Here is a 140461-nt window from a genome sequence, read left to right on the forward strand (position 1 = left end):
ATCCTGTCCTGTTGTTGCTGTTGGTGATGGGGTTCTGGAGTTGTTTTTTGTTTGTCTGTTGGAGACTGGGTCTCATTATGTAGTTCTGGATGGCCTGGGACGCACTCCATAAACAAGGCTGAATTTGAAATCACATAAATCTTCCTCTGCCTCCCAAGTGATTAAGGCGTGGGCCACCATGCCCAAATCCTCTGGTGCCTGAGTTCCTGCTTTGGCTTCACTTCATCAGCCAAATTGGAAACAAACAAACAAAAAACAGACAAAACCCCTTTCTTCAAGTTGGTTGTGGTCAGTTTTTATCATAGCCGGAGAAAGCAAGCCAGAGCAACCAACTCTCTCACACTCTGACCAGGTCTGAGAATCAAATTAGCATTAGAATAGCAGATGAAAGCACACAAGTTGGGTTGGGTTATTTTTATGTGTGCAGGGAATACCTTCAAGAGGGTAATAAAGATACAAAGAACATAGCGAGGGCTGAGAGCTTATACACCAGGTTAAATCAACTAGGAAAATGTGACAAGAGGAGAGATTTGGCGGTTATAGAAATGTGGATAGAGGAACTTTCCGTTTTGGGTTGCTTTTTGTTGTTACTGTTTTTTGAGTCTCACACCAACCAAACAGGCCTCAAACTCACCTTCTGACCAAGGAAGACTTGTGCTTTTTTTTTTTTTTTTTTAAGATTTATTTATTTACTTATTATATATGAGTACACTGTAGCTGTCTTCAGACACACCAGAAGAGGGCATCAGATCCCATTACAGATGGTTGTGAGCCACCATGTAGTTGCTGGGATTTGAACTCAGGACCTCTGGAAGAGCAGTCAGTGCTCTAACCACTGAGCCATCTCTCCAGCCCAACACTTGTACTCTTGATCCTGGAGGGAGTACAGGCTTGTGCCACTGTACCAAGTTCATAGAGTTTGTTTGGGGCAGAGTTCTCTCAGCCTCGGTTTCCCATCTCTGGTGACAAGAATGTCTCCCCTTCCTCCTGGTGAGGAGAAACTCCTTTGCCTTGTCCTCAGCTTTCAGGAAGGGAGAGGAAACAAAGGCCACCCGTGCTGTGCTTCCTTCTGTAGTGAGAGTTCTGGAATTTTAGTTTCCTTAAAAAACAGAAACATTATAAGGATGTGTTTTCATCTTAATCCTAGGTGTGCTTGCTGTACTGGCTGGTTTTGTGTCAACTTAGCACGAGCTGGAGTCATCACAGAGGAAGGAGCCTCAGTTAAGGAAATGCCTCCATGAGATCCAGTTATAAGGCATTTTCTCAATTAGGGATCAATATAAGGCCTGGTACATTGTGAGTTTGTACCATCCCTGGGCTGGTGGTCCTGGATTGTATAAGAAAGCAGGCTGAGCAAACCTTATGAAGTAAGCCAATAAGCTTGCTTCCATAGCTTCTACATGAACTCCTGTCTCCAGGTTCCAGCCCTGCTTGTGTTCTTATCCTGATTTCCCACAATGATGGACTATTACACTAATTTGCAAGTGCAAGTCAAATAAACCCTTTCCTCCCCAACTTGCTTTTTGGTCATGGCGTTTTTGCTGCAGCAATAGAAACCCTAAGAAAAATTGGTACCAGTTTAGTGGGGTATCGCTGTGTAGAGAGACCTGACCATGTTCCTATGGGGAGGATCTGTGGAAGGACTTTGGAACTTTGGCCTAGAAAAGCCATTGGGTGTTGTGACCACCGTGGGATGTTCTGTGGGAGCTTGGAAGATAAGAATGTTAAGAGCAGTGCAGAGGACAGAGGGAAGCCGGCTTGTGACGTTTCAGAGGGAAGATTAGAGACTATCAGGAATGTCTGCTACTTTAAGATTCTGTGGCTCTGGCCAGCGGTGGCTGAAGAATCAGGTGTAATTAACATGATATCAGAACTACTAAAGAGAAACCTTTCGTTACTGGGACAGTTGATGATGGTCAGCTGGAGCTAAGAAACTAGCAGTGATTTAATAAGAGACCGGCCTCACTGAGGTGAAATTTTCTGGGTAGTGTTTCTTGAAAGCACGGAGAAGCTGTGTTCCAGAGGCAGCCATGGTTGTCCTTCACGTTGGCAGCCGGACTTGGTCATGTGTAAGAGTCATCCAGGTGGTGCTGGTTTTGAAGGCATGAAGGGGTCATGAAGAGCAGCTGAGGGTTGGCACTGAGAGGCCAGGAGAGGTCTTTGATGAAGATGCAGCCTCGGTGGCAGTTGAAGGCCCAGGACTGAAGGGGTCATGTAAAGAAGCCGAGGCTTGGGACCAGGAAGAGCCTATGACAGGCTACTGGTGAAAGTGCAGCCTAGTTGCAGCAAAGGACTCCAGCCGTTTTGGAGATGCCAGGTAACGTAGTGTTTTGTCATAATCAGGAACCCTGTTTGAGACATGTGGGGAGAGCTGGAGAGATGGCTCAGTGGTTAGAGCACCGATTGCTCTTCCAGAGGTCCTGAGTTCAAATCCCAGTCACCACATGGTGGCTCCCAACCAGCTGTAATGAGATCTGATGCTCTCTTGTCATATATAAGTAAACAGATCTTAAAAAGACGTGGGGAGATGGGTCTGTGTCACAGCAGCTGACTATGATTTACCTCCTGCTCTAGCAGAAGTGTGGTTCTGCCAGCTGCTGATAGTTTCTGTGATTGTGTGGCCTTTGGGATTTTGGGAACTTTTTGGAGGGTATATAATGCTGGGATCCTGAAAGGCAGGGTAGGCGGTTGTTGGTCATTCAGGGATGTTGGTTATGGTTTGCTAGTAGTCCGACTCAAAGAAGAAACAAGAAAAAAGTTTAGATTCAAAGATCTCTGTCTCTCTTCCCCTCTATCCTTTCTCTCCTATCTAGTGATAGGGGGTGAAATGGGGGTGGGGGTAAAGGGTAGGTTAAAGACCCCCACAATGTAGCAAAGACCAGCTAAATTCTTCAACTTAAAATAGCCAATATGGTGCTAAAGTGATATATATATCAGGATGGTGGACTCTAAATTCACCAGTTTCATGGGCCATGTTCTGAAGACTTGAAGACTGAAGCCATCTTACATGATGGCTTACATGTAAATGTTCTTCTGTGGAGGGAAAGAGACTGCAAAACTGAAAGCCACATACCTGTCACACTGAGACCTGCAAATGCAGGCCAAGTCTTCACTTTGAAGACTTTCATGAGATGTTAGTCCTGTTACTCAGATGCGGTCCTTGCTGAGCATAGAAGTGCAATAGTCCTAACACTGGGGGCTGATGCCGAAGGATGCTCAAGGCAAGCTTAGGTAACATAAAGATCCAATCTGAGGACCTGGGCACAGCCGTACAAACCTTTAATCCCAGCACTCAGGCCCAAGCCTGCCTGCCTGCTGCTATGTTCCCTCTAAAGGTGGTCATGGACTCTAATGTTCTGAAACTGTAAGCCCCAAATTAACTCTTCTATAAATTGCCTTGGTCATGGTGTCTCATCAGGGCAACTAAAAACTAACTAAAACACATAGCAATTATGCCTGTTACATTTAATTTTTTTCCCCTTTGAGACAGGATTCTAACTAAGCAGCCCCAGCTAGCCTGAGTCTCCTAAACATGTCTGCCTCCAAGTCCCGAGTACTGGGATTAAAGGTGTGTACCACCCCACTGGCTTCTATCTGACTTTAATAAAGGACTTTTATCAGGGCTAGATAAATGACTAGAGGTTAAGAGCAGACTGCTCTTGCAGAGGTCCTGAATTCAGTTGCCAGCCAACTTCAGACACCTCATAACTACCTGTAACTCCAACTCCACGGAATCCTACACCCTCACATGTTCAGATGGCATTGATTCACATAGACACATAAGCATGAAAATAAATCCTTAGAAGATATTCATTCCAGCCAGGGGGTGGTGGTACATGCCTTTAGTCACTTGGGAGGTGCTGGTGGATCTTTGTGAGTTCCAGGCCAGCCTGGTCGACAGAGCTAGTTCCAGGGCAACCAAGGCTACAGAAAGTAACCCTGTCTTGAAAAATAGAACAGAAAACAACAAAAAGTTTTATTTTTGAGGCAGGATCTAAGGCAGCTGAGGATGGCCTTTTATTTGTTATTTTTCAGTCTTACAGGGGGTATCTTAGGGTTTCTGTTACTGAGATGAAACACCACCAGAGAAAGTTGGGGGGAGGAAAGGGTTTATTTTGCTTATGTTTCTACAGCACTGATCCTCATTGAAGGTCAGGACAGACACTCACACCGGGCAGGAACCTGGAGGCAGGAACCATGGAGGAGTGCCATACTTACTGGCTCGCTCCTTGTAGCTTGCTCAGCCTGCTTTCTGATGGAACCCAGGGCTACCAGCCCAGGGATGGCACCACCCATTAAGAAAATTCCCTTCAGCTCTGTCTTTTGGAGGCATTTTCTTGTGGGCCTGTCATGACTTTAGCTTTTGTCAAATTGGCATAAAAGTCACACAGGAGTCCTGCTGTAGGTGTTGCCCTAGGGAACTTTATTCACTCAAAATTTTGTCTCACATTAGTAGTGAGGACTCAGGTGTTGCCCTGAATTGTGGCGTCCTTTAATTTCAACCCCACCCTATCCCTCAGAACCTGTATGCATAGTGTATGCTTATGATAACATATGATATCAGAAACTATGTATATAGTAATTGTCAGGTTCCGACAAAAAGAAACTCCGGTTTTTGGTCTCTTACTGTTCCCAGGCTACTGGGTGTTTTGTTTGTTTTTCAAAGATTTATTTATTGTATATAAGTACACTGTAGCTGTCTTCCGACACACCAGAAGAGGGTATCGGATCTGATCCCATCATAGATGGTCGTGAGCCACCATGTAGTTGCTGGCATTTGAACTCAGGACCTCTGGAAGAGCAGTCAGTGGCCTTAACCTCTGAGCCATCTCTCCAGCCCTTAAGTATTTATTATTAACCATGTTCTTTTCCATGCACGGTTTCAAGCCTTATTTCTGTTGGATATTTGAGAATTTAACTGTTAGGCTCTAGGAGTACCCCACACTGGGGAAGCAAAGGCAAGTGGATCACTACCTGATCTACGCAGTGATTTTCAGTTCTGTGCCAGCCAAGGTCTCAAACGAACCAACTAGCTTAGGAGCTGGATCCCATTGTGTAAGGAGGGTGGTTGAGAACCAAGCAACTGTGACAATGTTTGACAACCATTCAGATAGAAAGACAGCTCAGTCAGTAAAACACAGCAAGAGGCGGAGTTCACCCGAGAGGGGCAGGGCCTGGTCTAGGGAGGCAGACAAAGATGAATCCCTGGGGCTAACTAGCCAGTCAGCCTAGCAGAAGAATCATTGCGCCCAGGCCTAACGAGGGTCCTTGCCTCACAAAACAAGCTGGATGTCTTCTCACATGCGGTATTGTGGACATGCACTTGGGGGAACACACGAGAGATGGGTAACTTAGCTCATGTTTGAGGGTGAGGATAACAGTAAGGAAAGGCGTCTCATAGATCCAAAAGCTTTAAAAGGACCGGGAGAGGGTAAGAATTTAGCAGGGTTGATTTTGGTGGGACTTCTAAGTGAAGCTAGGGCCTCTGGATTCCTGAGAGCTAACCATGGTTCCCAGTAGTCATGGGTAAGACGAGATGAATAGCAGATTTTTTGGGTATATCTTGGTATGTCATTACTTTGCCCTGACATCATCTAAGTAAAGCAGTTATCTTCAGAAGCAATGTGGAAGGTATAGTGGATGTTCTGCTCTGTGATAAATACATTAGTGTCACATCAGTCTCATTCTAAACTTTACTAGATTTCAATGCTAACTTCTGTTTACTGAAGTGTAATTTTGCCCTAATTGCTTTGTTGAGATGGTCTTACCCTGTAGACCAGGTTGGCCTTGAAATGTTGGCAATCCTGCCTCTGTCTCCAGAGTCCTACTACAGGTGTGTACTACCACCGCCTGGTGTATGTATCGCTTTAAAATATTAAGGGTTAGGGATGTAGATCAGTGGTAGAGCCCATGTGCAAGGCCCTGGGTTCAATCCCTAGCACCATGAAAACTTCAGTGTCTTCTTTCAACACATTGACAGGACAAGAGTTGAGAACAGAGGCAAAGCCTGACCACATGTCATCTACTTGGATTTATTCTTACTTTCTTTAAAAAAAAAAAAAAAAAAAAAAAAGACGAGGTTGGGGATGGCCAGGGAAGTAACTCATAAACACTGTGAGCAGGAATCTTGGGTCCTCCTTGTACCCTCAGCCTCAGGTCTCTAGACTCCCACCCTCCCCAGTTTTCTTTTCAATAAGACCCAGATCAGCAGCAGAGGTACCTTGGGTCGGCACTCAGATCGTGAACACTGGGATGAAGGGGAAAGTTCACACACAGGAGCTGAGCAGAAGGGGTGGGGATGGAGGCGAGCCTAGGCTCTGGAGGACGGAGTCGGGCCACAGGAGGTGGGAGTGAGCCAGTGTGAGGGTGCCCCCCTGACTACTGCAGCCCACGCTCCCTGACCCCAGAGCACCCCATGGTTTGTTCTGCAGTCCACTCCCCGACTCCTGAAGCCTCACAGGCCCAACTCCAAGTCCTCCAGCTCCTCCTCCAGAACCCTCCGCCGTGCCAGCTTCTCCAGCTGCTCTCTGCTGGGCTGGCTGACCTCTCCAGCCTGGATGCGTTGCTGCAGCTCCTCCACCTGTCGCAGCTTCTTCCTTAGGTTCTTGATCTTCTTGGCTTTCTCTGTGGTGGCCACAGAGTCAGATGCATCAGAGGCAGCTAGAGGGGTGGCCTGGGGGCCATGGAGAGCACTGGGTGTCTGGGCTGAGTCTCCCAGAGACACCTTATCAAGAGTCCTGCTCAAGGCCTCTGCATCTTTCTCCTGCTGCTGCCTCCTCTTCTCCTTCCGCTTCAGGTTGCGTTTGGCTGTCTTGGAGAGGCCTGCTTCACCGCCATCAGGTCTGGATGGGATAACTGGTGTGGTGGCCTCAGGGCTCAGCCCTGGGGGAAGTTCTGGTTTACTCTTGAAAAACTTCACATACTTGTTTTCATAGCTGCAAGAAACAGAGATGCTAAAGCCTCCAGGACTAACCTCAGCCTAACTTGTCCCCATCACTCCTTCCCATTACATTCCCCTTCTCTCTGCCCTTCAGGGTCCCTGGTCTGTATGAAAGTTCTAGAACTCATGGCTCTGGCCCTCTGATTGCTGTCTAGAGATCCTGGAGAAGAGAGGTCAAAGGAACAAGACTAGTTGGGGAAACCCCCACTCACCCCTCAATCCCAGCTCCTTCCTCTCCTGAGACCGTTGTCCCTCCTTCCATTTCTTTCAGGCCCAGGCGATTCATCCCTGAACTCCACGGCATAATACACTATACTTGTGTAGGGACCCACTAAAAAACCCTTGTTAAGCCTAACCACGCACACTGGGACCTCCTCTTGGGGCACGTATCCTTCTTTGACCCTCCGCTGCTTGCGCCACGTCCCGTCGGGTCTCTGTGTTGAGGCAATGTACTTGCCTGAAATGACAGAAGTTAAGTTGGAGTTAGTTCCCAAGTGAGGGAAGTGTTTGTAAATGTGCAGAGCTCCCCCAGCACCACCCACCCATCCTAAGAAACGAGAAGTCTCACTATGTAGGCCAAGCAGGCCTTGAACCTGCAGTTCTCCCACCTCCACTTCCTGTGCCAAGAGGATAGAGACCACTGAGCTCAGGATCGCACACCAACTTTGTCTTCTGTTATTTATCGACTAACACACTATCCTTGCCCTCACGGAGCTGCCGCCTCCACTTTAAAGTAACGTGCAGACAGACCAGGGAGAAAGTACAAGGGCAGTAAAGAAACCACGCTGTTAAGGGTCAAGGCAGGAAGTCCATGGAGAAGAGCAGGGAGGACTGAGGGAGAGATCTCATTCAGACTTTGAAAACCTGTAGAAAGATGATTACAAAGGCATGGAAACGTGGATGCAGAGGACACCACTGGCTCATGTTTATTTACGTGTATGCGCAGAGGTAGACATCAAGAGAACATTCTGGAGTAAGTGTTTCCATCTTTACATGGGCCCGAGGGATTAACCTCAGGCTCTCAGGTTTGTTCAAGCACTTTACCCCCTGAGCCATGTCATGGGCCCAAGATTTATTCCTACTTAGAAAGATCAAAGTACTATATAAAAATAAAGTTTAGTGTATGTGGGGTAGTGTATCCCAGGCTAGTCTCAAACTTATGCTACCAGCTTAGTCCATACAGGTTGGTTTACATGGTGCTGGGTGTTTGTGAATGCTACAATGAGCTACACCCCCAGCCCCATAAAAAGCTTTAAGGCTCAGTAGGTAAAGGTACCAGGGGGCCTGAGTTTATCCCCAGGGCCAATGGTGAAAGGAGAGAACTGGTTCTGGCTTCCACCCACACACATGCACTAAATAAAATGTACTCAAAATAATTACATTTTAAGAGGACCAGAGAGTTGGCTCAGCAATTAAAAACACAACCACCAGCAAAATAATAATGATGATAATAATAATAATAATGAGAACTTTCAAAAGAAAATGGTTACGATATGACACAGCAGTTGGAGGTGATAGAGACATGGTATTGGGAACAAGAACTCGGAGAACAAAGAGCTCCAGCCTCCTTTGTGTTTAAGTCCCTGTATATGTTCGGCAAGCCTTCTACCACTGAGCCTTATCCCAGCAGTGAAACATTCTTCAGCTGAGTCAGACAGGTGAAGTCAGGGAACAAGAGCCAGGCTGGACTGAACAAGGAAGCAGTTGAGAGCTTCGGCTGCTTGTTCAGAGGTTCTAGAGGTGAAGCAGAAGGATCTCAAATTAACAGCTGAGTTTCAGTTACAGAGCAATTTCAATCCCAGCCTGGTGTACAAGAGACACTGTCCACATACATACATACATACATACATGCATACATGCATATACATACATACATACACACACATACAATAGGTAAGTGAAAGATTTGAAAGAGAAGCTCTCTCTGAAACAAAGACATAGTGGGGTGAGGATGGCTGAGCCAGGAGTGTGCTGGCGCGGCACAGAGGAGGCACAGAGGAGGCGCAGGCTGCCGTGACCGGCCCAGGACCTTACCATCTGGCACATGGCATGCATCAGGATATATCTGATTTGATTTGAGTCCTTTGCTGAAAGATTGTTTTAGGACCTTTGGTAAATAAAAAAAAATCCGTCATCCAGCAGCGTTTTAGATCAGTCTAGCGTAAGTGCTGTGAAGTGTAAGCAGAGTAAACCTTTCCTCCCAAGCCACTTTGGTCACAGTGTTTCACCACAGCAAGAGAAACCCTGATTAAGACATTCATGCTAGATAATCACCAAACAATAATATGTAGGATTTCACTGAGTATCAGGAGAACAGGATCAAACACTTCACCTCTAGTTAGTTAATCCGAACTTTAGAATTTTAGCATAAGAAAATACTTCAAAAAAGCAAACCAAAACAAAAAATTTGAAGTATTATCTATAACTAACTAAACTAAATAAACTTTATATTCAATTTTATAAAGAATGGAAAAACACATTGTTTAAGAATGACAAAAATGGTCTGGAGAGAGGGCTCAGTGGTTAAGAACACTGACTACTTTTCCAGAGGTCCTGAGTTCAAATCCCAGCAACTACATGGTGGCTCATAACCATCTGTAATGAGATCTGATGCCTTCTTCTGGTGCATCTGAATATAGCAATAGTGTCTTTTTAAACAAAGGTTTGGAGAAATGGCTCAGCAGTTAAAAGCACTGACTGTTCTTCCAGAGACCTGGGTTCCATTCCTAGCAACCACATTTCAGCTAAAAATTGTCTATAACTTTTGCTCTAGGAGGATCCAACACCCTCTTTTGATCTCCACAGGCACTGTGTATAAATGATGCACAGACAAACATGTAGCCAAAACACCCATACACGTAAAAAATAATCTTAAAAATTAAAAAAAAAAAAAACATCTAAACGGGGCTGGAGAGATAGCTCAGCAGTTAAGAGCACTGGCTGCTCTTCCAGAGGTCCTAAGTTCAATTCCCAGCAACCACATGGTGGCTCACAACCATCTGTAATGAGATCTGATGCCCTCTTCTGGTGTGACTGAAGATAGCAACAGTTTACTAAAATATAATAAACAAATAAATCTTTATTTAAAAAAAAAGATTGGAAGGCCTAAATCTAGGAAGAGCTAAAGGGTAGGACTAGGGGGTGAATACCATTATAATATATTTCATGGAATTCTCAGAGGCTGGAGAGACGCCCCAGTATTTCAGGAGCCTGTATTGCTCTTCTAAAGGATCTGAGTTGGAATCCCAGCTCCAAGGCATCCAATGCCCCTGGTTTCAGAGAATACCCAAATACATGTAGCATACAGACATACACATACATGACTAATTCCAGGAGTTCCTGCACACACAGTGCATGTGCACATACTTAAAAGCACGTAACACACACACACACACACACACACACTCAAATGCACACAGCCCCATGCTATGTATCATTTCAGTATATGGTGTCTAAGTTTAGAAAACACAATATATAAGATGCTATGTTGTGGTTATAAGATTATAGAGTAATTCTTAAAATGTATCATTATTGTGTGTTAGTGTATTGTGTGTGCATGTGATCAAACAGATACACATACCCCACACACGAGGTGAAAACTGACACTGTGGAGTTAGCTCCCCCTCTACCTTATGTGGCTGCAGAGATTTATCAGGTCCTCATGCCTGCATGGCAAGTGCTGTCACCCGTTGACCCATCTTACCAGACTGTGATTTTTCTTCCTAAGAATTCCCATTAACTTGTGGTATAATATAGGTTTAAAAACATTTATGACTTCACATTTGAACCTAAATGGCTTGGAGAATGATAATTATATAAAGGAGATTGTCATGTCATTACTTTTGTTTTTGTTTTATGAGACAGTCTTTAAATTCAGAGATCCACCAGTGTGTGCCTCTCAAGTGCTGGGCGTCCCTTCACCCAGCCTGAGAGAAATATCTTTTGGTCAGGTGACTCATAAACACTTTATGAAGAGCACAGCATCGGTTTGATTGGTGGAGGATGACCCAACTTCACGTGACTTGTGGGTATGGTTGGGATACGAGCAAGGGGACAATGGAAAGACTCCTGGACACTCTCAAGAAGGAAGGGTAAACTATCTTCGCCAGATTCAGCCTTCTTAGTCTCCACTGCTCCTACTCGGCTCTAGCCACTGAAAACCACCGGTCTCCAGACCCCTCTCTTCATTTTTATACCCTGTTCTTTGTTTTATTGGCCAAAACATACTTTACTTCGCTGTTATACCTAATATTCCTCAAAAGTGAATTTTAAGTAGTATGAATAAAGTCCCAAGCAGGGCAGAGGTGGCACCTTTAGTTCTGGCACTCCGAGGCAGAAACTCCAAGGGATGGTCTACAGGGCAAGTTCCTGGACAGCCAGGGCTGCCCAGAGAAACCTTGTCTCAAAAAAAAAAAAAAAAAAAAAAAAAAAAAAAAAAAAAAAAAACAAACAAACAAACAGCCAGTCCCCTTCCCTGGCCTCTTAGAAACTGCACTTGGTGTTCATTCAAAGCTCCTACTGTGGCCTTCACTGTGTTCTTGTATTTATGTAACTGCCCATTTTGTTTTTGAACTCGATGGCAAGGAATTTCATTGGCAGAACACAGTAAATACTAGCTGAACCAATAAACCAAGTACAGTGTTGAGTGTGGTGGTGTAGAACTATAGCCCACTTACTCGGGAGGCTGAGGCAAAAGGCTAAGAGTACATCTTGTGCTATATATAGTGAGATGCTGTCTGAAAAAACACAGGTGCTGGAGAGTCACCTTGCGGTTAAAAGTCACCTTGTTCCTGCAGAGAACCCAAGTTCAGTGCCCAGTACACAGGTCAGGCAGCTCCCAAATCCTGGCAACTCCAGCTCCAGGAGAGCCAACACCTTCTGGATTTTGTAGACACCTACACACAAATGCATGCACACACGTACATGTACATATAAATAAAACTGAGGGAGGACCACTTGCTATGTTGCCAGAACTTCTGGGCTTAAAGTGACCCACCTACTTCATTTTCCCCAGTGACCAGAACACTGTAGGTATACACCTTAAAGTTTTGAATTATTTTTAGCCCAGGCTTGGTTGAATTAGCAGGTGCAAAACCTACAGATACAAAGGAGCAAGTGAGTCATAAACTATGAATAGAAAAAAAAAAAAAATAGAATTAACCATGCAATGTGAGAAGACCTGACTTAAGATGGTCTAATAGATAGTACTGGGGGGGAAAAGACAATTTCATCTTGAATAAATCAATAGGATCCAAAGACAGCTAAGACTTGAACTGGAGAAGACATATCCTAAACTGTGACAGTGAATTTATTGTGGTGTTGCTTTTTAATTTTAATTTTATGTTCTGATTGTATGTTTATGTGTGTACCATGTGTAACTGTTGCCTGCAGAGATTAGAAGATAGTGTCTGATACTCTGGGACTTGAGCTACAGACACGAGCAGCTATGTGGATGCTGGGAATCAAACCCAGGTCCTGTACAAGAGTAGTAAGTGCTCTTAACTACTGAGCTAACTAATTCTTAACTCTTAAAACTCTTAACTAAAACCTCTTAAGATGAACAGGGTCTTGACTAAAGAATCACAGAAAGGCAATAGTAACACAGCAAGGCTTGGAAGAATTCCACAGGACCAGGAGTTACCTCGTAAAAGATGTGAGTCTCTGGGACCTGCTACAAGGAAGGAGGCCTAGGTCACAGATCTGAACTTGGCAGGATCTCAGGACTAACAACTCTATAACTAGCAACTCTGGGGACAGTTTCTTTTTGTCTTTTTCAAGATTTTGTTGTTGCTGTTATTAAAATATATTTTTAAATTATATGTAGGTGTGCCTGCATGCAGATATATGCACATGAACACAGGTGCCCACAGAGATTGGAAGCACTGGCTTCCCTGGAGCTGGAGTTATAGACTGTTACAAGCTGTCTGACATGGAACTGAAAACCAAACTCAGGTTCTCTGGAAGGACGGTCAGTGCTCTTAACCGATGAACCATCTCCCTAGATTTATCACTTAATCATGTGTATATTTGTGTGCACAAACATGAGTTCAGGTGCTGCAGGCCTGAGGTGCTGTCTCTCTGGAACTAGAGTTGCAGGCAGTTTCGAATCAGTGAACACAAATGAGGGAATGAGTCCTGGGTCCTCTGGAAAATCAGGTTGTGCTCTAATCACTGAGCTGTCTCACCAGACCCTGGGTACAATTTCTAAAGAAAAAACTAGAGCCACTGAGATGGCGGGGTGGCTAAAGCTGCCTGCCGGACCCGACCATCCATTTGCTCCGAGTACATAGATGGAGGGACAGAACTGATACTGAAGCTCTTATTGCCACAAATGCACTGTCCCAATAAATAAATTAGAAAGCAAATTAATTAAAATAACTGTAAAAAGAGTGTCCAGGTTGGAAAAATGATCATTATTGCTCTCAAGGAAGAAAGAACTACAGCATTGTCAGGAAACATTCCAAACGAGTACTATGCCATGGAAAACAAGAGTTTAAAGTTACAATAGGTGTTAAAGTATATTAAATACTATTTTAAGGGGGTAAGTGTTTAACACTATTAAATACTACAGAGACACTATGGACAGGGGAAATGTAAAAATAGCTTTTTTATTTTTATTTTTTAAAGATTTATTTATTTTACGTAAGTACACTGTAGCTGTCTTCAGACACACCAGAAGAGGGCCTCAGATCCCATTACAGATGGTTGTGAGCCACCATGTGGCTGCTGGGATTTGAACTCAGGACCTCTGGAAGAGCAGTCAGTGCTCTTAACTGCTGAGCCACCTCTCCAATCCAACCCAGCTTTGTGTGTGTGTGTGTGTGTGTGTGTGTGTCAAGGTTTCAAGATTTTATTTTTAATAGCAACCATGTCTATGTAACCATGACATTAGCAGCATCAACACATTCCCAAAGTAGTTATAAATGCAGTCCTGTTATCAGGAACAGTGTCCCTGAAAGCAGAGGAAATCAACAATTGTTCAGTTCCAGTCACTTTATCTACAGCTACAGTGCTGCTAAGGAACCACTCTGTTACGATGCTTGAGTGCCCACAAAACAGGACTGTCTGCTAATTCTCTTCTCATATTCGGGGGCAGGGGGAGGAGGTGACTGATGTGCAGGCATTTCTTCCTTTACAAACACATATTTTCTCATTTTCTTGACCCAGGCATGGTGGTACATGACTTTAATTCCAGTTGCAGTGAGACAGTGGCTGGTAGAGGCTCATTCTGTCTACGTAGCGTCCCTGAGCTTCCAGGGGTACATAGTGAGACCCTGGGTCTAGCTGGTCCTTGGAAACCTCCATCTTGCCATCACCTCTCCTCCTGGTGGTGCACACCTTGAATCTCAGCACTGGGGAGGCAGTGGCAGATAGATCTCTCCAGCCTGGTCTACAAAGTGACTGACTGCACAGTTACACAGAGAAATCCTCCTATCTTGAAAAACAAAAACAAACAAGAAAACGGTTTTTTGCCCATTTGAAATTCTTATTTATCTTTTAAGAATAAAGCCTCCAGAAAGTCCAGTGATCAGAAGTCAAGTTAAGAGTAAATTAAATATGACACACATTTTGGTGACCCAACAAGAGAACTGCTATACTAAGTACTACAGGACTGTCAACACGAGGAAGATGTCCTTAGTTTCAAGAGTCTGCAGTCTGAGTGGAAGAGACTGAAGCAAGAAGACAACTGTGAGCTGAGGCACAGCCTGAGCTACACAGCAAGGAACAAGACAGCCAGTGCAACTTACCAAACCCTCCCCACTACTGACTGACAGACACACAGACACACACACAGACACACACACAGACACACACACATGGTAGAGATGTAGCTCAGTTGGTGGAATGCTTGCCTTAAATATACAGGTTTAACTGGGTACGGCAATGTATTCCGATGATCCTAGAATTCAAGTGGTGTTAGGGGAAAGAGGATCAGGAGCCAAAGCCACACTTGGCTAAAACCCAATCTTGAATATAAAACAATAAAATGATATATATATATATATATTTGGTGTTAAGAGGAAATAGATAGGTCACGAAAGCGAAGAATGAGACAATAGTTTTAAGTATTGAGTAAGAAAATGCCTGGGTGAGTGAGGTACTTCCTCTGCCAGCCTCACTATCCAGAGAGAATCGATTCCAGACTTCCACACGTGTGTCATGTCTGAGGCTAGACTGGTTTACATAGTGAGGCCGGTTTGAGCCAGCAGGGGCTACATGTAGTGAGACCCTGTCTCAGGAAAAAAAGTGTGTATGTGTGGAGTGGGGAAGGTGAAGGGACACTTTAGGAAAGCCTCAAGATCTGACCTTAAAGATTGATCATGAATAACAGCAAAAAAGCAGCCAAAATTCCTTTAGGCAGAGAAAGGGACGGGGTAATGAGACAACAGTTAAAATCACAGCAGTGGTAACGTCACAGTGTGCAATACAGTCAGAATGGGCCCTGATTAACATGAAGCTACATTACACCAGCAATTTCACAGGTCTTATTGATTCTGTGGATATAAAATTATCATTTACAAGCTGAGTACAGTCTTCAAAAAGTTTGTTTTTATTTTATTTGAGATAACTATGTAGCTGTGGCTGAACTAGAAATCTCTCAGATCCACCTGCCTTTGACTCCAGAATGTTGGGATTAAAATTGAGCGCCACTAAACTTGAAGTTAAGCTCAGGCCTGAAACTCCAGCATTCAGGAAGCTGAGGCAGAAAGACTGTCGTGACTAGCCTGACTTAAAGAAACCTTATCTTAAAACACAGTAAGTGAGAGGATCTATGCTTGTATCATTTCTATGAGTGTCTTCTATCTTAAGATAGGGTCTTTGTAGTCCAGGTTGGCCTCAAACTTGTAATGGAGCTGAGGATGACCTTGAATTTATGATTCTTCTGCCTCTGCCCACTCAGTTCTAGGATTACAAATGTGCATCACCACAACCTGGTCTATGCTGAATCCAAGGTTTTGTGCATGCCAGGCAAGCACTCTACCAAGCTGCATACTGAGCACATGGGCAGTAAGTATCTATGAAGAACAAATATAAATCTATGTTAATTCCCAAAAGAATAGCAGCGATTACAGGGCTCACTATTTATAGGCATCTTATTTAATTTTCTTAACTCCATGAAATATCATTCCATTTCACGCATGAGAAATTTATTAACATTCCCCAAGTTACAATTACTACAGTATCAGGATCCCAAGGACAGTTACTATTCTCTGGGCCTCACAAGGTGGCAGCATCAGCATGAAGGTGGCTGTGGAGAGAACTGATTCCCTTACTTGGTTTCTAACATACATGAGAACATGCTCACACACATTCAAATAAATGTAGATAAATACATGAATGGAATACAAAAAGTTCAAACTTACTACTAATCAAAGAAAATAGGAATTAAAAAAAAAAAAAAAAAAAAAAACAGTAGCCAGGGAGAAGCACTTCCTACACAAACATAAGAATCTAAATTCCAGCACAAGACAGAGACAGAAGGCTCCCTCTGACTTGCTCAGCAGCCAGCCTAGCTGTACAGTGAGCTCCAAATTCTAGAGACTTGTCTTTGAAAAACAAAGTGGAGCTGGGCATGGCACTACAAGCCTTTAGTCCTAATCAGGGAGCAGAGACAGGCAGATCTCTGTGCATTTGAGACCAGTCTTGTCTAATAGTAAGTTCTAGGCCATCCAAGCCTACTCAGTGAGATCTTATCTCAAAAAAAAAAAAAAAAAAAAAAAAAAAAAAAAAAAAAAAATGCTGTGGGGGGGGTGTTCGAGAGGATACAAGGGGGCTGGGGAAGGAGGTGTGGGACACTGAACAGGGTGAACCGACTGGGAGGGAGATAAAGCCTGGACTATAAAAATATTAATTTTTTTAAAGAGGATACCCAAGGCAACCCCTGCCCTTTACACACATGTGCACACACCCACTAATATGTATAGCACAGAGACACATAAGATATACAGCAGTCCTATGCCCCGTCATTTACCAATATCCCAAAGGCTTGCTAACTACGATTCTGTGCTTACTTTGGTGGAACTAAGACTAACAATGTAGAGATTACCATGGTATCTGCACAAGGATGCAAATTCACAAAGCATTTCACACTTAAAAAATAAGGTGGGATTGTTTCTGGAGAGATGGCCCAGTGATTAAAAACACTTGTTCTTGCAGAGGACCCAAGTTCAGTTCCCAGTGGCCAAAACCATCTATAACCCCAGCTCCAAGGGACCCAACAGACATACGGGCACACATACATACCTACAAGAAAAGCACTCATACACATAAAGTAAAATAAATCTTAACAAAAGCTTTAAGAACTTTTTCTTGCTGCTGGACTAGGCTAGTTCCAAAGCCATAAGCTCAAGTGGTCCTCTTGCCTCAGCCTTCTGAGATGCTAAGACTGCAGATGTGTACCAACACACCCAGCCTAGTGAGTTGTTTCTGCACTACTAGGGACAGACCTAGGGCATCACATATCGCAGGTAAGTAAGTGTTCAACCTCCATTCTATATCCCATCCCCAGCTGAAGAACTTTTAATAGCAAAGAATGTCACCGATATCGTAGCATGAATGAAAAAAGAAGACACAAACAAATGTACAAGTTATTGGAGTCATGTTTAAAAACATCCACAAGGAAGAGGCAAAAGGATAATTTCTTGCAAGTTGAGTCAGCATGCTCCAGATAGCAAGACCCAGGCTAGCCAGAGCTAGAAAAGGAGATCCTGTCTGAAACAACAAAGATGATGGAGGAAGGGAAGGAAGGAACCTGCCAAATATAACAGTAGGTACTCGGTAAATGATGTACCTGTGATCCAGGCGCAACACGTACCTCAGACCTCATGACTTCAGCGTCTGAAGCATAAGGATCACTTGAGCTTAGCTGAGGGGAAGCTGAATGTACTGTGACATGTGAGTAGTCCCACCATTAAAAAGGCAGAGGCAGGGGGCTGGAGAGATGGCTCAGCAGTTAACAGTACTGACTGTTCTTCCAGAGGTCCTGAGTTCAAATCCAAGCAACCACGTAATGGGATCTGGTGCCCTCTTCTGGTGTGTCTGAAGACAGCTACAGTGTACTCATATACATTAAACAAATTTTTAAAAATGGGAGGGGGAGGGGATAACATTTGAAATGTAAATACATAAAATATCCAATAAAAATGTATTTATATTTTTCTATGTAATTAATAATATTTATGCAAATAAAACTTTTGTTTTAAGATTTAAAAAAAAAAAAGCAGCAACAGGCAGATCTCTAAGTAAAAGGCCAGCCTGGTCTACATAGAGTTCCATTTCCAGAACAGCCAGAGCTACATAGAACCCTGTCTGAAACAAATAATAAAGCAACAGCAGGCTGGAGGCTGAGGGTTGGAGGTACAGTCAGCTGGTACAATTCTTGCCTGAAATGTTCTAGGCCCTTAAATCTATCCTGGGCATGATAAGGACCCACACCTACCCAAAAGAAGCAAAAAACATTTGAACAATAAAATAGGTGAACACTAGCTAACCCTAATACTAAGTAAATAACTGGATAACCAGGAGAGATGCTGTGTAAACTAGCAGTTGGAAAGCTAAAGCAAGAAAATGACTGTAAGTTCAAGGACAGCCTGAGATAGCTAGTGAGTTCTAGGATACCCTGGTCTACCAAAGGAGACCCTGTTTCAAAAAGCAAAAACAAAACAAAAAGCAAACACATTAGTAGAAAGACTCAAATAGTCTATCCTTAAAAAGGAAAGCCTAATTAATACCTTTTCCTTACCTGGGCTCAGAGAGACTGATCGTCTCCATACAACAGGAGGTGGGGGTGGGAGCATGGTAAGCACTGGCTGCTCTTCCAGAGGACCAGGGCTCAATTCCCAGCACCCACTGGCAGCTGACAACCTCCTGTACCTCCAGTTCCAGGGGATCCAATGCCCTTTGCTGGGCAATAGGCACACATGAAGTAGACAGACATATGTCCAGACAAAACACCCATACACATAAAAATAAAAATTTTTAAATGAGGAAAGGTAAACTTTTATAGTGGAAAAACTTTATAAACACTACTTCAGACATCAGTGTTACACAGGGTTGGGGGAACCACTGTTATCACCTGAAATCTGTATAGTCTTCCTTCAAGTTTCTATTGTTTTCCTCTAAAACCACCTAGTCTAAAAGACAGAAACATCAAATAGCTGGGGATAAATAGCACTCAGTAGGCTGAGGAAAGGTAGACAGATCCAGAGTTCAAGGCCTCCCTGGACTAGACAGGGAGTTTCATACAAACCTGGTGTGTGTGTGTGTGTGTGCCTGCGCGTATATACATATATCTAAAGAAACACAGAGGACAGAGAATTGGGATAGGGAGAAAGAAGAAATTCTAATAGTCTTCAAAGGCACTGCTGCGGGAGCACTGGACCTGAGTTAAAACCCTCAGTGCCACTGAGGATGGGGAATTGGCTCATCAGTTAAGATCACTTGTTGCTCTTACAGAGGACTCAGGCTTAATTCCCAGCACTCAGGTGGCAGCTAACAACTCTCTCTATATTCTGATCACAGACACCAAGCACATACATATGTTGATAAAACACTTATAAACATACTAAGATACTCTTAAAAATATCACCAGCATGCAAGTAAAATGGCAGGTATGGTCATATGAACCTGTGACCCATCAAGAGACCCTGTCTAGAGGGAATGCACCAGAAAGAACACGATACCAGCTGGCCTCCTCTGGCCTCTGAAATCATGAATGGATACATACTCACACCTGTACACCTCCACAATAAAAGCCCATAAAGGTGATTGAGGCCAAGTGTAAGAAACTGTCATTAAGGAGGCATGAGACCTACATGTGATGACATGCTAGATGAGATCCTGTATCAGAAAAAAAATATGAAAAGTCCTTTTTTTCTTTCTTTCTTTCTTCCTTCCTTCCTTTGTTTAAGACAGTGTAGACTAGGCTATCTTTAAACTCAAGAGATAAAATTGTCTCTACCTTCTTTATGCTGAGATTATAGGACTAGGCCACTACCCCCAGCTTAAGGAAGTTGCAATAATTTTATTTTATTTTATTTTTTGAGACAAGGCCTATGTAACCCAGGCTGGTCTCAAAGTGTAGAACTTCTGTCTCTGCTTCCCAAGTGCCGGGAACCAAGGTATGACCCATGCCTGGCCTAAATAACCTACGACTTTAACTAATAATAATGTACTGATACTGATTAGTTTACAGTAAGAAATATACTTTATCAATATAAAATGCTAGTAAAAGGGAAAGGTGTGAGGCATATAGGAATTCTTTGAACCATCTTCTCAACTGTTCTAAAAATCTAAAGCTGTTCTGAAAAAAACAAGTCTATACCATCTTACTATTTCAGAATAAATAAAATCTACCAAAGTCTTAAAAAGAGACAAAAATGGGAGTTGGGCGGGGGGACAAAAAAAAGTTGCTTTAGAGTCGGCTAGAAAAGGGTGCCTATAACAGGAAACAACACTGGAAAGATCAGAAAAGGTGAGTCTGGAAGGTGACAGTACAGCCACGTTAGACATTCAGCATTAGAAAAGAAAAAGGCATAAGCAACGCAGGAGAGGAAGCGCTAGGATGACAGCCACAGTCAAGCAACAGACTGAGACCTGCCATTCAGGAAATCTGGACTTGAACAGTGCAGCCCACACCTGTCAGCCCAGCACTCAAGCCACTGAGTAAATTCCTGACGGAAGGAAAGGAGCGTGACAGATGCCTGGCTGTGCCCCAGACAGACAGAAATGACAAGCCTTAATTTTCCAATGAAATAGAAAGTAAGGGGATTTGCCACAAAGGAAGAGGTCTGGAAACAAGCTGGTAAGATAGTCACGGGAGAATTTAGGACACCAGGATGCAGGAACTGGCAAAACGCTGTGATACTGGCGGAAGTTAACACTATATTGAATCTTCCAACTTCCGACTTTCTTTTCTAGTAACATATCACAGTCTAAAATCAGAAACCAAGAAGAGTTGATGGATATCATTTAAGACAAAGACAGCCATGTGCAGTACTGAATGCCTGCAGTTCAGGCATAGGAGGTGGGGACAGGAAGAATAGGAGTTCAAGGAAAGCTTGAACTGCAAGAGACTACCCGAAACAGCCAAAAAAAAAAAAAAAAAAAATCCAAAACCGATAGAAATGATAAAAGGGGGCTAGGGATACAACTCAGAAGTTAAAGCACTTGCTACCCTACGCACTGATATAAGGACCAGAACTCAGATCACCAGCATCCATGTACACACTGTGGGCTGGTGGCATGCCTACAATACCAGCACTTGGGAGACAAAGACAGGATCCCAGAAGCACCCTAACTAGCTGGACTATCTGAGTCACCAATCTCAGTGAAAGATCCTGTCAGATATAAGGCGGTAGGGCAGGTGGGGAGGGGGGGGTCAAGGAAGGCACCTGACATCAACATCTAGCCTCCACATGCATGTGGACCTGCACCCACACATGCACGTGCACACAGGCAAATACACACAGTCACACACATGAACCAGAAAACCTAAAGAGGGCAAAAAGCTGCCTCTATGGATTTGAGACAGTCAAATGGCGGCTGGTGAGGAGGCTAAAGCGAAGGGGAATACCTGAAAGGAAATGTGTCACAGGTGAGGTCCAGGTTGTAGTAATCCTGAGGTGTAGCTGAAAATACAAAGGTACGTCAATGAGCTCATGCTCAGGAATAGGGAGCTCAGAGTATTCCCAAGCTGCTACAGACTGAGGAACGACAAAAATAAAGACAAAAGGGCTAGAGAGTTGGCTCAGGGATCAGAGTGACTACTGCAGTGGACAGAGGACTTGGGCGTTTGATTCCCAGCACTGACATAGTAGCTCATAACTGTAACTCCAGCTCCAGATCTAATACCTCTTCTGACTCCTGTGGTCACCAACCAAACAAATGATGCACAGACATACACACAGGCAAAACATTCACACACAGAGAATAAGTCTTTATGAAAAAAAAAAAAAAAACACCAAAATCTGTGTTTTGCTATAATTGCACTTGAAAAGCAGAGAAGCAAAAGAACAGCTCATTTTCCTCTTCTACAGAGTCACAAAGAACAGAAAACATCTCTAGGGCAGGGCAGGACCAGGTGGAATATGTACATAGTCAGAAGGTACACATTAAAAGCTGCAAACTGCCTGTCACGGTAGTTTTTAATCCCACAACATGAGAGGCAGAGGCAGGTGGATCTCTACACATTCAAGGCCAGCCTGGGCCCATAGTGAGATCACATCTGGGGTTGGGCACAGTGGTGCATGCCTTTGATCCCAGCACCTGAGAGGCAGAGAGAGGCAGGTAGTCTGCACTGGGAGTTCCAGGCCAGTTAAGGGTACATAATGAGACGCTGTCATTAAAAAACAAAACAAAACAAAAATCAGTTGCTAGCTAAAGACCTACTGAATAGAGAACATAAGGCAATACTGTTAAACACTTTAAAATGCAAGAACAGGGAAAGGTGGCTGAAAACCAAGTTGTCATTAAGTATCCTAAAATAGGAAGTCTACTTAATAAGGAACATATAAAGCAAACCAAGAAGCATACATGGCACATTTTAAAGCACACCGTGCGTGCATTACTGCACAATCACAGGATCATTTCTACACAGCCCTAATAGAGTCAGTGACCACACATGAAGACCAAAATGAGGGCTACAAAAAGTTACTAGGTGCCTGTACTGAGTTTTTCAAACATCTCTCATATATCTATTTGATCATCTCGAAGTCAATATTGCACCTTACTCTAAAGACAAGGCAATTACAAACAAGACAGAAACATAACTCAGTTTCACACACAAACAGCAGACTTAAACATTTCAGACAGTTGAATTGAAATTCTACTCAAGCTTTAAGAAACAATGGGTTCTATCAATTGTCGAAGATGCTAAGAAAGGCCAGTAGATACTTTCCTATTTGTTTTCTCCCACTTTAAATGGAAACTTCCATCAATGAGAAAAGTCAAACTGAAAGTTAAATTCCTCTTCCCTTCACACCTCTGGATTTCAGTGACACCTCCCCCCCCCCCCGCCCCCGTCTCAACAAATAAAGACGGGGCAAAGAGTGAGGAAAACACTATGTAGCAATGAGATCAGCAGCAGATACAGCTCGGAGAAAAAGAATGAAAACAGGGAAGGGTAGAGAGCAGGTATAACAGTAAGAGATGGGGGAAGGGGAAAGAGGGTTGGAATTGGAGGGAACTGGTAGTGCAGGAGTAGCCCGTAATGCTGGAGAACCCTGAAAAGGTACGGACTCCAACATATGAAAATAGCTGAGGCTCCTAAGGGTCCCGGAGCAGGGGACATTGAAGGACCGGTTTGGGAGACCGGAAGCAGAGACCCCCAAACACGAGACCAGAAGGGGGCGCAGGTAATAACCCAAAGGAATGAATGGGGAAGACGATATGGGGGCGTGGCAAGGGAGGAGTCCCGGGATGGGAGTGGCACAAACCCTTTTCCAAGTCGGAACCCCTAACCCAAAAATCCCGGGAGAAGCAGCTCCGCGATCCCCGCACTCACCGCCGGTCTCGTCAGTTACATAGGGAGTCGCCATCTTGAGAACCCAAAGCACTTCCGGCGTGAGCGGGCTGGGGTCCCGCCCCCTCCCCACCGGAAGTGGAGTCCTCATCCTAGCCAGCCACCATTTTAATCTTAAAGAGAGACAGCACCATTTCTTTGACACGGGAGGCGGAAAAAGGAGCGTTGACGCTCATAGTCGTGGGCTCTTTTACTACCACCGACACCACTATTGACCTCCTGATGTATATAAAACAATCCTCTGGGCTCGAAGAGAAGTTCCGACATAAGCCTTATCCCAGACAGTCCTCTCAGGCTCAGAGCCCATCATCACCCAGTAGAAAAGCTGGTAAAAGAGGAAAGGAATCACGCAAGGCCCCCTATACTGCACCAAACCCCAGGGCGCTCGTTGGCACGGGCAGAAGAGTCTCAGGGATGCACGAAAACCCCGACTAACAGTTAAGGTGGGCAGGTCTACTCCGCTAGTGGATCACTCTCAGCCACCCAGCTTAAATGAACAGAGACCTATAAAAGGAGAGCGCAAAGATCGGCGCACTGCAGGTCGGTCACCTGTCCCCGTGGCCTCAGGGGTGCTGGCGGCTTCCATAACTGAGTTGGTGGGCAGCCCTGGGGATTCAGCGGCGAGGTAACTTCTTGGCCTGCTGGTCAGTAGTGTATCCTCCCGGGTCAGAGGGCACAGGGTGAAGGCTTTTGGGCGGACCCAGTCAGTATTCTAATTAGCCGCGCCCAACATTTCGGATTAGTTTAGGCTACCGCAAGCAGTTCCACTCTTAAATCTATGGGTACTTTAAGGTCACTCCCTTTGTTAGGTTGTGCCCCGTCGGGTACCTTGTTCTTCAAAGGAAAGCCAAAGTCCCGTCCTGCCCACCCCCACCCCCACCCCCTTCAGCAACTTAGTTCCTTTGGGACTGAGTCCTGTTAAACTTGTTTCCTCTTCCGTCAGGAAGGTGCTGGCTCAAGCTCCTCTCCTCAGGTGACTCTGCCCTCCTCCTACAAAGCTTTTTCCTTAAGTCTTTCACCCTTATCTATTGCCCAACTCTGGCTTACATTAACGTCCAACAATGCCTCTCTAATTGAGAAGGGGAAAAATATTAGTGACTACCTTAGCAATAGACAATATGGTTCCACTTTAAAAGGAGAAAAAAGTGATTAAAAAAAAAAAAAAAAACACAAGCTGAAAAGAACCTCAACTACATTGTCAAAAGCTCACACACTGCCTTCCTTACAATTATCCCGGCTCTGACCTCGTTCCTTGGGCTCCAATTCAAGTCTCAAAATTACTTTAACGCTATTTGCATGTACTGCATGTTATTACAAGTGTATACTTCTAATCCCTCACTCTCTGTGTGTTCACCCATGCCCTTGCTTCCTCCTGCGTGCGTACGTGTGTGTGTGTGTGTGTGTGTGTGGTGGGGGGAGGAATGGAAAACCTAGAGTGTAGCTAGCATAAGTCAGAACCATTCTGGCCAGTGAACTGCACCCTAAGCTCACCAGCCGGTAACTGTTCGCACTTCTTACCTGTCTATCTATTGCCCTTTCCTCAGAGAGGAAAAGGAGATGAGAACATAATGGTGCCTGTGTAGATTAGTGAGGTGCATGACTCTCCACAGACCTGATCAGTGAGGGGAAATCCTAATGTGACCTGTTTACTCTTTAATCGCTGGACACTCCCCATCACTGTACCCCTCAGACATCCTGCCCCCATCTCTGAAGGTTGGCAGGAAGTGAAACTCAATCGTCTGTTCTGTGGACGGGCCCTGGACCCAGCCCTGGGCCCCGGATGTGTGCCCCCACCCAAAGGAAGAAGAGGCTGGGAAAACAGGCTTGTTTTTTCCTTTCCCTTTGTTCACTGCGGTTTCTTTCTTTCTGACTTGTATGATGTGGTTAATTAAAGAGACGAGCACCTGGAACTATGGGCATCAAACGCCTCCTCCTTTCTTCCCCCTCCCCCACCAACAACTGACTTGGAGTACAGTGAAGCTCAGATCCTAAGTAATGGTACAAAGATGATACAGTGAGACTGAGTTCCTCTTAACCCTTATTGGAAAAATTGTATTCCAACGATGGCTTTTTTTTTTTTTTTAATGTAGGAGAGCCTTTATTTTATGCAAGGACTGATTAGAAGAGTAGTTTGGGACACAGTGCTAATTAAACAGAATCTTTGTTTAGGGTGATCAAGAGCTGGGATGCTTTGCAGACATCTAGCCACTTGGCTCGGTATATTTTTACTTATCCTACGTATCTAAGAACAAGATTAGGTATAAAGAGGCCTTCGAAAGTGTCTGTTCATGCCAGGAGTGGCATATACCAGTAAACCCAGCTCTTGAGAGGTTGAGGCAGGATGGCAAGTTCAAGGCCAGCCTAGGCTACATACACGCTAAAACGTGTCTCAAGAAAAAAAGTTTGCTGACTGTGAAGACAGAGGCCATGTAGGAAGGGGAGAGATTTGCTCACAGAGGCCATGTAGGAAGGGGAGAGATTTGCTCACTGTGAGGAATATGCTGTTAAAAGGATGTGGGGTAGGAGTATAGATCTGTGGTGGAGCATTTGAGAAGCATGATCCAGGCACTGAACTTCATCTACAGCATGGTTGTGACAATGATGGAGGAGGAAGAGGAAACATGAAGGATCCGGAAGCAAACAGAACAGAACAAACCTGAGAAGGATAGCAGGCCAGACAGATCATTCTCCAACTCCTGATCAGAATCTAACGTCTAAATAACAGCAGCACACCCCATTACTCTAAACTCCAGAGAGCCGCTTCAACAGCTTTGTCTCCTAATATTTGAGAACAGCTTACTTCTGGTTCCACTAGAGGGCCTAATAAATTCGTTCTTTCTTTTTCTCCCCGACCCACACTGGACCCAAATATATACACACATTTCCAACAAGCAGTCTGCCCTGCCACTCCTTTTTGCTCCCAACTGTAAGAGGATACAATTCCGAGAACCCAAAGTTCTGCTACGCTCCTACTTCAGAGAAGTAGGAGCTACCTTCAGCCGCTACCTTTGCCCAGTGACCTTTACCTTTGCCAAGGCCAGAGGGTAAAGTTCTAGGGTTGGGTATGGAGAAAAGGTGAACACAGTCAAACGTGCGTTATGCACCTAGACCTTCACCCTGGTCTTAAGGAAAGGATATATGGATTCTAGAGAGAAAACGCAGTGCATAGAGAGGACGCGGAGCTGAGGGACTCGGAGGAGAGGTGGGCAATTATCTCAGGCAGGGTAAAGCAGTGTGGAGCCATGTGGAGAAGGAAATTTACCTAGATCTAGGGTTGAGAAGTGTGGAACTCTGGCCTTGTCCCCTGGGTTCTCCAGAATGTGGAGTCATTGAGTTGGGCAGGCTCATCCAAAGTGACAATTCGGAGACTGGAGTCGCTGGGTGGTTCCAATCAGCACCCTGACCCCTACCTTGGCCTTCCAGGGAAGGGATGATGGGAGAGGCTTTGACAATGAGAAGAGAAAAATAGAGCTGCCCCAGGCGTGGGAAGACAGAATCGTGGAAGTGGCACAAGCCAGAGCCCTGGGGATACTCTGGAGGCACGGAGTAGACTGTTGGAAAGCTGGCAACAGCGGTGGTCTCGGGCGCGGCTTTGGGGCAGGCTGGGTCGGGGGCGGGCAGTGTGTCGTCAGGAGCTGGGCGGCCCCGCTGCGGCCGCGTCTTCCTTGCTCATCCCCTTCAGCCCTGCTCGGGCTCCGGCGCCTCAGCCCCGACCGTGCGCTCTCCCTCTCAAGGTAGAGCCCTCCGCGAGCCCCGCGCCACTCGCACACTCTCGCCCCGGGACTTAGGGGCCGCCCCACCGGCTGGGTGAGGGCTGTGGCGTCCAGAGACGGAAGCGTTGACAACTGGAACCCGCTGCTTACAAGGGTTTGCGCTGAGACGCGGGGGCTGCCTTAGCGCTGCGCAAGACCGGGGTAAGCTGCGTTTCCCCCCAGACTTTCCCTCCACCCTCATCTCTTGCTCATTCCGAGAGCCTGGGAAGCTCAGCTCCCGGGAACTCGAAAGAAAGGTGCCTTTTGGAAACCCCACGGTGCCACACCGTGAAGAAGGGTTCTTGTTTGGCCTCCGATCCTTTCCACACCTGTCACGGGGAATTTTCTGAAAAGACTGGGTGGGAAACCACTTTTTAGCTTTAAATGAGAAATGAACCTGACTGCCGTGGGAGAAAAGCAAATATTCTTGGTCATCTCCACAGCCTCAGAAAATACAAGCCCACATCCCCCAACTATGCCAATATCGTAACTTCCTCCTGTACTAGTAGCTACGGCACACTCCGTACAGGAACGTAGTGTGCCACCCCCTTATCCGGGGAACACAATTATCCCTGATGTGTGTGGTGATTTAATGAATTCCGATGCTTCAAGGATATATATATGACTTGTAGCAGACATGGGCAGAAAAGAACGGGCCCTCAACTCTGGGCAAAAGAGATCCCTGATGCCTCATGTGGTTAGTCCAGCTCTTTAGGCTTGGCTCTAAAGCTAGAAGTACCTGCTCTGAAAAGTTTCTTGCTGGGACTTCTTCCTGAGTGTCTTAGAAACACTCTAATAGTTGAGTAATGGTAAATTTGAAAGTGAGCAATGAAATGAAAGGAAATGTTAATTGTTAGTGCCGGCTGTGGAAACCTTACCTCCTTAATAGCTGCAATTTTAGTATTCAGTGTTTAAAGTTAGATCTGGAGAAGGAGGGGTAGCAAGATTTGGTGGTGTACTTTGGACAGGTTGTCTAGAGTCTAACTGTGATCCTGAGCTCAGGGTTGTTTCCCTCCAAGTCAGTTTCTTCTGATCTCACCCTAAACTGGTAGAGGTGAGTCGGGAAAGCAGGGGAGGGAAGGGAAGCGTGAGTCACAAATAGCTGGGGTAGGACTACAGACCCCACCCTTCCAGCCCTGCATCTGTCTGGACTAGCCCAGGTTATAGCCTCGGGTTGGGATGAAGCTGGAGGACAACCTTGGACTTGTTCCAGGTCTTTAAGGTCCCAGACTCAGCCGACCTATATATACTCTCTGACGGAAGTCAGGACATCTGAATAGATCCCTAGAAGCCTCCATATCGAAGGACCCAACCCACAGATAGATGTTCCTGACTCTGTAGTTTCCAGCCACCTCCTCATTTTCTCCGAAGCAAATTCACGATCCCAAAGCCACTACAAGTCTGTGCCTGACATAAGTATTTTTACTCTAAGGTGGAAGGTGTATAAACTGAGCCTTGTTACTGGTAGAAGTCACTAGAACTTGTGAGTTCTTGGCTTTAAAGTATACTTTTTCCTAATATCCAAATGTTTCTTTTTCTCCTTTTGGCGGGGTATGGGGAGACAGGGTCTCACCAAAGTCTTCCATGCTGTTTTAAATTTACTTTGTAGCCAAGGCAAGCTTTAGGCTTTCCATCCCCTTGTCTGAGTCTCCTCGGTAGCCGGATTGTCTATACAATCACACTTCACCAGATGGAAAATTATTTTTTGTGTATTACCTTATGTGATATTGTCTGATGTTTATTGAATTCTTACTTTGTATCACAGCTTGCTATGTATAATTGCTATATAAAACCCAATTTGTGACTGATTAGGTACCTATTTATTGATAAGATTAGGCTAGTGTATATAGTTCAGTAGCTATACACTGAGGATTACCTGACATGCTTGAGATCTTAAGGCCCTGAGTTTGATTCCCAGCTTTAAAATTTTTAATGTGGTCTTGTGAGTAAAAGGACTCACCCAGCTGCTGAGATCCAGCCTGCACCTAATTCAAAGGTCCATTCTTGAGCAGGGTGTGGTTGCAGATGCACTTAATCGGCTGTAAGGAGAGTTACGTAGTGAAACCCTGGCTCAAAAACAAACAATAAAAGCAAAAACATTCTCAGGTTTCATTACATATTCCTCTTCCAGGTGTAAGACCTGGGGAGTTAAAGAAGGGACTGGAAAGATGTGTAATTGTAAGGAGTGAACTGAAAGGTATCTTGGCCTCTTTTTTCTTTGTTCCTCGTTTTCTCCATTTCCCAGAACTTTGGAATCATCTAAAAATCCCCAGCAATAATCAGAGATACTAATTAAGCTGTTTAAGCTCTATTGATCACAAGACTCATATATTTATTAGCTCTTTTGGCAGGAAAGCATGGGTTATAGTCATTGATGAAGGCCAGAAAGGCAAAGTTCTTTCCTCAGGTGTCATTGTCCTAAAGGATCATCTTCTCAGAGAGCCTTTGGAACACAGATGTTATTTAGTACCTACTATTATACCCTCCAATTTATCTCATACTTTCCTGACTGCCAAGTGGACACCCAGTGGCATTACAATTATCCAAACCCAGACTGACAGACCCTGCCAAAAATGATGGCCCAGGTTTACAGAGTCATTTGTTCAACCAATATTGAGAATTCAATCCATGCTGAGTTCTGTTTTAGGTACTGAGGAAAGAGTAGAAAGAGGACTGATAAGGTCCTGCCCCTGTGGAACCAGGTTTTGGTCAAATATGAACACTGAAAAAAGGGATAAAAATTTCTACTTGTGACTGACAGGGAAGTCACACTGAGGCAGAGCAAAAGTACAGAAATCGAGGCAGAAGATTACAAGAGTTTCAAGCTAGCTTAGGCTACTGAGACCCTGCCTAAATAATAAATAAATAAATAAATAAATAATTGGATCCAGCATCAAGGAAGTTCTTGTGAAGGAGTTGTTATTTTAGTTAGAAATAGGGGAAATGTCCTAATCAGGCAAAAAAGCAAGTACCATGGTGAAAGTCAGGTAAAACCTGGGCATGTTTATGAACAGGAAGGCAGCATGTGGCAGGAAGCGTGGAGCAGAGACCTCACTGTGCTGGAACCTCACTTCCAGGTTTATCAGTTGTCTTAGGGTCTTCCTTGAGCTTCAGCTATATCTTCCGTCTCTTCTCTTCCTCTTCCCTTTTTTCTTTTTTATAAAGTTTTGTTTATTTTTAGTTGTGTGTGTGTGTGTGTGTGTGTGTGTGAGCACGCATGCTCAGTGCCATGGTAGTATAAATGTATTGGTCAGAAAACAACTTTGTGGAGTTGATTCACTCGTATCTTTTTCTTTCTCTTCCTCCTCCTTCTTCTCCTCCTCTTCTACTTATTCCTCCTTCTCCTTCTTTTCTTCTCTCCCCCCCTTCTTCCTCTACCTCCTCTTTTACAGGCTTTCTCTATGTAAGAGCCCTGGCTATTGTCCTGGAACTCTCTCTAGGCTGGTTTTGAACTCACAAAGATCCATCTGCTTCTGCCTCCTCCCAAGTGCTAAGATTCAAGGTGTGAGCCACCCACCACCCAGCTCATGTTCACCTTTTTTTTTTTTTTAACTTTTACTTATTTATGTGTGAGTATTCTGTGTATATATATGGTACATGCCAGAAGAGGGCATCAGATCCCATTACAGATGGTTGCTGGGAATTGAACTCAGGGCCTATGGAAGAGTAACCAATGCTCTTAACTACTGAGCCATCTCTCCAGCCCCCACCCCACCCCCATGCTCTCTTGTAATTTTATATGTTCTGGGGGATGCAACTAAGGTTGTCACGATTGTGCAGCTGGTCCCTTTACCTTCTCAGTAGCCCCCTTCTTGGTGTTTTGAAACAGGGTCTGGCTAAAAGTATGTATCCCAGACCTCGGTGTGTAGAGCTGTCCTCAAACTCAGAGAGATCTACCTACCTCTTTTTAAGTCATGTGCATATATTTGAGTGTCTGCCACATGTACACAGTGCCTATGGAGGGCAGAAGAAAAGCGTTGTGTCACTTAAAACTGGATTCATAGGCTATTATGAGCCAACTGATGTGTGCTAGGAACCAAATCAGGTTCTCTAAAAGAATGGCAGGTGGGTTTTTGTTTGTTTGTTTTAGCCGTGATCTATGTAGCCCTGGCTGTTCTGGAACTCACTATGTAGACTAGGTTGGCCTTGAACTTACAGAGATCCTCCTGCCTCTGCTTCCAGGGTGCTTCCATTAAAGGTGTGGTGTGCTCCGCCGTGTGGAGCTTAGTTGTAATTTTTGACATAAAGTCTCATGGCATCAAACTAAACATCCACCGGCTTCAGCCTCCCCATTGCTTCCAGGATTACAAGAATGTATCACCACACCAGCTGACATGAGGTTTTTGGTTTTTTGTTTTTGTTTTGTTTTTAAATGTTTAAAACAGAATCTCAGTGTATTGACCTTGAACTTGCCAAGTAACCATGGATGGCCTTAAAATCCCTGCTTTCCCCAAGCCCCTCCCACACCTTTCCAGCGTTCACCGGAAGTTTTTTTCCAGAGGGAGGGGTAGTTAGTTTTTGACTGTGTTCTCTCAGTGTAGCCCAGTCTGACCTTGAACTCATGATGATCCTGCCTTGTCTTCCTGAGAACTTGGGTTACAGCTGGTGAGACACTACACTGCTTGCTTTCTTGTTTGAACGTTTCATTCTTTTGTGTTATTTCCTAATTTTTTTCATTTACATATTTAGTTGTATTAATACAGTAATAGTTGCTGTTTCTTGTAGGCTTCCTTTATGACAGGCATAATTTGAGGTATTTCTAATATATTTTATTTAACTTTCCGACTGTGAAAGGTAGGCACCATTGTCCCTGTTTTGCAGGTGTAATTATTCCAAACCACGGGCCCATCACAGCCAAGAGTGGAATCCAGTTAGGTCTGAGTAGTTCTAACTCCTCAGCAACCTTGTACTATTTATTTCTGTAAAATATGTAATTACTGTGGCTGCTGTTATTACATAACCAACGTGGGTTAGGCTGCAGCTCAGTTGTAGAACATATGCCTAGGAGACCCAGGGCCCTGGATGGAATAGCTTATCCAAGCCAGTGACTCAGGCAGGCCTATTGCGGAGCCTGTTTGGTACAGCCTGGTCTACACGGCCAGGGCCACACAGTAGTGAGACCTTTGCAAACAAACAAAATAACATCATCAAGAAATGTCACCCTTTATTATTCACTCCTTAAGGCAGGTAATACTCAGTACCACGTAATTATTCCCGTTTGACTCCTGGGTCCAGTGCCGTAAGGTGGGGCTCCATAAACGCTGGTAACCCAACATGGCGGACGATCTGGCATCTCAGCTGAGCCTACAGCAGGCAGCTCAGCAGTCCTGCACCCAGGAAACTGGAGCCTTCTTTTTCAACCTCCTACAGTCCTGCCACCCAAGTCTCCACCCGTCCCTAGAAAGCCCCAAGCCCGGGGACATGAACAGGGCTAGGTAGGAGGATCTCAGCCACCGCTAGTTCTGAGTCACGTGTCTGAAGCGCTAGAGGTCGTTGCAGGGGTGTGGCTCGGGGGAGTGGTGGCTGGAGGAGGAGCAAGATGGGGTCCAGCCTTATGAGGTGTGCTCAGGTAGTAAGAACCTTGGGAGAATAGGAGTTAGGGAGGCACCACAGAGCCTGAAGGGGGGAGGGGGGCTGAAAAAGACCAGGCTCATCTCGAGGAGCTGGGGGGAGGTGGAGCGGGGGCAGATAGGATGGTGTGGTGATAATGGTCAGATGAATCAAGACTGATGGGAGAAGTCCGAGAGGAAGAAAGACACAGAAATGAAAGAAATGTCAGAGATGAGTCAGAGAAAGACAGGGCAGGCCTTATTGGGGAGAGAGTTAGAGACAGACAGGGGAGGCAGGCGGGGGCGGGGAGGAAGAAAGGGAGAAGCACACGCAGATACAGTCGACTGGCATTCTCCAGTTCTCTGGTCTTCCCCTAGGCTGGCCGTCTGAAAACCAAACATAAGAAGCTGTACTGCCAGGCTTTATTTGTGATCAGACTCAGGAGGATAAGAAAGATGGCCAAAGAGAAGGGTCTCATCAGCCCAGAAGACTTTGCTCAGCTGCAAAAGTACATGGAATGTGAGTCTTTCTCCTGGTCCTTCAGTTCTGGAGACTTCATTCACAGACACCTGGAACTGGGTCTCCTTACATAGCCCATCATACCTGAGGCCCGGCCACTCTTTCTCTAGCCACCTTCCCTCCTGACTACTTGCTCCTCAAAGGTGGGGGGAGGCCTGTTACTGTGGAGGAGCTGACATATTCTTGCTTTCTTGCAAGAGCTCCTTTTCTTCAGCCCTTTCTGACTTGTGGGTGTCCAAGTGGAATTTTGACAGAGGGCCCAGCTATCCCTGTGTTTTTTTTTTTCTCTCTCTCTGATTGATTGATTGATTGATTGATTGATTGATTTAATGCATGTGAGTACACTGTCCCTGTCTTCAGACACACCACAAGAGGGCATCAGATCCCATTACAGATGGTTGTGAGCCACCATGTGGCTGCTGAGATTTGAACTCAGGACCTCTGGAAGAACATCTGGTGCTTTTAACCACTGAACCATCTCTCCAGCCCGTCTTACTCTCTTCTTACCCAGACTCCAACAAAAAGGTCAGCGACGTGCTGAAGGTTTTTGATGATGGTGAGATGAGCAAATATTGCCAAGGAGATGTAAGTGGCATGGGGTACCCTTTCCTCAACTACTTTTCCCCGGTGTCTCCCGCAACTTGGAACTTTTGTGGGCCTGCTTCTTGCTTTCTCCCCTCTAAGGACCCCACTGTTGGTTGTTATTGCAGCTACTACTTTAGAACAGAACAACAGATCCTAGTAACTCAGGAGATGGCCTAAGAAACCTTACTCTGCCTCTCAGAACTCTGCACCCATTGTCTGCCCCCAATCCTCAGTCCCCAGCTTCTCCATCCTGCGGACTCTACAAATTAACACCCACTTTTAATCACAGACCATTGGGTACCTGGGATTTGAACAATTCTTGAAGATGTATCTGGACGTGGATGAGGTTCCTCATCACCTGTGCTGGGCTCTGTTTTGGTCCTTCCACAATGAGGAGAATAAGTCAAAAGGTGAAAGAGGTAGGGCTGGCCTGGGCCTACGGGCTGGAAATGTCAAAGTAGTTTGAGTTTGAGGATGGGAGTAGAAATAGTGAAATAGTTGAATACTGTAGGCGGTCAAGAGATGGGGAGGTAGAGGGTGGTCTCACTGAGCTGGGAGCTGGTAAAAAGAAAGAAAATGGGGAGAGCTGAGAAAAGCACAAGAAGAAAAAGACCCAATGTAGCCCTGACCCGGGAGCTGCCATGTTTTCATCTTGTAGACAATGTGATCTGTCTCAGTGATGTCTACTGCCACTTCACCCTCCTGGAAGGAGGCCGGCCAGAAGACAAGCTAGAGTGTGAGTCTGCTGTTCTGGGGTGGGAAGAGGGGAGGGAAGTACTCCCCAGGCCTCCTTTCCACGTTCCTTTGGGATTTTTAAAGGCAACAAGGAGAGACCTGAGAACGGGTCTCCTCTGTTCTCCTGAGTGGGCTACACCTAAGGCACCACAGTCACCTCAGTTCCCGGGTCTATATGTCCCCTGGAGGTGACCTTGGATGTGCATGGCACATAGAAGTATGTGTTCCCTCTGCATGCATGGCTGTTTTCTCTTCCCCTCCTCCCACCCAGTTTGTATGTGTAACCCACCCTGGTTTCAAATCGTCCATGCTGCAGCTTTGGTTTCCCGAGTTCTGGGATTTCAGGAGCACACCCTGTGCCTTCCCTTCTGATCTGTTCTATCAATCCCACCCCTCACTTCAAGCTTCCTCCACATCTCTCTATTCCTCTTGCTTTCTGAGTTCTTGGGGTATTTTTTTTTTTTTTTTTTTTGGTTTGTTTTGGTTTGGTTTTTGTTGTGTTTATTTTTATTTTTTGAGATAGGGTCTCACTATGAGTCCCTGGCTGGCCTAAAACTCACTGGGTAGAGCAGCATGGCCTTGAACTCATAGAAATCTGCCTGCCTCTGCCTTCCAAGTGCTGGGGTTACAGGCCCGCCATGCCTGGCCTTGGGATGAATTCTTTCTCTCTCTCTCATAAACTGACCCAGTTCCTCAAACTCTTTGCAGTCACCTTCAAGCTGTATGACAGGGACAGAAATGGGATCCTGGACAGCACGGTGAGTTGCAGGACACGTGTGCTGGGCCAGGGAGTCTGTCCATCTGTCCTCTTACACCTGGACTTTTCCAGGGTCTCCAGGAACAGAGAAAAGGTTGAGGGTATATCTCAGTGGCACATGCTCGTATAGCCTACATAAGGCCTTGGTGTCATCCCTCACACTAATTTGTCCCCTGCATGAGAGAGAGAGAGAGAGAGAGAGAGAGAGAGAGAGAGAGAGAGAGAGACAGCGGCGTCAAGGGGACTAACTGTGGAAGCAGTTCCCAAAACCTTGGACTGTAAAATAAAGAAGGCAGAGGGCATGGAGCCTGCAAATATTTAGCTTGTCAGAGGTGCCTGAGAACAAGAGATGACTCTGGACGTGGACTCCAGGAACCCTGATTTCTGAGGGTGTGTGTGTGTAGTGGCTGTGACTTTGTGTTGATAGTAAGCAGCCAGCTGTGGCTTTTGCCTCTTTTCTCCAGGAAGTAGAAAAACTCATCCTGCAGATGATGCGTGTGGCCGAATATCTAGACTGGGATGTGTCTGAACTGAGACCGGTGAGGCAGTTTGTCTTTTTCCTTGTTGCACCCCTCCTCCCCATGGTCTCCTAATCTGCCTTACCCCATCTCCCCTGGGCGCCTGGTTCCTCTGCTAAAGTGACCATGTGGTGTCCTAGGAGACAGTGGGGAGGGTCTGGGAGCCACCCCCAGCAAAAGGCTTTCTTCCTGTCCAATCAGATTCTTCAGGAGATGATGAAAGAAATGGACCGGGACGGCAGCGGCTCTGTCTCCCTAGACGAGTGGGTCCGGGCGGGGGCTACCACCGTGCCGTTGCTTGTGCTTCTGGGCATGGACACGGTGAGTGGGAAAGGTTTGTAAGGGAGGGTCAAGGGCTGTCTTGAGATATACTCACCAGAGAACCAGAGATTAGCCTTTTAAGAAGCCGGCATCCTCTGTGACCTCCCAGACAATGAAAGATGACGGGAACCATGTATGGAGACCCAAGAGATTCCCCAGACCGGTCTACTGCAACCTGTGCGAGCTGAGCATTGGCCTTGGCAAACAGGGCCTGAGCTGTAACCGTGAGTTAACTGGGAATGTGGGAGCTGGGAAGCTCAGCAGTTAGTGGGAACGAGATGTTAATGAACGCAGAGAAACAAGGGTTTGAATTCAGGGCTTTGACATTCACTCTCTGGTCCTGGGATTGCAGCATAACTTTCTGCTATTAATTATTTATTACTATTATTATTATTATTATTTGTATGCTGTGCTGAGTTTCAACCCCAAGCCCATGTCTTTTTTTTTTTCAAAATAATCTTTATTATTTAAAAATAAAACATATACACAAAAAGACAGGATCTCACACTGTAGCTCAGGCTGGCCTTGAACTATTTAGCCCAAACTGACCTGAAAACTCCCAGCAATCTTTTTGCCTACTTCCTTCTCTCTCCTACTCCTGTCTTCTTCCTCCTCCTCCTCCTTTCTCCTCCTCCTTCTTCTTTTTGTTGTTGGTGGTGGTGGTTTTCTTGGGGGGTTTTGAGACAAGGTCCCTCTTTGTAGTCATGGCACTTGCTACATAGACCAGGCTGGCCTGGAACTCACAGAGATCCCCCAGCCTCTGCCTTCTGAGTGCTGGGACTAAAGGTGTGCACCACCACACCCAATTTGCTCAGCCTCTTTCTTTTTTATTTAAGTGCAGTGTAGCTGTTTTCAGACACACCAGAAGAGGGCATCAGATCTCATTACAGATGGTTGCAAATTGAACTCAGGTCCTCTGGAAGAGCAGTCAGTGCTCTTAACCACTGAGCCCTCTCTCTAGCCATTGCTCAGCCTCTTGAATGTTGCATTAAAGGAGAGATTCATCATGGCCAGTTTCACGTAGTTTTTCTTTAACCTTTAGTTCCCTTGACTGAAAAAGGAGATAACCGCAAACAGTAAATATGTTGGTACTGTTATTGCTGGCACATGCCTGCCGTAACGGCATTCCTCAGCTATGGACAGGAGGGTCTGGAGTTCGGGACTAGCCTCAGTTACAAAGGAAGTTTAAGTCCAGCCTGAAGTCCAGCCTGGACTACGTAAGTCTCAAACAAACAGGGGTGTGAATGAGTCAAGTGAGTAAAGGCAGTTGCCGCCAAATGTGACGTTCTGAGTTCGAGTCCCACCAACCACAAAGAAGGGACAGAACTGGCCAGAGAGCTGTCCTCTGATGTCCCCACCAACACTGTGGCACACGCATAGCCACACACACAAACACCTGCGATTGATTGATCAAAAGGAGGCGCTCTTGTTTCACAGTACACCAAAGACTGGATTATTTTATTGAGTATTGAGATGAGTTTCACAGTGTAGCTTTACCTGGCCTGGACTGGAGATGTAGACCAGGCTGGCCTCAAACTTCAGTTCCAGCCTAGCATGGGGACAATGTGGAGACAGACAGGAGAGTGAGGTGAGGTTTGCCCTTGCAAATGTCTCTGCGACAACCAGGCAGCAAGGGTTATATGTCTTGTTCCAGTGAGTGATCCTTCCTCACTCCCAAGAAAGGAGCAGAGGGGAAAAGGCCACAACTAAGGCTCTGACCTTCTTCCCTCTCCCCAGTCTGTAAGTACATTGTTCATGACCACTGTGCCATGAGGGCCCAGCCTTGTGACGTCAGCACGTATGCCAAGTCTCGGAAAGACATTGGTGTGAGTGACCCCATGCCTGCTCATTCCCACACTGCTAACCCCATCCTGGCCTCTGGCCCATCCTGGTCCCTAGCCCTTTTCTGCCCTCGATACCTTCCACATGAGGTGCTCCCAGACAAGAGCCTGCCTCTCTCCCCCAAGGTCCAGTCACATGTGTGGGTTCGAGGAGGCTGTCATTCTGGGCGTTGTGACCGCTGCCAGAAAAAGATCCGGACCTACCACAGCCTAACAGGACTGCATTGTGTGTGGTGCCACCTGGAGGTCAGTCTAGGAACTGTCCCTCCAGGTTGCGCCCCAGAGAACCTCTCTACTGTCTTATGGCTTTTGTTATTCTTGATTCTAAGGGCTTTCTTTCCTGTCCTTTCTCTCAAGCTGAGAACTGGCAACGCCTCCTGCATGATTTCTGTTTCCCTTTTGTGCTCCTAGATCCATGATGACTGTCTGCAGGCTGTGGGTCCTGAGTGTGACTGTGGACTGCTCCGTGATCATATCCTGCCTCCGAGTTCTATCTACCCCAGGGTCCTGGTAAGTCCCTCAACAGCAGCTGGGAGGGAGAAGGAGCTTTCCATGAACATGAAAGTGTCCATGCTTTCTTATGAACATACAGCTACACATGGAACACCTTTGGTTTGGTACGGAGTTTGTTACTGTTTCTCCATGGCTAGCCTGGAACTTGCTGTGCAGACCGAGCTAGCCTTGAACTCAGATCTGCCTGCCTCTGCCCCTGCCCCTGTCTCACAAGTGCTGGGATTATAGGATAGGTGTGAAGCACTATACCCAGCCACAGAGACATTTAGAAAAGAGAATACAAATGAGACCCGCCCACAAATGAGACCCGCCCATTTGATCCCTGGATAACACATACTGTCTTTCCCTTTCATTGTTCCCAGGTATCTGGACAAGAGTGCAAACAGAAGACCACAGAGGATACAAGCCTTTGCACCCCTGAAGCTTTTCGGGTACAGGGCTGAGGGTCGTGGGTCTAAAGGTCATGCCAGCTTTTGATTGGAGCCTTCTGGGGAAGACGGACTGAAGTAGAGAGTAGGGGAGACCCCTGCTTGGTAGAGGAGGAGAGGGGAAAGGAAAAACATCAGGGCCTTCTGTTGTTTTTGACAAAAATCCTGGTTTATTTATCTTTATTTTCTTTCCCGCTGCAGATTGAACCTGTTTCTAACACCCACCCCCTTCTAGTCTTCATCAATCCTAAGAGTGGAGGCAAGCAGGGGCAGAGGTGAGGAGGGGTACGTTGGTTCTTCCTAGATGGAGAGAGGAACAGTGTTCAGGGAAGAAGGGGATGTGTGTATGGAGGGGGGTGCTTTGAGGGTGGGCATTAGAGCAGAGTAAATAAAAATGGATCACGGAGCATGAATCCAGTCATTCATGCTATGGGCCTTTCTTTTCTTCTCACACAGTGTGTTTTGGAAGTTCCAGTACATTCTGAACCCTCGGCAGGTATTCAGCCTGAAGGATGGTCCGGAGCCAGGGTGCGTATAGGTGAGGGGTTGCATCACAGGGTTTGAGGTGTGTGTGTGTAGGGTGTAAGGTAGGGAGTTGGGGGTGTTTGAGTGAGTCAGGGCCAAGGAACAGTTTCAGGTATCACCCTCAGGAATGCCATACTTTGAAACAGGCTCTCTCAGTGACTCAGCTCATTAACTAGGCTGGACAAGTTGACCATTGAGCCAACGGATCTCCCCATGTCACCTCCCCGCAGGACTGTAATAACAGCACACATCACCATGTCCAGCATTTCTATGTGGGTTCCGGGGGATCAAATCCATCCCATAGCTTACAAAGTCGGTTCTTTATCAGCTGAGCCAGCTGCCCAGTCCTAAACTGAAGTCTTTTGACTTCAAAAAGGGGGAACAGGGTCATGGGAATGAGCGACAAGCTGACTTACCTGTCCAGGACTTGGATGGATTTCAGTTATCCTGTTTTCTCTCTTCCCTTTTGTCTCAGGCTCAGATTTTTCAAAGACGTTCCTCAGTTCCGGGTACTGGTATGTGGTGGAGACGGCACAGTAGGCTGGATTCTGGAGACCATTGGTCAGTGCAGGGAGAGCCTCCCTTTGGGCAGGAGATGGGGCAGTAGTGTTCCAGAGCCAGCCTCCTCCATCCATCTCTCCACCTGCCTCCTCCTCAGACAAAGCCAACTTTTCCACTGTGCCTCCCGTTGCTGTGTTGCCCCTGGGCACTGGAAATGATCTGGCTCGGTGCCTAAGATGGGGAAGAGGTGAGTGGTAAGGCGAAGTTTTGCTGGGAGATTGGGGAGCTTGAAGAGAAAGTTACAGGGCTGGAGAGATGGCTCAGCAGTTAAGAGCACTGGCTGCTCTTCCAGAGGTCCTGAGTTCAAATCCCAGCAACCACATGGTGGCTCACAGCCATCTGCATCTCTGGTCCTAAATGATCTGATGCCGTCCTCTGTGGGTACTGCAAGCGGGCACATGGTGCAGTCATAGAGGGGACGAAACATTCATTCACATTAACAAGTAAATTAATGAATAAATAAATACTGTTTTGAGGGGAGATTAAAAACCTAGGGTTCTGGTATAAAGAGAAGGTTGGGAAAAAGAGAAGTACACAAAACTGGGACCAAGGCAGAGTGGCCAAAGAAGGAGCTTTGGAAGAAAACAGGATGATGTTCTGAACCAAGCGTTGTTGAGGGGTGGCTGGGGGGGGGGGTGAGGAACAGTGGGGGTGAGGAACAGTGGGGGTGAGGGGGTGAGAGCTGTGTTCATTTGTACATCAAAGCAAACTACAAGCCACATTGTAAGGGAGATATCAGAGGATAAGTTACTCCCTCTCTCTTTTTCCCTCCCTGTGGACCAGGCTGGCTTTGAACTCACCAAAGGACAGTTTTCATGTTTTGGGAGTCAGCTCTCTTCCACAGCATGGGTTCCTGAGATTGACCTCAGGCTTGGCATCAAGAACCATTACCCACTGAGGCAGCTCACTGAGCACTCACTGATTTCTTTCTGAGGCAATTGCTTCTATCTCTTAACACATCCCAACTTCTGTGTTGTGTGTGTGGTTTTTTTTTTTTTTTTAATTATTACTCTTTGTGTTTTAGCTACATATGCTCCTGGGTGCCACATGTGTGCCCGGTGCCTATGGAGGCTAGGCATTTTCTAATTGTAGTCTCCAGTTCACCTCAGTCCATCTGGTTTGTGGTAGTTACTCATTCACTTTTCCTTTGAGCCACTGAGGCTTTTGAATATGTAAACCTTGAACCACAATCCTCTTTTAAAGAACTTAAGAAAAAGACCCAGAAAGCTTTTTGACTATTTTATAATGTAATGGTTTTTTTTAGCTGTCTTACTGTGTTTATTTGGTGTGTATGTGTGGTATGTGTGTATGTGTCTGTGTGTGTATGTGTGTGTGTTTGTGTGTATGTGAGTATGTGTTTATGTGTATATGTATGTGTGTATATGTGTGTATGTGTGTATATGTGTGTGTATGTGAGTATGTGTTTATGTGTGTATATGTGTATATGTATGTGTGTATGCGAGTATGTGTTTATGTGTGTGTATATGTGTATATGTATGTGTGTATGTGAGTATGTTTATGTGTGTGTATATGTGTATATGTATGTGTGTATGTGAGTATGTGTTTATGTGTATATGTATGTGTGTATGTGTGTGTATGTGTGTATATGTGTGTATGTGTGTATATGTGTGTATGTGTGTATATGTGTGTATGTGTGTATATGTGTGTATGTGAGTATGTGTTTATGTGTGTGTATATGTGTATATGTATGTGTGTATGTGAGTATGTGTTTATGTGTATGTGTGTGTGTATGTATATGTGTGTGTGTGTGTATGTGAGTATGTGTTTATGTGTGTGTATATGTGTATATGTATGTGTGTGTGAGTATGTGTTTATGTGTATTTGTGTGTGTATGTATATGTGTGTGTGTGTGTGTGTGTGTGTATGCAGCACATGTGGAGGCGATTGTATATAACTTTGGGAGTAAGTTTTTTCTTTATGCATATGAATCCTAAGGGTCAAACTCAGCTTGACAGTCTTGAGAGTGGGGCACTTTTATGCATTGAGCCACCTCTCTAGCCCTAACCTCAGACTTTATATATATAGACATGTGACCACTTTTCATCTGTCTCCATTTTTCGTATTAGGCACTTTGAAATTACACTTCACTGTTATGTCAATGAGACTTTCACAGGCTTCTGTGTGTTACAGAATGTTGCCAGGCTTGGTTTACTGTCAGCACTCAGAAGAAGAGGAAGGCACCAGCCAGATCTATGTGTATAGCAAACTCCAGGCCAGCCAGGGCTACATAGTAAGATCTGTCACACACACACACACACACACACACACACACAGTTTGTGTGTGAGCACTGTGAGATTATTCTTCGTGGAGACGCATAATGAGCCAAGTTCAGTGCTCAAAACACACATAAGGACAAAAGGAGAGAACTGACTCCATGACTCATAGGCTTGTCCTCTGATGTCCAAAGGCATACTATTGCATGCATCCATTTACATGTGTGTACACACACACACACACACACGCATGCACGCACACACACACATGCACACAGACACTCCCTGTGTGTAAACAAGCATAAATGAGTACATATGTTTTATAAGTGAAGAAAACTGTCTATGATTTTCAAGGCTAACAGGCCCTGTCCAACCAGTAATGTTATCTCTCTATTCTCTTACCATTGTCTCTTCCCACCCCCACATCTACCCCAGGTTTTTAAAAAAGTCATTTATTTGTGTGTATTAATACATGTGCACACATATATGTGGGTGTGCGTGCATGTGGCACAATGGTCACACGGAAGTCAGAGGAAAGTTTCAGGGGGTCAGTCCTCTATACCAAGTGAGTCCTGAGGATCAAAGTCAGGTCAGCAGGCTGGGCAGCAAGCACCTTTAGCTGCTTAGGCAGCTCACTGGCTCATTGTTTGGGTTTTTTGAGATAGGACCTCACTACATAGCCCAGGCTGACCTGGAACTCACTGTGGTGTGCAGACAGACCTTAAACCTGAGGCAATCAATCCGCTTGCCTCAGACTAAGCACTGGGATCACTGGCTTATCTTACCACACTTGGTTCTTACCTGCTTTCACTTGCAATGATGACCATGATTGTTTTAGGAGTATCCAAATAACCGAGATAATTGCCCATTCTTGATCCCTAATTTAATCTCTACTGTGAGGATCTCTGTAAGGTTTTGGGTTTTTGTTGTTCTTGTTGTTTTGTTTATACACACATACACACACACACACATGCACGCACACACACACTTCAGTTTGGTATCAAGATTTAGAATAGAGCCATTTTCCTGTCTCACCTGGAAAGGAACTGGGACTTCTCAGGAAGGCTCCCCTGAGTGAATCTCTGATAGCCTATTACTCTGCCTGCCACAGAAGCTATGAGGGAACAGCTTCTATGAAGCATACTCTGTAACGAAGGGTAAGCTTTCAGTGGTTAAGTGACAAGCTGTTAGAGTTAACAACTCTATTCAAAATAACTGGTTTTTGGCAAAAGTCCCAGACAGTTCTTTTTAAAACACACTTACCTGTGTGTCTCAGCACAGGTGTGGAGGTCAGGGAACTGTCAAGAGTCTCAGGGGGTCCTCAAGCCTGTGTAAAGTGGATTTATCAGCTGAGCCACCTTGCCTGCCCAACAATCTTAGCTAAGAAAAGCTGAACGAATGAAAGGTGTGAAGACAAATCGTGGGATTTTTCCATCAGTGAACTGCAGAAAACAGACTTCTTCCTAACCATCCTCATTACAAAAATAATAAACCCTTATTAGTAAATGAAGTAGCAAAATCCTTCAGACATGTATGTCTGGAAAGTAATTTTTTTTAGAATTATTTATTTATTTTATGTATATAAGTACACTGTATCTGTCTTCAGATACACCAGAGGAGGGCATCAGATTGCATTACAGATGGTTGTGAGCCACCATGTGGTTGCTGGGATTTGAACTCAGGACCTCTGGAAGAGCAGTCGGTGCTCTTAACCACTGAGCCATCTCTCCAGCCCTGCAGAAAGTAATTTAAAAGTTCCTTATAAGCTGCTCCCTGAGGTTTGGGGTCTATCCTATATATTATTTCCGGATGCACACCAAGATGAAATCTCATAATTTCCTGTCTTCCTTCCTTTTGAGACAGATTGTTGCCATGTAACCTTGTGATCCTCCTGTCCTGGCCTCCCAGGTGCTGAGATTACCTGGACGTATCAACATGCCCAGCTTCTGTGTTTGTTTTTTTTTTACCTTTAATTAGTGGCAGGCTCAAACTTGGCAGCAAGTCCCTTTATCCACAGAGCCTTCTCACTGTAACCCTCTGGTTTTTTATCTTATGTGTGTATATGTGCATATGTGTGTGCCTATACATATTTTTAAATCTTAGTGTGTAGGCATATAGAATGTATATGTGTGTATAGTATGCATGTGGGTGCATTTGTGTGTGCAAATGAAAGCATGGTCAGAGGACATGGTTAATTCTCACCTTCCACTACCTTTGCTATTTAGGGTCTCTTGTCTTTTTTCCTGATGTGTTTGCTAGGCTAGCTTGCTCATGAGCTTTTAGGTGTTCTATATCCAATTCCCATCTCCCTGAAGAAGTCCTGAGAACACATGCCCATGCTGATGTGTCTAGCTTTTCGTGGTTCTGTGTATTCAAACTGGGGTCCCCAGGACTTCAGACAAGCACTTTGCCCACTGACCTACTTTACCCAGCCCACATGTGACATTTTATTTATTTATTTGTTTGTTTGTTATATATAAGTACACTGTGGCTGTCTTCAGACACACCAGAAGAGGACATCAGATCTCATTAGATGGTTGTGAGTCACCATGTGGTTGCTGGGATTTGAACTCAGGACCTCTGTAAGAGGAAGGAGTCAGTGCTCTTAACCACTGAGCCATCTCTCCAGCCCAGGCATGGATGTTTATACTGAGGAATATTTTTTTAAATTTATTTATTTATTTCCAAGCATATTTTGATACACATCTATTCCTGTGTGTGTGTGTGTGTGTCTGTGTCTGTGTGTCTGTGTCTTAAGGGGCTGGAAAGATGGCTCAGTGGTTAAGAACACTGGCTATTCTTATGGAAGACCCAAGTTCAATTCCCAGCACCCACATGGCAACTGACAACCATAAGTAACTCTAGTTTCAGGAAATCCAATGCTGTCTTCTGGCCTCTGCAGACCCTTGGCACACATGTGCTCAACAGACATTTCTACAGGCAAATCACCTATGCACATAAGAAAAACAGTAACAAAAAAATTAAAACAAGAACAGCTAACTAAATTTAATGTTCCACGTTTATCTTTTAGCTTTCATTAGTATAGGGCCAGGAAGGCTTAGCTAATTGCATTTACAGTGGCCGGTCTGCCTCTTAGCTTTGTTTCTCTATGTACTGCACCAGTCTGGTTTTGGGTTTTGTTTTTGTCTTTGATTTGTCTGAGGCAGTCTTGGCCTGTAGTATTCGCTCCCCTAGATATCAACATATAGACCAGGCTGGCCTCCAACTCTTTGCAATCTAGTGGCCTCCATGTCCTAAATGCTTAGATTAAACATATGGCCATGCCCAGCTTCTGGCGTTGTTTTTTTTTTAGCTATTCTGTGATACAAAATTTCGGGAGTGCCGGGTACTGTTTGAAAATTTAAGCTGCCTCTTTGAAAATCTGCCTCCTGTCCAGTTCTGTTCACTCCTTGCCTGCCACAATGTTTTCTTAAAAATTACCCCCTAAAGTAGTAACCCACTTATGTTAACAGCACACACGAGTGCCCGTTTATTTATAAACTCGCTAATGGTTCAAGATGGGCCTTGAACTCCCATGTAGCCCAGGATGGTCTAACTTTAATCTGATAGGCAACACAAAGTTAGTTGTGATTATCATTTCTTCTGATTTTAGTGATACTGAACATCTTTGAAGGGTGTATTACTGGTGTTTCTTCTTCTGTGAATTATGGGCTTTAATTCACCACACCGACCTGTAGGTTTGTGATGGCTTTGACTTTTTGTTTTGTTTTTGGATTAGACCTAAGGTCTCGCATTGCATCAGGCAAGCACTACAACTGAGCTATACCCCAACCCTTTTTAACGCTGGAAAATGTAGCCTCTCATGGGTTATTTTCTTCCAGTTTGTGAACTGTTGTTGCTTTTTGTAGTTCCTTATTTCACAGTGCCAGAGATGGAACTTAGGTTCTTGTATATGGCAAACACATGGTGCATTACCGTGAAGGGACGTCTTAGGTTCCTTGGCAGTCTTTTTTTTTTTTTTTTTTTTAGGCTTGCATTTATTTAACCAAATGAGAAATTTAAATTTATTGTCAAGAGGTGGTAATGCATGATTTAATCCCAGCACTCAGGAGGCAGGTGGATCTCTGAGTTTGAGGTTAGCCTGGTCTACAGAGTGAGTTCCAGGACAACCATAGTTACACAGAGAAACCCTGTCTTGAAAAGAACAAAAATAAAATAAATAAATAAATAAATAGTAAAAGTAAACATACTTGTTGGCATGTTTTGTGAGTATGTTTGGCTGGTTTGGTTGTTGTTTTTGGAAACATAGCTTTTCTGTACTCTACAGACCAGGCTGGCCAGGAACTCAGAGATCCACCTGTTTCTGTGGCCTGCTCTTAACCCCCAGTGAGACGTGAGCCGCCACAGCCCAGCTCTGTTTTTGTGTTTTGGGACAAGGTATCGTTGTGCAGTGCAGGTTGTGTAGCCAAGGATGGTCTTAAGTTCTAGTTTGTCTCTCACTATTCAAGGCATATTGGAATAATTTCTTTTTTTTTCTTAAAGATTTATTCATTTATTTTATGTGAGTACATTGTCACTGTCCTCAGACACACCAGAAGAGGGCATCAGATCCCATTACAGATTGTTGTGAGCCACCATGTGGTTGCTGGGAATTGACCTCAGGACCTCAATGCTCTTAATCACTGAGCCATCTCTCCAGCCCTGGAATAATTTCTATACATGTACACACATTGGAAATGTTTACTTTCTGTAACAGGGTGGAAGAGATAGGGAGAGGCTAACTTTATCATTGGTACGTGGAGCCTGGGCACCTTGCCCTTTCCCTGGCAAAGGGCTGAGAGGCTCCTACAGAAGAGGCAGAGGGTTGGGAGTGGGCTCTCTGAACCTCAGGGATCACTGCAAGCCTGTCTTCTTCACTTCCAGGTTATGAAGGCGAGAATTTGGAAAAGATTCTCAAGGATATAGAGATGAGTAAGGTGGTGTATCTCGATCGATGGTTCCTGGAAGTGATACCCCAACAAAACGGAGAAAAGAGTGATCCTGTTCCCTCCCAGATCATCAATAACTACTTCTCCATTGGTGTGGTCAGTGGCATAGGGTCAGGGAGAAAGGAGGAGAAGTGTGGGTTGAGCAGGCAGAAATTGGAGCAGGGGAAACTGGGAATAGGGTTCATAGTGGTATGGGCTGCAAAAATGAACTTGGGACATGCCGTACTCTAGAAGGGGGTGGTGAGAGAAGAGGGGAGGGCTGGGAGGACAGGGAAATTTCTATATATTTTGAACACAGATGAGTCTGGTCTCTAAAGTATGCTTGTAACTCTCCAGGATGCTTCGATTGCTCACCGATTCCACCTCATGAGAGAGAAATATCCTGAGAAGTTCAATAGCAGGTGCGGGGGAGAGACGGGTGGGTGAAAGGGGAAGAGAGGGAGACGGGTGGCTCAGTGGTTGAGGGGGGTAAGGGGGCGGGCGGGTGGATCAATGGTTATCTACACCTAAGCCTGATGACCTGAGTCTGATTCTGGGAACCCACATGGTAGGAAGAGGGAAATATCTCTTGTAGGTTGTCGGCTGACCTCTGTACACGTGCATGAGCACACACAAAATAAAAAAGACAGGGAACAGACACCCCGCACCAGGCTGGATTTGTGCCAGGCATGGTGGCAAATACCTTTAATCCCAGTACTGACTCAGGAGGCAGAGGCAGGCAGATCTCTGAGTTTGAGGCCATCCTAGTCTACATAGGAGTTCAAGGACAGTCAGAGCTACACAAAGAAACCCTGTCTTCAAAAACAAAACAACAAAACAAAACAAAGAGTTTCTAACCAAGTTTGACACAAAATGGTTGGATATGAACCAAACACTTGTAGGAAACCCCTAACTAAAGCTACTGTTGTTCTTCTTGGAGCTGGGAAGTCGTCACCCTTCCAGGTCCCTGCCAGCGCTGTGTAACTTGTCTCTTCCCTGCTGGGCCTTTTGTTGGCTGACACAGAATGAAGAACAAGCTGTGGTACTTGGAGTTTGCCACATCCGAGTCCATCTTCTCAACATGCAAAAAGCTGGAAGAGTCTGTGACAGTTGAGGTGTGTATGACACCATTGAACCCACATCTTCTTAACTGTTTTGTAGACAGGGTCTCACATCATAGCCCAGACTGACCTAGCACTTGTGGCAATCCTCCTGCCTCAAGGTTCTAAATGCAAGGCTTTTTGGTTTTTGGTTTTCTGGGTTTTTTCCTACATAGGAGGCCCTGGGAATATCACATATGTGTGACCTACACACTTCTTTGACCACCCAGCTCTCCAACCCTGACTTGCCAAGCCCTTAAAATACACTAGTCTTTGAGCTGGTGTGATGGCTCAGCAGGTAAAAGTTTGCGGACAAACCCGATAGCCCAAGTTCAGTCCCCATGACTCACAGGGAGTAAGAAGAGAACTGACTCTTAGAGATTGTCCTCTTGACTGCAACACAAGTATACATACATGTCCCCTGCCACACAAGTATACATACATGTTCCCCAACCCCTCGTATACAGACAAGAACCAAATACATTCTAATGACTTTTTCTTTTGGAGACCGGGTCTCTGTTGTGTAGCCCTAGCTATCCTGGAGCTTAATATATAGACCAGGCTGGCCTCAAACTCACAGACATTCATTTGTTTCTGCCTCCTGACTGATGGGATTATTAGCCATCATGCTTAACTAATAAATATATTCGTAGGTGGCACAAGCTTTTAATCCCAGCACTCCAGAGGCAGGAACAGGGAGATCTCTGAGTTCAAGGCCAAGTTCCAGGACCATTCAGGGCTACACAGAGAAATCTTGTCCTTTTTTGAAATCTATTAGGTCTTTTTTTTTTGCTTTCCTCTCTTGCATACTTCTCCATGCTGGCAGGAGCAGCCACATTTCATGACCATGCTGTGAGATTTTACATGCTTTCTAGCTATGCTCTGTCCCTCTCCCCTCAGATATGCGGGAAGCTTCTGGATCTGAGTGACCTATCCCTAGAAGGCATTGCAGTATTGAATATCCCAAGCACACATGGTGGCTCCAACCTATGGGGTGACACCAAGAGACCTCACGGGGATACCTGTGGGATTAACCAGGCATTGGGCAGTATGGCCAAGATTATCACAGACCCGGATATCCTGAAAACCTGTGTGCCAGGTGAGACAGGCATCCCTGGGCGCTAATGTGGGCAGATCCGAGGGGAAGGTGTGAATCTTGGGGGAGAACCTGCTTCTTTCTGCTTCTCACCTCCAGACATGAGTGACAAGAGGCTGGAAGTAGTGGGAATAGAGGGTGTACTTGAGATGGGCCAGATATACACCAAGCTCAAGAGTGCTGGACACCGGCTGGCCAAGTGCTCTGAGATCACATTCCAGTAAGGAGGGCTCCAGACAGGGTTCCTGAGGGGAGGGAGGGGATGGTTCATGGGAATGGGGTGGGAGTGGGGTCATTTTATTGGGTCTTTCTCCATGATAGAAGGTCTCAAAGCTAACCCGGGGAAAGAAGCTTTGGCGTTTGGTTGGTAAGAATATCTCAATCAGTCTTTCTCGACCTCCCATAGGACCACAAAAACCCTCCCTATGCAAATTGATGGGGAGCCCTGGATGCAGGCACCCTGCACAGTGAGTATTGTCTGTGCCTGTAGAAGCTGGACCCTTAGGCTCCATGGAACCTAAGTCTCCATTCTGTGGTTTCTTTATTTCCCCCTGGCACCCCAGGTTCCTCTGTGCACCATTATTCCCCAGCTCCGGTTTCTCAGTAACCCCAGCGACTTACCCCAGAACCCTCATGCTCTAAGGCACAGGGACAGGTTTCCACATGTGATCCCTTCCCTTTCAGATCAAGATTACCCATAAGAACCAGATGCCTATGCTTATGGGTCCAGCTCCAAGCTCCTACAACTTCTTTGGCTTTTGGAGCTAAGGATGCTGTCTGCCTTGAGCCCACCCTCCTGTTCCTGGAGGTGTCCCACTATCTAGATGCTGTCACACCTCCTGCCAGCCCAGAAGGATGCTCCATCACCTGCATAGTATTTATTGTCCTCTGCCACCTCACTGACCCCACAAAGACATCCTTACACAACATTGGAAATGCCCCATCTAATAAAGTGACTTTTTCCATCACTGGGATATCTGTGAAATGAAAGACACAACTCCTTTTACACCCTTGCCCCCTCTACAGATTTAAAAGCAGACAGGAAAAATAAACGAACAAAAAGAAACCCTACCACCAGGTTCTGAGAATTTATTTCAGAGGCAGAAAGCACAGGCACTGCCGTCAACCCCAGGAAACCCAGCATCGTGAGAATGCTCAGACCTGCTGCCCGCTGAGGAGCGGGCTGTTTTCACCTAGGCGGCGAGCACGGAAGACTGGAGGCAGGCGCAGCCAGTGCATGCTACCAGGTGGCATTTGGGAAACTGAGCCCTGCTTCTTTAGTCTGTGCCTAGTATGGAGAGAAGGGAAAGCAGTCAGCAAGGGCAGCCTGCCTGTGCTAATCATATAGCCCAGGTTTGCTTGGCTTTGACTGGAGCTCTCTCCCCTCCTCCTTACTCTACCTAGTAGTTTTCACCTTCCCTTGTCTCTCTGGCCACTGACATACCTTCCCCTCTAACCCCTATAAATTTACACACACACACACACACACACACACACACACACACACACACACCTTTCTATATATATAGGATCTCACTATGTAGCTCTGGCTGTCTTGGAAACTTGCTATATAGACCAGACTAGTCTCAAACTCACTGAGATCCACCTACCTCTACCTCCTGAATGCTGGATCTAAGGGTGTGTGCTATCATATCCTGCAGAATTGATCTTTATCATGGGGGAATACTGTGTTTTACCTCAACTGTTCTGTGTTTTGTTTTATTTTGTTTGTCTGTTTATTTTATGTACATTGTAGCTGTCTTCAGACACACCAGAAGAGAGTATAGGATCCCATTACAGATGGTTGTGAGCCACCATGTGGTTGCTGGGAATTGAACCCAGGACCTCTGGAAGAGCAGTCAGTGCTCTAACCACTAAGCCATCTCTCCAGCCCCCTGGGCCACACTTAATATTAACCACAACTGCACACCATCAATTGTTTCACTCTTGTCTCTACCCCAGGAGGCTTGCCAACATCGCCTCTAATGCCAATGACCTTCACAACTTTGAAACTACTTCCCAAAGTTACCACATGAAGGCTGTAGCCCAGGCCTGTCTGACTTCCACCCCTAGGCTCTCTCCTGGACACCATGCTTCCACTAAGGAGCGGTGACTTTGCACCCGTGAAGAAAGAGCAGTTGGTGGAAATAGCAGGCGTTGGTCTTACCTATATATCAGAGATGCAAGGACCATGGCCACCAACACTAGTAAGACACCGACAAGCAAGGGAGCCTGCCCAAAGCCACCTTCTTGACCTGTAAGCAAGAATTCCAGACACTGCGTCAGTATCTTTCCCTCACAGTCAGCCTCTGTCTATCTCATCTTTTCTAGTTCTTGTTTAAGTACCTACCAGGAACAACAAGTTGGGTGCTGGCCATTGCCAGGCTGTTGGCATCAGCCAAAGACACATTGAGGCAATAAGTCCCTGAGCCACCTTTCAGTATTTGGTGTAGAACCAGCTGGCAGTCTGGGCTCGGTGGCACAGACTGGCACAGCCTCTGGGCAGGGGGCTGGCACCCTGGTGATGAAATGTCCATACAAGCTTCCTTGGGTAGCCTGAAAGAGTGTGAGCTTGTATCAGAGGATCTGGGAAGGGACAGAACTCCAGAAAGAGTGACAGTCATCCTTAAGGGTTAACAGGACAACCAGTAGGACACTCACCCGCCTTGGCAGGACACAGTCAGCTCAAATGCATCCCCCTCACTGGATGGTACAGCCTGCAGGATCTCAGCATTTTCAATACCCTCTGCAAGGTTGCAACTTTTTAAGTCAGGATTTTTCTACCAAGACCTTATACAGGAAAGCCCAGGGGATGTTCTCCCAAAACAATTTCTGCCATTGGGGCATTCTCATGTAACGTCTCCCAAGGTACATTACTATTGGCCAGCCCTGGCAGCTAATGCCTCCTCACCCCTGTCCCCAACATAGGCAAGACTCACGGACAATGTCCAGGGTGAGGGAAAAAGAACCATATCGATATAGAACACAGTCCAGGGGAACTTGTCTCTTCACAAGCATTATGGTGTCTGTGTCATCCAGTAGAGGGCTAATGGACCCTGTCAGAAGATTTGAGGGAACAGAGTCAAGAACTGTCTTAGAGACAGAGACCAAGCAGGCCTTGTCCCAAGCACAGCCAGAGACACAGGATCCTATAGTGACTGGCTTTGATTAGCTAAGATCTGATAGATCTCATATATAAAGAAGCTGTTAGGGAAAAAAATGTTTTTTTCCCCACATAGGGAAAGAACAAACCACACACACACACACACACACACACACACAACTCCAAGACTGGAAAAGTGGCTCAGTGGCTTAAAGTACTGGTTGATCTTATAGAAAATCTAGGTCCAGGGCTGGAGAGATGGCTCAGCAGTTAAGAGCACTGACTGCTCTTCCAGAGGTCCTGAGTTCAATTCCCAGCAACCACATGGTGGCTCACAACCATCTGTAATAGGATCTGATGCCCTCATCTGGTGTGTCTGAAGACAGCTACCGTGTACTCATAAATAAAATAAATAAATCTCAAGAGAGAGAAGGGGGAGGACTGATTAGCATCTGAGTCTGGGTAAGACTTCAGAGAGAACTGACAACCCACCTCCAAGAACCTAGTTCATGTGTTCTTACCGGTAGAACTTTGTGTGGGCTGCAATGGGCTGGCATCTGGACCCTCAGTTTTAGGGGTGGGTAATTCTTCAGCAGTAGTTTTCACCAACTCTGTGGTTGTTGCTTGTGCAACTGTGGTCCCAGAGGGCCTTGCGGGTGTGGTACCTGTACCCTCGATAGTTGACATCTCTGCCAGTGTTGTATCTACAACCACTGAGGTCAGCATCTGATCAGAGGTGGTAGCTGTGACCTCTGTGGTTGTCGTCTGTACAACTGTGGTTCCAGAGGGCTCTGTAGTTGGCATCTGGCCAGGTGTAGTACCCACAACCTTTGTAGTGGTTCCAGCTGCTTCTGCAGTAGGCACGTAGCCATCTGTGGTACCTGGGACTGGGGAGGAACCACAGGAAGCAAGAGGGATGGCAGCCTGCAGTACCACCTGGGCGGTGACTGAGCCCGACTCCAGATAAGTGTGAGTGACATCAAATGCCCTAGAGATCAGGGTTCCAGTACTGTCTCCAAAGTCCCACGTGTAGGAGAGGTCGGCCGCAGCCAAATAGCCACTGGGGTCGTGGAGCTGAAGGGTAAAGATGAGAGGATGATTTTTCAGGAAGTGCTTGTTCTCTCCGTCCAAGGCCTGGAGTTGGGACACACTCACGGAAAATGGTACCTGGTCTGCAGTTGGAGCCAGAAAAATCAGAACAGAGACCAAGTCATATCTCTTTCACAGCCACATTCTCCAGGCACAGGCTAACTGGCCAGGTTCTTTATTTGTCTCCAAGCCCCACATTTCTCTGCCCAGGTCTTTCTGCCCCTCCTCCTCTGAAGGTTGGATACCACTTCCTCTTTCTAATCCAAGCAACCTCCCCACCTTCTGCCCTAGGCCTGACTGGCCTTGTTCCTTCCTAAGCCCTTACCAGTAATGGTGAAGGTTGAACCGGACTGAGCAAGGGGCACATAGCTCCGGGACCCCCTTCGGTGGTACACAGTCACTTCCATGGTGTGTGTGCCCAGCCTTGCGTGGCCCGTTGGAATGCTCAGCCTGGACACTGGGCCCCCCAAAACTTGCCAGTATTGTCCTGAGAGAGAAGCAAGGAAGGAAAGGCAACTGGTCAAAGAAATGGAGAGGTAGTTTGAAAAGCCTTCAGAGAAGGGAGGTTAAGGATGCCCTCCAAAATGTGTCTGGAAGGGCAGGCTCCTCAGGTGGGATTACAGTTGGGAAGGGGCTATTAGAAACCTCACCCCAGGTCTTCCAAACATAAACAAAGCTTCTTCTTGGAGGCTTAGGACCAGATGGGCAGGGTCCACCATCAGGAAAGGTGCAGTTATCATCAGGTGCCTGTGGATAAACTGGCTGTCCGCCCCATACCTGGCTCCCTAGAAAGTAGACACAGTCAGCTTCAAGCTCTGTCATTTTTCCGTGGGCGCTCAAACTCCTAAGATGGTTCCTGGTGGATGGGGCTGTGGGAGTGTGCCTTAGCTGAACTACAGTCTCCATAACCCATGTAGGACAGTGGACCTGGTCTGCACAGTGGGGGATTTACGGAAACCACAACTTGAGATTCGTCTCATAGAGAACATAAATAGAAAACTGGATGTCCATAGAGTAAAATGCTTACAGAGACTCTCTAGCGAGATTCAAACAGTAAGTATTTACTATAGGGCCAGACAGCTCTTCTGAGTACTTTATGTAGCCTGTTTTCATCTTTTCAACATCCTGTCCGGGTACCACACCCGCTTTATAGACCGGAAAACGGGCACACAGCAGGTTACCCGTCCAGGGTCAGAGCTACCTATGGATGGATTTACATCTAAGTCTGTGAGACTTCACAGATCTGTTGTCCTCTGATTTGCAAACTATAATTTTATATATTTACAGTATATATTGACTATAATGAGTATAAACATCATTTGGGTTTTTTTTGTTTTATTGTTTTTTTGTTTGTTTCAAAGAGAATTCTATGAGGGATTAAGGTCTATGGAATGACACTTGACAAACACGTGTGAAGCCCTAGGTTTGAACCCCAGCACTGTTAAAAAATAGAAGAGGAAGGGGTTTTTCCCTGAGTTTACTGGGGATACACGCAAATCTGAGCCCCAGGAATAAGGCTTGGGAGGTGCTGGGAAAGGTACTTACCGTTGGTGGTGGTGTTGCTGGCCCAGACAACCTCACCATCCGGCAGTACCGTTTGGCTTCCAGGGAAGTGCAGGGTAACAGAAAAAGAGGCATTTGCACCAACCAGTGTAGGCCCATCGTTACTGACTTTCAGAGATACCTGGCCGCCTGGGAAAGGAGGCCGAGTCAGCTGGGACCCTGGTTTCCCCTCTCCAAACCTCTCACCCCACCTGCTTAATTTAACCCTGTTCTTAGTCCCCTCATATCCCATTGCCCCAGAATTTCCCAATCCTACCTCTCCAGCAGTTAGACCCCTGCACCTCTGTCCACTCGGGGTACAGCTGCCTATTCCAGGCTTCAGTTACAAGTTGCCTTGAGACATCACGCCAGTCCTGATTCCTGGATCCTAAAAGAAATGTGCTATAAAATCCTGGGGTCCTTAGTCCCTTCTCTGAGGGCAGTGCAAGGTCCCGTGTCATCTCACTGTTAAATTCAAAGTGAAATTTATTAATCTTGGAGGGGGAGGGCAGCACTGCAGTCTACCACTGAGCTGTCTTCTCAATGCTCCTCTCACTTTTCTTTAAATGCTTTTATTAACTCTTTAAAGCTGGGTGCATGCATTTAGTCCCAGCACTTAGAAGGGTGAGGCAGGTGGATCTCTGTGAGCTCAAGGCCAGCCAGGCTTACCAACAGAGCTCCAGGATGGCCAGGGCTACATAGAGAGACCCTGTCTTTAAAAGTCCTAGAAACAAAACTTATTTTGAGATAGGATCCCCTGATGCAGGCCTGCCTGGTCTGGAACCCACTTTGTAGAGCAGGCTGACTCAAACTCACAGACATCTGCCCGCCTCTGGAGCTCAAGGATTAAAGGCCTGCATCATCACACCAGAAAACCTTTTTATTTAAATTATTTATACACTCGTGCACACGCCCACTCACATGCTCACACCAGATGCTGGCATATGTGTGGATGTTAGATTTAAATTTTTAATGAAGGGGCTGGAGAGATGGATCAGTGGTTAAGAGCACTGAATGCTCTTCCAGAGGTCCTGAGTTCAATTCCCAGCAACCACATGGTGGCTCACAACCATCTGTAATGGGATCTGATGCCCTCTTCTGGTGTGTCTGAAAACAGCTACAGTGTACTTACATAATAAATAAATCTTAAAAAAAAAACTTTAAAAGCTTACGGCAGGAAAGATTGAACCCAGGGTTACAAGCACACTAAGGAAGCACTTATTTTTTGCTTTTTTTTCTTTTAGATAAAGTATCTCATAACCCCAGAGTGCTGAGGTTAATAGTGTGCTACCAAACCCGGCTTATTTTTATGAATTTTAATTATGTGAGTCTAGGTGCCCATAGAGGCCACAGCCACTGGAGTCCCTGGTACTGGAGTTATAGGCTTTTTTGAGGCACACTGACTGGAGGGGTACTGGGAAGGAACTCAGGTCCTCCAGAAAGGCAGCAAGTGCTCTGAACCACTGAGACTCTCCTGGCTGGTTTTACGACAACTTGACATAACTCAGTCATCGGACAGGAGAGGGCCTCAACGGAGAAATGCTTCCATAGGATTGGTGGCTTAATGGGATTTTCTTAATTAGTGATTGATGTGGGAAGGTCCAGCCCACTGTGGGTGGTGCCATCCCTAGGCTGGTGGTCCTGGGTTCTATCACAAAGCAGGCGGAGCAAGCCAGGGGAAGCAAGCCAGTAATCCATCCCCCTCGGTGGCCTCTGCATCAGCTCCTGCCTCCAGGTTTCTGTCCTGTTTGAGTTCCTGTCCTGACTTCCTTCAGTGGTGTGTAAGTGTAGTAAGCTGAATGAACCTTTTCCTCCCAAGTTGCTTTTGGTCATGGTGTTTTATCCCAACAATAGTAACCTATGCCACCCTCCTCTGATTGTGTTGTTGTTGTTTGGTGCTTTGTTTTGCTAATGGTGGTATTTAGAGTCTAATTCGGAGCTTTTTAAGTGCTGGAGAAGCATTCTCTCACTGAACTATATACCAGCCTGTTGTTTGAGATGAAGTCTTTATATGTTGTTGCATAGACTAGTCTTAAGTTTCTGGATTTGGGTGATTTTCTTGCCCATGACACTGTACCTGACTGCTGGGGGTGGAGAAGGGTTTGGTTTTTGTTGTTGTATTTCTTTTTTTTTTTTAACTTTCCTTGGCTGGCCCATGATTCTCTATGAAAACCAATTAGCCTCAGACTTACAGAGAAGACCCTTCTGCCTCCCAAGAGTTTTGATTAAAGGTGTGAGCCGCCATGTAACCCGAATAGCCTGGCTTTGTTTTTAAACTGACCCATAATCACCTTAAAATCTGCCCCTCGACTCCCCCTCCTTCTTTGTCTCTTTGGCCTTAGAAAACAGTCTCCTGCATAACAGGCTAGCTTCAAACTTAGTAGTAGACAATAACCCTTAAATCCCAGTCTTCCTGCTTTTACTGTCTTGATGCTAGGCTTAGGTATGTGCTAGAACCACACCAGGGCTAGAACCGGGGATCTGAGTCTGGCCAACTCTCTACAATCTAAACTATACCCATACTTCAGGTTCATCTTATTTTTGTTTTATATTTACTTTTCCGGCAGGGTTTCTTTGTGTGGCCCTGACTGTTCTGGAACTAAATTTATCAGCCATGCTGCCCTTGAACTCAGAAATTTGTTTGCCTGCGTCTACTTCCTGAGCGCTGGGATTAAAGGCATACACCACCATGGCCAGCTCGGCTGTTTTTTGTGTGTTTGTTTACTTTTGTCTTTTTAAAGAATATTCATTTTTGCTGGATGCTGGTGGTCTTTAATCTTTACACAGAGAAACCCTGTCTCAACAAACAAACAAAAAGTATAATATTCATTTTGAATTGATTTTTGTGAGAGTCTTTTGTCTGCATGTATGTTTGTGCACCAAATGCATGCTTGGTGACCCCTGATGCCAGAAGAGAACATCTGATCCCCTGGGTCTGGAATTAAAAACAGTTAGTTGTGAGCTGCCATGTGGGTGTGCTGGGAATTGAACCTGGGTCTTCTATAGGACCAGCCACTGAACTAACTCTCCAGTCCTTCAGAGTTTTGTTTGTTTGTTTTAACATGGTAGAAAGGCCACTGTGACATCAGGATATGTACTCAGGAGTCAGGAGCACCATGAGGTTGACAGCACCAACTACAAAGTGAGTTCCAGAGCAGCCAGGTCTAAAGAACCTTGTCTCAAAGAGGAGGAAGGAGAGGAAGAGAGGAGGAAGAGGGGGAGGGGAGAAAGAGGGAAGAGAGAAAGAAAGAAAGAAAGAAAGAAAGAAAGAAAGAAAGGGAGGGATGGAGGAAGAGAGGGAGAAAGCAGGGAGACGAGAGAGGAATGAGAAGAAGTGGGTACAGGTTGGAGGTGGGGACAAAGCAGACATAATTAATATAATTTAGTTGGGTATATTGTGCCACGTCTGTAATCCCGAAGGAGCAGGAAAATCACTGCAAGTTGGAGGCCAGCTGGGGTTACACTGGGAGATCAGAGCTAATATGTATGTCTGAAAAGAAAGGAATAAAATGGGCTTCCACATTCCTTCACCCAAATCTAAAACCCATCAACGTTTTGATAATGTTGCTTTATCCTTATTGGTTGCTGTTTTCGCCTGAAGTATGTATTCAGAAGACAATCTTGGGCAAGTGAGATGGTTTATGGGATAAAGATGCTTTCTGCCCAGCCTGACAACCAGAGTTTGTTCCCCGGGGCTCACATGGTAGGGGGAAAATAACCAAAACCAAAAACTAAAGTCAGTGTTTGAAATGTTAGCACAGTTCCTCTAGAGCCTCAGACATGTGGGTATGAGCAGAACCTTTGCAAACCATGTCAAGGAACTCCGTCTCGGGCAAGTAATGAAAAGGAAAGACAGAAGCCTAGGCATTGCAGTACAAATGAAGCCAGATTGAGGAACTTTGCAGAAATTTGTAAGGCCAGGGATCCAGCAGAGAAAAGGAGGCTGTGAATATATATAAATAATGGGAGCCCGGGTTCTGTGGGGGTGGCTATGCTCAGACCACGGCTCCATCCCTGGAGTGCTTGACCACAGAGGCAGGAACAGTCATAAGACCCATCATTCTCTTTGACCACCCACCCTCCTCCTCAGCAACACGGGACATTCCAGACCCTCTCACCACCCTTAACTCCCTCCCCTTGCTCCTGTCACGAGGGAGGCCTCAATCCCCCAGAGTCCTTTCATGTGATGCTCAGCTGAGACCCTTCTGAGACCTCTCCCAGCCCTAGAACATAAGGCCTGGGCTATATTCATCCACCCCCAGTGCAGAAGGCCTTTTTCAGCTTGGTCTACTGAATACCCCATTCTTTTTCTCTCTACTTTCTATCTCCTACCACTAGCACTTAAGATATTGCCCAAAGGATCTCTCCCTTATGCCACCTTCTCGGAGCCCCTGTTTGAACTGACTGCTCTAGGAAGCCTCAGAATTAGGGGCCTGCCTTCTGCCCCTTGCACCAGATAGAAATATGTCTACGCTCCACCCTTAATATCACATCTAAAGCAGGGCACAGTGGTTTAAGACTGTAATCCCAATACTTAGGAGGTAGAAACAAGAGGATCAGGAGTTCCAGTCCATCCTTGGGTACATAGCAACTCAGAGGCTAGCCTGGGCTACACTGGACCTTGTCTTGAACAAATAAAAAACAAAACTATATCCTCACTAAATCAAATAGGACAAGCCTGAGATATTTTTACTTGTCTGATTAGAAGGTGGAAACCCAGAGCAGGTGTTCAACTTGCTCCTGACCCCCCCCACACACACACACACTCACTCACCTTCTATGGCCCCCACAGCCAGCAGAGCTCTTAGCACAAGCACAGGAAGGAAGTTCCTTCTCTGGACACCCATACTGGTCCTCCTTTCAGTAGCCAAAGGTACCAGGGGGTGGGAATGAGACCCTATATAGAAAGGATGCTCATTTGCATAGGCCTTCCTCCTCTCCCTCCAGAGGAGGGGAAACCTGGAAAAAGGAAAGGGCCGGAACTGATTTCAGCCCACTACTCCAATGACAGTTTCTGGTTTCACTGGGTCACATTCATTGACACACACTTATTCTGGAAAGAGGTGGCTGACGGGCAGCTGCAATTCACATACTTCACGGTCACAATTCAGCAAGACAGAGCAAAGAGAATTGAGTCAAACTGAGTTCCTTAAGACAGAAACAGCACCCTTATCCAAAAGTAGTCAGAAGAATCTGGGAGTATAGATTGCCAGCAATAAAACAACACAAGCAGCCAACGAACCCCGAAACAGTGAGACAGTATTAAGCTAGGCTGAGAAACGACTCTGTTATCTAGCCAAAGAATCCTTTACAATAAGAGTCCGATTTTCCAGCCTGGCCTATACACAGTGAGTTCCAGGACAGCCAAGATTACACAGAGAAACCTTGTCTCGAAAAAAGAAAAAGAAAAAGGAGGGAGGGAGGGGAGAGAGAGAGAGTCCCGATTTCGTGTCCCACGTGGCGGCACACGGGAGACCGAGCCAAAGCCAAACGGATCTCTGTGAGTTTGAAGACAACTTGGACTTTTGAACGCATTCCAACCAACAAGGGCTGTATTATGAGATGTCTCAAAAAAAAAAAAAAAAAAAAAAAAAAAAAAAAAAGCAGGTGGGAGTGCTAGAGAAACGCCACCGCTGTTAGAGCACAAGCTGCTCTTGCAGACCAGAAAGTTCAGCTCCAGCACCCAAGTCAGGATCACGACCGCCTAAGACCTCAGCTCCAGGGTATCTGCTGCTTCTGTGAAAACCTACATACAGAGACACGCAAACGCATACATAGTTTAAAATAAAACACATATTCTTTTTCTTTTAAGGATTCCCAGGTTTTGCTTTTTAAAAGAGACTTTTTGGGCCAGGTGGAATTTAATCTCATCCAAGAGATGGTGGAAGTTGTGAGGGAAAGGTAAGAAAATCGTAGACCAGTTGCGGCCTGCGGAGCCTAAACCAGGAACTGGGGATAAGTTGCGCTGCCGCCCCTCGGCTCGCCCGCCCAGGGCGGGGCCTCTGAGGCGGGAGCGCGGGGGTCCGGTCCGCCCTCGTGACGTAAACCAATCGGAAGGGCGGGAGGCGGGGCCAGAGAAACGCGGGAAGGAGGGGCGGGGCCTCTGATGGCCGTCTGGAGCAGTGGGGGAGGCGGCAACATTGTTTCAAGTTGGACAAATTGTCAAGGGCTGAGCTCTCCTTGCGTTCCATCCCGAGCTGGGGCTGCGGTGCTCACCGGGGCCCCCAGGTCCTCCGCTCCGAGTGTCGGGCCCGCTTTCGTCAGGGTTCCCGGGCCCCGCTCCCGGGGGCCTGAGCCGCCTCACTAGCGCTCCATGGAGAACTTCCAAAAGGTGGAGAAGATTGGAGAGGGCACGTATGGAGTGGTGTACAAAGCCAAAAACAAGTTGACGGGAGAAGTTGTGGCGCTCAAGAAAATCCGGCTCGACACGTGAGTGGCCTCCGGAGCCGGAACTCCTTTGCCGGGACATCTTGGCTGCCCCCGCCCCAACCCCCTACCCCAACAGGCGGGTAGCCTCCCGGGACCGGAAGGTAGCGGGGAGGGACTCCTGAAGCGAGCGGTGGGTTGGCGGACGGTAGACGCTTTCCCGGAGGAGACGCTCCCCGGGCTAGAATTCAGGGGAAAGTTTTTTTTTTTTGTCGTGCTCCACCCGGTGTGCTCCCAAATCTGCAAGCTGAGAGACTTGGGAAGAGAAAGTGGGAGATGGGAGCCGAGGTAGGGTCCAGGGCTGTTCATGGAGTTGGGTTATGTGGAAACCAGAGAAAAGCTCCTTTCTGAATGGAGAGCTCTCCTCACTGCTCCAGCACCATACTTAGAACCCTCACCCTCTTTCAAAAGAATGGCAGTTGAGACTCGCTGGCCCTCTGGGGAGGCTGGGAGCTACTCTCACCCCCTCCCTTATTACCTTTCCTCTGTTTTTTATTTACCTGGAGGCTCCTCTTACCTTCCACTGGAAAAAGAGGAAACAATGACCTTAAATATATCTAAAAGCCACACCCTGACTACCCAGGAATTAACTCCTGACAGCACCTTTCCTTTCTGACTTCCTAAGGGGGTTGGGGGTTGTGTATCTCTGAGAGAATAATGTTTGTAACCGAATTCTCGTCTGTGTTTTCCCAACCTCTCCAAGTGAGACTGAAGGTGTACCCAGTACTGCCATCCGAGAGATCTCTCTCCTTAAGGAACTTAATCACCCTAATATCGTCAAGTAAGTCTAGTCTGAGAGATGACCACCAAGATGAATTCTGTTTCCTTAGACTCAGAATTTCTCTCCCTCATCTCCTGGGACTTCTCTTGCAGGTTGCTGGATGTGATTCACACAGAAAATAAGCTTTATCTGGTGTTTGAATTTCTGCACCAGGACCTCAAGAAATTCATGGATGCCTCTGCTCTCACGGGCATTCCTCTTCCCCTGATCAAGGTAATCCCGTTCAATTCCAGCCCACATGTTTTAGGGAAAACTAGAGGCAGGTAATTCAGACAGGTAATGATTTATTTTTAGACTTCAGACTTTAACACTCCCCCTTTCCTGCTCATTAGTCATTAACTCTAGACTGGACAGAAGAATCAAAATTAAGCTCCTGTGAATCAACCTAGGCAGCTCAGGCAGGAAGGGGATCAGATAGTACTCAGAAAAAGGAGATTGAGTGAGTTGGGTTCCTTGAAAAAAAATTCTTCCCCCCTGTGTTGTGTGAAAAATAACCAGTGAGTCTCTGTTGTCTGCTTTTGAGCTGCACTCACTCCTGGAAGCACTTTGAATGTATCAGCAAATACCTACTCAACACACAGTCACTTAACATTTCAATGTGCTGGGTGCTTGGTATTGAAGGGATACAAAAACTGAGTAGTATCTGGTCTATATCCTTGACAGGTTGAATAGGACATCACTATTGGGATGGTATTGGCAGAAAGGGGATAACACCTTAAATGTAAATACGAGACTATCCAAAAGGAAAAAAAAACAGACATGGATATTAAACATGTGGTTATGTTGTAGTTAATGTGTGTTGGCTCGTGCTTGCAATCCTAACACTTGGGAGGCTGAAGCAGGAGGATGTCTGTGAGTGCAAGGACAGCCAAGCTACAAAGTTCCAGGCCAGGAAGACAATACCTTTAAAAACAAACAGGGCTGACAAGACAGCTCAGCAGGTAAAAGCACCGGCCTCCAAGCCTGCTGACCTGATAACCTGAACTCCATCCCCAGGTCCCACACAAGAAGAAAATGAGCTCCTGCAAGTTGTCTTCTGACTTTCACACATGCACTGTGGCAGGGGCATGCCACTCCCATAAGTAAACAAACACAAATAAATAAAACATAACTAAAGAATTAAAGGACCCCTCCCCCAAATGTATAGATAGTGTAGTTCTTCTCATCTAATATAGTTAAGGTTTTATTGAATTTTGAGGGCAAAGGATATGTCGTATCTGCTGGCTGTGATGAGGAAACAAACCTCCCTCCCTCCTTTGCCAGAGCTATCTGTTCCAGCTACTCCAGGGCCTAGCTTTCTGCCATTCTCACCGTGTCCTGCATCGAGACCTTAAGCCCCAGAACCTGCTTATCAATGCAGAGGGGTCCATCAAGCTAGCAGACTTTGGACTAGCAAGAGCCTTTGGAGTCCCTGTCCGTACTTACACTCATGAGGTAAGTCCTTTTATGGTTTTCCTTAAGAATCTTGGGAGATGTTCATGGCAGCATTCAGAAGTTACCAAGATTCTGGGGCAAGAGTTCCTTGGTAAATGGACTCTCCGAGGGCCAACCCAAGGGTCTTTAATTATTTATGTGAAGTGTATGCGTGTTTTGCTTGCATGTTGTATCTGTGCCACATGCGTGCCTGGTGCTCACAGGAGTCAAAAGTGTCTGATCCCCTGAAACTATAGTTATAGATTGTAGTGAGGTGCCAGATAGGTGCTGGGAATTGAACCTGGTTCCTCTGTAAGAACAGTAAGTGCTCTTAACTGCCAAGCAGTCACTCTAGCTTTCACCCAAAGTGTCTTAAAATATGCACTCAATTCATACAACAAAGTTGCCCGGACTTAGATATTAGGCCAGGAAAACTGGTTGCCATGTCATTTAAATATCTCAGATTTTCCAGGAAGGTCCGAAATCTGAGGATTTTGAATACATTACTGGATAGACAGATGGTTCAACAGTTAGGAGCCTATAATGGTCTTGCAGATGACCTGAATTCAGTTCTTAGAGCCCATGTCCCGCAGTTCGAAATCACCCTGAACTCCAGCTCCAGGGCATCAGATCCTTTCTTCTGGCTTCTGAGGGCACTGCATAGTTGTGGAAACCTACATAGATGTGCATATATGCATGTTATTGAAATAAACCTAGATAGACATGCATGTATGCATGTTATTGAAATAAACCTACATAGATGTGCATGTATGCATGTTATTGAAATAAACCTACATAGATGTGCATGTATGCATGTTATTGAAACAAACCTACATAGATGTGCATATATGCATGTTATTGAAATAAACCTAGATAGACATGCATGTATGCATGTTATTGAAATAAACCTACATAGATGTGCATGTATGCATGTTATTGAAATAAACCTACATAGATGTGCATGTATGCATGTTATTGAAATAAGAAAGAAAACAGTCAAATCCTTTTTAAATAGAAGCTGGAAGGTATGTGACCCTCCCTGCCTTGTAAAGCCCTGATGTCCTCTTCTTCCGCAGGTGGTGACCCTGTGGTACCGAGCACCTGAAATTCTTCTGGGCTGCAAATACTACTCCACAGCCGTGGATATCTGGAGCCTGGGCTGCATCTTCGCTGAAATGGTATGGAGACTAACCAGGTTCTACAGCCCACCTATGCCCATACCCAAGAGCAAAGCCCATTTTCTTGACCTGGAACCATGGTCCTTTTATCACAGGGTTCTCTCAGGTGTCCCCACTACAGAGGTGGTTGCCCTGATACCAACTACAATTTTGGAATATCCCTGAACAGATTTATTTATCTAGTATATATCTCTCTCTTGCCCACCAAGTGAGCTCACTCCACCCTGTACCTATTGAGCTGTTCTGTCTTGTTTTGTTTCTGTTGCTCTGTTTTGAGAGAGTCTCACTATGTAGCCCGGACTGGCTTCGTATCCTTGAGCTTCTGCTCCGTCGGCTCCACTCTCCACGGTTAGCATCTAGCCCCTGGGATGGACTTGGCAGGCATGAGCCACCCTGATGGCTTCACTCATTCAGCTGTTTCAGCTTTAATCCTCAAATATTTGGAAGAATGAGTTCCGTTTAGTACAACAGGTGGCCCTCAGGCCACATGCTTCCAACGATCACTGTGAATGTGGCCTTAACACAAAATCATAAACGAATTTAAAACAGTGGGCTTTTGTTTTGTTGGCGGAAGGGATTTTCGGTTTGTTGTTTTGTCGCTTGCGTTTGGTTTGGGATTGGTTGGTTGCTTGCTTGGTTTTTTGTTTTGTTTTCATGTTTTGGGTTTTGTGTGTGTGTGTGTGTGTGTGTGTGTGTGTGTGTGTGCACAAGTGTGTGCGCGTGCACCCGCACACGTTTTGCAAGGCAAGGTTTCTCTGTGTATCCCTGGCTGTCCTGGAACTTATTCCATAGACCAGGCTGGCCTCAAACTCAAAGATCTACCTGCCTCTGCCTCCCAAGTGCTAAGTTAAAGGTGTGCACCCACCTTTGGTTTTTTAAAATTTGATTTAATGGTAATTGAGCTTGAACTCTGTGGCTGAAACGTCATGTCACAGTGTTAAGGGTTGGACAAGTCTGTTTTGTCTCTGTCCTATAGACCTGTTCTTAGACACAAGGAATTTAGTAAAGGCAAACGGGTTCAACTGATCCATGCCTGTCATTTTTGTAGACTTGGTCATGCCCCACCCCCTCAACCTCTGGCTTTTCAGATTGAAGGATCCTTTAAGCCTAGCTTCACATGGGACCTCCCATCCTATTTAATGCAACTGTGGATAGACAGATCAGTAATATTTTTATGGTCCTTTGGGTTGAACCTGGGGGCTTGGAGACCATTAGCCTAGATATATATATACATATAGAATGTGAATTTATCCACCAGTACCTTACAACTGCCCATATTCCTCTCTCAATTCATCAAAAAATATTTGTTAAGCACCTAGTGTGTACCCAGCACCATGCTAAGTGCTGTGGGGAGCACAGAAGAAATGGAAGACACAGTCTCTGCCCGCTGTGCTCCTATCTAGAAGTGGCTGCATCACAAGGAGGGGGGATGGCCGCAGTGTCTACCCCACACCCCGTGAGTGGCTTGGGATCCCTTTGCTACTAGTCAGTGGCACCCCAGACATTCACCCCCTCCCAGCCCCACCCAGCCTTGGGGATCTATGAAGCCACGGTTGGGGGAAGGAAGGAGGGGCAAGGAGACAGATAAGGGACTTCATTGTCTCAAGCTCTGTATGACCGACCCCATGATCAGCCCTGGGGAGGGGAGTCATGGGCCCTGCTGACCTTTCACTGCCTATGGGAACCTCCTTTGTACAAAGAGCAATGTGGACTGACGTCAGTGTGGGTTTTGCCTTTCCTCTTTCCCCATTTTTAGGTGACCCGCCGAGCCCTGTTCCCTGGAGATTCTGAGATTGACCAACTCTTCCGAATCTTTCGGACTCTGGGGACCCCAGATGAGGTGGTTTGGCCAGGAGTTACCTCTATGCCTGATTATAAGCCAAGTTTCCCCAAGTGGGCCCGGCAAGATTTTAGCAAAGTTGTGCCTCCCCTGGATGAGGATGGACGGAGCTTGTTATCGGTAAGTGCCGGGAATAGATGCCTGTAAGCACTCTCCCACCCTCCAGAGAAGAGCTTTTCCTTCTGAGGAGAAGCTAAGCCCCTGAGCTCTGCTAGAAGTACCTTAGCCCTTGCTCCCTCTTCATCAGTAGGCTGGTTCAGATGCGGGAGGAGGGAAATGAGAACTGGGTAAGAAGAACGCCAGTTCCCAAGTTCCTGAGTACACCTGCTGTCTGTGTGGTCCACTGCCACATCACTGAACTCAGAATATATTTCTCTCTCCAGCAAATGCTGCACTATGACCCCAACAAGCGGATTTCAGCCAAAGCAGCCCTGGCTCACCCTTTCTTCCAGGATGTAACTAAACCAGTGCCCCACCTTCGACTCTGATGTTCTTCCCAAAGCCCTCTTCACCTGTGGCCTGACCTGACCCTGGGCCTTTTGGACACAGGTCAGCCTTCTGTTTTCTGGCTGTCTTAGCACTCGAATTTTTCTCTTGGCCAGCCAGTTCTAGGAATTCAGAGGTGCAGGGAAGGATTAGGTGAAAAAGGGGAAAGTTTTGGCATTAGATGCACTTAACCCAACTTCCACTAGCTTCTCTCCCTCTCGCCAGTCATTACTAAGAAAGATTGGTATTCAAAGCAAAACCGAAAGTTCTCCTGTGTCTTGTTTTGCCATCCCAACCTTAAGACTGTCTCATAGTTACCACGTTGAGGGGAACACCCCCAGACTCCTGCTGCCAATGTTTTGTAAACTAATGAGCAGAAGCCTAAGTTGGGACAGTTCAGAACCAGGCAAGAGGGGTCCGTTTTAATGAATTAGATTTAAAAAATAGACCTAAGCCGTTTGTACCTTAGTTTTAGTGTTTGGCCTGACCTAGCAATCAAGGAGGCCCAGTTGGAGAAACAGAGAAATGATTCCCTCCAGTGCCATGTCTACCTTCCCTCGGCAGGAAGAGCCAGGAGGGCACAGGGCTTGCGCTTTGCTCTGGTCTGTTCAGTGTGGTTCACAGGGCAAGATGAAAGACACTTGAATTTCCCTTTTTGGCAATCTTACTGTTTTCTGGTGCTGAGGCCGAACCCAGGACCTTGCCCTCACTAAGTAAATGCCCCACCAATGAGCCAGATTTCTAGCCCTCCTTTTGGAAGCTCAGTTCTTCCATTGTCAGAAGGCCTTATTACCATCTTCCTCTGAGAGTCACCCCTCACTCCCTAGGAGTGGAAGCGAGCATTTTGAGAATGCTGATACTTTTTAAAGGCTTTGACCTGGTTAGGTCATTGGGGGATATTTTCTATAAAAGAGTGAACAATTATATTTATATTTCAAGTTAGAGTAGTTTGGATATTTTAGTGGTTTTGTTGTTGGTTTGTTTTGTTTTTTTGTTTTGTTGTTTTTTTTTTTTTTTTTTTTTTTGGTTAGTGTGGATGGATTTGTTGCCATGTGCACTTTGGGATTTTTGTAATTGTTTAAAGAAAATATTCTTTTTATGATTTTCTTCTCCCACCCCCTTGTCCTCCAGTGTTCTGTTAATATATTTTGTAATTTAGTTTGTAATTCATTAAAAGAAAATATTCTCAGCTGTTTAGTGAATCTCTTTCATATTTATCACTTATTTACTGGAAAGAATGGTGTGGGTGACATTCTGAATGTGAAAAGGGCAGTATGTGATTTCATGGTGGTTGACCTTGTCTCTGTATATACAGGCCATTGCCCATCCTCTGTGGTGGGGTGTCCCGAAGCTCCCTTCCTGCTTCTCCCTACTCATGCAGGAACACCAACACAGAGCACTGTGTCAGCTTCTCTCTTAGCAACCACTTGACCTGAATGGGCTTCAGGGGGGGTCCATCTCAACATGCCATTTCCCAGTAAACTTTTACCATTTTGTGTAGGATTTTGTTTGGTTGGTTTGGTTTTGAAATTGTGTGTACATGTGAGTCTGAAGTGCCTGCAGAGGCCAGGAGAGGGCGTTGCATCTCCTAGAGTTACAGGCAGCTGTGAGCAGCGGGCAGCCAGCAGCCAGAGGGCCTGTGGAACTGGGAACAGGCCTTGGGTTTTCTGCAGGAACAGTATGCCTCTCTAGGCCCTAGGTTAAATCCTCAGTACCGAAAAAAACCCTCAGTAAAATTGTCTAAATTTTTTTCCCACATTTACAAAAAATATCAATAATGTCAAAATTTAGGAAACTAAAGTTTCTTCAGGCTACCACTTTCTGTTGTCGTGGTTTTACACCATCAAAAATTAGGCAATCCACCCAAAAACTCCTGCTCTCAAATGCTCCACTAAAAAGAGTTTACAAGATAAGGTTCTTTAAATTCCCTGGTTTCGGGTCTTTACTTTCTTAATTTGACAGAGAAAGCAGGATACCAGAGTAATTCAGGCCAAGGAGAGAAGAGAGAAGGTTAATGCTGGCTTATTTATTTATTTATGTTTGGCTATATAGCTTGGAACTTTGTGGACCAGGTTGGCACGGAACTCCTGATTGCTAGGATTAAATATGTGGGCCACCAAGCCCAGTCCCCCCCACCCCTCCTTAAACTGAGATTTTGTTAAACTGAGCAGTCCAGGCTAGTTTCAAACTCACTAGTAGAGGATGACCTAGAACCGCCTACACCTCAATCCACAGTGCTGAGATTAGGATTGCCACACCACACCCGACCAGAAGCCTTCCTAGGGCTTCTTTAGCGCTAGCCTTGCCTGCCTGTCAAATTCGGAAATTTCCCAGTACTGGTTAAAATTTCCTTTTGACCCGCCTTCTTCACTCACCTGATTAGATGTTTACGAGTCAAAAGGCGGGGGAGGGAAGTCACGGGTGTCGAGGTTTTATTGGCTGACACACCTGCCCGTCAGCGCTGCACTGCCCCCTTTCCCAGAAGCTCTCTCTTTAATGGCTACTCACCCCATCAATCTTCAAGGTTTCTCGTTTCGGTATTGGTTTGCGGCCTCGCCAGTCCAGTCTCTCACTTGTACTAGTTGGTGACAGTACCTCAAAGCCCGCCTCTCTCCAGAGGATTGGCGGGTGGATGCCCACATAGCCCACCCACCACGGTAGGCGGGTGATCTTGCGATTGGCTGGAGCCCCCGCCCCGGCGAGAAGGAGGAGGCGAAGGGGGCCGGAGTTTGGTTGAGCTGCAGCTGTTTGTCTGTTCCACACAGGCTTGGGCCCGACGGGGGAGACGGAGCCCCAGGTACCGAGCTGATGGAGCCCACAAGGGCAGAGGCGGAGGTCCCGAGAGGAGCGCAGCCTTGCCTGCGGCAGAGGCGGGTCGGGCCGACGCCAGGGCTCGAGAGCCTCCTGGAGAGGGCAGAAGGGGCTGTCCCGCAGGCCTAGTGGGCGCCGAGGAGGTGATCGGCAGGGCTGGGAGCCGAGCCTCTAGTTGGGAGGCGGCTGGGTTCTGGCTGTGGCCGCTCGGGGGTGCCGGGCGCGGGGACTCGGAGCCGGTGAGGACCAGGGCCGGCCTCGGGGCTCTGAGCTCCGCGGTGAGGAGGGAGGAGCTGGGGTCGGAGGCTAGGCAATGAGGGAGGGGAAGCCAGCCCATTTGGCAGGAGGTGTGGAGGGGGACAGCGCTACGCCCAGCCCCGAGGGTAGCCGAGGCTGGGTCTCTAGAGACGTCCACTGTCGGGGTTCTTTGCCGAATGAGAGGCCTTCTTTTCAGGGAAAGTGACTGTTGAAAGAGGAACTAGGGGTACACTGGTGTTGCCGAGAGGGATTTTGTCTCAGAGAAGTAAATGAAGAATGCATTACTGGTCTAGAAGACCAAAGTAGAAGGAAGTAATAGGCAGGGCCTGGTATCAGTTATGAGAACTTCTGGGATGATGGTGAAGGGAGGCTCTGTATCTTGGAAGTTCCTTTCTCTTTTGTTCCTTTACTGCTTGGGTGTGGTGATTTGAAGTTTTAGGGGTACTTCAGGAGTAGAGAATGGAGACAAAGGTAAAATTATGTTTTCCATGGCTCCTGGTAGCTCCAAGCTCGGCCCCCTACACTTTAGTTTACTCTGGCCTAATACCTGGTCTTGACTGCGCTCCTCTTTCCTTTTTGTTACCGTATTCGTTGTTTTTCCTATTCATGTGCTTTGAGAGAACTAAGAAAATTTGGGAGTGCTTTGCTCAGTCTTTCCCACTTCATAACGCAGTTTGTGGTGACTACTCTTAACTTTTACCTAGAATTGAGGAACTCTGTCATCTGCATGGAAAGGGGCAAACCAAGCCCCAACCATTAAAAAAAAAATGGACCATGTTTATCGAAACTTCTGGGAGACTTGCACTTGAGCATTTCCTAGACAGTTAACGGAGGTCTCCGAGCCAGGAACTGTGAGGTGATATCCCTGAAGGGATTTGGAAAAGAGTTGAGAAGTTACCTACCAGAAGGCTGGCTAGTTAGGTCAAACCCTGAGGTATTTAAAAGACGGATTATAGAAAATGAAGACGTCTTTAAATTTAGTGTGTGTGTGTGTGTGTGTGTGTGTGTGTGTGCACCTGTATACCTGCGTGAGCTACAATGCATGGGTGGAGGTCAGAGGACAACTTGTGGGTGTTCAGTACTCAGGCTTGGCAGCCTAGAAGATGGATTTATTAATATCACACAAATGGGAGTCCTCTACACACACACTCACACACACACACACACACACACACACACACACACACACACACACACACGGAAGGCTTTGCTGACCTGTCACGTTTTCTATAGATTGAACCCTATTGGTACCTTCCTTAGGGTTCTGCCTCCTCCTTCCTTTCTATATCACTGGATTTATTCTTTTTTCTTACTGCATAGTGTATGCATATGTACCACATGCATGTGGGGTCCCTCAGAAAAGGTATTAGAATCCCTGGAACTGGAGTTAAGGACAATTATGAGCTACCATGTGGGTGCTGGAAATCGAACACCAGTCTCTGCAAGAGCACTGAGCTTAACCTGCCTCTCAGCCATCTTGATAACTTGTATTACTGCATTTCTCAATTACCAAAGTAATACATATGTTAAAGTGTTTAAGCTGTACAGAAATATGTAAAATCTGAGAATCCGAGTCCTTCTACACATAGCTTATTTCATTTAGGACAGTTAGAAATATTAAATAAGACTAAACGAGAGAATACTGTGGGGGAAAAATTAGACCATCATTTGCTGAGCACATGAGAAAAACCCAAGCAAGACAGGTTTTCTCGTGTGTCTACACAGATTCTCTTCGGTGATACTGTTATTTATTGTGTTCCTTTTGCAGTTCATCTTGTCTTCATCAGATTCAGAACAAACAGAGCTGTCCTTTGAGCTGTCATTTGCCTTCTTCCATGTACACTTACGCAGCCATGCACCGGGTGGCCTAGAAACTGCCCAAATGCAGGAGCAAAAACGTTGTCATGGGCAAGAAAGAAACATTAAGGGAAATAATTCATTGTTCACTAGGATGAAGAATCAGAAACCCCATCTTTGTTCACATTTTCACAGTACTTGACTCTCATCCTTATCTTAAGGGATAGCAACAATTTCAGAAGAGGGTCTTGTACTTGGTATAGTGACCCAAAAGTTCCCATATTTCTCTGGTTTTGAACTTTTACTTTTTTGACTTTTTGAAGCCCTCTAATATGTTCATTGCACGGTGTCCAGCAAAAACCTCAGTTCAACACCCCCCCCCAGCTTTTCTCACCTAACAGCTAGTCCTGGAGAAAGCTGCTGGGGAGTGTATATGTGTGCTCATCCTCTTTAATTTTTGCCATCTTTTTTTTTTTTTAAAGATTGATTATAAGTACACTGTCATTGTCTTCAGACACACCAGAAGAGGGCATCAGATCTTGTTACAGATGGTTGTGAGCCACCATGTGGTTGCTGGGATTTGAACTCAGGACCTCTGGAAAAACAGTCAGTGCTCTTAACCAGTGAGCCATCTCTCCAGTCCCCTCTTTGCCATCTTTAAATCTGGATCATATCCTGTCTTATTCTGTGTTCTTTGTGAGTTTTCTTTTTGGTTTTGTTTTGTTTTGTTTCTATCTTCTCCTTAAAACCTATTTGCAAGAAAGGATTTGGAAGCTGGGCATGATGGAACCTGCCTTTGATTCCAGCATTCAGGAGGCTGAAGCAGCAGTGTTCAAGGCCAGGCTAAGCTACATAGCAGACACTATCCCAAACACTACTGCCCAAATAATTTTTTTTTTTTAAATCTGGGGTCTAGGATTGCATATGATTAACATTTACTAGATCCTAAGTTCAAAGAGAATGAGAATGGAGGTTGTATCTGGAATTGCTAAAATTTAAGATGTAAATTATTCATAGTGACTTAAATACTGTTTCCCAAATTTACCAAAGGCTGCTGCATATTTAGGGAGCCAAAGAGGAGACTTAGCAATGTACAATGTCATACATAGGCTGGAGTTACAGTAGTGTATTGGGAGAAGAGGGTTTCTTAGTGTCCTTAAAATCATACCCTGTATCTTCTTACTTTGCTTTAGTGCAAGAATTATTCCTTTGTGGTTTGCTTGTCTGTGTGTTAATATATCTGGCTTCTGAGAAGAAGCCGTAGATAGGGTAGGAGAAGCAACGAACACCTTCCTAACCCTGAGACATTTCAGGGAAGGGGGTCAGTGACGCTACTTGCCTAGTATGTGTGAAGACAAATGCAATTGAAGTGTGAAACAGTGGGCTTGAAATGCAATGGCTCTCTGAGAGGAAGGATGCCACAAAACCATATATAATATACTTCCCAAGAAAGTTTCAGGAAAGACTTAGTCATTCACTGAACGGTAACTGATAAAGGAGTCACCCAGGTGAGGAAAGTATTCCTGGCTACGGTGTGACCTTCATTTCTAAACTTCTTTCTCAAGGCCAGGGGTAATGACCTAAAGCTTAAAAAAAAAAAAAAAGGTTGCCAGGTGTGGTGTTGCATGCCTTTAATTCCAGAGCTCAGGAGGCAGTTGGATCTCTGTGAATTCAAGGCAGCTTTGACAACAAAGAGAGTTCCAGGACAGCCCGGGCTGTTACACAGAGAAGCCCTGTCACAGCAAACAAAGAAAACCTGCTTAACATCCCCTAAAACCTCAGAGAGGCTTGTTTTTAGGTACTAGGAGTTGCCTCAGTATTAGAGACAGTGTGATTAGGCCATGTGGGACATACTAACGGGTGACAGGAAGAACAGTTGGCCCATGTGAATTACAACAGTGCCATATGGGTGGGGTCCCTCCATCGAAAGAGAACTGTTCTGAAGTCTGTCTAGAGCTCCCTAAGCTGAACTGAGCTCTATCCAGGGAGGAGTAGATTGGGAAGGATTTCAGGAACACTTGATTAACAACTAATTAACTGAAGGTTTATAATTAAGTTTCTTAAAATCCCACCTTTTGCTCTTGCTCTTGTGTTCTTGCAGCCTTGCTCTCCCACCCCTACCCCTCCTCTTCCCTCCCCCCCCCACGTGCTCATGGCCAGCCTCTACTCCCTACTCCTCTTCTCTCTCTCTCTCTCTCTCTCTCTCTCTCTGCCTCTACCACTCTCTTAACTCTCCCATGACCTGAATAAACTCTATTCTGTACTATAAAAAAAAAATCCCACCTTTTGAGAAGGCTTAGCAGAGAAAATGAATATAACTCAGTGTGTTAAACACATGATAGAAACACCATGTTGCTGGGCTGGGGAAATAGTTCTGCAGGTAAAGAAAGGTATTTGTCACTATGCTAGATGAATGTCCGAGTCCCTGGCTGTCCTGGAACTCACTTTCTAGTCCCATCTCTCTGGCCCTTCAGTCTTGTCTTAATTAGCTTTTTGGGGGAGTCTAGAGCAGTGATAAATTTTACTATAGTAAAAAGATAATTATGTAGTTTCACAGGTGACATTTATACTCAGCCCTTTAAGTTTGGGATTTTCTAGGCAGACAAATTAAGAAAGGTGCTGTAATCTTTCCCAAGTCAATAGCAGGGAGTCAGCACCGCCATGCTGATAAGTGGTGAGAGACTAGGGAGTGTGGAGGAGATGGAGCCCTTAAGCCAGTGACTCACTAGATAATATTGAAGCAGTTAAAGAGCTTAGCTAAGTAGTGCAACTCTCAGTCCCAAAACTCACCAAGACCTACAAATTGCCACAGTTTCCCTTTTGCCACATATCTAGGCAGGGCTTATTTAAGGCCTGCTACAGAGGAGTAATGGTAGTCCTGTCGGACCAGTATGAGAATAGATCCTAGGAAGGCCTGCTTTCCTGACTTTCAGTTAGAAAAGTTTCCAGTTCCAAAGCAAGCACTGAAGCTGGACGGAAACAGAAGACCATTTAGTGCACCCCCAGATTTGTTTTTTTGGTATCCTCACCAGAGTTAAGCATTCCTGATTCTCTGAGAAGTACAGTGGAGGGGCTGGGGAGATAACTCAGTGGGAAACATGCTTTTGAAGACCTGATTTTGATGTCTAAAACTCGTGGGGAGGGGGACCTAGCACACATTTGTAATCCCAGTACTGGAGAGGTGTGGAGATAAACAGATTTATCTCTCACTTCCCATCCTTCCAGTCTAGCAGAAGTGGGAAGCCAGCAACAGACGCTGTCTCAGAAAACGCAATGGACAATGCTGAGCCTCATCTCAGGGTCCTCTAGTCATCATGGGCTTGCACACAAGTCAGTAAGAGCTGGTGTGGGCACCTTTGCTCCCATCATTCAGGAGGCAGAGGCAGGCAGATCTGAGTCTGAAGCCAGCCTGGTCTATAATAGGACTTCCAGGCCAGCCAAGGCTGTGTAGAGAAACCGTGTCTTCAACAACACAGTACTGTAGGCTGGGTGTAGTGGTTTACCTCTAATCCCAGCATCTGAGCAGATAAAACAAGAGGATCACCACCAGTATAAGACTGTCTTGTCTCCATGTGTAAAACATACAGTGGAGGGAGGCCCAGTGGGGTGACGCATGTCTGTAATCCCAGCACGGAAGGCAGAGCAAATGGAGTTTGAGTTGAAGACCAATCTAGGACCACAGCCACAGCCAAAAGAAAAGAAGGAAGGAAGGAAGGAAAAGCAAGCACAGTGATTAAAAAAGGGACGGAAATACTGTTAAGCTGGTTAATGCCTGAGAAGTTAATTTTATGAGCCTCGGTTTTCTCACCTGTAAAGTAGAAATGGAGTATTTTTGACATATGGCTCTTAGCTGACTTTACAAGGCTGACATTTCAGACTGGGCACGATGTAGTGGCCATGTACTGGGAACTCTGTTTACTGACATGAGAGCTCTAGAAGTTTTACATAGATTTGTACTGAATTGTAGCAAGTTATGGGGCAAATGATCCACTTTAAAAAAAAAAAAAAAAGCAGTGATCTGGGTGGTGCCATCGCACCCTGCCTTTTTACATTTGTGGTGATGCTCTTGCTCTGCCTCCGGAGTGTTGTGATTGTAGATAGGCATCACTACACTCAGCTTTGTTTGGAGAGGTTCTCTCTCTCACCACGTTGGCCTTGAACTCTCTGTACGGCCCTGCTCAGCTGCCCGTTAGGAAATTAAATCTTTTGGCCTCGGGTATGAAGGTGGTGATGATGACACCTGCTGCTGTGCTTTGGCTTTGCTTTCTAGCCTCTGAGACCTTGAGAGCCTGTTTGGAGGTTCTCGCAGGCAGCTCGTACCCTTGACTGTCTCTCCTGGAAGGCTGCTTGTTCCTCAGAAGGGACAACCTTTAACTGTGTAGAAGGAAGGTAACACCCAGCTAGCCAGTCACTGCCAAATCAACCCTGGAGGCTACAGCCAGGTCACTGTTACTTTTTTTTTTTTTAAGTGGGTCATTTGCCTATTGTTAACTCTTAGCTTAAAAAAGTCAGCTGGGAACGCTTGTAAAGGCCAGCACTCAGGAGCCTGAGGCCGGGCAGCCTGGGCTACGCTACAGTGCTCTATAATTTTAGTAGCAAGGTTGAGGGCTCTTCTGGCCCCTGGGATGCTCTCTCTATATTAAGTTCTCACCTAAGCATCTGAAAGTTCTTCAGTAGCACTGAAAACTTGTTGCAATGTGTTTTTCAACCCAATTGCCAATTTGTTGCATTTTCCTCTTTAACCCAAATAAACCCATTTAATGAAAACACGACTCAGTAATTAGGAAAACAAACTGCACTCTATTTTGGGCAGATTTACCACTACACTCTCTATTCCCCTCCTAAGAAATCCCTCTCACTTGCCTTGGTTCCTGTTCTGTCCTCCCCTCCTTCTCCTCTGACTCCTCCTCTTCTGTTTCCTCTCCTTGTCTAATCGTGTATTGCCTAATCTACAAAAATTAACTATAGGCCAGCCAGAGACAGCTTCACCTTCTGACTTCAAGGTCAGAATTGCTCTACAGCCCAGTGTGAGGAAGACTGCATAGTTGGTTAAGAAGCAAATTAATTCTGATTTGCAGTAATAGTTTTCAAATTGCTTGTACAATTGTGTATGGTATGTGTCCATATAGATGTACATATTTATACATCTAGAAGCTAAACTAGTTTGGAACTTGCTATGTAGACCAGCCTGGTCTTAAACTCCAGAGAGTTACCTGTATCTGCCTCCTAAATGTTCAGCATCACACCTAGGACAGAAGTGGGAGGGTAGCGAGATGGTATAACAGGTTAAGATACTTGTCCAGGGCCAGGCAACCTGAGTTCAATCCCTGGAATCCATGTAGTAGGAGGAGAGAACAAACTCTGGAAATTTGTCTTCTGACCTCCACACACATAAACTTTAATGATCCTGTAGGCCAGGATTATTAGGACTGTTGGTGTAGAGTGCACAGGGCACAGTCATTTGTCAGTACATCTCACATACTCCTCTCCAACCCTCTGCTAGTCCTTTGTACCCTCCCCTTCATTTCTATGTATCTGTTTTCATATCTTGGCTGCTTTGTAGGAAATAGTAATAATTAGTATATGTAAATGTTAACTATAGCTCAGAAGTAACATACTTGCCTGCCTAGCTTGTGGAAATCTTCAGAACCACCCAGTCAAACAATAAGAGGAGGAGAAAAAAACCAGCAGTTGCATACTGGGGTACCTGTGGTTGGACAGGCCAGCTAACATTTGCTGTGGTTCTGGGAAAACTTTGAAGACCTGGTGGGGATTGAAGGCTCCTTTTTCAGTCTCCATTTCAGCTCCCTTGCTAGTCCCTCTGCTAGAACAGCCTTCACTGTAGATGCAGCTCTTTGTGTGAAGAGGTGATAGGGAGCAGGGTGGGCCTTACGATAATGATGGATCCTCCTGCCTCGGCCTCCTGAATGCTGGGATTGCAGATACACATCACCACACTTGCCCAGAACCAGTTCCTATTTTGTTGTCTACTACCCTCACTGAAGTTCAGCTGTGTAGGATCTTATCAGAAGTGTTGTATAATTAATTACCAGCTCTAAGTTTTAGAAACAGGAAAATGAGATTCTGTTCTTCTACAAAGTGATTGTGCACACCTGTAACCACAGCACTCAGAGGTAGAAGAGGCAGGGAGACCACAGTAATTTCAGGGCTAGCCTGGTCTACATGGTGAGTTCAGGCCAGCCACTACTATGCGATAAGACTTTGGCTTAGAAAACCAAAATAAACTTGGCATACATTACATGTGGACCTGCAGTTCCAGCACTTCAGTGAGAGTGGGTGAAGGCAGATGGATTAGGAATTCAAGTCACTGATCTATATAGGTCCTGTTAAAGAAACCTTATTGAGCTTGGTGGTTCTTGCCTCTAATCCTAGCACTTTGGAGGTTGAGGCAGAAAAATTGTCCCGGATTTAAGGCCAATCTGGACTATATACCACAGTTTTTAGACCATCTTATAAAACAAAACAAACAAAATATGTTTTTTAAAAGATGCAATTTCAGGCTGGAGAGATGGCTCAGTGGTTAAGAGCACTGACTGTTTTTCTAGAGGCCCTGAGTTCAAATCCCAGCAACACATGGTAGCTCACAATCATCTGTAATGGAATCTGATGCCCTCTTCTGGTGTGTCTGAAGACAGCTACAGTGTATATAATAAATAAATCTTTTTAAAATGCATTTTCAAGGGAACTGTCTAATTTTTATCTATTTTTTTTCTTACAGGACTATTGAGGCCTGGAAGTCCCTCCCCTTCCCCTCCCCCCCTTTGCCGCTTTGTGGCATTCCCCTCCCTCTACCTTCTCCTACTTTGATAACCTGGCTATGACTAGCAGAAGTACAGCCAGGCCCAATGGGCAGCCCCAGGCCAGCAAAATATGCCAGTTCAAATTGGTCCTGCTGGGAGAGTCTGCGGTGGGGAAGTCTAGCCTGGTGTTACGTTTTGTTAAAGGACAGTTCCATGAATACCAGGAAAGTACCATTGGAGGTGAGTGCAGCACTTAGTAGGACTTGAAAGGAACATCTGAAACTTAATTTTAAAACTGGCTCTCAGGACACATTTTTTTTATCTCAGAAATGGAAACTGCAGGAAGCTTAGGCATTCAAGGCCATCTTAACAATACAGAGTTTGAGGCCAGCCTGGCCTATGTGAAGCCCTGACACAATTAAAAAACAGAAACAGAATCAGGCTGAGCATACCTTTAATCCCAGCACTCAGGAGTGGGAGGGAGTTGGGGGGGAGGATCTCTGTTTGAGGCCAACCTGGTCTACAAAATGAATTCCAGGACAGCCAGGGCAACAGAGATACCCTGTTTTAGAGCAGAGTGAGGTGGTTCCTTCCTGAACATGGGAACACCCTGGAAGCTAAGGCAGGGGGATGGACTGCTTCAGGTCTGGGCCAGCCCAAGGCTGACCCTCAGAGACTGGAGAGATGACTAAGAAGTTAAAAACACTGGTCTTGAAGAGACCCATACACACAAGTTTGGTTCTGAGCAAGCCTCAGGTGGCTCCAGCTTGGGGGAATCTGACTACCCACACAATACTTGTAATTTTAAAAAATACATATATACATAATTAAAAATAAAAAATTTTTAAATAAAATGTTCAGGCCCATTGACATGGGCTGGTAATGTTAGCTTGTTAGTATTTGAAGGTATGAGGATCTAGGTTCAAAGCTATGTGCTGCAGAGTGAGCTCAGATCAGTCTCCATTACACACCAGATCCTGACTAAACAGCAAAGGACCAGGATGACAACTCAGTGGGTAGGGCACTTGTTTAGTATGCAAAAGGCCTGTGTTCAGTGCACAGCACTGTCCCACCAAAATCTTGGTTTTTTTGGAGCAGTGATTCATAATCAAATGTGTAATCAGACGACTCTCTCGATAACCCCACCCCCACCCTGTGTGCAGCTGCTCTTGAGTAAGTGCTCTCACTTAGTGACCATGCTCAGGTCTGTATTGGGGCTGCTGGAGAGACGGCGCAGTGCTGAAGGGAGCCTGCTGTTCTCTTAGAGGACCTGAATTCCTAGTGTCCACACAAGGTGGGCTGCTCACAACTACCTATAATCCCAGAAGACAAACCAGGGGATCTCAACACCTTTCCTGGCTTCACATGATATAACCACACATAAGCACACAAATCTTAGTAAATCTTTTTTTTTTTTATTTATCATTTTACTGGGAAAAAATGATAAATTGAAGAAAATATGGGTGAAGAAGATGGCTTAGAAATAAAGGTGTGATTTTATTTGATTTGCAAGAAACATGAGAACTTGAGTTTGGTCCCAGACTCCATAGAGAGGTGGAAGGAAAGATGCAGCTGCTCAGAGTTGTTCTCTGACCTCCACATGGGCACCTTGGATGTGTGTTTTTCTAGTGCCTGCCATCAGGCGTAAAATTCTGTGGGGTTGGTTTGTTTGTTTGTTTGAGATGGGGACTCAAGTAGCCTAGACTGGGATAGCAAGAATGGTCTTGTCTTCCCGACCCTCCTCCCTCACCTCCCAAGTGCTAGAAGTACAGGTGTCTTGGGCCCTGAAAGTCTTATTTTTAAAAGTTACTGGTTTTATTACTTATTTAACTTTTTATAATTTGTATTTTTATGTGTTATGACTGTGAGGGTGTTGGATCCCCTGGAACTGGAGTTACAGACTGTTGTGAGCTGCCATGGGGGTGCTGGGATTGAGCCCAGGTTCTGTTGTAACAGTCAGTGCTCTTAACCATCTCTCTGTGCCATCTCTCAAGCCCTTTATTCAACGTTTTAAAGAGATTTATTTGTGTGTGTGTGTGTGTGTGTGAATATTTGCCTGCATGTGTGTATGCATACCATATGTGTGCCTAGTGCTTGCAGAGCACATCAGATCCTCTGGATTTGGAGTGATAGGTGCTTGTGAACTACCATGTGGGTGCTGGCAACAGAACTTGGTCCTCTGTAAGAACCAGTGTTCTTAACCACTGAGCCATCTCCAGAGATCTACTTGCCTCTACCTCCCTAGTGTTGGGATTAAAGACACAAACTACCATCCCTGGCTCCTTGTAATTCTTTTTGTCTGTTTGAATGCTTTTTATGGTTATAGATTTATTATTTTGTATATATGAATAATTTGCCCATTTGTATATTTGTGCGCTGTGTGTGTCTGGTACTTGCTAGGTTAGAAGAGGATATTGGATCCCTTGGAAGATGAATTACATATGAGCTGCCATGTAGGTGCTTGGAATCAAACTCTGCCAAAGCAACAAGTGCACTTGACTGCCAAGCCAACTCTGCTCTCCTACTTCTTGACGTGACTTCTGTCTGATACTTTCTTTATGTGGCCCTGGCTATCCTGGAACTTACAATGTAGACCAGGTTACCCTCAAACTTAAGAGATCCACCTACCTCTGCCTCCTAGTGCTGGGATTAAAGGAGTGTGCCTTCACCACACAGCTCTGAGACTCTTAATTAAGTTAAAAAATGAACAAATAAATCCAAGGGTTCATTTGGGCCAGCCTGGCTTTAAACTTGCAAAGTAGCCAAGTATGACCTTGGACTCCTGAGCCTCCTGCCTGTATTGAGAGGCCGTTCCAATGTTAACATGAAGAAAGAACAGTAAACCTGTAGCTGATGGGCCTTGGTAGCTGGTCTGTGGATGTGCAGAGGTAATGTGGGGGGAGTGAGATCTTCCTATCCGTCGTCCCACTACAACTTGTTCATTTTCTCATTCATAGCGGCCTTCCTCACCCAGTCCGTGTGTCTAGATGACACAACAGTCAAGTTTGAGATCTGGGACACTGCTGGGCAGGAGCGATACCACAGTTTAGCCCCCATGTACTACAGGGGTGCCCAGGCTGCCATCGTGGTCTATGATATTACTAATCAGGTAAGTGGGCTACGAAATCTGTTCATCGAGCTTCATAGAAATTAAATTAGTTGGGGAGAGGAAACAGGTTCTTAAATAGTACCAACCATGCCTTCAAACACTAAGCCAGAGGACGCTGATTGTCATAGACCTATGAGTTCAGGGAAAGGCACAGGAGAAAGAGAGTTGTCAGCCTGAGAAGGTGGTGATTGTGGATTAGCACTCATTCTGGTCCATTCTCTTTCATGTTTTCCCAGGAAACGTTTGCCCGTGCAAAGACATGGGTAAAGGAACTACAGCGGCAAGCCAGCCCTAGCATTGTCATCGCCTTGGCAGGGAACAAGGCTGACCTGGCCAACAAGCGCATGGTGGAGTATGAAGTAAGATGGCCTACAGAATCCCTCCCTAGCATGCTCACTCTGTATGTATGTGGGACCTTAGTCTCCTGAAAGTTTTATGTGAGGCTTTCATTGTCTCATTCCCTGGTTGTACACCAGATTAAATCTAGCAACAGTGTGGCCAAATGGCAACAAACGGATTCTAGAGGAGGAAAGTTCCACATCAGAGGGTTGTAGGGTACCAGGGTGAAACAGGAAGCAGGAAATAGCTAATTCTGAGGTAAGGAAGTATTGACATGCCATAACCCACAGACTCACATCAGTTTACCCTGCTTCACAAATTAAGATTCCTTGCCTGGGGAAGTGGTTCCAGTTGTAAAGTATTGTATGGCAAGTCTGAAGACTTAGGGATTCCCAGCACTCACATTAAAAAGGCATGGTGGGTTGCCCCTCCCTGCAGTCTCGGTGCTGGGGGTGTGGAGACAGGACTATCTCTGGGGCTTACTGGCTAGCCACTCTAGCTAAAACAGGGAATTTCAAGTTCAGTGAGAGATGTTGTCTTAAAAGGCAATAAGGTGGGAGCTAGTAAGATATCTACAGGTCAAGGTGCAAGCCTGGAGGAATCTACATAAAAATGGAAGGAGAGAACCAGCCTCATCATTAACTCTGACCTCCATCAGCATACCATGGCATTCAGGCCTGTATGTATAAGCATGCACACACATACACATGTGTACACATGTACAATTGTCTGTGCCCTGGACTGCTCCCTGCCTGACCCTACTTGCCCTTGGGGGTTGGAGGTGACGTGGTACAGAATCAATGGCACAGACTCATACTCTGGGAGCAGGTGAGAAATGGGACAGCAAGCTCCTTTAATACCCTTCACCCACACCCCATTGGTCCAAAAAAGCATCTCTTCTAAACAGCAGTTCTCCATTGGCTGGCATTGTCTGCACCAGCAACCAATCCTTGGTGTCTCGGGCAGTCCTCAGTTAAGTTCACCTTCAGGAGAGGCCAATGTTTATACAGAGGTGGCTGCGCCATTCCTCCTACATACAATAAATTGAAAAGAAAAAAAATGAGATAAACTGCAATTAAGGAAGATACCCAAAGTCAACCTCTGGCCTATACATGTGTGCATATCTGAGTATATGTACACACACAGATTCTTAACATCAGTGTTGAGTTTAGTGGACATGGGTTAATGTTGAGGGGAGTCATTACTATATATGGGTCCAGGGCCATAATATATATTTTATATACCAGGGTCCTTGTATAAAAGGGCATTAAGAGGAGAGAGCATAAAATATTCCTTCACTCTACTCTAGAGTACTACATGGGAATATAAAAGCAGTGCTACTTTCATCCCTTTTAGGAGGCTCAGGCATATGCAGATGACAACAGCTTATTATTTATGGAGACTTCGGCTAAGACTGCTATGAACGTGAATGATCTCTTCCTGGCAATAGGTAAGCCTTCTGTCTCCTTGTAGGTAAAGCTGTCATTAACCCAAACCAAGGATGGGTGGTTTTAGAAGTGACTGTAGGTGTGACTGGAGATGTAGTACAGTTGTAGAATATCGCATAGGAGATGAAAGGCCCAGCACTGCCAAGAAGCAAAACAAGAACAACTTAAGCCTAAAGTTAGGCTTGGCACTACATGCTTACTCAGCACTTGGGGGGCCAAAACAGGATTGCTACAAATCTGAAACTAACTGCACTAAGTAAGAAGTCTAGGCCAGTGGTTCTCAACCTTCCTAATGTTGTGACCCTTTAATACATTTCCTCATGTTGTAATGGCCCCAAACCTTTGTTGCAACTTGGGCAGCAGAGGCCAATGGCTGTCTTATGAGTTCAAGGCCAGCCTGGTCAATATAATGAATTCCTGGATAAATAGACCCTGTCTCAGGAAAAAATGAAAGAAAACCAAAAAATTGAGTGGAGTAGTGGTGTACACTTGCAATCCTACCATTCAGGAGGCTTAGAACAAAGGAACAGGAGTTTGAAGCTAATCTGAACTACAGAGAGAAACCAAAGTCAGGGGCTTGACAGTGGCTTTAGTCCCTAGAATCATCAGAAGAAAAAAAAAATCTTCATCCTTTGGTGGCAGCTTTAGCTCCCTGTGTTGAGTGAGGTGAGCTCTTCACATCATGATTTTAATCTCTCTTATTCCCTCTCAATAGTCTTCTTGTTTGAGGTGGGAAGTATATATGAGTAAAATCTGCCATGCTTTGTTCTGTTTTATTTTTAGCAAAGAAGTTGCCAAAGAGTGAACCCCAGAATCTGGGGGGTGCAGCAGGCCGAAGTCGGGGCGTGGATCTTCATGAGCAGTCCCAGCAGAACAAGAGCCAGTGTTGTAGCAACTGAGGGGGTGGCTAGCAGCAACTATGTATGGAGTTAGCACGAGAGCTAAGAAATAACCTCCATCCCCACCCCTCAGCACACAGCCCCTATGGTAACAGCACACTGGGCCCTGGCTCCCACGGGCTGCCTCCTGACAGCTCCGTCATGGCACTTTTTAATGCTTCAGCAACCAACACCAGGCAGCTGTTGCCACTACTATGCCCTACTTTGGGGTTTGGGGTCAAATCTCCCCAGGACCTTCCTTCCAAAACAAACTTTCTTCACTTCGTGTTCTAGGTGCAAGACAGTGACCTCCTCATTGTCCCGTCCTTGTCCCTCCCCTCATCCCCTCTGTTTTCCCCAGTGTTTCAGAGAGGACTTTTGTCTCCTGTCACCCTCTCCCACCACTCAGCACTCCCTCTTCTAGATCCTGTTTCCTCCTCTTCACAAGGTGATGAAGGTACTGAGAAGAGAGGAGTATACTTTTAGTTACATTAAAGACCTTGCTGGGAGAGTAAAGCTCAGAGCAGGAGGGAGTAAGGAAACATTTCCTTTTCATTTTATTTATCTGGTAAGAGTTTCTTGTCTATGAGACACTGCGGCACCAATCAGTTGGACTTGTGGAGGGTGTTCCTAGGTAGGAGTGAGAACAGGGAGGCAAGCTCGCAGCACTGAATGGGAGTTTATTGGGTGACAGGACAAAGGTGGAGGTGAGGAGCAGTGTCGTCTGTGGCTCTGGAACTCGTCCCAAGGCTGTTCTCCCCCTGCCCCCATCCAGTAACCCCACTCGAGTGTGGGGACTGGACCTCAGAGTGCTCCAAAGAATCTTCACTGGTTGCCTGCACCTTTAGCTCTGCTGTGATCTAATTGGAGGAGGTTCTGATACCGTCCTCTGAGGCCTATGTATACATAGGCATTTCCCCTACTCTGGCCTTGAGATGGCCTTAGCCCCAGACACCATGCCCCTGCCGTTTGCACTTTAATTGAAGGTAGTTCAGTCAAGATACATGTTTTTGGGGGGTTTTGATTGATTTACCTATCTTTCAACCTTTTTAATTAAATGGAATCTACAGTGAATGAGGTTTGGAGAGACCCTATAGAAGACAGTAGCAGTGGCAGCCACTCGCACCCAGTCTCCACTGCTAGCTTCCTCTGACTGATTCATACCTCTATTCTTGGGTATAGGTTTGTCCGAGCAACTGGGGAATGGCCTCACAATAGCATGGGCCATGGTAGTGGATCAAAGAAAGGTCAGGCAAAAGGAGTGTTCTTGTTTCCCAGGGTTCACATTCAATTTGCTATGTCTTACCATGTCTTTTCTACTTCCCTGTAAATACGTATAAGTCTTTATTCTCTGTACAGTCTTGTCTGCCTCCTGGTTCCCATTAGCCCTCTTCTCCCCTTCATTAATATCTTGGGTTTAATTTCTCCTTCATCCCCCCCCCAACTTACTCTTAATCCATGTACCACTAGGGGCTCCTACCACGGAGACCACTTGTCCGATGGCAGGCAACCAGAAATGAGGGTGCCTCACAACTGCCTTGTGTCATCAGGTCTCTGGCCTCTCTACGTACCACATTAGACGTTTGAGGGTGTCTATGGGAGCAAGAGGGAACTTGATATTTTAGCCAGAGTTTGGGGGAAATTTGCAGAAGAAGGGAAAGACCTTTGGCTTAAAGACTGATTTGTATTCCAGCTGAGGAATCTATGAAGCCAAGATTCTGAAGGACCCAACTTAGGTTCTTCCACTTAGGACTCACCTTTTCCAGGGGCAGCCTTAGTTCTCATGGCCCTGAAACACTTTTACTTTCCTAGAACCTGTTCATCTACAAAACACCCAGGCACATCCTTTTTGAAGTGGAGACTGAGTGAAGCTCTCCAAGTCTCTTAGAAACTTAATCCTTCTCTGCAAAAGTGAAGATGTTTTATTGCCTTGGGGCTGGGAAACCATTTCCCTAGGCTTTCCCCTTCCTCCCTTCCTCTCTTCGGAACAGTGTTGGCCTTAGTTCCTGGGCCTATCTGCTGCCTCCCCTCTCCTCCTGCCAGCTCTTCTGCCTTCGTTTGAGCGCTGTTGAGTGAGGGGCTCTGTTCTCTCCCCACCCTTCCCATCACCTTTTTCTTTTGATCAGTTTTTAGGGTGAGGGCTCATCTTTTTTGCCTTTACATTTCTTTTCCTAAGAAAGTGTTTGCCTTTCTTTCACTCTCCTAACATAACAATCGTGGTAACAGAATGCAACTGCTGATTTATCGATGTATTTAATGTAAGTAAAAATGGAAAAAAGAAAGTGCACTGGACTGTTGTTTTGTTTTTACTGTTTGTCTACTTGAAACTAAAGAAAGGGCCCAGAGAAATACATGACACCTCAAGCACCCTTCCCCTCCATTTTGGCACCTCTAAACAACTGAAGAACCAGTCTGGAAAATAACCCTATTTTATTTGTGTGTGTGTGTGTGTGTGTGTGTGTGTGTGTAAGGGATTGGGAGCTGCTTTCTTCTCAGTGCTTAAGTCACGTAGATGAAGGGTGCTTGCCTGTGTGCATGGGTATTGAGCCTTGGAGAAATGGCTCGGGGATTAAAAGCACTTGCTGTTCTTGCAGAGAACCCAAGTTCAGTTCCAAACACCCACAGAGCAGCTCACAACTGTGTAACTCCAATTCCAGCGAATTCTATAGCCCTCGCCTAGCCTCTGAGAGCACCAGGCACACAAATGGTGTACACACATACGTGCATGCAGGAATACGCTGATACAAGTAAAAGTCAACAAATCTTTAAGAAAAAAATATATTGTAGGGACTGGAGAGATGACTCAGTGGTTAAGAGCACTGACTGCTCTTCCAGAGGTCCTGAGTTCAAACCCCCCAGCAACCACATGGTGGCTCACAACCATCTGTAATGGGATCTGATGCCCTCTTCTGGTGTGTCTGAAGACAGTGACAGTGTTCTTACATAATAAATAAATCTTTAAAAAAAAAACAAAACAGATGATTTACCAAATGTGACTGTTATATTTTTCCCGGTGTTGGTGTAGTCTGGATCTCTTGAACCACAGTTGAAATGAGACAGGAATGGCATATCTGAACTTTTGGAAACAATAGGCGGTATTTTTGCATTTTTCTAGGACTCGTTTTGTATATAAGTTTCTAAATTGGAGCCATAACCTTAAGATTCAAAAGTAAAATGATATTGGGAGATGGCTCGGTGGTTTAGAACACTTGTGCTTGTAGAGGTCTGGGTTCAGTCAGTAACTAGCACCTACATGGCAGCTCACGGTCATTCATAACCCCAGGTCCAGGGTAGCTGATGTCTTCTGGCCTTCATAGGTACCAGGTACACACATGGCACAAATACATGGCCCATACATACAGAAGAAATCTTTTTAAAAAATATTTATTTTAGCAATCAGTGCTCTTAACCACTGAACCATCTCTTCAGCCCCAAAATAAATCTTAAAAAGGAAAAACAGCTGGATATGGTGACACTTGCCAGCTAAATAGTAGTTTAGCAAGACCACATTTCCAAAAAAGAAAGTTTACTGAATTAACTTTGACCAAGTAGCTTCTACCCCAACAAAAAACATTTCTGCCTAGATGTGTTATTGCTGCTTGAAGCCCTCCCATCTGCCATAGTCTAAAAGGCTGGAACACAGAAAATGAAAACGTAGGAGGCTAGGTGTAGGTACAAGAGTTCTGAGTGAGAAAGGATGTTCAGTGGGCCGGTGTCAGGCAGCCCTTAATTCCCAGGCCAGTCCGAATCCTCAGCTGTGCACCTTTGTCAGGTTAGCACAGCTTCAGTCCCTCCAGCTGTGCAGTGAAGAGAACTCGAAGGTCGAGTCAGGTGTATGGCACACACCTAGCATTCCCAGCACCTGAAAGGTGAGGTCCATCTGAGCTACAGGAGGTGCTAACTCCACAAAGTGGCATCGGTGCTTTAGTAGTTGGAGGGAGGAACCATTCAAGTACTTGTATTTGACAGGGTCTTTGTATAGTCATGCCGGCCAGCCGCAGTCTATGTGCTGGAATCATCCTCTCTGCAACACCAGCTGAAACTTTGTTTTCAACAACGGGTCCTGGGGATGGCCTTTAAATTAATCCCAGCACTCTTAGATGCAGAAACAGGCAGATCTCTGAGTTTGAGGCCAGCCTAGTCTACAGAGCAAGCTCCAAGATAGTCAAGTCAGAGCTACACAGAAACCCTGCCTCAAAAAACAAAAACAGCCAACTGTTAAGATGATATATGCAAAGGCTGGAAATCTTTGCATTTCCAAAAACTTTAGAGCCAATATCGCCTTTTTCCTATCACGTCCCCTCTTCTGAGTACACTTTCCTGTTCTGCTCAGGATTTCTAGCCCCTTTCCTCAAAAAAAAAAAAAAAAAAAAAAAAAGTATGGCTGGAGTACTAAAGGGGAAAAGATGATCTTCCAGTTTGCAGGACTGTGGCTCAACCCTCTGGTCTCTAGAGGGCAGTCTAAGAACGCTTGCTCCCGGAGCATGGGATGTCAAATTTTCAATCTCTAATAAATGGTAAAGAGTAATAGCAAATCTTTCCATTAGTGTCCTTTACTTTTTATATACAAGACTATGATGTTTATACTTTTGTTAAACTGACGTTTTTCTTGTTAAAGTAGGTGCTTTAAAAAATCTATTACGCAAAAAATTTTTAATGTTTTTTAAGGACTGTATGTGGTGGTGCATGTTTTTAAACGCGGCATTCGAGGCAGAGGCAGGCAGATCTGTGAGTTCCTGACCAGGATGGTCTACAAAACTAGATTCAGACCAGCCGGAGCTACATAGTGGGACCTTGTCTCAAATAAAACATGGTTTCCGTGTTGCTGTTTTTACACTTCAGAAATTCACTCCGGGAATCTTTGAGCCACTATTTTGGGCATCATTTCTGCCGTTATTCCCGGCCTTGCTTTTCCCTAAAGCACAAGCGGGACTCAATGCTACAACACTAAACGGCCGAGGCGCGGGACCTATCCGCAGGACCCTGAGACTTCCCCGGGAATTTGGTCGCCATCCTTGTGGCCACTTTTGGAGCCATCGTCACCTTCCGCTGTCTAGGTGCAGAGCATCAGTGGGGCCTCACGATTACCTACGGAGCTGCGGTTGACTCCGGTCACCAGTGTGTGCCCCTGGTCCCTGGGAGGCAGAGGCCTGCACCATCCAGACCCGGTGACGCCCCGCCTCCCTCTACCCCCCCCCCCTCCGGTTCGCATCTGGCGACCCGGAGACCTGGGGACCGATGCCAGTGCTCGTCAGGAGCAGCTGCGAAGCTGGGGCCAATGGCTGCGGCGCGGGCGAGGGGCGTGAGGACGTCTGCACAAACGGTATACGTCACGGCAGAGCCCCGCCCCGCCCGCCCCGCCCCTCAGCACCGGCGCTCTAGCCCTGCACCGGGCGGGTGAAATTGTTCCGCTGCCGACATCCAGCCGGGTAAGGGGACTGCGACCGGGAGGGAAAAAGGGGAGGGCAACGGTGGGACTGAGGCGGCCAGTGCCGCCAAATCTTAAGTAAACTTGGAGCAAACTCCAAATCTTAGGAGTAGCAAAAGAACCACTATCTCCATTTATGATGTCTGTGTGCTCCTGGGGTCGCAGGCTGCTGTTCTATCCCAATTCTGGACAGACACACCCTCCTACCTGAAGTGTCCGGGAGAGTAAGGAGTAGCATTTCGGTATTTAGTAGACCACCCCTTCCAAACCTGGGACGGGGTTGGTAAGAGCGGGTTGCTGAAATTAAGGGTAGATGGCAGGAAGAGTAAGGATCCTGTGGCCCAGGCATAAAGAGGAGAAGAATTCGCTGTTTCCTTCTTCCTTCCTTCACCACCTCCAAGAGTCCCTCCCCTAGCATCTCAGCAACCAGCAGCTTCATGCTCCTCTCCACTTTAACCCTCCTGGGTCAGAGAGGCGCTAGGTTGTGAGGAAGGCCTTGCAAGCAGGACAGAGAGCAAAAAGATTAACTTCCTTCTTAGCCCATCCCCTGACACCCTGGCCATTGACTCTGCTCACTTTGCTGAGATCACTAGACTACCATAGACTATGAAGTCAGGGTGGAGACTCTGAGTTGGGGTTCAGTTCTCAGATGGGGTATTTATTTTAGAAGGGTGGAGGGAGAAAAGAGGAAAGACCTGGGTGAGTGTTATTACTTGTTTACTCTTCCTATCAGTTCCTCTGCCTAGAGATGAGGATACCAGTTCATGAGGCCTGCTGTGTTGCCATGGGAGCTGGTCAATGACAAGGTCTGGTTTTGCAGTGTGCTCCCAGGATTCTGGCTCCTTCCTCCCATTAGGCTGCTGCTACCTCTAGTCTGTCTTCATCAGTCTCAATTTAGAAATGATTATAAAGTAGGGGCCAGGGATATGGCTCAGTGGTAGAGTTATAACATTCTCAAGACCTTTAGCTCAATACACAGCATCATTAAAAACAAAACTGGTAAATCTCTACTCTGTCCTTTAGTTCCTCAGCCTGGGCATCGTTCTTTCTAGAAGCCTCTGTACCTTTCCACTCCTACTCCACCCCCATTCATTTCTGCACAGTGTGTCTCTGAAGTGTTCCCGTCGTACGCTTTGCATTCTCAGGTCTCCCAAACACAGGGTTTTCTTGGTTTGGAACCTAGAGTCTTCTCGTTCTAGGTCTGCCATGATGCTGCTGCGGCTACACAGATCCGTGGTTGTGGGGCTTCCACAGGCCATCAGGTAGGGTATCCCAAGCCCACATTTATCTCCTGGCCTATCTCCTGATTATCTTATCTGTTAGATATTTATCTTATCTGGCATACAATATAGTTCAGTGATGGAGGAAAGAGAAAGTCATTCTGCACTGGTCCTACCCATCCGGAAGAAACCAAATTCCAACTAGAAACCAGTGACTAATGAGGGAGCGGTGACTGACCATACAACCTCACTGGCACTTTCAAGGGACTTTCTGTGCTACTAATGCCTCTGTCTTCCAGAGCCAAGTCAACCCCCATGAGGCTCTGCGTTCAAGCATGCTCCACAAATGATTTACTCAAGCCCCAGCAGCCCAACCCCGACTTTTCTTTTGATAACTCAAGGACTCGGGGATGGAGAGTCATGGGGACCCTGCTAGGCCTTGGTGTGGTGCTGGCCTATCACGAGCATCGGTGTAAGGTGAGTGGGCAAAGAGCTTCCATGTCAGAGCAAGGGGATCTTTATTTTATACGTTCTTGCCTACGATGGCTCTGTCTTCATGCACTGCAGAAATTCTGCCCAAACCTTAATTCCCCAGTCTGACTGTGGATGGATTGGAGTGAACCTAAAATGATTTAATAATTTAATATTGTTCCTTTTGCTTTCTCCCTCCCCAACCCACAGGCTTCTCAGGAGTCATCACGCATGTTCTCTAAAGAGGAAGTGCGTTCTCACAACAGCCCTAAAACTGGAGTCTGGGTAACTCTAGGCTCTGAGGTCTTCGATGTCACAAAATTTGTAGAACTGCATCCAGGAGGACCATCAAAACTGATGTTAGCAGCTGGAGGCCCCCTAGAACCCTTTTGGGCCCTCTATGCTGTTCACAACCAGCCCCATGTACGTGAGTTACTGGCCGAGTATAAGATTGGGGAACTAAACCCCGAAGATAGCATGTCCCCCTCCTTGGAGGCCTCTGACCCTTATGCTGATGACCCTATGCGTCACCCAGCCCTGAGGATTAACAGCCAGCGCCCCTTTAATGCAGAGCCTCCTCCTGAACTGCTAACAGAAAGCTACATCACACCAAACCCTATTTTCTTCACCCGGAACCATCTGCCAGTACCTAACCTGGACCCAGACACCTATCGCTTGCAAGTAGTAGGGGCGCCTGGAGGTCAGTCACTGTCTCTGTCCTTGAATGATTTGCAAAAGTTTCCCAAGCATGAGGTCACTGTCACCCTGCAGTGTGCCGGTAACCGGCGCTCTGAAATGAGCAAGGTCAAGGAAGTGAAAGGTCTGGAGTGGAGAACGGGGGCCATCAGTACAGCACGCTGGGCTGGGGCACGGCTCTGCGATGTGTTAGCCCAGGCTGGTCACCGGCCCTGTGAAACTGAGGCCCATGTCTGTTTTGAAGGACTGGATTCAGACCCCACTGGCACTGCCTACGGAGCATCTATTCCCCTGGCTCGGGCCATGGATCGCGAAGCAGAGGTCCTCTTGGCTTATGAAATGAATGGTCAGCCTCTGCCTCGTGACCATGGCTTCCCTGTAAGGGTGGTGGTTCCTGGTGTGGTAGGTGCCCGCCATGTGAAATGGCTGGGCAGGGTGAGTGTTGAGTCCGAGGAAAGTTATAGTCACTGGCAGAGGCGGGATTACAAAGGCTTTTCTCCATCTGTGGACTGGGACACCGTAGATTTTGATCTAGCCCCATCAATTCAGGAGCTACCTATCCAGTCAGCTATCACACAGCCTCAAGATGGGGCTGTTGTAGAGTCAGGAGAGGTGACTATCAAGGGCTATGCATGGAGCGGAGGTGGTAGGGCTGTGGTTCGAGTGGATGTGTCTGTGGATGGTGGACTAACCTGGCAGGAAGCTGAGCTAGAGGGAGAGGAACAGTGTCCCAGGAAGGCCTGGGCTTGGCGGATATGGCAGTTGAAAGTTCATGTGCCTGCTGGGCAAAAGGAATTGAACATCATTTGTAAAGCCGTAGATGACAGCTACAATGTACAGCCAGACACTGTAGCCCCGATATGGAACCTTCGAGGCGTACTTAGCAATGCCTGGCACCGTGTCCACGTTCAGGTGGTCCCATGAAAGCACGGAGCAGCACCATTTGTACCCAAAGAACCACCTAAGCCTCTTGACCAATGAAGCCTTAATCCTCACTGCCACAGATAAACATTTCCTTCCCCTGCTTGGTTCATAACTTTGTACTCACTGTGTCTTCTTAAGCTGTACCTAAGCACATGGATCTCTTCTGGCCCCTGACCCTGTGCTTGGAGAGAGGCCGAGGGTGAGGCAGCACCTCTGAAGACATTGCTTTCTTATTCTAACCTCTGCTTCGGATGCCTCCCATCCAGGCCTTATTTTGCATTGCTTAGATTCTGCTAAGATTCTTCAAATATGTGTGTGGAATGTGTAAAAACTGTAATTTTTTTCTTTTCATCATCATCTTGTTCTTTTTTTTTTTTTTTTCTTTCGAGACAGGGTTTCTCTGTACAGCCCTGGCTGTTCTGGAACTCACTTTGTAGACCAGGCTGGCCTCAAACTCAGAGATTTGCCTGCCTCTGCCTCCAGAACGTTGGGGTTAAAGGCGTGTGCCACCACTGCCCAGCTTTTCAGTTGCCTCTGGGATGCAAGGGGATTTCTCTCTTGGGGTGCTACTTTTAAAACTATTCCAATAAAGTGTCTGTTTAAAATTATGACTGGAACCTCTTGGGCTGGGACAGTGAACATGTTGCATGAGGGAGGTAACGACTGATCTGGAGATACCTACAAAGAGAGAAGTGAAATTTAAATTAAAAAAAAAAGTTTGTTGCCCTCAAACCATTTCCCCAATTCCTGCTCTCTAGGCAGGGTCGACAAGGAATGCAAAAAGGGATGAAATCAGTGTTTTAGGGAGGGCAGGGGCAAACCGTGGCACCAGGGGCAGACTTGCGGGGCGACCAGTGCGCACCTAGTTTGCAAATTAGATGCAGATGAAGGATAGATTTGACTTAACCTCTGCAAGACAAGGCCTTTTGGACTTAAATCTTTCGGCGCTCGGCTATTCTCCCCTAGCTCCTCTCCCTTTTTTTTCCCTCAGCAGTCTCCCCGGCTTGGGGGCGCTCGGTGTTTGGCCCAGTCGCCTGTCGCCTGGTAGTAGGACCGGAAGTTACTTGGGAGGGGGGGAATGGCCGTAGTGGGGGGGGCTCCGTGGGGGGGCCGGTCCCTCCTCAGGTGAAGCCCCTGATGGAGATGGAGCCGCCACCGCTGAGCACCCGGATCCCGGCTTCGGCCTGGCTACCGCCGCCCCAGTGACCCCATCCCCCGTGCTGGGCCACCTGGGCCAGAGTGGGGGACTCCCCACCCCACTTTTCCCACCCGACGCGGTCCTCCTTCCTCAACCCCCAACAGCCTGCGCGCGCGCGGAGACGCCTCAGGTGAGTGAGGGGCGGAGCCCACGCGAGGCAGGGGCGTGGCTTGGCCTTCGGGGCGTGGTTTTGGTTTGGACTAGAAGTGGGGAGTCACAGCCTTGGGGGGAGAGCTGGGTCTGAGGGACAGGAGCTTGTAGGCAGCACCTTGGCCAGAAACCTCAGAATTGGAGATTGGTCAGAAGATAGTTCCAGAGAGGGCTGGAGACAGACAGGAACTGACATGTTGGAAGCTCCTGTTGGGGGGGGGGGTGGATAGCCAAGACAGAACATAGGAACAGAACAACAAAAACAAAAAGACTGAGCACCAGAAAAAGCAAGGGCCTGAGAGCTTCATTGGGAATACTGGAGAGAAAGACCCAGGCTTACCCAGGACTATCTCCAGGAGGCCATGAGAGAGTGGCAGAAACAGCAGGATGGAGCTTTTTGTCTGTTCTACTGTTTGGGTGAGAAACCTAGAGAACTTGAGAAGCAGGGCTGGGAAGGAAAAGATCCACTCAAGAGCCCTAGAGAGACATCGCAGGAGAAGCCCTATGGTAAACCTCTGGATGGGAGCCACATAAACTCGGGAAGCAAAAATGCCTCTTTCTGAATATTAAAACCATCCTCGGTGTGCTTCCTCATACAGACCCGTATTAATGTTTTTACCCTTTATCTGCTAGAGTCGTATTGTTTTGTTTCCTGGCTTGTTAGGTTGGTTGGTCAGTTGGTGAATGCCTCTGTGTGTGTGTGTGTGTGTGTGTGTGTGTGTGTGTGTGTACCACAGCTGTATGCTGCATGCCAGGTCAGGACAACTTTGGAGTCAATTCCCTTTTTCTGTCTTTACGTGGGTTCTAGGGACAGGCCAGCAAACCATGGTTGGATTTTTGAAACAGAGTCTCATGGAACCCAGGCTGGCCTTGAACTATGAAACTCATGAGGAGGACCTCTACTCCTCAATTTGTGGCTCTCTCGCTTTAGCCTTCTGAGTGCTGGGATCACTTTGTGTCTAGCTGAGGTTTCATTCAACTTCTCTGTGGGTTTTTGTTTATTTTGTTGGTTGGTTTATTTGAAACGGAATCCTCATTGGCCTGAAACTCATTCAGTAGACCAGGCTGGCCTTAAAATCATAGAGATCTATTAACCTGCCCTGCCTCCTCAGTGTAGGGATTAAAGGCAAGTTCTACCATGCTTAGCTGTTTGTTTTTGAGCCAGAGCCCCAGTTTTTCTAGCTTCAAATTCCCTATAGCCTGGGATGACTTTGAACTTCTGAGCCTTCTGGCTCCAATTTCCCAAGTGTTGGGATTACAGGCCATCACCATGTAACAGGCTACATGTGATTTATTTAAATCTGACTAGCCCTTTCTTTGATTAAGTGGAATTTTCATTGGAATGATATGAGCTATTTCATAAATAAGGTACCCCATTGTTCATCCAAGGTCAAGAATTTATCACCAACTGATGAGTGTAAAAGAGTTGCCCGCCTTTCAGAACATTCCTTTCTCTCATAATGAAACTGTCAGCTGTTAGGACTCATACTTAGTGGCAGACTAAGACATGGCTCTACACTGTTGCCTAGATCATCAAGAGCATTTCCTTCAGTCTTTGGGGAAGCTTAAACTCAGGGGAAAAAAAAAAAACATTTTTAGTTTCAAGACAGAATTTGCAGATGAACCAGTATGAAGAGAATCGGTAGCTGGCAGGTAGGCTTGATGGTTGAAGGTATCTGTCACCAGGCTTTAATGGCCTGACTTGAGTTCCATCCCCAGGACTCACGGGGTGGAAGGTATGTACACACAGAGTGCTTGCCTTACAAGCATGAGGTCTTGAGTGTGAATCACCGGCATCTGTGTAAAATCCAAGAGGCACAAAACACATCTGCAGTCTCAGTGCTTTGGGGACAGAGTCAGGGGCATTCCTGGATTCATTAGCCAGCAGCCTAGTGAATTAATAACCTTCATGTTCAGTGAGAGATCTCGTCTCAAAAAAGAAGATGGGGGCTAGAAGGATGGCTCAGTGGTCAATTGCACTCGCTGCTCTTCAAGAAACCAATTCCTAGCAACCACAGGATGCCTTGAAACAGGTTCTGGAACTCCATTTCCAGGGGATCTGAAGCCCTCTTCCAGATGGCACAGGAGTCATGCACTTGGTACGCAGACACACGAGCAGGAAAAACTCCGTGTCAGCCACTGTTGCGTTGCTGTGAGAAGACACCATGAGGGACACAGCTGTTATAAGAGAAAGCATTTCAGTGGAGGCTTGCTTATTGTCTCAGGCCATCATCCATCATGTTGAGGACCGTGGTGACGTGCAGGCAGACACTGGAGCAGTAGCTGAAAACTACACTCAGATCCAGAGGCAGAGAGAGAGAGAGAGAGATTCTGGGCTTGGCATGGGCTTTTGAAATCTCAAAGCCCACCCCTGTGGTGACAATTTTGGCATTTTGGGTTTCTTTTGAAAACACACACTCAGAGAAATATTATAAGAATATGTTTTCATTTTAATCCCAGGTGTGGGATATGGGGCTGCTTCCGATTGGCCACAAGAGCTAAAATTTGCCTCGTGCTCTAGCAGGGGCGTGGTTTTGCCCGCTGCAAGTAGTTTCTGCGACTGTGTGATGTTTGGAATTCTGGGAACTCTTCAGAGGGTATGGGAATGTCAGGGCCCTGAGAGGTTGTGGTGGGTTGCTGGCAATTGGTTGTTTGCTGTCGGTTGTGATTAATTAAGTAGTCATGGGCAAAGAAGAAACAGGAAGATATTAGATATCAATATCTTTTGAAGATTATACTTGCCCCAAGGAACTGATCACCCCTGATCAGCAGAAAGTAGTCTAACAATAATGTTAAACTTTCCCTTCTCTCATTTCCCCTCCTATCTAGTGTTAGGGGGTTGAAAGGGTGGAATATGAGGGGTAGAGGAGGGTGAAAGGAGCAATAACTCACAAAATAGCCAAAAGAATGCCTACACACCCTCAGAGATGCACTTCCTCTAAGAAGACCATATCTCCTAATCCTTTCAAATAATGCCACTCCCTGGTGACTAAATTGACAAATATATGAGCCTTTGGGCCATTCTTATTCAAACCACCATACACTCATACACATAAAAATAATATTAAAAATTTAAAAGAAAACATGAAACCCAACATAGTGTTGTATATCTTTAACTCTTAGCACTCTGGGAGACAGAAGCAGGCAGGTCTCTGTAACTTCAAACCCAGCTTGTCATGTATATAATGATTACCAAGTCAGACAAGGCTGTATAGTGAGACCCCTTTTCAAAAATAAAATGGCTAGAGAGATGCTTTGCCTACATGTATGTGAACTATCTTCATGCTTGTTACCCTCAAGGGTCAGAAAAGGTCATAAGATTTCCTCGAACTGTTACAGTTGTGGGCCACCATGCAGCTGCTGTTAATCAAACCTGGATCCTCTTCAAGTTCAGTATGTGTTCTGACCCGATGAGCCATATCTCCAGTATCCCCCGCCCCACTTTTGGTAAGTGAGTGGCTAGATAATAGTGCCTCAAAACAAAAATAAAATATATAATAAATATATAATAATAAAATAAAGGAGATCATTCGGTGCTGGAGACAGAAGCAGGTGAATCTCAGAGTTCGAGGCCACCCTGGCCTACAGTTAGTTCCAGGAAGTCAGAGCTACATAGAGGAATCCTGTGGAAAGAAAGAGAAGAAAAAGGAACGAGAAGAGAAGAGGAGGAGGGAGAGTCGGCTCAGTGAATGGTCCCTCAGATAAAAACAGTCTTAAAAGAAGCTGACATTATCACTAGAAAGCAGAGCTGTGTCTTGCCCTGGTCGGCAGATGCTGCTGTCAGAGGCACGCCAATACCCATCCAGGGCAGTTAGCTCCAGGGCAGCTTCTGAGAAGCCCCTTCAGCTCAGTAGCTGAGGCCAATTCATATTCTGCCAAGACACAGCTTTTTCCCAAGCTAGTCAGCTTTGAGATCAAAGGTGATCTCTTTAGGGTGTTTGAAATTATGTAGAAGTTTTGATTGGGGTAGGGTGGCCTACAGAAAATACTGTCTTTGGTAATAGTGCTGGCCAGAAGTCCCTGGTACATGCTGTTCCAAAGTGCTCACTGCTGTTTTGTAACTGAATTTTTTTTTTCTTATTTCCTCTTAGTTTGAAATCTGCAGCTTATATTTTCCAGCATGGGAGAAACTTATCGCATGTTTTACTGTCCACCCTCCCCCACCTCCCTCTCAACATTCACAAAAGGACTTTTTTCTCAAATTGACACACCTTTTATCACTCTCCCCTCTCACTTCCTCTTTACAAACCTCGTGTGATGCACACCCCCTCACTTTACATACTGTGTGTGGTGTGCACAAACACACACACACACAAGCTAAGGATGTTAAAGAGGGATGAGTTATTGTGGGTCAGGTTAATTTGTGTGGACAACAAGGACTGTGGAGCCCTGTGGGTGTGAAGAATACCGTGGCAGAGGCAGGAGACTCCCTTTCTTTATTGGTGTCTTAGGATTTTATTGCTGTGAAGAGACTTCATCACCTAGGCAGCTCTCATAAAGGACAACATTTAACTGTGACTGGCTCATAGTTTCAGAGGATTTATTATCAATTTGGGAAGAATGGTGATAGAGAAGGAGCTGAGAGTTCTACATCTAAATCTGCAGGCAACAAATGGAAACTATCACAGTGGGCATAGCCTGAGCATAGGAGACCTCAAAGCCTGCCCCCACAGTGACTCACTTCCTTTAACAAGGCCACTCCTAAGGGCCAACTATAGGGCCAGACCTTTATTATTATTATTATCATCATCATCATCATCATTATTATTATTATTATATGTAAGTACACTGTCACTGTCTTCAGTGAACCAGAAGAGGGCATTAGATCTCATTACAGATGCTTGTGAGCCACCATGTGGTTGCTGGGATTTGAACTCAGGACCTCTGAAAGAGCAGTCAGTGCTCTTAAGCACTGAGCCATCTCTCCAGCCACAGGGCCAGACCTTTTAACACACGGGAAAATGGTCTCATGATTCTGTTTGCTGGAAAGGCTTTGAGTTCCAGGCTGTTGATTTGCATCTTTTTAGAAGCATCATTGTCCTGGAAACAGAGAGATAAGATCAAAGTTTGCCAGACAAAAACATCTGAGAACTTGTAAGGCTGATGAGAAGCTGGTCTCTTGGTGAGACTGATTTTGTAGGCACTAGCCAGCACACCTTATGCTCAAGTGGTCCCCTGAGCTGACTAGAGCTGTTATTATCATAAAAAGATCAGTGGATGTCAGTTTGTTATTGTTCTCAAGCCCCATAACTTCTGGAAAGACACAAGACTCGGAGGATTATTCTTTATAAATCTGTGTCTCCTGTTCACAGAACCTAGAAACTTTCCATGGGGTAAGTGTGAGACTGAAGTTCATATCGCTAGCATCCACATAAATGTCGTGTGTAGTGGCTTGCTTGTAATCTCAGCACATGAGAGACAGAGACAAGGGAGCTCTGGAACAAGCTACATTAGCTAATTAGAAAATTCTGGGTTCAACTGAGAGACCCTAGCTCAGTAAATATATATGGGGGGGTGTGCAGAAAGTCACCATCAGTCTCTGAGCTCCACATGCACACACATGCACATGCACACACACGTGCACCCATAAGAAAAAGAACACTCATACCCCAAACATGTTTACCTTATAACCTGAGAAAAAGCAAACCGGGTTTCCAAGGCTCGCCAGATGGGGCAAGATTAAATCCCATGGCAGAAGCTTCTGCTCACTTCCCAGGCTCTGTTTCTGCGACTTCTGCTGTTAACCAGATAAGTGGCTTTGGCTTGGTTTCTTTTCTGAGAGATTAGAGATCAACTCTCAGCTCCATTCCAGCTCTAAGCTCTTGAAGCCTCTGTCCTATCCCTAGTTCAGGAAATAGAGAGGCTTACGGACGTAGCTTGTCGCAAGCAAGAATCTTTGTTAAAGGAGCCCGGAAATGTCTTTCTGGCCCAAGCAGCCGAGAGTGAGCTCTTTGGACCAGCTCTTTGAACTTCTCACCAGTATTGCCACCAAAGACAATTTTCCACCGCTCCGAAGTTCTGTCCTTTGCTGGAATCAAGATGTCTATGTAATTTCAAGCACTTGTTTGTGGAATCTTTGACTTTAAAACAGACTGTTTTGAAGCTCAAATCATTAGCAGCATGGTGACACACAACCATAACTGAAGCATGCAGAAGGCAGGAGAGTCGTGATTTTCAGGCCGGTGTAGGCTGTGTATTACAAGCTAGGTTGCACTCCATATTGAGATTCTGCCAAGCAGGTGAAGGCTCAGCAGGTAAACTCACAGGCTGCCAAGCTTTATTACCTGAGTTCTAGCCCGGAACCCACATGGTGGGATGAGAGAACCAACTCCACCAGCTATATTCTGACCTCCTAACATGCTCATTCATACACATCCATAAAAATGTGATTTAGAGGCTGAAGAGATGGCTCAGTGATTATGAACACAAACTGCTCTTCCAGAGGTTCTGGGTTCAATTCCCAGCCCTGAGGTGGTAGTTCATCACCTTCTGTAACTTCATTTTCCTTCCTTCCTTTCTTTTTTTATTATTTATTTATTTTATGTATGTGCATATACTGTCTTCAGACACACCAGAAGAGGGCGTCAGATCCCATTACAGAAGGTTGTGAGCCACCATGTGGTTGCTGGGAATTGAACTCAGGACCTCTGGAAGAGCAGTCAGTGCTCTTAACCACTGAGCCATCTCTGCAGTCCCCTAATTAAAAAAATCTTAAGGCAATTTTTTAAAATAGGGATTCTGTTAGGGGACCTGCAAGATGGCCCAACAGGTAGACGTAACCCTGACACCCTGAGTTCCTCCCTGAGGCCTTGCAGGCTAGGAGAAAATGGACCCTTATGAGTTGTCTTGTGACTTCTCCACTTGTGTTGTGGCACAGATGCCCCCACACACACAAAAAAAAAAATGATGTTTTAAGATAAAATAAAGATGAAAAAAATGTAAAGATTGTCTCAGGGCTGGAGAGATGGCTCAGCTGTCCAGGGCTCTTTCGACTCTTCTGGAGAACCTGAGTCCAGGTCTCAGCACCCATGTCAAGGAGCTAAGAGCCACCTGTCACTCCAGTTGCAGGGGAATGTAGTATGTCACATGCACATAGGTAGACACAGACACATGCACAGTTTTGGGGGGGGTGCACATGAGAACAGGTTTCTGTGGAAGCCAGAAGAAAATGCCAGGTGTCCTGGAGCTGTGATCTGACTGGGTGGCTGTGATCTGACTGGGTGCAGGAGGTCTGACTGGGTGCAGGAGGTCTGACTGGGTGCAGGTCTCTGCTGACCCATCTCTCCAGCCTCTCATACATATAATTCACAATAATAAAATATTTTCAAGAGACCACTTACTTCGGGCTGGAGTGAGAGATCAGTTGGTAAAGTGCTGGCCTTGCAAGTGCGGACCTGAGCCCAAACCATGGACTCCAGGTAAAATAAATAAATAACCAAGCAGGCATGGCGGCTCCCCAACACTGGGGCAACAGGAACAAGAGGACCCCAGAGGCTCATTTGCCAACTGCTTGGCTGGTTCCTGACCAATGAGAGGCCCTGTCTCAGGTCAGGATAAACCTGGTAGGAGGAATCAAGAAATGAAGTTTACTGTCAAGCCAACCTCACTCAGCATAGTAGAGGGAGAGGGCCCACTCTCACGAGTTGTCATCCAACCTCCACATGTGTGTTATAACATGTGTGCCCCATACACACACATATAAACTCATATGCAAACAAATGGAAATGACAGCCAAAGCTGTCCTCTGGCCTCTGTATACACACATATGTACACACAACACACACATAAGTAAACATTTAAAAAGACCCCCATCTTTAAAACAAAAATTTGTCTCTAAAACATACATTTTTCAGGCTAGAGAGATGGTTCAGTGGTTAAGAGCACTGTAAGGATTAGTATAGGTCACATTGATCTTCCCCACTCTATTTCTCTATCCCTCCAAGCGTACAGCTGAACAGTAGTAACCGGAAAGAGCTATGCCGTAAACGCTGGGCTTAGATACCCTCTTGTGCCCCATGCCTGGTGACTTAGTAATTTGTTTAGCCTTCTCCCTTAGTTTCTGGATCCTGAAATGAGATATGGATCAATGGGCTGCGGTGGCACAGGTTCCCCTCCTTCCCATCGAAACTTCTGCTCTCGCTCTCCTGCAGTCTTCTGAGATCTAAGAGGAGCCGATGAGGTGACTTTCCCCCTGCCCTGGCACTCCTAGCATGATGAGCCCATCCCCTCGGCTCCCAAAGCACTTGGTCCTGAAACTGATCTTCTCTACCCGGTTTATACGTAGGCAGGAGGTTACGAGGCACAGCCAGGTTAAAGATGAGTCTGTTACAAGGATGCATGACCTGAGCGTGTGTCTCCTTCAGTGCCTGTGAGCTAGCCCTAAAGAGCATGTTGGAGCTGGCGTTGCTCAGCTTGGGTCTGATTCCTAAAAAAGGTGTACAGCCGCTGACATACATTTGTCTACATTTATCTCTAGCCTGGTTCCCTCTGTAGCCCAGTTCTGTAAAGCCTTCGTAGGAGGCAAATCCAGCTTCTAGCATATCTTTGCTCGTATTTCATGCTGGGTAGGGAGGCACATGCAGAAGAGGATGAGGCTGTGGTTACTGTCTGCTCAGGGTTCCTGAATTGCTCACACCCAAGACTCCAGAAACTGTGCTTGGATTTGTTAAGAACTACTGGACTTCATCTCAAACTCAGGTCCTCGAGGGAACAAGAGAAATGTTCCCACTTCTCCCTCCTGCTGTTTGGAAGTGATAACTAAAAGTATGTCATGGAGCCTTTAATCTCAGCATTTGGGAATTGGAGGCAGGCAGATTTCTGAGTTCCAGGCTAGCCTGGTCTACAGAGTGAGTCCCAGAACAACCAGGATTATACAGAGAAACCCTGCATCAGAAAACCCTGTATCAAACAGCATTTCCCCACAATAAAAAGCAAGGCATGGAGCCTTTCCAGGCGCCCCCTTCACTGTCTTCCCAGTCAGTGCCTGCCATTTTTCCTGCCACATTTCCATCGGTTAGACCACAGGGAGTGTGTTTCTGAATCCTTGAATTTTGGCATGTCTTTCCTTTAAACAGGATTTTTTGGCAGATTTGAATGCTTACCATATTATCTCAGTCTATTAAGTCCCATATGTAGCAGGACTTGTTAGCTCATGCCTGTAATCCCACCATTTGGAAATAAGTTTGAGGCCAGCCCAGGCTACATAGTGAGTTCTGGGACAGCCTTGGCTATAGAGTGAGACCCCCATCTCTAAAATAAAATAGGACATGGTAACACATATGGCCCGTACATGGGAGGGGGCAGCAGGAGGGTCAGGGGTTCAGGGTCATCTTCAGTCACAATAGCAAACTGGAGGCCAACCTGGGGTATATAAAACTCAGTCTCAAAAAATTAACATAAGAACACTAAAAATTAGCCAGGAGGTGGCACACACCTTTAATCCCAGCCCTCTGGGAGGCAGAAGCAGGCACATCTTTGAGTTTGAGGCCAGCCTGTTCTATAGAGTGAGTTCCAGGACCACTAAGGACTATACAGAGAGACCCTGTCTCAACAAACAAACAAACAAATTAAATCAATTAAAAAGTAAATGTCAGGCTGGAGAGATGCCTCCCTCAGTGGTTAAAAACATTGGCTGGCTGCTCTTCCAGAGATCCTGAGTTCAATTCCCAGCAACCACATGGTGACTCACAACCATCTGTAATGAGATCAGATGCCCTCTGCTGGTGTGTCTGAAGACGGGAACAGTGTACTCATTCATTACCACCTGTTAGGGAAAAGACATGGCTTTCAGCCATTCTTGCTCAAAGGGAATATAGCATGTGGGAGGAAGCCAGTGCCTTGGAGGAATTTGGTTAAGCCGGCAAGTGATTCAAAACATGGTGAGATGCCTCAAAGGTACTTACGACTGAGGCTTTGATCCCTGAGACCCACGTAGTAGGAAGAGAACCAGTGCCTACAAGTTAGCTCCTAACCTCCACAGGCTTGCTGTGGCATGTGTGTGTCTCTCTCACACACAACACACACACACAAACACATCACACAGACTCACAACACATATACAAACCCAGCCAACACACACACCACAAACAATTTTAAATTAAATGAATAATAAAAATGAGGGAGTGCTAGGGAGACTGGCCTAGCATGTGTGAAGGCCTGGCTTTAGTCTGGGGGAGGGGCTCTTCCAACCCAGAGATCACCTGAACTGTTTTCTGACCTCCTGCAGAGCACTTCCTTCTTCCTTCTTCATGGGGAAGAGTGGGAGAGACTGGCCATATCTAGTTGCTCTGCATTCAGTTCACTGAGCAGAATTTACAAGAGCGTGTGTTTCTCCCTCCGTAACTGAATAACATTATGATTTTGCTTTTGTTTTGAGTCAGGATCTTGTAATGTAGCTCAGACTGGCCCCAGATTCGTTGTGATCCTCTTGTTTCAGCCTCTCAAGAGCTGGAACCACTGTGTGTGTGTGTGTGTGTGTGTGTGTGTATGTGAGTGTGTGTGTGTGTGTGTGAGTGTGTGTGTGTGTGTGTGTGTATGTGAGTGTGTGTGTGTTGAGTGTCTTGAGACTAGGTCTTGGTCCTAGTACTCACTATATAGCCCAGGCTAGCTTCAGACTCATGGTGATACTCTTGCCTCTCCCAAGCCATGGGATGGATTGCAGGTGTGTACCACTAGGCCCCACATATCCATGTACCTTTAAATGCTTTCCTTTCTATCTTAGATCTTTGAGCAAATCTTATATTGGATTGCTAACTTGTTTCTCCTTACATGCCACCTTTTCCAGAGTGTCTCTAGCAGGCTCTGCTAACTTATCCCAGCTTCTCTAAGAAGGACTTAGAACTGTTTGCCTGCTCAGGTAGGGGAGTAGGTGCTTTGAGGGGCGAAAGCAGAAAAGTTGAAAGTCATGTGCTGTAGGAAGATTTGGGCAAAGAGTAAAGTCCGTCTCCTGATTTGCTCCGAGCTTTTGGAAAACCAAGATTGAGAACAGCAGACTGAAGACCACTCTTACTTTTCGAACTTCCCATCAGGATCAGATGGAGAAAACTGAGCACTGATTTTGCTCAAAATATGTCACACAGCAAGTGCCAAGAGCCATTAAGAATAAAGAGAACTCAGTTTATTCTAGGATGAAAGTCTACCTCAGAAAACACTCCCCGGGACTAGGGAGACAGCCCAGCAGATAAAGTATTTACTCACCCTGCAAACATAAAGACCAGAACCCAAGTTAAAAGGGCGGGGAGGGGCTGGGGGTCTAGCCTGGTCAAAGAGTGCTTATTTAGCAAGTAGAAGGCCCTGAATTCAATTCTCAGTGCTGCATAAAACCCGATATTGTGGAGCCTGCCCGTAATCCCAGCATTGGGGTAGGTGCAGGAGGACCGTCCTCAACTACAAAGCAAGACAGCCTGAGAGAGAAAAGGAGGGACCAGGCATGCTGGCCATACTCCTGCATGTGTAACAACAGTGTTCGGAAGTGAAAACAGGTGGAACCCTCAGGCTTGCTGACCACCTGGCCTGGTGTACTTAGGGAGTTCCAGACCAGTGAGAGACCCTGCCTCAACAACCATCTGAGAGTGACTATACAACCTCTGGCCTGTATTGGTAGCCGCAGCAGCAGCAACAGTGCATATACACATTCCCACACACTCTGTCTCTCTGTCTGTCTTTCTGTGGGTCATTTCATCAAGGATCCAAGCCACTCTTCCTGAGACAGTGTTTCAACTGAAGAACCAGCTGAACTTGTTCTGCCTTTTAAAGAACAGAACCCTCTCCTCTCACGAGGGTCACTCTAAAGAAAAAGATTTTTTATTTTTTGTTTTGTTTTGTTCTCCTTTGCTTCATTTTGTATTGTTTGAGAGGATCTCCTGGAGCCCAAAGTGGCCTTAAACTGAACTTTGTATCGGAGAATGGCCTTAAACTTTATCTCTCTCTAACACAATCTCCCAAATGCTGGAACAACAGGGGAGCAGCTATGCCAGGAATCCAATCCAAGGTTTAGTGTAAACTAGACAAGTACTCCCTCCATCGGCTGAGCTGAAAGGAAGCAATACAATGAAGAGACTGTGCTCTGTAGGGACAGGAGAGATGGCTCAGTGGCCAGGAGTACACACTGCTTTTGCGGAGGACCCCATACCTGCGTCGGGTCATATTTGTTTGTAACTCTAACTCCAGGGGTGTCTTAGGCTTTCTATTGCTGCAATGAAGCACCATGACCAAAAAAGCAAGTTGGAGAAGAGTTTATGCGTCTTACATCACAGTCTACACTGAAGACAGTCAGAACACACAGCCAGACATGGTGGCGTGCGCCTTTAATCTCCACACTTGGGAGGCAGAGGCAGGCAGATCTCTGAGTTTGAGGCCAGCCTGGCCTACAAAGCTAATTCCAGGACAGCCTGTTTCAAAAAACAAAACAAGCAAACAAACAAACCCCAACAAAGTCAGGACAGGGTAAGAACCTGGAGGCAGGAGCTGAAGCTATGGTGGAGTGTTGTTTACTGACTTGCTCTCCATGGCTGACTCAGTCAGCTTTCTTATAGAACCCAGGACCCAAGGATGGCATCCCACACAATGGGCTGCCCCACCTCCCAATCATCAATTGAGAAAATGCCTCACAGCTGGATCTCATGGAGGCATTTTATCAACTGAGGAGCCTTTCTCTGTGATGACTCCAGCTTGTGTCAAATTGACACAAAATCAGCCAAGTCAAGGGGAGTCAATCCAATGCTTCTGGCCTCCAAGGGTACCTGCACTCATATGCACACGTGTGTGCGAGCACACACACACACACACACACACACACACACACACACACGCTCGCATGAGCACACACACAAACTTAAAAAATGATAAAAATAGATCTTAGAAGAAAGAGTGCACCATAGAGAAGCAAGGGAAATACGTTCTAATTCTCCATCCAGCCTCACATGAGCCTTGAGTCCATGGTTTAACTGCTTTAACCCTGTTTTTCCAAAGAGAAAATGGGGGAAATCTCTCTTCTGTATGGGGGAGGGCAACATTTGAGGGAAGTCATGCATAACACTTTGAGCTTTGTGGTTGTTTTTGAAAAAACATCCCAAAGGCCATTCTTGGAGCTGCTGATTCCTAAATACAGACTGACCTCCCTCATCTTTGGATCTCTGACCACTTCTCGATTTGTGGCTAGTTCCAAAGGGTGTTCTGAGCATGTGCTCTTGGGCTCCTCTAACCATTGCCCCTTGGGGAAACTTTAGGCAATCACTTATAATTGTGGCTTGTTGGAACTGGAAATGTACTCACTGCCATAGAGCTGTGGCTAGTTTCAGCCGTGGTTACAAAGCTCAGTCCATACTAGGAGGTAGAGAATTATCAATTTTATCCCCAGGATTCCTAGGGCTAAGGAAAGAGAGAATTGCTTTGCAGACGGACAGGACATAACCTGCACTTCAGACTTTCTCCACATAAGACTTGGGCAGGAAAACAGATGTTTCTCCCCTGTAAGCCCATCTACACTCCCTTAAGACAGCTTCACCAACAAGCCAAACTTTCCTGTCTGCCTTCCTACAAGTCTTCAAAGAGCCTAAGGCTCCTGGAGGCCTCTCTGGCTGTTTTCCTGCTGCACTCTGGTTGCTGCAGCTCTGCCCCTGGGGCATTTATACCTATTAGGAGAGTGACAAAAACAATTTAGAATGTATATAAATTTCCACCATATAGACTTTTTAAAAAGATGTATTTGTTTAATTTTCTTTGTGTGAGCCATTACCTGCAAGTAAGCACAAGGTTGTGTATAGTATCTTTGGAGTCCCAAGAATGACATCCAATTTTTATTTTATTTTTATTTTATGTGTAAGAGAATTTGCTTAAATGTATATCTGTATATCAGGTGTGTGCAGTGCCTACAGAGGTTGGAAAAAAACATTGGATCCCTGTGACTAGAGTTACAAACAGTTGTGAGCTGCTATGCAGGTGCTGGGAATTAAACCCAGGTCCTCTAGAAGAGAGAATCTACTGTTCTTCACCACAGAGATATCTCTCCATCCACAAGACCTTTTTTATCACATGTATGTGAATACACTGTCACTGTCTTCAAACACACCAGAAGAGGGCATCGGATCTCATTACAGATGGTTGTGAGCCACCATGTGGTTGCTGGAATTTGAACTCTGGAAGAGCAGTCAGTGCTCCTAACCAATGAACCACCTCTCCAGCCCAGGCATGGATGTTTATAGTGAGGAATATTTTTTTAATCTATTTTCATTTTTTGTTTCAAACACAGGGTCTTACTACTGTGTAGTCTTGGCTGGCTAGAACTAGGTTTGATAGATTAGGGCTGTCCTTGAACTCACAAGAGATCCATTTGCTTCTGCCTCCCAAGAGCTGGGCTCACAGACTAAACCATCATATCTATCTCTAAATAGAATTTTTTCTTATCCTATAATCAAGGATGCCTAAAGAGATAATTTATTGCAATAAATTATCACTTTAATTGTTTAATACTCTTCAGATAAATAGATGAATATGCATTTAAAAATTCTCTCTTGCCAGGCAGTGTGGCCAAACACTTTTAATTCCAGAACTCGAGAGGCAGAGGCAGGCAGATCCCTGTGGGTTTGAGATCAGCCTGATCTACAGATCGAGTTCTAGGACAGCCAAGGCTACACAGAGAAACTCTGTCTTAAAATAAATAAATAAACAATTAAAAAACAGACAAACAAAACCCCCCTCAGTGCTTTTAAGTAATTGTTTGGTTTTTGAGGCAGGAGTTCATGTATCCCAAGCTGACCTCAAACACTGTATAGTTGAGGCTCACCTTGAACTCTGGTCCTCCTGCTTCCTGTTCCTAGCTGCTGACCGGTGTGTGCACTCTTCTTCCTTTGTCTTTAAAATAAACATGAGACTGGAGAGATAATTCAGAGTTAAGAGCAATTACTGTGTTTGCAGAGGACCCCGGTTCAGTTCCCAACACCCACATAGCTCACAAACATCTGTAACTCCAACTAGGTGATTCAGTGCCCTTTTCCGGCCGTCCTAGACACTAAACTCATGTGGTGCGCATAAATCCGCAGAGGTACAATATTCATACACCTAAAATGTGCATGTGTGTGTGTGTATATATGGGGTTTTGTTTTGTTTTCTTAGATAGGGTTTTTTCTGGTAGTTCCTGCTGCCCTGGAACTTGCTTTGTAGGCCAGGCTGGCCTGAAATCCCCAGAGATCCACCAGTCTGTGCCTCCGGAGTGCTGGGATTAAAGACATGCATCACCACTACCAGCTAATTTAAACATATTTTTGAAATTCAAAACAAAGCTTCTTTTTATTGGGGAAAACACCAAATGGCGGGCGATGCGGGTCGGCGGGAGATTCCGGAGGACCCGGGGTCCCAGGATTAGCGGTGGGCTTCTGCGAGGACTGGGACTCAGGCTGAGGGGCTCGTGGAGGTAAAGCTGGAAGACAAGGAGTGGATCCTCGTCACTAAGCTGGGCCGCCTGGTTAAGGACATGAAGATCAAGTCCTTGGAGGAGATCTAGCCATTCTCCCTGCCCATTAAGGAGTCTGAGGTTATTGACATTTTCCTTGGGTGCATCTCTAAAGGATGAGGTTCTGAAAATCATGTCAGTGCAGAAGCAGACACGGGCTGGCCACTGGACCAGGTTCAAGGCTTTCGTTCAAGGCTTTCGTTGCTATTGGGGACTACAATGGTCACGTTGGCCTTGGTGTTAAGTGCTCCAAGGAGGTTGCCACTGCCATCCGAGGGGCCATCATCCTAGCCAAGCTTTCCATTGTCCCTGTGAGGAGAGGCTACTGGGGGAACAAGACTGGCAAGCCCCACACTGTCCCATGCAAGGTGACAGGCCGCTGTGGCTCTGTGCTGGTGTCTCATCCCTGCCCCCAGAGGCACTGGCATTGTCTCTGCTCCTATGCCCAAGAAGCTTCTGATGATGGCCGGTATAGATGACTGCTACACTTCAGCCAGAGGCTGCACTGCCACCCTGGGCAACTTTGCCAAGGCCACCTTTGATGCCATCTCCAAGACCTACGGCTACCTGACCCCTGGAAAGAGACTGTGTTCACCAAGTCTCCTTATTAGGAATTCACTGACCATCTTGTGAAAACCCACACCAGAGTCTCTGTTCAGAGGACCCAGGCTCCAGCTGTGGCTGCCACATAAGGGTTTTTATAAAAGACAACAAATAAACGAACTAAATGTTAAATAAAATAGACATTGGCCAGAGGCATACGGAAAGCCATTTGAAAGTCTAGACACGGGAGCTGGGCATGGTGATGCAGGGCTTTAATCCCAGTGCTCAGGAGGCAGAGACAGGCAGATTTCTGAGTGTGAGGCCAGCTGGAAGCCTGGTCTACAGAGAAAGTACAGTCAGAGCCAAAACAAAAATAAGGCAATTTTAGGCATGGTGATGTGGTAGCGGCACAGCATTTGCCTTGTGTGTAAAAGCATGCACATAAAAAGCTTATTATATGATCAGTAAGACTCCATCACTGAACATGGACAGGGGCTTCCCTACTATTCCCCTTCTGCTACATGCACCCAAAAGAAGAGGAAACCTATAATAACAGAACATGGCTCTCCCCACTCCTTCCAAATCTCACCTCCAGTCTTCACCTCTGAGTATTGGAATGCACTAGACATATAGCAAGCATTCATGGCCAACTGAAGTCTGCACTCTGAGGCTGCTTTCTTGCCTCGGGGGGGGGGGGTGCAAGAAGAAGGTAACCCATCTACAAGGGCACTCCTTCAAAATCCAGAGCCGCTCTGCAGTAAAGTAGCATGTCTACCTCAGAAGCTTGAGCGTCCTAAAGAATATGGTTGACAACACTGTGAGGCAGAGACAGATGCTCATACAATGAGGTCTAGGCCAGCCATCAGTTGTGTGTTTCGGGTAGGTAGGTAGGTAGGTAGGTAGGTAGATAGGTAGATAGATAGATAGATAGATAGATAGATAGATAGATAGATAGGTAGATAGATAGATAGATGTTAGATAGATGATAGATAGATAGATGTTAGATAGATAGATGTTAGATAGATGTTAGATAGATAGATGTTAGATAGATAGATAGATAGATGTTAGATAGATAGATAGATAGATGTTAGATAGATAGATAGATAGATAGATGTTAGATAGATAGATGTTAGATAGATGTTAGATAGATAGATGTTAGATAGATAGATAGATGTTAGATAGATAGATAGATGTTAGATAGATGTTAGATAGATAGATGTTAGGTAGATAGATAGATGTTAGATAGATGTTAGATAGATGTTAGGTAGATAGATAGATAGATAGATAGATAGATAGATAGATAGATAGATGATAGATAGATAGATGATAGATAGATAGATAGATAGATAGATAGATAGATAGATAGATGAAAGGTAGGTTGAAGGCATTTATAGGTCTGTAAACGTCTATTTCCCAGGACTAAAAAAGGTATATTTTTTGTTGTTCCGATCTTTAGATTTCTTGTTTATGCCAGAATGTGGAAGAGTCCCCAGCTGTGGCTCCTAACAGCAAACCTTTTCTCTTTCAACAGGAGCTTCTTAAGATGGACATAGAAGACTGCAATGGCCGTTCCTATGTGTCTGGTATGCCTTCTGTATGTTCCAATCAGGCGGACGTGAGAGCAGACATGGGTGAAGGCAGACAGCCTCTGGTCCTGGCACACGCTCCTTCTTAACTAAATGTCAGTCTCAGTTGTCACTCAGTGTGGTAGTGTTTGCAGTAGTTTGCAGTGCTCTTGTGGTTCTCATGGGTTGTTCTGGTCTGGTTTTTTGAGACAAGGTTTCTCTGTATAGCCTTATCCTAGAACTAATTCTGTAGACCAGGTCGGCCACACAGAGATCCTCCTGCCTCTGCCCCTCCAGCGTGAGCCACTGCCTGCTCCCTCACGGTTTTATATCTCTAACGGTGGGTTTTTTTCTATGCTTCAGAGTGGGAAGGGGATAAGAGTGGATGAAGTGGATGGTCTGAAGAAGTAGATGAGAGGAAAATGTGCTTCTTGTCCATATGTTCTGAGGCCACCAGCCGAGCATACGGTTCTGTTCCATCCGAGCAGAATGCACCACCTTCGCAAACATTGATGTGGGGAGGAATAGTAAATAAAATAACAGGAGCCATCACAGACTGGAGAACACCTCCCCCACCGCTTCTCAGTGCCCACCTTATTATATGGTCCAAGCTGATCTGGAACTCACTATGTGACCACAGGCTGGCCTCAGACTTGTAATTCTTCCTATCCGGCTTCTGAAATAAAATACTGAGTTACAGACATGAGCTACCATGTTACCACCCCTACGGAATCCAGCATAAATCAAACTTTTTTTTTTTTTATTTAGAGATGGGTTTCATCATGTAGCCCTGGGGGGCCTGAAACTCTCTGTATATCGAGCCAGGCTGGCCTTGAACTCATGAAGACCCACCTGCCTCTGCCTCCTGAGTACAGAGGGTAAAGATATATATACCACTCAAGCCAGATGTAATCATGCAACCCTATTACTTGGTAAACTGAGGCAGGAGGATGAATGTGAATTTGAAGCCAGACAAGGCCACAGAATCAGACCCTGATTCAAGGAAATAAAACCAATCTGGGTTTGATGGCTCAGAACCAGCATTTAGGAGGCAGAGGCAGTCAGATTTCTGTGAATCTGAAGCAAGGTTGGTCTACAAAGTGGGTTCCAGGCCAGCTACATAAATAAATAAATAAACAAGTAATAACTGTCACAACTGTCTGTAATTCCAGTTCCAGGGGGTCCAACACCCTCACATGGGTATGCACGCAGGCAAAACACCAATGTGCATAAAATAAGAATAAATAAATTTTAAAAATAAAAAGAAATTAGAAATTAAAAATTTCAAAAGTAAGTAAAAGAATCACTCAATATTTTAAGAAGTTCTCCATGTGGCAAGTCAGGGCTGTGTGTGGTTATCACTTGGGGGGTGGGAGGAGGGAAGGTAGGTGGATTTCTGTAGGTTCAAGGCCTGCTTGGTCTATATAGTAAGTTTCAAAACAGCTTGGGTTACATAGAGAGACCCTGTCTCAAACAAATAATAATAATTGATACAGTCTGACCTCAGCCAGGAGGCCACTGGTTTGCATCCTTTAAGGACAGTGATAGATAACCCAGTTCTCATCCTCCCCAGACCTGTTCCCCAAGACAGCATGTGACAGGCTGCTCACACCTGCCAAATATCCGTACAGAGGGAGAAGAGATCATTACCTATTACAAGAAGGCACTGTAGAAGTATCAGAAACAGTCAGGTTTAATACGTTAAAAAGAAATGAGGGGAAGAGAGTACTGGGGTGCAGCCCTGTAGGAGGAGAGGACAGGGGTACAGTCCTGTAGGTTCCTTGTCTGACATGCACTAGGTCCTGTTTGACCTCAGCACTCTATAGGCCCTGGTCCACATCTGCCATCCCAGGGTGTGAAGTCAGGAGTTTCCTCCAGCCAATTCTCTGAGTACAGGAAGAGCCTAAGACAGAACTGGTCATTTTTGTGTGTTTATAGCCTAGTCTGCCCTGTGCTTGCTAGATAGCCAAGGCTAGACCTGAACTCCTGGAGCCCCTACCTCCACTCCCAGAGTGCTGAAATTATGACTGTGTGCTGTCCAGTCTGGGTTGAAAGAAAGTTAGTCTTTAAGATTTTCTTTTAACTATTAGAATGTTAAGGCCAAAGAAGCAGGTACGATAGCATAAATTTATGATACTAGCCCATGGAGGCTAAGGTACAGTCATGAATTCTAAACCATCCTGAATTATATAGTACGACCCTAACTCAAATTAAAAGTAAAAACGTTGAGTCTTGCAAGATGGTGCAGAAGCGGGCAAATCTCTGTGTGTCATTCAGGGCCAGCCTGGTCTACACAGGCAGTTCTAGGCCAGCCAAGGACACATCACAAGACCTTTTGTCTCAAAACAACGACAAAATATAGTAAAGACTACGATGGCTGTGACCTCGCCATCGCGGTAGAAGCAGGAAGATGGTGGATTCAAGGCTAGCGCCTTTTTCATGTGCCAGAAAGGCACTGTGCCACCATGGGAATCAGCTGTGAGGTATTTCATTTACTTTAAAGTGGAGCCAGAAAGGAATTATTGACAGGTACCAGTGTAGAGAGTGAAATCAGTCAGATACACATGAGAATCACCGTCTTCCTCTGCGTAATGCACAAAAAGATACCGACTCAGGAGTCGGCTCAGGTACAGGTGGACAGTGTCTGTCAGTTCAGGTGGAAGAAGGCCCTTCTGAGGAACCAGCCAATTCTCCCACCTCCAGTTCAGTCAGGCTTTTTCACTGCTGAGCAACAGGAACACGGACGACCCGGTTAGCGCTGGGTGTTTACTGTCAGATGGATAGAATCCAATCCCTGCCATAAGGAAAGCAATCGAGAAACTGTGAAGGAGGCTGGGGAAATGTCCCATGGGCTCTTCTCGGTAGCATCTCTGGAGAGTGTTGGACACTAGCGGGAAATTTCTGAGGCTGTTTGCCTCACTGTGCTATAAAACCGAGCTTTACTTGCTTAAGGTGGGTTGGTGAGGCCTGTTGGAGAAGTGGACGCAGCACAGATGGTCTCTGAATAAAAAGAGAAATCCACACCAATCCTGTGTGTTTTGAGAACCCTAGATATCAGCAGCCACCTTCAAAAAGACAAAGTCAGGGCAGGGCTGGGACATTAGGGCCAGGCATGGCCAAGTGGGTACATAATAGGGCATCTAAGAACCCATTACTGACCTCCATCCCTCTCCTGGGCTGATCCAGAAACAGAGTTGTCCCCAGTGTCTGGCTTTTTACTAGCCTCTTCTTAGGTGACCATAGCACCCTGCCTTCCCCGCTCACTGATCACCTGATAAAGGGAAGTCTCCTGTTCCACTAAGGGATGTTACCATCTCATAGAACCTGATTCTAAAAGCACCCCCTCCAGCTTCCTTTCTTAAAGTACAAATAATTCCCATGGGAAGAAATGAGGGAAAACAAGAGTCCACTCATTTACAATACAGATTCCCATCCTACCACCCCCCACACACCGAAAACAGAAACTATCTGAGTTGTTCAAACCAGACGGAGCAGTGCTTTTCCCGAGTATCCTGCTGCCGTGAAACATTTAAGAGAACCTAAGGAAAGAGGGGTGCAAGGATTGGCAGCCCAAAGTTTTAGGGCCCCACCCATCCCCAAATTCTTGGAATTAGAAAATGCAGTCTTCCAAAGTAGGTCAGCTCAGCAGTGAGCAGTTCCTCAGGAAGGGAAGGGAGCAAGGGCCTTATTCTGATAGAGGACAGATTCATCCAGGACTCCAGGAGCTGGAGCCCCAGAGGCACAGGAGAAAGGGAAGACAAGGAGACTCAACCAGGGATTAGAAAGAGCTCAGGGTCACAGACCTCCACTAGTCAGAAGGGAAGGGGGATTGTCAGAAGGAGGGGTAGATGAACAGGAGCCCAAGTCCGCTGGGGGAGGATCTTTCTACCATTTCTAGATCCTGGACGATGCCCCTGTGTCCCGGGCTCCATGACCTCTGGGGGCCTTGGCTTTCCTAGCTGGCAGAGGATTGGGCCTTCCCTGGGACACCCCCTTCCTCCTCCCCACAAGCCTGCACCTCTCTCTCTCTCTCTCTCTCTCTCTCTCTCTCTCTCTCTCTCTCTCTCTCTCACACACACACACACACACACACACACACACACACACACCTCCCTCTCAAGCATTTGTTATGCAGTTCCTCTTTGTCTGTTGGGCAGGAGGGCAAACACATCTGCCTTCCCTCCCTTCGCACCCCCACTCCCACCCCTCCACTGTCTTAGAAAAGAGATGCTGTAGCTTAGCATCCCCACACACACACTACGTTTTCTCCTGCCCCCTCTCCAAGCACATCCACACCTCCTTCCCTCTCCCTCCCTCCCACCCTCTCTCTCTCTCTCTCTCTCTCTCTCTCTCTCTCTCTCTCTCTCTCACACACACACACACACACACACACACACACACACACACCACACACTAGGCTCTCAGCACATACACATACACCCTGGGCTGAGTGTGAGTGGTTCTGCCGGCTGCAGCCGTGGGCCCCTGCTCACCGTGCGGCCGCCACTGCCTGCGAAATGACGGCGATTCCCCTCACTTCCAGGAATCCACGCTTCCTGGAAGGTGAGTGGCTGGGCTCACCCCTGCCTGCCACCGAGACGCAGACATGCACACACCACCCTCACTCCCTCGCCGTTTCCAAGGCGGCGGCCGTGTTCGCACCCCAGGGTCTCACCGGCAAGGGAAGGATAATGTAAGTTCAGGCAGGAGGCGGCTAGCGAAGGGGGGAAGGGGGGGCTTTGGGGCTAGGGAGCCAATTCAGTAACTACTCCCGAGCCTGAGGAGAGGGAGAGGATGGGGGCTGTGTGTGTAGCGGGGGAGGGGGCGTTCCTCCTTACACTTGGGGAGGATGGGAAAGAGTGCTTGGTGTTGCTAAGCGAAGCCGGTGACTTGGACAGTGGGAGCTTGTGGTGACATCTTGATTAGGCCTTGGGGACAGAGGTAGAGCAGCCAGGGGTGGAATGCCGAAACAGGCCTGGGTGGGAGTGGATACTAGAAAGACTTGAGATCGGAAGAAGAGCTTTGACAGCAGATGCTTCAGCCTGGAACCGACATGTGAGGGGCCTCAGCCTCCTGCCCACAATAGAGCCCGGGGTGGCAGTCTTTCTTTGCTCGTGCACTCACCGGTCCCTGATAGCAGGCTAGCATCCTGCTACCTGGAGCCCATGGTCAAGAAAAGAATGCTGGTGAAAGAAATCCCTTGCAGAGAAGTGCAGAGGCTTGCAGAGCTCCAGGCTATTCCCCAGAGGCTACCACTCGAGGGATCCAGGAGAGGGCTGGTCTCCTTCGGTGTGTGAGACGCTTAGCTTGCCGAGTCGGCTCCCCATCCCTTCCCCGCCTTTCTGCCCTTTCTCCGCCTCTTAGTTGCTTTGCTGTGGACCTCATGATTTAGCTTTGCTCCCTGGAGGTTCAGCCGATCTATGATGGATGGCTTTGACCAAGAAAATGTCTCTGATACCTGAGAGCAGCCTTAATTCTTGACTTTGACAGTCTGAGATTTCTTGGAAGTCCCAGGCATTTGAAATTCCCTCACTGGGGTTTCCGAGGCTGAGAGAGGAACTGATGAGTTTCCCAAATCTGACTTTTGTGCCTGTCAGCCCCAGGCTAGAAGTCTAAGTCCCCGGAGCCCCACAAAGACCCTCTGGCCTTTGACACAGATTCCTTCTTAGATTTTAGTGCCTTGAAAGTAGACTTGAGTGTGTTTTCCCTCTTGCCTTTATCCTAGGGATGACAGCAGCTTCAGAGAGCCTCTGGAGTCACTGGTGCGCCTCGAGGCTCCTACTTTCTCTCCTGTTTCCAGCCCTTCATTGGGAGAGCCACAAAGAATGCTTTTCCCCTCAATGTCCCTAAGCTTCCCTTTAAGAATATCATTTCCCAGAAAGCTAGCCCCTAGTCTTAGAGTCTGGGGCCAGATATGGATTTCTAAGAAGCTCATTTTAGGATCAGCAGGTCCCTTCTTACTAATACTGGGTGATTTGGAGTAGGTCAGCACTAATCTTTGAAAGGAATAAATAGGGTGTGGTGCATGCACACAATCCCAGTATTTCAAAGGCTGAGGCCGGGGGATTGTAAGTTTACTTAGACTTTTTCAGCCTATCTAGCCGTCAAGCCTCAGTAAACTCTGTTGAAAGGGCACGTGTTAAAACTGGACCCAAGTCTACAAGTCTTAAAGGTCCCGAGCTGCTCACGTCATGGTTTGTGTCTGGTGCTGACTTAAGGCAACTTCTTAAGAAAACCGTTGCTCGCCTAAGGAGCCTCAGAAGGGGGAAATCAAATTCAAGGCATAAGGCTTTTTCTATAGATGGTGAACAGGGTTCCTCAGGCTTCCGAGGAATAGAAGGGGGAATGGGACTTTAGGAGAGGTTGTGATGGGAAATGGTCCCAAAGTCCTGAGTGGTTGTTTTCTTCCCACTGACCAAAGCTGGAGAGGGAGCTCTCAGGAGGGTGTGCTCCGGATTTCTTGCCTCAGGCCCAGGACTCCAACCATTTTATAATGGAATCTTTATTTTGTGAAAGTAAGTATGTGCATAGCTGGGGAACTGGGTAAAATACTAACCTAGGTGAATTAGGGATGAGTTGTAGGGTCTTGGTCTCTCTCTCTCTCTCTCTCTCTCTCTCTCTCTCTCTCTTCCATGTTTAGGCCTTGTGTGCATGTTCATATCAACAGATAATATAGATGGCTGTGATGTTTATCCCAGTAGGTATGTTCTCTTTATGTGTATCTACATGTATGATCTGTGTGTTTATCTACATGTGTTTTGATTCCATTCATATCTATGTGCAGAAGGCTGTGGGGAGGGGGGATTTTTGAAGACACTCATGTTTTCAGGTATGTTATTAGATTTAGAAAAAAAACAATTTTAAAACAGCATTTTTACAAAGTGTTTTGTTGACAAGTTGAAACCAACATGTGTAGGATAACCAATATCAGCTCTGGAGAGAACTCCTAATATAAAAATGTGATTGGACTTGGATCAGCTAGAAAGCTTCTAGAGTATTCAGAGTTTGACTGAATTTAGAAAGTCTAATGAGCCCACCTCACCCCCACTGAGGCAGTGACTCCTCACTGGCCAAGCAGTAGCCAAGGAATTGGCATTTATCTTGTTTGTAATCCTATCCCAACTCAGCCACTACCAGTTTAGACAAGTAATATATTATCTTTTGTGTCTCCTTATAAAAAATTGAAATAATATTGTAGCACCTATTTGATAAGGTGATTGTGAAGCTTAAAGGGGAAGTCCCAGCACACAGGCTAACACAGGACACAAGTATCCAGTCGGTCAGTATCAGCCTGATACAAGTATCCAGCCAGTAATTAGTAATTAGCTGCTATCATCATTGCTGCTGATATTATCAATAGATTCCTGACACTTCCAGATCCCTCTCCTACAGCTTCCAGAGCTGCTCCTGGGAGCTCTAGAGAGAGCAGTAGGTGAAAATGTCCTTTACCACCGGCTCAGGGCCCTGCTCTACCCTGGCCCGCCCAGCCCTGGGCCTGTTTCCTGCAGACTTAGGCAGTGGGTGATGCTCTTCCCCTCAGGCACAGATAAAGGTAGGGTAGGCCAGACTGCTGAGTTCACTCACGGAAGTCAGAGTCAGCACGGGGCACACGGCTGCTGGGGCACAAGGTAGGGCGCTCAGCATTCAGCCTGCCTTGTACATGGCTGTTGAACAAATCTTTGTGATATTTAACTCAAGTTTTTCTTAAACATTAGGTAGTGGACTGTAGATGGCTTCAGCCCAAGCTTTTTACCTGCCATCCATTCTCTCCTCCAAGGTAGCGGGGACTCATCTCTGGAGAAGGAGTTCCTTGGGGCCCCAGTGGGGCCCTCGGTGAGCACCCCAAACAGTCAGCACTCTTCACCTAGCCGTTCGCTCAGTGGTAAGTGCGACCTTCTACCCATGCCTGGCCCTAGGCAGCCCCATTTGGCCTACAGTTTGCCTTCCCCTGGCCACCATTTCCGCTTTGTCCCCTTCTGGTTCCTGCTCAGAGATTCTCAGGGCGGGAAGGAACCTTGAACCTAGAGCCGTCTTAGTTTGTGGAACGAATGAATGGCTAACCCCAGCCAGCCGCCACCAGCAGGACAGTAAAGTTAAAAAGTGTATGGGTGACATTAAGGTAAAGGTTCCAGCTGGGTATGGTGACACACGCTTTTAGTCCCAGCACTCAGGAGGCAAATGTCAGTAAGTCTGAGCCCAGCCTGGTCTACAGAGCGAGTTCCAGAACAGCCAGGGGTACACAGAGAAACCCCGTCTGGGTCCGGGGTCAGGGGCAGGGGAATAAAGGTTCCAGAAGACAGAAATGTTCATTGGAGTAGAGAGAGAGGCAGAAAACGCTCCATTCCACTTCTCGGACCAGACAGGGTCCCCCGAATGCCCCTCCCCAGCTGGCTCTAGATCTGTGACATTCTCTAAATGGTTGAAATAGCCAGGAATGTAGGTCAGAGCCAGTGCCAAAGCTCCTCCCCCATGTCCCCTCAGGTTGCTGGGCAGAGACGTAGGGGGTTCCATCTCATAGGGAGGATAAGGATACCTGTCTTCCAGCATCATTTTGCTTTTAGCCTGCTCTCCCCTCCAGTCTCCCCGGGTCTGTTTTCTAGCCTCTGTGCTGAATTCCTGCCCAAGACAAACCTAGGCATCTTCCTTTTTCTTTTTCTTCTTTCTTTTTTTTTTTTTTTTTTAATTTTTATTTTCATTTTAGACAGCATCTTACTATGTAGCCCTAGCTGACCTGGAATTCACTATGGAGACCAGGCTGGCCATATATACTTACAGATAGATATCCAACCAACTCTGCCTCCCAAGTGCTGGGATTAGAGACGCTGGCGGGCCACCCACGCCCACTCAAACAGCGTTCTTAGTGAGTGCAGGCAGCCACCTCTTCTGCCCAGTAACTGAAGACAGCCTATGCGCACCCCACACACTCCATTGTTTTCAGTTCAGATGAGACTCTGGGATCCTCACCTGAGATAATAAATAGGCCGCTGAAGCCCCAGTGTTTGCAGTCAGGCACCCTGTTGGATTATCGCAGCGTCACTGGGAATGGTTGCCCCCTTGTCTTTATTCTGACCCCCAGCCAACTCCATCAAGGTGGAGATGTACAGCGATGAAGAGTCGAGCAGACTGCTGGGGCCGGATGAGCGGCTCCTGGATAAGGATGACAGTGTGATTGTGGAGGACTCGTTGTCAGAGCCCTTGGGCTACTGCGATGGAAGCGGGCCAGAGCCTCACTCCCCTGGTGGCATCCGGCTACCCAACGGCAAGCTCAAGTGCGACGTCTGCGGCATGGTCTGTATTGGACCCAATGTGCTCATGGTACACAAGCGCAGCCACACTGGTAAGTCCAAGGGCCTCATGGGAGAGCACTGGGTGGGGGTGGGGCTGGGGCTGGGAGGCATCGCAATGCTGAGACTCTGGTAGCGAGGAGGCTGAAGAGCCCCTCTGGAGAGCTGCCGGAGGGTACTCAGAAATAGAAGGGTCAATCGGAGCGTGTTTCCTAGATGACAAAAGAGAGAAGAAAAAAAAAGGGATATAAGCCCCCTCAGAATGTCTTCGACTCCCTTCTCCGCCATTGTGACAGAAACGCTACTATGTTTTTCTCAAGATGTAGAGAAAAAGTGCTGGGATCTCTAGGGTTCTTGCTGCTTTAGTGTAGATTGGGTGTGTACATGTGTGAGCCCTTGATCTCAGCACTAAAAAAGGTTTGCAGAAGTGTAGAGAGCTTTTGGTCCAAAGGGACAGAATTCTAGGGCCTTCTCATCTGCTTGTTCTCCTCAGACACTGACTCCTGGGTCAGACTGGACTCTGAGCTACTTAGAGTAATAGTCTTTTGGTAGGTCTTCTACCAAAGTTCTGGTTTCAAGTCACACACCTGTAGTCCACGTCTTTCCAGGGTAAAAGGGCCCCCAGGTGACCCCTATAATGTAGGCCTAGTGTGTGTGGCACCCACTGCCCCTCCAGAATGTGCTCAGACACCCCTCATGCCTGGACCTGTTTTACTACCTGCAGGGGAGAGGCCCTTCCACTGCAATCAGTGCGGTGCCTCCTTCACACAGAAGGGGAATCTGCTGCGTCACATCAAGCTGCACTCGGGGGAGAAACCCTTCAAATGCCCCTTCTGCAACTACGCCTGCCGCAGGCGTGACGCACTCACTGGCCACCTCCGCACACACTCAGGTCAGTGACTGGTCAGCGGGAGCAAAAAGGTACCCCACATGTGCAGAAAACGGTGCCTCAAGACTGTTCCCTGGAGAGGGATAATATAATGTCTGTCACTGAGGAGCAGACAGGGCCCTGCCGTGCTGACTTGGTCTATGTGGGAATCTTCACTGGGGTTTCTTACTGCCACATTCTGTGCTGTGAAGCAAAAGGAGGTTTAATAATGTCCCTCCCTTCTCCCTGACCTCTGTCTCTAAACACCATGATGCCAAGCGATCCGTCACCTCCAATTCTGAGCCCTATAGGAGGCCCTCTTCCCACTCTCTTTTGCATCAGGGCCTGTTCAGGGCCTATCCCTACCACCATATTTACCCCAGTCCTACCCCCGATGTACCGGAGACCTTGGGCAATCACCGTGTGTCCTCCCCTCTACTTTCTAGTGTTTCCTACAAATATATCTACGTGCTTCCCAAACTGGAAGGACAGGAACTAGGACCAAATAGGAAAAGACTGTCTCATTTCTGCTCTGCATCCCAAGAAGTGGTCATTTTTTCCCAGGCAAGAGCAAGTCCAGAGAGTACCCAGGGGTCAGTGGTCGAATGGCTACTAGGGAACTGAGGCAGCAAGGCGTTCGTCCACTCATGACGCTGGGTCTACCAGTACCCGAGAGATGGGGGAGGAGGCAGGAAGGTCATGTAGTCAGTCAGTCTGGGCTATATGAGGCCCTGCCTCAAAATAACAACAACAACAAAAAGTGAAAGATTTTAAGACAGTGTCTGTGAAGGTACTGGAGAACTTTCTAGATATTTCACCAAGTTTTGGACTCTTGGCTAGACTGAAGAAGAGGCCAGATCCAGAGACTTGAGTTGGCAAGGAAAAGGGAATCTGAGGATTGAAGAGAGGGAAGGTGAGGCAGAAAATTAGTGCCATCTGCCCATCTGTCCTCAGAATCTTTCTTGGGCTCTTCTCTTTTCCTCGGCACCACTGGATAGGACTTAGGGGCACAGAGAGGCACTGTAGTGCCTTTTCTGCCTCATCCAGCCCAGTTCCTAATTGGGGTCCTCTTTGTCCCTCTGATTATCACTGGTTTATGCTTTGTAATCTACAGAGAATTTATCTTGTGTTGCCTTCTGTGATCATAAGAATTTCAGATGCAGGTGTGAGAGTTTCAGACACACATACATACACATACATGCATATACATACATATGCACACATACACACATATACACACATATACACACTTATACACACATATACACACACATACACACATACAGCAATGCAGACACACATATATACATGTACATACATACACACAACCACACATATGCACACATATATATACACATAGAGACATGAAGACACACATATATGCATGCAGATACACACACATACACATACAGACATAAAGACATACATACATACACACACACACACACACACACACACACACACACACACACACACACGGCAAGTATGCTACCAAATGAGCCAAAGCTCTAGTCCAAAGGAAATTTGTTTAACAGGAAAACTGATGTTGTGGAAAAGGAAATGTATGTTGTGGACTCTGCCTAGCTGGCCTTCATCAAGATCCCATGGCCAAAATACACACTCCTTTTTCCCAGGAAAGGGAGACTCCCCCTGCTTGCAAGGATAGCTTAGCCCCCCAGAATGCCAGGTTTTTGTTTTTTGTTTTTTTGTTTTATTGTTTTTTGTTTTTTTTTTTTTTTCTTGAGAAAGGGTCTCACTGTTTACCTCTGGATAGCATGGAACTTGCCATGTAGACCTGGCTGGCTTCAGACTCACAGAGATGCAACTGGGTTTGCCTCCCAAGAACAGGATTAAAGATACTCACTACAAGGCCTGGCAAACACACAAACCCTTAACAAGATCAGCTGAGTAGATTTCACATATTGTTCCACGGGAGATTGGGGGGAAAGCAAACTTAAGTGTAGGTCTGTCTCTGTGAGATGTTTCCTGCTATAATTCATTCCCACTGTAGGGAATAAAGGGCTAGAGGACCCTCTCCCAACATGTCTAACCCCAAGGGTCTTGGGTGGAGAGGGCCCTGGTACTCCCTTCATCTCTTAAACATCTCTTCACTTATGGGTGAAGAGCAACGTGGCAAAGGTCGATTTAGGCGTAGCCTACAGAGACATATGTGGAGTTGAATAATAATCAATCTCCTAGCAGGCCTTCTGCCGCCACACTGCTTAACCTGCTTAATGGTAGCAATAAACACAAATATATACAAATATACCTGTTCCTCTGAGTTTCCTCCTTGAAAAAAAATCTCCTCCCAAGAGTTGTGTTTAAACAAGTTACCAATCTGTTTTTCCATTTTTTTCCTTTAGAGCTCTATAACAGGTTCTTTTAAAAACAACAACAACAAAAAAAGCAAACTCACTCTCTTTTTCTTCATCATCTTTTACTTTGTCTCTTTTTCTCATCAGTTTGGATCTCTTGGGGGGGGGGGTCCTCAGTACATCAGTAGTGACAGAGGAAAAAAAAGGTCAGTAAAACAGACAAGGGCTGGAGGTTAATTATACAAGTAGGGGCTAACCACCGCTGCCCCTCCCACATGGGCAGGGCTGGGGCTGCCCTTTCTGATGCTTCAGCCCGCCAGTTTCCCTCCAACCCAAAGCAGAGTGCTTGCAAGCAAAAAGTCCCCTTGTCTGATAAACAGCTATTACACCCGCCTGCCACCCAGAAAGGTTAAACCACAGTCTGAGCCCCAGACTCTGAGATCCTGGGGTGGGGCTGTGCACTTGGCTTAGCAGGGAAGAGCCCCACAAAGTCCTCCCATCTTTACTTCCTTTCAGAAGCGGCCAGAGCATCTAGAATCCCACTACCAGCCTAAAGGGGTGTGCCACGAGTCTCTTCCCTTAGCTGCACATTGTCCAATGCTTCCTCAGATTTACTTCACCTTTTCTTTGTTTTAAGTGGAGTTGGGAAGAGGTCAATCTATCAATCAAGTGATCATCGTTCTTTCCTCTGCATGCCACTATGCAGTTGCTCCCGCAGGACTCTTCCGCGCCCGGTACAGGGAGAAGTTTCTCTCACGCTGCCTCTGCTCTTTCCTCCACAGTCTCCTCTCCCACCGTGGGCAAACCCTACAAGTGCAACTACTGTGGCCGGAGCTACAAACAGCAAAGTACCCTGGAGGAGCACAAGGAACGGTGCCATAACTATCTACAGAGTCTCAGCACTGACGCCCAAGCTTTGGCTGGCCAGCCAGGTGGGGTTGTGGGTCGTACCATAGGGGAGCTGAGTGTAGGGCCAGCCAGGTGGGGGTGTGGGTCGTACCATAGGGGAGCTGAGTGCAGGGCCAGCCAGGTGGGGGTGTGGGTCGTACCATAGGGGAGCTGAGTGCAGGGCCAGCCAGGTGGGGTTGTGGGTCGTACCATAGGGGAGCTGAGTGCAGGGCCAGCCAGGTGGGGTTGTGGGTCGTACCATAGGGGAGCTGAGTGCAGGGCCAGGAGCTCAGGCAAGGGTTATTCTAGCACCTCTTCCCACAGGGATGAGGTTGCACTTAGTGAACCTTCCAAGCATCCATTCCTGAGCACCCCATGAGTGACCAGCACAGCTCTGGGGCAGGTCAATAGGGGGATCCAGACAGAGGAAGTTTGATCTGTAAGCTCAGGCTAGCAGGAGAGAAAGCACAAAGAATAGAATATAAAACGGTTAAAAGTATTCGATTGTCAGCAAATGGTCTGGTGTTCCTGGAATGGGCTTCAGGTAAAGACCTTAAGGTGACACATGCCTTCAATATTGGCACTTAGAATGCAGAGACAGATAGATCTCTGTGAGTTCAAGGCCAGCCTGGTCTATCTACCCTGTGAGTTCAAAGCCAGCTCAGTTGCGTGGGTGTAACCTTCCTTGACTACTGGCTGGCTGGTTTTCTCCAGGCAAAGGCTGCTGGGCCAATGCCACTTTTACTCAGCAAATCTCACCCGCCCCCCACCCCAGGTGATGAAATCCGTGACCTGGAGATGGTGCCTGACTCAATGCTGCACCCGGCGACGGAGCGGCCAACCTTCATTGATCGTTTGGCCAACAGCCTCACCAAACGCAAGCGCTCCACCCCACAGAAGTTTGTAGGTAAGAGTTCCTGTTTGAAAGGTGATAGCAGCTGTGAGCCACAGCTCAAATACATCACAGTTTTGATTGCCATTAAACCAGAGAGACCTGGAGATTTGATTTGTGGGGGGAGGGGGAGTGGATGAGGAGGGAATTCATGTTTCAAGAATTCATGTTTCAAGTTGGGGGAACAGCACAGTCTTGCAAGTATGAGAACCAGGATTTTCAACTCCCAGAACCTACCTAAGAATGCTAGGCATGGTGGCTAGCACTGGGGAGGCAGAGAAAGAACAGTGCCCTGGGGCCCACTGACCAGGCAGCTCAGCCTAGCTGGTGAGCTCCAGGCCCATGATAGATACTGTTTCCAAGATGGTGGGTGGTGGTCCCGGAGATACCTAAGGTTGTCTTTTACCCTCTGCTTATATGTACCTCTATACATGCACAGTGACAAATGGGCACACATGCACACACACACACACACACACACACACACACACACACACACACACACAGGAGAGAGTAGAGAATGATCAGTAATGAGACCTGAGCTTTTCCATTCTTTGAGAATAACAAGGACTTCAGTCTAGATGCTCTGGTCTTAGTGAAAGGAAGCCAACTTGTGGTTCTTTGTCTTGCAAATGACATCTCTCTGAGGATCTGAAATTTTTTATTGTGATGACTTCACAGAGAGGCCTTGCTCTAGGAATATAGCCTGCCCCCTGGGCCTGACTCTTGAATGAGGTCTCCTGGAGCTATAGATACATCTCAGTGGGAGAATGTATGCTTAGCACCTGTGAAGCTCTGGGTTGGGTCCCCAAAACTAATTACTAGCTACAAAAAGGATACTGTTACATTTAGGTTCCTGGGTTAGAAAACAGTCAGGGTTCCTCAAACAGAACACCAGTGAGACCTGTTCCTCCACAGGTGACAGGCAGATGCGCTTCAGCCTCTCAGACCTTCCCTATGATGTGAACCCCAGCGGTGGCTATGAAAAGGACGTGGAGTTGGTGGCACACCATGGCCTGGAGCCTGGCTTTGGAGGGTCTCTAGCCTTTGTGGGTACAGAGCATCTTCGTCCCCTCCGCCTTCCACCCACCAACTGCATCTCAGAACTCACACCGGTCATCAGCTCTGTGTACACCCAAATGCAGCCCCTCCCCAGCCGACTAGAACTTCCAGGGTCCCGAGAAGCAGGTGAGGGACCCGAGGACCTGGGAGATGGAGGTCCCCTTCTTTATCGGGCCCGAGGCTCTCTGACTGACCCTGGGGCATCCCCCAGCAATGGCTGCCAAGACTCCACTGATACAGAGAGCAACCATGAAGATCGGATCGGCGGGGTGGTATCCCTCCCTCAGGGTCCCCCACCTCAACCTCCTCCTACCATAGTGGTGGGCCGGCACAGTCCCGCCTATGCCAAAGAGGACCCCAAACCACAGGAGGGGTTATTGCGGGGCACCCCAGGCCCCTCCAAGGAAGTGCTCCGGGTGGTGGGTGAGAGCGGTGAGCCCGTGAAGGCCTTTAAGTGTGAACACTGCCGCATCCTCTTTCTGGACCACGTCATGTTCACCATCCACATGGGCTGCCATGGCTTCAGAGACCCTTTTGAGTGTAACATCTGTGGTTATCACAGCCAGGATCGCTATGAGTTCTCTTCCCACATCGTCCGAGGGGAACATAAGGTGGGCTAGAAACCTTTTTCCCCCCAAGCCTGCTCTCAGCCCCGCCCCCATCCCACTGCCCCACCTACAGGTGTCTAGCCCAATTCTTGTTACACCCTAAGGAGTTTTGCGTTGTAGCCCCATCCACCGGCCACCTCACTTCACACTTGACTCTGACCATCTTTACCTGTTCCCTTCTACCCTGATCGATCTGAGCATCGCAACAAGACAAGTCTCTTGCTTATATTTTTCCTTCTAACCTCTCTCCTGGACACATTCGCTCTTTTAATTAACGACTTTCCCTTGGCCTTTTAAATTTTACTGCAATCTCTGGCCACGCTTCTACCCGTGGCTCCCTTCCGCTCTAAGCCTAGATTTATTTTGTTTTACTTTATTTTGTGGATCCCACATCCTCTGACAGCTCCAGGGGTTGGAAGCTCCTCTCAGTGCTAAGAGAGGGTAGCTTCTTGCTTTAATCCTCACCCTTATTTATCTGATCCTTCACTTTTGATGCTGATACCTCCCAACGGCCCCACCTTAGCTCTGTGGCATTATTAGCTCCTCTCTGGGACCCTTCAACCTGGCACTCCATACCTCTTGTGCCCACTCACTTTAGGCAGCTTGCACTATTCTTAAATGAATGAACAATTTCCTCATCTGCAGGTAGGAGGGGCTGTAAAAACTCTCCCCAGGCACTGTGGACTGAGGGTCCTCTTGACCTCACCTGGGAATCCGAGCTCCCTAAAAACTACATTCAGGATCTCCCTCTAGGATGTGATACCACCCTTACCTCTCCCTGGCTCATCCCTCAACACCACTCTGGTCTCAATTTGCCACGCCTGTCAGTGGTAGCTTTTCTCTCCTTGGAACGCCCCCATTTTATATTCTCAGGGGCTAAGGCTAGGTCTGCAACCCTCTCTCGAACACTCTGAGAACTGCTGGTACCTAGCTGAGAACCAGGGCATGGGAAAGGGAATGAGTAGAAATCTCTCCTCCACCTTTCAACTTCCCTCACTCCGGTGACCTTCCTAGGCTCTCAGGGACTCCTCCTGTCCCCATCTTGTGAGAAACCAGTGGGTTGCTGCTCAATGACCAGGGGTCTCTCAACCCCATCAGTCACTCTGCCTTGTTCCTCTCTCTCTCCCCTCCAGCAGGACCCAGCGTCTCGTTCCCAGACTCCTGGGCCCTGTCATGATCAATGGCAGGGAGAAAGGGATGTTTTTTTTCTCTCCGTCAATTGCAGTATAACCAAAAATTGTCCCAGGATGAATGACACATGTGTGCCCGTCCACCACTCAACCCCTGCCCTAGCAAGAATGGGACGGACACAGCTGGGAGTCACCTCCACTGCCCTTCCATATTTAGCTCCAGACACAAGGCAGGAGAGGCAGTCTTCTCTGGTGATCACAGAGACTCTGGCCATTCAGATAATGGAGGATTCGTGAGACCCTGCAGGAGGAGGCATAGCTCCACTGCATGTGGACGTCTCTATAGTCCCCTGCCTAGGCCACAATCACCCCACTCTCTGCTTCTTTGAAATCCAAACCAAAGGCTGTTTTTCTATATTTAAAGAAAATAAGAAAAGGAAAAAAAAAAAAAAAAGAAAAGAAAAAAACCAAACATAACACCTCATAAGTTATAGTCTTGGTCTTCCCCCTCCCTTTCTCTCCCTTTCCTTCCATCTTCCTTCCCGCCTGCCCTTTCTTTATCTCTTTTGCCTCTCCTTACTTTCCTCACACCCTGTTAGGGATGCTGAGAGGCATAAGAGGTGGGCAAGCTCAGATCCTGGGACTGGGGCTCGTAAGCATTCTAAAGAGATCTACTTTCCCCTATCATGAGAAAGGTGGTGGGGATGAAAACCACTTTCTTCTCTTCCTCCTTCGATGGCACAGCTTCCCGAACAGACCAGATTGGCAGAGAGAAGCTTTGTGGGGGGAGTTCTTCCCTGACGAGGTAGCAATAAGCAGGTGCTGCCAAAGGCAGAGAAAGGGTAGGAGCTCTGAAAGGAACGGTCCTGAGAGAAGGGTCTTCACAACAGAACCTTGGCACTAACTCCTTGGGCTGGCAGCACAGCTGAAGTCACTGTCTGGGCTTCTGAACTATTTATTCTGGTTGTTGAGCCTCTTCCCACTAGACCTGCTTCCACCTCTTCTGTGTCCCCCATGAATTTGAGGATACCTCAGAAGGACTAGTTCCTCCAAGGCATTCCAGCCTTAGAGCGCCCCACCCTCCCTTTGTTTAGTCAGCCTTAGCACCTGTGACCTCCCAGGAACTACACTCCTAGCTCCTCTGGAGGTTATGCTAACACCCAGGAGAGCTGAGGCAAAAGGGACAAGACCAGGTGCTAGGGAGGAGGGGGTGATAGTCCCTCTCCAGCCCACCGCTGCACTTTAACCAGGGTCTTAGGTACAAAATGCTACTTTTCAGAGCCTTCCAGCTCTGGAACCTCAAACACCCTCATGCTCTCTCCCAGATCCTTTTGCATAAAAACAAAACAAAATGGAAAAAAAGTAAAGAAAAAGAAAACAGTAACAACAAAACAACAACAACAACAACAACAAAAAACCCCAACAAAACCCACACAGAGAAAAGAGGTGTTCTCTCTTTTTTTTATTACTTTTCAACAACACCACAAAATGTGGGGGGAAGGGAGAGAATTTCTAAATAGACACTTTTCCAGACCTGTGTTTGTGTGTGTGTGTGTGTGCGAGTGTATGTGTGTGAGCACACACTCGTGAGTATGTATGTGTGCGTGGTGTCAGTCAAGCTGCAGATAGAATTTTATAATACTTCTGGCAGCTTCTTTCCTTGTGTACATAATATATATATTTTTAATCAGAAATTATGAAGATCAGAAATAGAATAAACACAGAAGCAAGTGCAATACCACCTCTCCTTCTCCCCAGGGTTCCTCTGTAGCCTATTCGCTGTCCCCTTTGACCCTTGCCCTTTGACCTTGTGTCTCTTCCTCTGGTTTCTGACCTTGCCTCCCTTTCCCTCTTTTTAGAGTTTTTCTCCTTTCTCAAAGGGAGTTAAACCAGCTTTTGAGACTTACTGCAAAGCATTTTGTATGTGTAACATAATGTAAGTAAATATTTGTGTAATAGAGAAATACTACTGTAAGTTTTGTACTGTACTGGCTGAAGGTCTGTTATAAATAAACATGAGTAATTTAACACCCGTTTGTTCTTGGAGACTCCCTTTCCCTGTTTTCCTTCTGGGAGGGAGGCAGACTTTATACCAACTATTTCTCTGTTCAAGATGTAGACAAGTCTAAGACTGAGAGGAAACCAAACAAGACTACTGAAGTCATTGGTCTAGCAGAACAGATTTTTTCTTAATTTTAAATATTTATTTATTATACATTAGTACACTGTACCTGTTTTCAGACACACCAGAAGAGGGCATCAGATCTTATTACAGATGATTGTGAGCCACCATGTGGTTGCTGGGATTTGAACTCAAGACATCTGGAAGAGCAGTCAATGCCCCTAACCACTGGGCCATCTTTCCAGCCCCAGAACAAATTTTTTTAAAGACAGGGTATCTCTCTTTGTAGCCTGCCTAGCCAGGAACTGACAGAAATCTACCTGCTTCTGCATCCCAAATTCTGAAGTTAAAGCTGTGGGATTCCATGACTAGCCTGTATTATTATTTTAATTTTTTTAGATTATACTTTGACTATAACATTTTTCCCTTTCCTCCAAACCTTCTCATATACCTAGGCCCAGTTTCTTTCAGATTCAACATTTTTTTTCTTCTTATAATGATATAATGATATCGAATTATTATTATTATACATATGTATATACATAGATAACATGTATATTCCTAGATGTAGCCTGCCCAGTTTGTACACTGTTACCAGTATGTATGCCTCAATGTTTACTGTTTGCTACAGGAAAACCAGTTGGTGAGGTCCTCCCTGGGGGATCTACCTCTCTATTTACCCCTAGCTTTCTTCAGTTGCCTACAGTTCTTTGTGTAGGACTAAGGCTCCATGGGTTTTTCTCCATCCAATTTGATGTGTTCTTTGGTATCATCCTCGTTCAGCCTGCATTTGGGCCGCCGTACTGGTAAGATTATATGGGTGTAGTTTCTTATGGTGCAATCTCACGGTAAACAGCCCATCCTCTGGCTCTTGCTTTTGCCCCCTCTTCTGCAATGTTCCCTGAGCCTCAGGTGCAGAAGTGTTTTCATAGTCATATCCATTGGGACTCCACAACTCTGTGTTGATTGGTTGTGGTTTTCTGTAGTGGTCTCCAGCCGTTGCAAAGAGACGTTCCCTTGACAAGAGGTGAAGTGGGTGTCCGGACAAATGTTTATAGATTGTTGCTAGGGATTATGCTGGCGTGGTAAACTAGAAGTTGTAGCTTCTACTCCCAATAGCCATGACTTCACTAGCACTGAGTAGTTAGCTAGGCTCCCGTGGTCTCCCCCTTACTGACCACCAGAAGAGGGGACCAGATCCCACTACAGATGGTTGTGAGCCAACATGTGGTTGCTGGGATTTGAACTCAGGACCTCTGGAAGAGTCAATGCTCTTAACCAGTGAGCCATCTGTTTGAATGCTGCCCTCTGGCATCACAAAAGCTAGACTTTAAGGAGAAAGCATTCAGTTCCAACCCCGGAGTGGTGTCTCTGTCACGCATCCTCTCTTCAGCAATAACAGGAACATACCTTCCATCCCAGAGGAGTAACCAAGGGCAACAGGAATAGGCTGCATGTTTGGGAATCTCTTGGACAACCCTGGACAACACCTCAAAAGAGGGATTCTCTTTTTGGTGTTGTTTGGTACTGGGGGAGTTTTCATTAGGTGGTCTTTGGCTCTTGGAGGGAGCACCATCAGCCCTGGGTGAGAAGATGCATTAAAAATGTGTGTATTTATGCATGGAGTTATGTGTATTATAGCAGTTTCTGGTAAGGAGATATGATAGTACGGTTTCTTGTGGCTTTTACAGAAATGTTTGTTATTTCATCCACTTCCTTCCTTGTGTATTTACCTCCCTACCCTTCCCTAACGAGTCCCCGAGTCCCTATCAGATCAATTGTATACTGTTCCCTTTTACCTTCTTACCAACTCTTTCTGCGTTTACTTTGATCTTCATCCCTAAGGAGCACCTGATTCCCATTTCCTTGATCGGATCACCTGTACTCTCTCCTAGCTGCTTCCCTCTCCGCTGCTACCCAATTCCCCTAATTGTGGCAATGGTTCCCCTTACTGTCCTCACTTCTGCAGGCATCCCAGGGTGTGAACTCACACCTGAAGGTTTGCAGCTAGGAGCCTCCAATGACAGCGACTTTCCAGGTCTGGGTTACCTCAGTCAGGATGATCTTTTCTAGCTCCATCCATTTACCTGCAAGGTTTATGATTGTGTGTGTGTGTGTGTGTGTGTGTGTGAGTGTGTTTACAGCTGGACAGCATTCCATAGTGTTATATGAACCACATTTTAATTAAATGTTGTTCATCGGTTGTAGGACATTTAGGTTGTTCCATTTACTGACTATTGTGAACAGCACAGCAATAAGCGTGTCTAAACAAGTATCTGCTGTGTAGGATGTTAAGTCCCTCTGGCATATGCCAAGGAAAGGTATGGCTGGGTCATGTGATAGATTTATTTCTTGAAAGTTCTCCACATTGGTTTCCATAGTGGCTGTACCAGATTGCTATCCCACCAACAGTGAACAAATCCTCCCCATCCTCTCCATTACTCTCTATCAGTTTGTTCCATTGATCTTTGCCATTCTGAGCAGAGTAAGCTGAAATCAAAAAGGTGTTCTTATTTTTCTTTGGTTTTCATTTCCCTGATTGCTAGAGATGAATTTTTTCTTTTAAGATATTTCTCAGCCCATTTGGGAGGCAGAGGCAGGCTGACCTCTGGGTTCGAGAGCAGCTTGGTCTAAGAGCTAGTTCTAGGACATTCAGGACTACACAGGGAAACCCTGATTTGAAAAAAACTAAAAAACTAAAAAAAACACAAACAAACACAACAACAAAACAGCCATTTCTTTTTCTTCTTTTGAGAAGTCTCTATTCAAATTGCAGGACCATTTTTTCCTATGGATCATTGTTTATTTGGACTCATTGTTTTACAAGTTCTTTGTATATTCTAGATATTAAACCTTTGTTAGATGTATAACTGAAAAATACTCTCTCCCATCCTGTGGGATTCCTCTTTATCTGGTTGCTTGTTGCTTTAGCTATGCAGAAGCATCTCAGATTCACCAAGCCTCACTCAAATATATTCCTAGGACTGGACAGATGGCTGAGGGGGTTGAACCCTTGTTCGCCTTGCAGAGGACCCAGGTATCATTCCCAACACCCACAAAAGGGTTCACAACCTCTGTAACTAGAGTCCATGGAGGTGGATGGGCTCTTCTGATCTTTCTGAGCACCAAGCTTGCATGTGGTATAAATATACACATTTGGGGAAAACACACGTATATGCAAAATGAAAACAAAAAATTGTATGTGTGTCACAGTAAGTGTGTGTAGGTCAGATAACAACTTTCAACCCCTAGTTTCAGTCATCCACCTCCATGAGGTAGAGTCTTGTGTGTGTGTGTGTGTGTGTGTGTGTGTGTGCACGTTGTTTTTACCACAGAGCTTCTAGACAAGCTGCCCTATCTCAGCAGTCCTGGGATTACAGATGTGTGCCACCCAGCCAACAAAGTTTTTTGTTTGTTTGTTTTAAGATTTATTAATTTATTATATATGAATACACTATGACTGTCTTAAGTCACACCAGAAGAGGGCGCCAAGATCCCATTGCAGATAATTGTGAGCCACCATGTGGTTGCTGGGAATTGAACTGAGGAACTCTGAAAGAGCAGTCAGTGCTCTTAACCACTGAGCCATCTCTCTAGCCCCCAACAGAGTTTTACATGAGTTCTGGAGATAGAAATCCAGTCCTCTGGCTTGTAGGATTAGCATGTTTACCGGGAGCATGGTGACTGGGTTGCCTGGAATTCCAGCACCTGGGAGGTAGACTCAAGAAGCTCAAGGTCACACCTGGCTACCAAATGAGTTCCAGGTCAGCCTGGACAATGTGTATGTTTCAAAATAAAGTGAGAATATCTGATAGACTTGCTCTGTTAAATTAAGTTGGTACATACAAAGTACTAAGTACAGTGCCTCACCGGTGTTAAGAGGACCTAGAAATAAAAAGGTGGTTCAAGCCCACTGTGGTAGTCTAATCCCAGCACTTGAGAGGCAGTGGTAGGCAGGTCTATAGAACAAGTTCCATGAGAGAAACCTTTTCTCAGAAAAAGATTCAAAAGATAGCTCAAGGGGGCTAGAGAAATGGTTCAGTGGTTAAGAGCACTGACTGCTCTTCCAGAGGTCCTGAGTTCAAATTCCAACAACCACATGGTGGCTCACAGCCATTTATCATGAGATCTAATGCCCTCTTTGGTGTGTCTGAAGACAGTTACAGTGTACACTACTGTGTATAAATAAGTAAAATTGTTATTTTTTAAAAAAGTTCAAAACAAAACTCCATATTAGTCCCATCGACAAAACATTTCTCTCATTTAAAGCTTTTATTTGAGCAGATAAATTTACAAAATGGTTTGTTTCTCCCAGGTCTTCTATTTCTAATTCCTACACCTAGAATACACATTTCGAAGAAATGAATCATGGCGTCTTACGGTGGTGCAGCGCCGCCTTTAGTCCGTCTACTCCGGGATAGAGGGACTGCTCCATACTACATACATGCTCCATACTACAATTCCCAGAATGCATCTCTTTTGGCCGCCTACAATAGGGAGTGTGCGTCCGAATTTAGATAACTTCCGCTCTGGAGCTAACGTAAACCGGATGTTATAGAGCCGTAGAATCACTTCCTGGTTCGTCGTATAACATTTTAGCCTTCCGCCAGAAAATTAAATAGTCCAATTGGTACTTCTCGTCACAATTTCTAGGGACTTCTCACAACCCTACATTTCATCGGGAACGCTAAATAATTGGGTAAATTTTAGTACAATAGTTGCAGAAGAGTAAATATAATAACACGTCTTCAAGGGTTTTTTTACCCCCGGCGTGAGCGTAGGGATCTCGTACTATATAAGAGTGTCGGGCGAGCCGCCGGATCCTCTTTCGAGTCTTGGCTCCAAGATGGTGAGTATCGCCGCGTGGTGAGCGCGCGGGCCTGAAAACCGGGTGAGAAGTAGGTTCTTGGATCGTAGAGACTTGAGGGTCAGAGCCTTGGAGGAGAAAGTGGCCGAGTGTACGTCCAGCTCGGACTTGACGTGCCCGGGACTTCTATGGGTCTCTGTCAGGACTGCGGGCGGCGGCCGGCCAGGAAGGGCTGAAGTCTCACCCGGTTTCTGATAGCGTCTTTTCTTATCCTCAGACCAAAAAAAGAAGAAACAACGGTCGTGCCAAAAAGGGCCGCGGCCATGTGCAGCCAATTCGCTGCACGAACTGCGCCCGGTGCGTGCCCAAGGATAAGGCCATTAAGAAGTTTGTCATTCGGAACATTGTAGAAGCCGCTGCCGTCAGGGACATATCTGAAGCAAGCGTCTTCGATGGTAAGTGAGCGACAGCCGTGGATTGTATGGGGACGAAAAGTGAAAAGGTGTATTTGGCTCGTTATCTTAAGCTTGGAGAGAAGGGTGCCTTTTGTGGCATAGTAAACGGGCTTAATGTTGGAGTTTTAACTTGGTTTTTCTTTTGGGGTGGACATTGAGGTTCGTGCATGGTAGGTAAACCCTGCCTGCCTGTTGAGAGCTGAGAAGGCATAGTAATTCTTGGGTTGCTGAAGAAAATTTAAAATGGGCAAAGGCAGCTTGGGATCAGTTTGACTTGTTTTTGGAACTCATTGTGTAGACCCTGACTGAACTCGAAGATCTGTCACCCTAGTGTATCTAACTGCTGCTCCTTTTCTCAGCTTACGTGCTTCCCAAGCTCTACGTCAAGCTGCATTACTGTGTGAGCTGTGCCATCCACAGCAAGGTCGTCAGGAACCGATCTCGGGAGGCCCGGAAGGACCGTACACCCCCACCACGATTCAGACCTGCTGTGAGTAGATTGTTTTTTACTTGAGACATAGTCTTACCCAGAGAAGTATCCATTAAGTTTTTAGTCTGGTGTGGCAGGTGTGACTTTCATTTAGAATTTAAAATGTTTTCTTCTTTGGCATAGCTAGGATGTTTTCGATTGAATGGTATGGTGTCTGTAAGTTTATTTTATAGCCTGAAACCACTTTTAGTGATAGGAAGGTGGTGGTTGGGGTCTTTGGTTTGAGATGGTAGGTCTTCAGCTTGATAACTGGTAGAAGCTCCAAGTGCTCTGTAGTGAACTGCGTGGGTGGGTGGGTTTGGGGTGTTTGTTTTTAATGACATCTTATCGGCCTTACCTACAGTGCTGGAAAATCGGCCGCCGCAGAATACTTGAGTGCCCTTTTAATTTAGCGAATCTCTTTTTTTTTTTCAGGGCGCTGCTCCACGACCTCCTCCAAAGCCCATGTAATAAGTTTTCGTGAGGATGGGAAGAAAAAATGCCTTGAGAAAATAAAGCGAAAGTTGTACTTTATATGGCATTGAGTGTGTCTGTGTCCAGTCTCTGCATTGGAGGCCATAGTGGAAAACATCCTTTTAAAGGCATTCTCTGCAGGTGGGACAGCTGTGAGCTCCGTGGGTCCTGTTGATGCCACCTCAGCCCCAGCAAGCCTGGCATTACAAAATTGTCTCTGAAAGCTGAGCCAGTTGGTGCCTTGTCTAGGAAATACAGCAGCAAGAAATGACAGTGTTTCAAGGTCCTAGGCATGATTCTATTTTTGAAACCTTTAATCCAAATTGAAGGCAAAGCTGTTGACAGATTAAAAGGAATTCTAGGCCTGAGTCTACATTTGTGACAAGGTCACCTGTTTTAATTGTGAACACCTGGATTTCTGGCTTAAGGTTTCCTAGGCTAGCCTTGGCAGTCATATTGCCAGAGTTGCATGAATCCCCACGTTTTTAAGATCTTTACCTCTTGGGAAATAAGTTTTCTCATTGGTAAGACCCTTTCACTATGGTTCTAAAACTAAGCTTAGTAGCTTAATACCTTTGTCCTCAGTCCAGTCTTGAGTGGTTACATCCATTCCCAACCTTGCTTAAAGAGTTCCAGTGTCTTTCATCTCTAAGGTCACTAGGTACATTTATATAGATGGTCCGTGGGAGAGTCCAGAGATTATTAAAAATCACTGGCTACTTCAGAACACCTAGTTTTGGCTCCTTGTACCTTAACAACTATTGGCTCAATTCTGGGGGATCAAAAGTCTAAATGGATTGTTTTTGCCCTGATAGTCTAAAGCTGTCGTACTTGAGCATTTCGGGTTCAAGGTCAACTTGTGCTACAGAACAGTATCAGTCTTTCTCCTTTTGAATGCAGTCCACATCAATTTCCTCCACCTGTAGGAAGGTCACAAGCTATCAGAATAAGATGACAGACCAGCTTTGAAGTTCCATGTTTAAAATGCAGATGCTAGAGATGTTTGATTATGGAGCTGATATATGAGAGGGTTCTTGAGACTTGAACTAGGGTCCTTGTAGGCAGTGTGTGCACTGAAGCAGTCTCTAGCTCCCTTTAGATGAATGTCAAAGCCAGCAGCCCGCTCTGCTTAACCTGGTACAAGTGTTAACCTTTCCATTAGGTTTGTTTTTTAATGGATGTTGTTGGGGAAGGTCTTGCTATAGTCTAGAATTCTACTTAGTTTGCTTCTGAGGTGTCCACACTAAGTATTCAAGGCAGATTGGACCTTTGGCTCTAACTGTAGGCTGCTGTTCAGCTGAGGTGGAGACTTTAAAGATTTATATATTTTATGTGAGTACACTGTAGCTGTCCTCAGACACAAGAAGAGGGCATCAGATCTCATTGCTGATGGTTGTGAGCCACCACGTAGTTGCTGTTAACCACTGAGCCATCTCTCCAGCCCCTTAAATTTATTATAATCAAACAATGTGTGTGTGTAGTGCCCATGGAGGCCAGAAGAGGGTGTTGAGATGGAACTGGACCCGAGAGCTGTGACAAACCTGGGTATTCTGAAGGAGGTTTTTTTTTTTTTTTTTTTTTGGTTTTGGATATTTCATTTCAAATGTTATCCCCTTTCCCAGTTTCCCCTCTGGAATCCCCCTGCCTCTGAGAGTGTTCCCCCACTCCTACCTCCTGACATTTCCCTACACTGGAGCATTGATCCTTCACAGGTCCAAGGTCCTTTCCTCTTATTGATATCCAATAAGGCCATCTTCTACATATGCAGCTAGAGTCATAGGTTCCCTCCATGTGTACTCTTTGGTGTTTTAAGCTCTGGGGTGTGGGAGGGAGGTCTGGTTGGTTGGGGTTGAAAACCCCTTCAGCTCTTGAACTGCTCTGAATTGTTGAGCCATGCCTCCAGCCCTAGACTTATTTTTTTTAATGGTGCTGGGGATTGAATTTAGGGCCACTTGAATGCTTAATTTATTCAGTTTTCAACCTGCCTGAGCAAAGTACCCAACAGAAACAGTTTAAGGGAAGAAGGGCCTATTTTGATCCACAGTTATGAAAGCACAGCCCCCTCATGGCCAGGAAGGTATTGTAGAACTCAAGATGTTAGAGACTCAACATGCTTATTTATATCCACTGCAGTGGACAGTACGGAGCAAGAGCTGACCAGGAGCTGGTTATGACTGCATACATCTAATCCTACCACTCAAGCTGCAGAATCAGTAGTTTGTGGCCAGTTACACCAAAATCTGTGTCTTTTTAAAGTTAGCTGGAGGGTGGGGCTATACAGTTAGGAGTGTTTGCCTAGTGTCTCAGGGTTCCTTTTGCCCAACAGGAATGTGGGGAAGAAAGAGTATTTCATCTTTCACTTCCAGTAAGTACCCAGGCCATTACTGGGGAAAGTCTGGGCAGGAAGCAGAGATTGGAGGAGTTGTGCTTACTGGCTTGCTTCCGGAGGCTTGCTCTGCTCTACTTGCTTACAGCTTCCAGGACCTCCAGCCCAGGGTCCTTCCTGCATCAACCATCAATTTCAAAAACTACACTGCAGGCCAATCTGGTGGGGGCATTTTCTCTGCTGAAGTTCCCTCTTCCCAAATGACTAGCTTGTGTCAGGTTGGCATAAAACTAACCAGCATACTTAGTGTACATGTAGCATAATCCAGGTGTGGTACACACCTGTAATTCCAGCACTTGGAAAGTTGGCATTTCAAGGTTATCCTCAGCTACGTAGTTCAAGACTAGCCAGCCTGAAATACACGAGACCCTCC

The 140461-nt window shown here is 46.2% G+C and overlaps 8 protein-coding genes across 20 annotated transcripts; 6 read left to right on the plus strand and 2 right to left on the minus strand.

The window, feature by feature from the left end:
- Positions 1 to 6016: 6016 nt before the first annotated feature.
- PYM1 (PYM homolog 1, exon junction complex associated factor) lies at positions 6017 to 24113 on the minus strand (the record flags this gene model as incomplete). 4 transcript variants are annotated; one of them, XM_080935168.1, is made up of 4 exons in its annotated part: positions 6798 to 6935; positions 7304 to 7397; positions 21516 to 21570; positions 23445 to 23478. In XM_080935168.1, the coding sequence occupies 4 exons, from the start codon at positions 23476 to 23478 to the stop codon at positions 6930 to 6932; spliced, it is 189 nt and encodes a 62-aa protein (XP_080791294.1). In that variant the 3' UTR covers positions 6798 to 6929. The 4 variants fall into 4 exon arrangements, with proteins under 4 accessions (XP_080791292.1, XP_080791291.1, XP_080791293.1 ...); XM_080935166.1 differs by lacking the exons at positions 21516 to 21570; positions 23445 to 23478 and adding an exon at positions 24012 to 24113 and having other exon boundaries at positions 6017 to 6935; XM_080935165.1 differs by lacking the exon at positions 21516 to 21570 and having other exon boundaries at positions 6017 to 6935; positions 23445 to 23493.
- A 3039-nt stretch (positions 24114 to 27152) lies between these two features.
- Positions 27153 to 50477, plus strand: DGKA (diacylglycerol kinase alpha). 4 transcript variants are annotated; one of them, XM_080935090.1, is made up of 24 exons: positions 27153 to 27376; positions 33142 to 33283; positions 33795 to 33868; positions 34158 to 34287; positions 34527 to 34604; positions 35312 to 35361; positions 35825 to 35899; positions 36080 to 36199; positions 36309 to 36423; positions 37937 to 38025; positions 38167 to 38286; positions 38452 to 38550; positions 38916 to 38984; positions 39183 to 39256; positions 39438 to 39509; positions 39982 to 40067; positions 40165 to 40254; positions 47187 to 47347; positions 47588 to 47652; positions 48255 to 48345; positions 49231 to 49429; positions 49526 to 49646; positions 49833 to 49893; positions 50111 to 50477. In XM_080935090.1, the coding sequence occupies exons 2-24, from the start codon at positions 33220 to 33222 to the stop codon at positions 50192 to 50194; spliced, it is 2187 nt and encodes a 728-aa protein (XP_080791216.1). In that variant the 5' UTR covers positions 27153 to 27376; positions 33142 to 33219; the 3' UTR covers positions 50195 to 50477. The 4 variants fall into 4 exon arrangements, with proteins under 4 accessions (XP_080791216.1, XP_080791217.1, XP_080791214.1 ...); XM_080935091.1 differs by having other exon boundaries at positions 34158 to 34278; XM_080935088.1 differs by having other exon boundaries at positions 37937 to 38286.
- Positions 50478 to 50581: 104 nt separating this feature from the next.
- Positions 50582 to 60007, minus strand: PMEL (premelanosome protein; the record flags this gene model as incomplete). Its single annotated transcript, XM_080935095.1, has 11 exons — positions 50582 to 50714; positions 51594 to 51681; positions 51777 to 51982; positions 52088 to 52172; positions 52366 to 52482; positions 53051 to 53701; positions 53944 to 54105; positions 54269 to 54403; positions 55164 to 55310; positions 55438 to 55548; positions 59935 to 60007. The coding sequence occupies 11 exons, from the start codon at positions 60005 to 60007 to the stop codon at positions 50582 to 50584; spliced, it is 1908 nt and encodes a 635-aa protein (XP_080791221.1).
- A 1293-nt stretch (positions 60008 to 61300) lies between these two features.
- CDK2 (cyclin dependent kinase 2) lies at positions 61301 to 68477 on the plus strand. 2 transcript variants are annotated; one of them, XM_080935156.1, is made up of 8 exons: positions 61301 to 61589; positions 62290 to 62367; positions 62460 to 62580; positions 63631 to 63801; positions 64857 to 64958; positions 66271 to 66414; positions 66715 to 66918; positions 67182 to 68477. In XM_080935156.1, the coding sequence occupies exons 1-8, from the start codon at positions 61474 to 61476 to the stop codon at positions 67284 to 67286; spliced, it is 1041 nt and encodes a 346-aa protein (XP_080791282.1). In that variant the 5' UTR covers positions 61301 to 61473; the 3' UTR covers positions 67287 to 68477. The 2 variants fall into 2 exon arrangements, with proteins under 2 accessions (XP_080791282.1, XP_080791281.1); XM_080935155.1 differs by lacking the exon at positions 66271 to 66414.
- A 1502-nt stretch (positions 68478 to 69979) lies between these two features.
- Positions 69980 to 86958, plus strand: RAB5B (RAB5B, member RAS oncogene family). 2 transcript variants are annotated; one of them, XM_080935530.1, is made up of 6 exons: positions 69980 to 70081; positions 78890 to 79151; positions 81869 to 82020; positions 82257 to 82379; positions 83716 to 83809; positions 84591 to 86958. In XM_080935530.1, the coding sequence occupies exons 2-6, from the start codon at positions 78989 to 78991 to the stop codon at positions 84704 to 84706; spliced, it is 648 nt and encodes a 215-aa protein (XP_080791656.1). In that variant the 5' UTR covers positions 69980 to 70081; positions 78890 to 78988; the 3' UTR covers positions 84707 to 86958. The 2 variants fall into 2 exon arrangements, with proteins under 2 accessions (XP_080791656.1, XP_080791655.1); XM_080935529.1 differs by having other exon boundaries at positions 70042 to 70238.
- A 3089-nt stretch (positions 86959 to 90047) lies between these two features.
- Positions 90048 to 94015, plus strand: SUOX (sulfite oxidase). The gene is made up of 4 exons (XM_080935262.1): positions 90048 to 90114; positions 91313 to 91375; positions 91633 to 91810; positions 92015 to 94015. Exons 2-4 carry the CDS (start codon positions 91320 to 91322, stop codon positions 93422 to 93424), a joined length of 1644 nt encoding a protein of 547 aa, XP_080791388.1. The 5' UTR covers positions 90048 to 90114; positions 91313 to 91319; the 3' UTR covers positions 93425 to 94015.
- Positions 94016 to 112306: 18291 nt separating this feature from the next.
- On the plus strand, positions 112307 to 128257 carry IKZF4 (IKAROS family zinc finger 4; the record flags this gene model as incomplete). Of its 5 annotated transcripts, XM_080935268.1 has the most annotated exons (9): positions 116846 to 117021; positions 118054 to 118090; positions 118750 to 118847; positions 120110 to 120210; positions 121405 to 121665; positions 122337 to 122504; positions 125578 to 125727; positions 126459 to 126590; positions 127494 to 128257. In XM_080935268.1, the coding sequence occupies 9 exons, from the start codon at positions 116846 to 116848 to the stop codon at positions 128255 to 128257; spliced, it is 1887 nt and encodes a 628-aa protein (XP_080791394.1). The 5 variants fall into 5 exon arrangements, with proteins under 5 accessions (XP_080791398.1, XP_080791396.1, XP_080791394.1 ...); XM_080935270.1 differs by lacking the exons at positions 116846 to 117021; positions 118054 to 118090 and adding an exon at positions 112326 to 112346; XM_080935269.1 differs by lacking the exon at positions 118054 to 118090 and having other exon boundaries at positions 116935 to 117021.
- Positions 128258 to 136325: 8068 nt separating this feature from the next.
- Positions 136326 to 137769, plus strand: RPS26 (ribosomal protein S26). Its single transcript, XM_080935208.1, has 4 exons — positions 136326 to 136346; positions 136582 to 136759; positions 137119 to 137249; positions 137664 to 137769. The coding sequence occupies exons 1-4, from the start codon at positions 136344 to 136346 to the stop codon at positions 137697 to 137699; spliced, it is 348 nt and encodes a 115-aa protein (XP_080791334.1). The 5' UTR covers positions 136326 to 136343; the 3' UTR covers positions 137700 to 137769.
- Positions 137770 to 140461: the final 2692 nt, after the last annotated feature.

Source organism: Micromys minutus, assembly GCF_963924665.1.
Source record: "Micromys minutus genome assembly, chromosome: 22".
Classification (NCBI taxonomy): domain Eukaryota; kingdom Metazoa; phylum Chordata; class Mammalia; order Rodentia; family Muridae; genus Micromys; species Micromys minutus.

Coding starts and splice junctions, on each gene's coding strand:
- RPS26 (XM_080935208.1), top strand. Junction 136,760..137,118: donor TGAAGCAAGCGTCTTCGATG/GTAAGTGAGCGA, acceptor TCCTTTTCTCAG/CTTACGTGCTTCCCAAGCTC. Junction 137,250..137,663: donor CACCACGATTCAGACCTGCT/GTGAGTAGATTG, acceptor TTTTTTTTTCAG/GGCGCTGCTCCACGACCTCC.
- SUOX (XM_080935262.1), top strand. CDS start 91,320: ATGATGCTGCTGCGGCTACACAGATCCGTGGTTGTGGGGCTTCCACAG. Junction 91,376..91,632: donor GGGCTTCCACAGGCCATCAG/GTAGGGTATCCC, acceptor TCTGTCTTCCAG/AGCCAAGTCAACCCCCATGA. Junction 91,811..92,014: donor ATCACGAGCATCGGTGTAAG/GTGAGTGGGCAA, acceptor CCCAACCCACAG/GCTTCTCAGGAGTCATCACG.
- DGKA (XM_080935088.1), top strand. CDS start 33,220: ATGGCCAAAGAGAAGGGTCTCATCAGCCCAGAAGACTTTGCTCAGCTG. Junction 40,068..40,164: donor CTGGATTCTGGAGACCATTG/GTCAGTGCAGGG, acceptor CCTCCTCCTCAG/ACAAAGCCAACTTTTCCACT. Junction 40,255..47,186: donor GTGCCTAAGATGGGGAAGAG/GTGAGTGGTAAG, acceptor CTTCACTTCCAG/GTTATGAAGGCGAGAATTTG.
- CDK2 (XM_080935156.1), top strand. CDS start 61,474: ATGGAGAACTTCCAAAAGGTGGAGAAGATTGGAGAGGGCACGTATGGA. Junction 62,581..63,630: donor TTCCTCTTCCCCTGATCAAG/GTAATCCCGTTC, acceptor CTCCTTTGCCAG/AGCTATCTGTTCCAGCTACT. Junction 66,415..66,714: donor CAGTGTCTACCCCACACCCC/GTGAGTGGCTTG, acceptor CCCCATTTTTAG/GTGACCCGCCGAGCCCTGTT.
- RAB5B (XM_080935530.1), top strand. CDS start 78,989: ATGACTAGCAGAAGTACAGCCAGGCCCAATGGGCAGCCCCAGGCCAGC. Junction 79,152..81,868: donor CCAGGAAAGTACCATTGGAG/GTGAGTGCAGCA, acceptor TCTCATTCATAG/CGGCCTTCCTCACCCAGTCC. Junction 83,810..84,590: donor TGATCTCTTCCTGGCAATAG/GTAAGCCTTCTG, acceptor TTTTATTTTTAG/CAAAGAAGTTGCCAAAGAGT.